At 38.5% G+C, this 144,179-nt stretch overlaps 1 protein-coding gene across 2 annotated transcripts; it reads left to right on the top strand.

Moving 5' to 3' along the window:
- Nucleotides 1-40,489: 40,489 nt before the first annotated feature.
- On the top strand, nt 40,490-128,170 carry TTLL7 (tubulin tyrosine ligase like 7). 2 transcript variants are annotated; one of them, XM_040987351.1, is made up of 20 exons: nt 40,490-40,682; nt 40,905-41,036; nt 43,474-43,595; nt 44,471-44,538; nt 48,552-48,710; nt 51,394-51,610; nt 57,276-57,440; nt 61,397-61,555; nt 68,125-68,219; nt 76,585-76,732; nt 76,818-76,891; nt 78,686-78,821; nt 80,854-80,940; nt 85,212-85,410; nt 89,205-89,407; nt 90,749-90,883; nt 92,609-92,689; nt 103,144-103,304; nt 113,931-114,104; nt 127,803-128,170. In XM_040987351.1, the coding sequence occupies exons 1-20, from the start codon at nt 40,658-40,660 to the stop codon at nt 127,921-127,923; spliced, it is 2,661 nt and encodes an 886-aa protein (XP_040843285.1). In that variant the 5' UTR covers nt 40,490-40,657; the 3' UTR covers nt 127,924-128,170. The 2 variants fall into 2 exon arrangements, with proteins under 2 accessions (XP_040843285.1, XP_040843284.1); XM_040987350.1 differs by having other exon boundaries at nt 89,205-89,410.
- The last annotated feature ends 16,009 nt before the right edge of the window (nt 128,171-144,179 follow it).

Below are 144,179 nucleotides of genomic sequence, written 5' to 3'. Positions count from 1 at the left end.
GTGAATCTGCTGATTCACTTCCAGATACTTCCTACAGCCAGGGCTGGGCCAGGAGAAAGCAAGAAACCAGGAACTCTATGTCTCCCACATGGGTAGCAGGAACGCAGATACTTTAGGCATCAACTGTTGCTTTGTAGTGTGCATAATCAGTGACTTAAACAGTATAACAAATGGTATATATGCAAATATATTCACACATTATAGGAGTTCTATACACTTGAATATTCTAGATATTAACCCCTTTTGAAATACACAGGATTTAGTTTCTTCCATTTTGTAAATGATCTTTCATTTTATCATGTCCTTTGATACAAAAAGTTAAACTTGATGGAGCTCCAGTTGCATATTTGTGATTTGTTACCTATGTAGTATTGGCTGTTTTGAGCAGTTCAAAATTCTATTGTTAATATTATTTAAAATTTGTATTTATCTTTTTTTTTTTTTAAAGGTTTCCAGCCTCTGCACAATTAAACCGTTGGAGAGGTCTAATGCTGGTCCCTGCTTTTTTTGTTTACTTCAAGCTTTTTTTTTTTTAAGTGGAAAGTTAGATCTACAGAGAGGGGGGGAGACAGATAGGAAGATCTTCCATCTTGTGATTCACTCCCCAAGCAGCTACAACAGCCAGAGCTAAGCAGAGCCAAAGCCAGGAGCCAGGAGTCTCTTCAGGGTCTCCCATGCAGGTGCAGGTTCCTAAGTCTTTGGGCCATCCTTTACTGCTTTAGCAGGCCACAAGCAGGGAGCTTGGTGGGAAGTGGAGTAGCCAGGACAAGACCTTGTGACCATATGGGATCCTGGAGCATGCAAGGTGAGGACTTATCAACAATTCTATCACAAAGGTCCCCATATTATTATTCTGTATCAGTTAGTGTGTATATATGGTTTTCTTTCTTAGCTTCTTGATATGGTAAATGCTAGTTTTAAAATTTTATTTATTTAGTTTTAAAGGCAGAGTGGCACAGAGAAGGCGAGAGAGATCCTACTGCTGGTTTACTCCTCAAATGGCCAAAAAGGGCAGGGATGGTCTAGGCAGAAACCTGGAGCCTGGAACTCCATCCAGGTCTCCCATCTGGGTGACAGCAACCCAAGGACTTGTGCCATTTCTGCTGCCTGCTTGGGTGTATTTCTAAGAGCTAAATCAGAAGAGTAGCAGTAGGACTCAAAGTGATGCTCGGTACAGGATGACCGTGACCCCTTAGTCGTTTCCACTTTACAATTGAGACCATCTAGCAAGGATAAGGCATTGTATTTCTAAGCCATGTAGTTTTCATTGTTTTAATTTTAGTCTAATTTTGTTTTTTGTTTTAATTTAGTTTTTTAATTTTTATTTTTTGAAATGCAGAGTTAGAGAGAGAAAAAGAGACAGAGATAAAGAGAGACTTTCCATGTGCTGGTTTACTCCCCAAATGACTGCAACAGCCAGCTCAGGGCCAAGCTGAAGCCAGGAGCCTGGATCTGCAACAAGGCATCCCATGTAGGAAGCACTTGGGCTATAGTCTGTAAACACATTAGCAGGCGACAGGATCAGAAGTGAAGCAGCTGAGTCTCCAACAAGCCCTCACATTGGGATCTGACTTAACTGCACATGGGTTAACTAGCTGGATGACAGCACTGATCCCCCTTCACCCCACCTTTTTTCTGTTTTCTGTTTTCTCATTTGCACAAGTGGGCTTACAATAAATGGATTTGTTGTTCCTGGATTTTGTTATGACATGTGATTTTTGATTGTGTTTTTGTGTTTTGAAAAGTATTTTGGGAGACTTCCAATCCTGTTTAGGTCTTGTATTTTAGCAGTTGGTCACTGTGTTTGGGGTCAGTGTGTAGAATCTGACTTTCCTTTGTGTGCTAGAGTTTCCATGGTAGTTTAATTCCAGAGCCATTGCAATGGTTCTTTGATGCTTTTCAGTAATCCTGCTTGTAGTGTCTGTGGTGTTATAAGGTGCTTGCCTGGTCTGCTTGCTTACTAAGGATGGGAAGAGGTCCTAGCAGGTGTGGTCTTGGGCTTTTGGTCTAGATCTTCCAGTGGGGGAGGAAGGACAGTCACAGTTTCTGCTGACACTGCCCCCTAGTGACGGGGACGATCTCCTTGCGCTTCCTTTGTGAAAAGAATGTCTTGGATTTATGATAAGTCTGTTGATCTTTTTTTTTTTCCCCCCAGTTGTTTGTCCAGAGCCAGCACAGTTTACTTAGGGTTGCTGGCAGTCATGGATTCCAGGCTTCTTGGATGCTCAGCCCTGAGGTAAATAGAAGAGTGATAAAGAACAAACCCAGGGAATTCAACAAGTTATTACAATTCAAGTCCCAGGAGTCCTAGTTAATTTGCTTTTTTTCTTTTCAGATTTCAGAATACTTTCATTGTTGTTTGATGAATGATTACAAGGGTAGTTAGTTGTATATAGAGAGGAAGAACAGGGAAAAGGGAATCTGTTGAATTTAAAAATGTTTCTACTTATTTTAGAGAGAGAAAAAGAGAGGAGAGAGAGAAGAGGGAGAGAAAGCGAGAGCGAGAGAGAGAACAGACAGGGATCCATCTGCTGGTTCACTTTTGGAAATGTCCTCAGTAAGCACTGGTGGGTGACAGTGAAGCAGGAGCCAGGCACTTAATCTGAGTCTCCCGCCTGCTTAGCAGGAATTCAGTGACTGAAGCCATCACATGCTGGGGCTCACAATGTGGATTAGCAGGAAGCTGAAATCAGCAATGGAGCCAGGGCTTACACTCAGGCCCTCTGACATGGGATGCCAGTGTCTCAAGTGGCATCTGAACTACTGTGCCAAACCTATTCCCATTTGTTCCAAAAAGAGAGCACTGTCTTCTTACATACTGTTATTATTCAACTGAAAATGCACATAGGGAATTGCTGCTGCATGCTGAAGTGTAAGAACTGCTTCAGGAACTGCACTTCTGTGACTTATTTTAGTTGCAATAAAATTAGCTATTTTTTAAAAAAATCATGTAGTACCTTTTTATTTAAAATAAAAATTGACATACAAATCATAGCTTTTCCAATTTGATATTTGGCAAGAATTTTTCTTCAAAATGAACAAAGTGCCTATCATATCAGGTAAAATCAGTGACAAATTTTAGTGCCATAGTTGGTGTTTGCAGAGAAAAGTAGAGATTTGGAAATCTGGATTTATCTTTGTGAACTTGTTAGCTTTCCAATACCTAAACTTTTCTGGTGAAACTATTTAGTGATTTTATCTAATAAAATTCATTAACATTTGGAAGATTTATGTAACTGAGTAAATCAGTATGTTCCAATGACTTTATCATGTTAAAAAAGCATCTACTGGTGAAAGTTGTATTTGAAGTATAAGACAGCTTAGGGATTTTCAGAGAGTTTTTTATTAATATATTATTGATCAATAATGCATTTATAAGATGTGATGTGAAATTTTGATATATGTTTACAATGTAACATTATTAAATCAAGCCAATTAATATGAGTATTACCACACTTATCTATTGTATTCTATACTGAAACAACTCATTTGTTTTGAAATATGTAAGACATTGTTTTTGACATTAGTCGATCTGCTTCAAATAGACCTCAAAACCTTTTCTTTTCTATCTGCAATCTGTACCACTTTAAAAATTTATTTATTTAAGGAGGAGAGAGTGAGAGATAGAGCAAGAGAGAGAGGATCTTCCATATGCTTTCTTCCTGTTCTAAATGACCGCAGCAGATGGTGTTGTCAGTGCTCCTGGGAACTCCATCCAGGTTTTCGCATGATGATAGGAGTCCAGTTATTTGAAATGCTGCTTCCTTCATGGGTCATGTTCTTCCAAGTTACTAGCCTATAGATCTGAGCGCTAAATAAACTTCTATTCTTTATAAATTACTTGGTCTAAGGTATTTTGTAACAGCAACAGAAAATATACTAAGATTCCATCCATGGAAAATACTGTCCTTCCTTCACTGCGTGTTCTTTGTCAGAAAACACCCCTTGTGAAAAATCGGTTAGCTCAATGTATGGAAACATTTCTCATTCTTGTATTCTGTTCTGTTATTATGTCTGTTTTTATGCTAGTCCTTTGTTGTTTTAATTATAAGAGCTTTTTAATATTTTAAAACCAGGCTGTATGATTATTCTATTTTTTGGAGGGGGGTCAGGATTGTTTTGGCTATTTGGGTACAGCATGTGTTCAATAAATTGTAACTGTTATCCTTCTTGAAGCAGTTTGAGTGATTATGACCAGCAATATGGTGTGACCCCTGTACGTAGCTTTCTGGTGACCTGGATTAATCCAGAAATGGACATTAGAGTGTCCGAATAATGAAAATTCTGTGTGAATTTTAGAAAATTCTTCACACACACGTAATTTTTCTAAGTTAAAACTCTGAAGGATAGTGCATAAAAGGACTTATTCCCTAAAATTATCTGCTGTTATTAGTCTCCTGTCAAGTGAAAAACCATGTACTTTGAGAATTATGTTATAGGAGGAGTTTAATAAATATGATGTGCCTCAATAGAAGACCACAGCACCCTGCACTGAAGTGAGACAAAGGAGTGAGTCTAGATAGATATGGAATTTCCTCTAAAATCAACTTTGAGTTTTTTCTAATACACATTACGGTGACAGAAGTCTCAAGCTTATGACATGGGGTGTAGCTCCAAGCATCCATCTCAGCTAGCACAGTCTTATGCACAAATGAAATAGGCATGACTGCCACAGATGGCTCCCTTACATGGAAGTGTCTTTTATGTTTAACCTGACATTAAAACTTTTTCTGCAGTGTGCTTTTAACTGTTAGTTAAATCTTTACTGAAGGAGAAAGAAACCAGAGTTGTTAGGGTTTGATTAACTTCCTTCCTCAAGAGTTGTAGTAGGTCCTAGACTTCACGTATACTTGTCAGATGAGCGGTGGAGTAACATTGATTTGAGGAACTGCATGAGATTTCTAGGAGGACAGTTTGCTTCCTTAATGGTCTTTGGAAATTAACTATCAAAAAGCCTTGATGGGTATTTCAGTTTTAAGCATTTTCTAAGTCTTTATTAGAATAGAATTTTCTTTCATTGGTAATCCATTGAGAATATGCCTTAAGTATGTTCTGTTAAATCCAGACATTGCCACATCATTAAAAGCCACCCTGGAGGCTGGTTTGATCATTATTGCATCTTCAGGGTACAGGGTACAGTCTGCTTTCAGTGGTTCCCGAGAGAAGGACACAGACCCTGCCCAAGCTAATCCACAGTGGAGGTCATAGTCAGAAGGTTCTGAGGCCTTTCTGTGCTACCAAAGTGTTAAACCAATGAATGCAAGGAGAGAGAGTGCACAGTCAAGTTTATATCCTGGACTCCACAATTGGAAGTTGTAAGCAACTCATTTGGAAACAGCCAAATGTCTTTCATATAAGAGAATTCCATTTTGAACATTGTTAGAGTCGCAGTGAGTTAAAGAAATTCACAGCTGTCATTTTCATATACTTCTGTTGCTCAAAATCCCAAAGCATCTTCCTTTATTGGAGAGTGTTACACTGCAATTTTGGATTAAGTTGATCATTAAAAATTACAGCAGTCAGTAATAAACTATCTTAATAAACTATCTTACCTATTAAGATATTGGATTTTTGAAGCCTGTATTTGAGTTTACGTTTAGTCAAGATTTGTAGTTTCTCATGGGAAAACTAGATGACTATACTTGTTTTTTGACAAAGTGCTTTTTCCTCTACAGTATGTAAAATCTGTAGTATTCCCTTCCAGAAAGTCATTAAGACAGCCAAGCATTCTTTTTGTTTAGTGACTCTGATTCATGTCTTATTTGAGCTTTGGATAGGATTCTGGTTAAGGGCCGTTTGGTAGGCTGTGTCCTCTACTTTGTGGTCTCTTGCTGTCTGGAAGAGCTAAATAGACTAGGAAAGTGAGAAAACAAAGCTTTATCACTGGTTTATACTCTCCCTTGGGTACATTTGAAACTCAATCCTCATCATTAGAGTCTGCATTACTTGTACCCTAATGGTCTCCTTAAGCAGCTGCTTCAAATTTCACGCTGGATGAAGGATTATTACTTTAACTCTATGATGTTCAGTTGTATCTTTGGCTGGTGAGATAGAGGTCATATAACATCTATGGAACTAAATTTGAGAAAAGCAGGACATTTATTGTTTTTGCTATAGGCTCCCTAAAGGGAGTTATTCTAAAAATACTTTGTAGGTAAAATTGTAACATGACTGTTGTTAATGGCAGTAAGCTAGGAAGAAAAACAGTGCTGTATTTTAAAACCCTTACCAAGATTGTCTCATCTTAGAATCCCAGTGTAACTTTGTAAATTATTGCTCACACATTTATCTCAGTCTCTACCCTCTTCTGGCCACAAAGAGTCAAATGTAATATTAAACAGTAACAAGCAATACATTCAGTTCACTTTCAGTTCTTTTGTCTGTGTTCCAAGGTTAAATAGTTGAGTTAAGACCAATTCTTTACCTTCTTTGGACTTCATCAAGACTGCGGGTGCTGCAAGTTATTTCTCCCTGAGCTGAATCAGTGCTGCCAGCAGTGCCCGCCATGGTTACCTTTTGGCCAGCAACTGAACTATATACTGTTAAGTGAAGCCACTTGAAGCAAAATCATGAGGTCATGTCATGTGGGCCAAAAGTTTGAAGTAAAACAAAGTATATTGTTTTTCTTCTTATATTGTAACACAGCATGAAGTTTATAACTATAAATTTTGCAGTTAATTTTTCAGAAGGATTGTTAGATTTTCTCATGTGGTTTCCTAAAATAGATTCTGTTAGGGAGTTGTGTCTGCGCTCTCTGGAATTCTCCCGAGCTGCCTTCACATTTCTATCCCTGTGCAATTTTAAGTAAGTTTCTCCTAATGCTAAATAACTTTCAGTTTTATTTTCTTTTGATTTATGTATTTTTTCCATATTAACTGGTACCTCCTAGATACAGTCAGTGATATTTATAGAGTGCCTTAATTAGGCAGATCATTGTGAAAATACAATACTCTCACCTAGTGAGGGATATAAAGCATCAAAGCCATGTAAACACGTGTCTGTATGCATAACGTTAATATTAAAAATAAATTCCTTTTGAATAGTCCTACTATTACAAGAAGTTGATAAATTTGAATTATAAAATAGCTTTATGTAGAAGAACATAAATAATAAGAATTTGATAATGATAAGATGGCAAGATAAGAAGTTTCTGGTTATTTGTGTACTTTTTAAAAAAAGATTTATTTTATTATTTTAGTTTATTTAATTGGAAAGTCAGATAACAGAGATGCAGATCTTCCATCCACTTGTTTGCTCCCCAGGTGGCCACAACAACTGGAACTGAGCCAAAGCCAGGAGCCAAAAGCCTCTTCTGGGTCTCCCACGTGGGTGCAGGGTTCCAAGGCTTTGGGCCATGTTCGACTGCTTTCCCAAGCCACAAGCAGGGAGCTGGATGGGAAGCAGAGCTGCTGGGATATGAACCGGTGTCCAAATGGGATCCTGGCACGTGCAAGATGAGGACTTTAGCTACTAGGCTACTGTGTTGGGCCCATTTGTGTACTTTTGATTGGTGTTATGGCAAACTATTTTTCAACCACTACCAGTGATAGAATGGAAAGAAACTACACTTTATTTAGTGTGTTTTATTAATTGTTTCAATGTCATAGCTATTGAATTAGTAGTAAGTAGAGAAATAAATTTGAAAAAATCAATTAATATTAGAGTATGAGAGTAGGTTGTTAAAGGAGTGAGTCTAGATAGATATGGAATTTCCTCTAAAATCAACTTTGAGTTTTTTCTAATACACATTACGGTGACAGAAGTCTCAAGCTTATGACATGGGGTGTAGCTCCAAGCATCCGTCTCAGCTAGCACAGTCTTATGCACAAATGAAATAGGCATGATTGCCACAGATGGCTCCCTTACATGGAAGTGTCTTTTATGTTCAACCTTTACATCAAAAAAAATTTTTTTTTGCAGTGTGTTTTTAACTGTTAGTTAAATCTTTACTGAAGGAGAAAGAAACCAGAGTTGTTAGGGTTTGATTAACTTCCTTCCTCAAGAGTTGTAGTAGGTCCTAGACTTCACATATACTTGTCAGATGAGCGGTGGAGTAACATTGATTTGAGGAACTGCATGAGATTTCTAGGAGGACAGTTTGCTTCCTTAATGGTCTTTGGAAATCAGTTATCCCCAACCCCCCTACTGGAGTAATCCAGTAAACTTCTGCATGTAATAGACAATGTCTTCTTCCCCCCTTTGCTGTGAACTTTGGTAGAGAAAAGCATTGTAGGGACTAAATGCGGAGAACCCAGTTATTAAGTAAAGAGGCTTTGGTAGGAATTTGTGATTACTTAGAAATCTAGATGATGTAGTTCATGTTTAGTAACAAATTTCTCATGGTGACAAGATGTCATGGTTGAAGTCATGGAGAGCTACTGCCTTAACAGATCCCTGTACTCAGCTTGCATTCCAGTCTAATTAAATAACACAGTTAGGGGCTGGGACCTAGTATTTTCTAAAGCTTCTTTGGTGCAGTCAATATTGAAATAGCTGATTGTAAAGTCTGTAGCACAGTGTTTGTAAAATGGGAGGTACCTGATACATGTCTAGTTCTGCTGAATTAGTAAGAGCAAAAATGTATAGCCTTTTTATAGTGCTTACCAAAGATAGGCAACAGGTGGAGCACTTTATTTAATGTGTAGATAAATGCTTTGGTCTTGTTATTATTCTGTCATATGATGAAACTACATACGACTGAGATAAAAAGAGAGAACTTGGCTTCTGACAGAGGTTTATCAGGAGCTAAAATAACCTTTAAATTATTTTAGTAAATTATGAAATTGGCTTCCATTGGACAGTCTGCCATAGAGATTGGAAGCCTAAATTAGATTAAAATTTCAACCTTAAATAATGACTTGCAGAACAGGTGCAGTGTTGTTTTGGCATAGGTAAACACTTCAGATGTAACAATGCTTATTCTAGTGGAAATAGTTATTGTGTGACATCTAACGTCTAGTATGTTTTCAATATAGTGCTTGGATTGAATTCTAGAATTCATGATAAATACGTAAGCTGGTGTTGATCTTACGCAGGCTGATATGTTATCTGTGTAGATTGTCTCCCTATGACTGCTGATGCTGCCCTCATTCTCTAATGATCATTTTATGCTGTTGATTCAGCCATAAAAGTCTCTGAAATTCTACTAATGCTTCCAAAATACTATTGTTCATTCACATGACATCAAAATCTGTTAGCTTTTATGATGATAAAATGTTTTAAGGTTTGTTAACAAGATCCATATTTTTTTTGCTTTTAGTATATTTATTTAGTAGTCTGCTGGCATACATTCTGTTATTATTTGCCTTGGTTTTGGATCCAATAAGCTTATTTATGTATGTTAATTTTTCAATATGAATTCTCTTCTTTTTAAAGATTTATGTGTTTTTATTTGTCTGATTTTACAGAGAGGGAGAAGGGACTAGGGAGGTCTGCCAAGCACTGCTTCACTGCCCAACTGGCCACCATGGCTGGAGCTGACCTAATCTGAAGGCAGGAACCAGGAGCTTCTTTTGGGCCTCCCATGAAGTTGCAGGGATCCAAGGATTTGAGCCATCTTTCACTGTTTTCCCAGGTCATAAGCAGGAAACGGGATGGGAAGTGGAGCAGCTAGGCCATGAACTGGTGCCAATTGGGATGCTGGCTCCAGAAGTGGAGGATCAGTCTACTATGCCACTGTGCTGGTCTCTGATGTTTTTCCTAACCATTTTATAAAATATTCAAATGAATAATTTGTTTCAAATATATAACTTCTTAATTTTCATTACATGTAAATATTTACTTACTCTTGCCATAGTCATTAGTTTGTTTCTTCTCATTTTCAAAAACAATATCAGCTTTTAAGAAAATATTTATTTTTATTACAAAGTCAGATATACAGAGAGGAGGAGAGACACAGAGGAAGATCTTCCGTCTGAGTCACTGTCCAAATGACTGCAATGGCTGGTGCTGTGCCAATCTGAAGCCAGGAGCCAGGAGCTTTCTCTGGGTGTCCCACGTGAGTGCTGGGTCCTGAGGCTTTGGGCTGTTCTTGATTGCTTTCCCAAGCCACAAGCAGGGATCTAGATGGGAAGCGGGGCTGCCAGGATTAGAACCTATATGGGGATCCTGGCACGTTTAAGGCAAGGACTTTAGCTGCTAGGCCACCACACTGGGCCCAAATATCAGGTACTTTTTTTATGTGTAATGCATATTCAATTAGCATTTTGCCCTTGTCCAGAAAATAGATTTATAAATGGACACATCAGGCTTGTTCAAGTGAAATGCATGTTTATTTACTTTTTCCTTTGTATAATCTCATTGTTAAAACACTTGCACTCTTAAATATACATGTATACTCTTAAATTTAAAGGAGTTAATGACTTACAGAGATGCATAATGCAAAGAGTATCATGATAAAGATGTTGATAAAATAAGCTAAGGAGTTTTAAGTTTTGTGTCTGGAAAGTCACTATTTCTTCTTTTCAGTGTTTACCGTATAAAAATGAAATGTGTGAAATGGCAGCAGTTATCAAAGTTAAAAATTAAATCTTTAAAATGAAGTCTCTGGTTCCAAGAGGAGAAATTAGCCTTTCGATAATTTATTTTAAAAAGCTTGGTGACCGAAGAGGAGGTGACCTCGGAGCATGGCAGAGGGCCTGGAGTGATAACCTGTGTAGGCAGATGGGCCGAAAGCTCAGAGAAAGATGGAAGTGTGGGTAGGGAAGCTGGCAGAGAAGGAGGTGGGGGAGGAGAAGAGGGTGTCAGGGTGAGTCCTAAAAGTTCCTGTGGCTCGGAAAAGGCGTGGTTAGGTGAAAAGGCCAAGAGATCTTTGGGAGATGGGGAGGGCTTAGCCTTGGCCAGGAGAACATGAGTCGTGGAACAGGAGGATCATAGGAAAGAGCAGGAATAGATTCCAAAAAGCCTTCCACATATGGAACTTCAGACAATTTACCCTCGCGACGACAGAAATTACCCAGTTCCATGAGGATCTGAAAGTCAAATGTGCCTTCCACCAGCCTTCTGGAACCCTTGTCCAATACATGCCAGGCCATGGGTGAAAAATGGATAAGGCGTTTTCAGTGTAAGTCCTGGCCCAGACCCAGAGTTTTAAAATTGGCCAATAGACACCCTAAGGGGGTTTGCGGGTTGTGGACTTGGAACATTTTTTTATCCATCCTGTCCGGATGAAGTATCTTGTTTCTAATCTGAACACAAAGAAGGCATCCCAGCTTTGAAATTCAGACTAGTGGGGAACTTGGTACCCTGTTAAGGAGAGCTGGTCAGTGAGGGGGACGGCTCATGCCCCACTGGGGGCCCTGGATCGGTGGGAGCCGATCAGCCACCATGTCGTCCCTATCTCGCTGAGGGCTCAGGCTAGGCAGACCACGTGCACACAGTTTGGAAGGTCTGCAGGAGGTAGGGGAGGAATTTCCCGGACAGGAAGAGCAGGGCAAGGGGCTTACTCAGCCTGTCGTTTTGCAGCCAGCAAAGACCTCAGGGCTGGCGATTCAAATGTGGGAAGAGGAAGAGAGGCTCAACCAGTTCAGGGAGCCCTTGCACCCCTTCCTGGGATTGTCGGTTATCATCTAACAATTAGCATTTTCCTGATTGCCGAATTGTGTGCCTTAGTTTGTAAAGTACCTGTTCAAGTCTTCAGTCTATTTTTAAATTGACCTGTCTTTTTTTTTTTAAGATTTATTTATTTATTGGAAAGTCAGATATACAGAGAGGAGGAGAGACAGAGAGGAAGATCTTTCTTCTGATGATTCACTCCACAAGTGAGCGCAATGGCCGATGCTATGCTGATCCGAAGCCAGGATCCAGGAACTTCTTCCAGGTCTCCCACGCGGGTGCAGGGTCCCAAGGCTTTGGGCCGTCCTCGACTGCTTTCCCAGGCCACAAGCAGGGAGCTGGATGGGAAGTGGAGCAGCTGGGATTAGAACTTGTAGCCATATGGGATCCTGGCACGTTCAAGGCAAGGACTTTTAGCGCTAGGCCACGCCGCTGGGCCCTAAATTGACTTGTTTTACGAAACTGTATTTCTGGCCCAGCGTGATAGGGTAGTGGCTAAAGTCCTTGCCTTGAACGCAACAGGATCCCATATGGGTCACAGTCCAGCTCCCTGCTTGTGGCCTGGGAAAGCAGTCGAACATGGCCCAAAGCCTTAGGACCCTGCACCCATGTGGGAGACTCAGAAAAGGCTCTTGGCTCCTGGCTTCAAACGGGCTCAGCTCCAGCTGTTGTTGGCCGCTTGGGAAGTGAACCATCAGACGAAAGATCTTTCTCTTTGTCATGCCTCCTCTATATATATCTGCCTTTCCAATAAAAATAAATAAAGCTTAGCTGTTAAGGTTATTAAGAAAATTAGAGAATGTAAGCCTAGAGAAGTGCCCAGTATTTCATTTTATTAGCCTTTGTATATACAGATAAACTCAGCAATAGAGTAATGTTTTTTTGTAAATCATGTTTACAAATCATTGTAATATGATAATATCTAAGCTACAAATAACCCACTTGGGTTGTATTCTGGATTTTTCTGGGAAATATCTAAACCAAAGTTGAATTATGCAGGCTGTATTGTTTTCTGTGTTGTCTCCTGTTACTGTCCTCACTATCAAAATATGTTTCCTGACAATGTGCAAGCCTGTCTCTTATGATAGAAAATTGAAATCTTGAATATGTCAAGATAGATTTTGGGGATAGTATTGTCAGATGCTGTATGATTTGTTTAGAATTAATGACTAAGCATATTTTGCAATAGCTAATTAATTCACATGATAGGAAAATTGATTTGATTTTACAAGAAGGAAACATTTAGCTCTCAATCCTCCAGTATACCTTTTGCTTTCCTTCCTTACTGTATTTCTTCTTTGTTCAGTTTCTGTATGAAAATTAGTTGTATTCTTTTGAAAAGTGTTTCAATGTAAACAGAGCATTACACAGTCTCCATCCCTTCTTATTAAAGGATTGGAGATGTATTAAAATGAAGATAATGATTTTATGATGTTATGACTGTCTACATAAAGTGCTGGGTTGTTTCTTCCAGTTAACTTACTGGTTTCTGCAAAGATGTGGATTTCAGCACGGTAAGGTTGATGAATTTGAATAGCTATATAGGAATGAATTTGGGATTAGAAGTAGAAGGATCAAGCTTTAGCAAAGCAATGAACTTGTGTTGGAATTGGGTCCTATGAAATTCAGTACAGTCTTGGGTAAAGTGTGGCTTCTTTAACCTCAGCTTCTTAATTTATCAGTTGAAAACAATTGCTGTTAAGTTACTTTTCACAGGAGCCAGTGTTGGGACACAATGAGTTAAGTTGCTGCCTATGATACTGGCATCTTATAAGAGTGTCAGTTCCAGGGGCTGGCTCGATGACATAGCATACTAAGTGTCCACTTGAAGTGCCGGTGTTCCATATAGGAAGGAAGAGTCCCAGAGACAGAGAGAGAGAGAGAAGGAAGATCTTTCGTCAGCTTGCTTACTCCCCAAACAGACAAAATGACAGGAGCTGAGCCTATCTGAATCCTGGAAGCAGCAACTTCTTCCTGGTCTCTCATGTAGGTGCAGGGTCCCAAGGTTTTGAACTACCCTCTGTTGTTTTCCCAGGCCACAAGCAGGGGAGGTGAATGTGAAGTCGAGCAGCTAGGATGCAAACCTTGCCCATGTGTGATGCTGGCACTTGCAAGCAGATGATTAGCCAGTTGAGCCATCGTGCCAGTGGGAGTGGGGGGTGAGAGGAGTGTCCTTTTAAAAAAAATCTTAGAAGAAAAGTGCCAGTTGTGGTTCCAGCTGCTCTACTTCCGAAACAACTCCCAGTTCATGTACCTGGGAAAGCAGTGGAAGATAGCCAACTGCTTGGCCCCTCCCACCTTCACGTGAGACCCAAATGGAGTACCAAAAGCCACCTGGGCCATTATAGCCATTTGGGGAGTGAAACAGCAGATACAGCATCCTTCTGTTTCTCCCACTCTCTCTGTAACTCTTCTCCATTAGATACGTGTTGGTTTTACAGTGTTGTGAAAGACACCGCTAGGGCATCAAAAGGGCTTAATCTAACTAAGGTGAGGGAGGGGAAGCTGGAAGAGTATTCTGACCATATTTTTGTTTTTGAATCCTGCATACCATTGCAGAAAATGAATTGAAGGAGACTAAGAGAGGAAATAGTGAATCAATTAGGAACCAATTAGGTGATGGTGGCTAGGAATGGTTATGAAAGTAATGGGAATACAAACAGTAGAAGAATTCCAGAGCTGTTTAAAGAATGAAGTAAATAGGACTTGAAGATGGAAAAACTAAGATATGAAGGAGTAAGGTAATGTGATTGCAGTGGCACTGAGGATATTCACATGTAAATGCTTAGTAGGCAATTTTCTATTAATACTAGGCACTGCTTTAAATAGTAGAAGCGTTTTTAGGTAGCAGCAGTGCTATCTGTTAGTATTATTATTGGCTTAGTTTCTGGGGAACTGACTCATTTTTCTTTACTCAATACTCTGGTCATTTCATGCCATAGCATAGGACTAATTTTTTGTTATTCCTCTTTCACTAAATCTTTGCATAATGATGCATTTTCAATTTTTCCCAATGCTTGCCTCTTTGTGTTCATCTCATCTCTTTCAACACTAAGAGGATCCAAATGGCCCTAGGTTTCTGGTCATTACACTGTTACCATAAAAGGCCAGGTGATTTCTGCCACATGACTCAACTCTGTTTGGGGAACAAAAGGAGCTATAGACAAAAAGGAACAAATGGAACTGACAATGTTGTGATAAGTCCTTGTTTACAAAATAAATGTGTGTGGGGTTTTAGTTAGTGGGCTGGAGTTAGACTCTGGCTATCCCATTATGTGTTTCACTTCTTCCTTCATTTTGCTTATCTTCCCTAATTTTTATTATTTCTTTCTCCTACTGATTTTGTGGGGTTTTTTTTTGCTAGATCCTTAAATGCATTGTAGATCATTTATTTGGTACCTTTCCAATTTTTTTATATAAACACGAATTGTAATAAATTTCCCTTTTAGTATTGCTTTTGCTGTATCCTGTAAGTTTGATCCATTGTATTTTCCCTTTTCATTCATCTCAAGGTCATAAAATGTACATGGTATGATTTTAATTTATTCTAATTTGTTGACATGCTTTATGGCTTACTATATTATTTATCCTGTGGGATGTTCCATGTGCTGATTAAAAGAATTCATATTCTGGACCTATGGTATGAAATCTATAGATACCAATTAGATCTATTTGGTTGGTAGTGTAGATTAGCTCTATTTTTTCTTGTCTAGTTTATTTTTCCATTGATGAAAGTGGGGTGTTGAGGTCCTGCAATAGTGCTGCTTTGGAGGTTATGCCTCCTTTTTGTTTCCATTAGCATTTGTTTTAAATAGTTGGGTGCACTAAGCATTGGGTACGTATATATTTACTATGGTCACAATTTCCTGTTGAATTGAACCCTTAATCATTACAGAAGGACCTTCTTTGTATCTTTTAACAGTTTTTGGCATTAAGTCTAAGTTTCTGTAAGGATATTACTACTCCTGCACATTTTTGGCTTGTGTATGCATGGTGTATCTTTTCTCATTCCTTCATTCTCAATGCGTGTGAATTTTAAATAGTACAATTTGTTTCTAATAGGCAGCACTTGGATTTATTTTACATTAATACAAAGATTTTATGCATTTCATAGGCATGGTTCCAAGAAGACAATCACACTACCTCGCTCCCCTGCTCTCTACCCCCATCCCCTTTCCCTTCCCTTTCTTCGGCAGTACTTGTACAGATATGTTTCTAATCCACTATATTCACAGGCTTAACCTGTTACTGATCAAAATAGTTAACAAGTAAAAAGTAAGAGCGTAAGACCACATTTCCATTGCAGCATAATCATGCGATGAAAATGACACTCAGATCCTAAAATGACCATTCCATTCATACAGGTTTGTTTGTATGTGTGTGTGTGTTTTATATTAGTTACCACATATCAGAGGAAACATGTGGTATTTGTTTTTTTTTTCTCCTAATTTTTATCTACATTACTTTTTGTAGCTTATTATTATTATTATTATTTTATGATACAGTCCCATAGGCTCTAGGATTTCCCTTACTTCCTTCCCAAAGCCCTTCCCCCTTCACTGATTTTCCCTATATTATTACAATAGTATAGTTCTTCATAAACAAAAGGCCATCAATGTGGGCATGGACAAAGACAGAAAATCCAGCATCCTATTGTCAAGATGTATTTAACAGTTTCCTTGGGAGTCCATCTTTGATCTGGAAGTACAGATGGATACTGCATTTTATCCTCACATCTGGATATACTCTCCATTATACAGTTACTATACACCCCCTTAATTGAAAAGCAACAAAACAAAATCAATAACAGGAAGAAAAACAGAAATTTGCAATGCCATGAAGTTAAATAACATGTACTGAATGACCAGTGTTTTGCTGAAGAAATGAAAAAAGAAAATAAAAAACCATTTTGAAGAAAATAGTGCACTGTATGAACTATGAGTCCATGAAGAATATAAGAAAAAGCTGTTTTAAAGAAGCAAAACTAAAAACAAAAACATCAAAATCCATGAGATGTAGTTTCTGCTGATCTTTGATGGCGAGATGTGTCTCCTATAGGTAACAGATAGATGGGTTTTGTTTTTTAACCCAGGCTAATAATCTATGACATTTGATTGATGGGGTTAATATGAACAAGTGGTGACTTGGTCCTGTCATTTTAGCAATGGGTAGTTCATTGTTTGATTTAGTCTTCTGTTGTTATTTTACTGGGATGCTTTTCACATTTGCCTTTGGTTTTGCTATTTGTCTTTTTGAGATTGGCTTAGTTTACTTAGCATAATACTTTCCAGTTGCATCCAATTTACTGTAAATAATTGGACTTCATTCTTTTTTTTTTATGGCTGAGCAGTATTCTACAGTGTATATATACCACATTTCTTCATCTAGCCTTCAGTTGATGGACATTTTGGTTGATTCCACATCTTAGTTATTGTGACTTGATTTGTAATAAATTTCAGTGAGGGAAGTGTTGTGTTTTAATCCAGCCAATTTGTTCTTCTAACTGGATATTTTAGTCCATTGACATTGAAGGTTATTATTGAAAAGTAATGACTTAGTCCTGCCATCTTTTCATAAATATTCCTGTATTTTGTTGTTGTTGTTGTTGTTTGTTTTGGTTTGGTTTTGGTTTGAATTTCTTAGGAGATTTTTCTGCCTTGGTATTCTTTGATTACGCTGATTATCTTTCTCTGTTTCTTTTTGTAGTACATCTTTAAGGTTCATGGTGGGAGATGTTTGAGTTTAAATGCAATCTACACGGATACATCATTGGCTAAACAATAGTTGAAGTTTCCAGCACAAATAACATAATTTAGGGTTAAATTTTAGGCAGATGCCCTAGTGCCATATGGCACTAAAATCTAAAATCTAAAATCTAAAATTTAAAAATTTTAAAATATCTGTATATTTTAAAAGAATTTAAAAATGTACATATATACATTTTTATGTATATATACATTTTGTGTATATATACATTTTATGTGTGTGTATATATATATACATTTTAAAATTCTTTTATTTTGATAATCTTTACACAGTTGATTAGGGCACAAAGGGTCAAGGGCTACAGGAAAGTGGGTAAGACTATTGTTTCCACATTAGTATTATTATTTTCTGTATCCTGAGTAAGGGGAGAGATAAAGGGAAAAGTCCCACTCAGCCTCCCACCCATCCCATGTCCCTGACATGGGGCATGCTCTGAGAGTCCTGCTCATGCAGTTTTGACAGTTCAACAGTTCTAAATTGCTGCCAATCTTGCTGTTCAAATCATGATGAAATCTCTTCAGAATCCACTGGCTGACATAGTCTCTTCGTGGTTGGGGTTCTGAGATCAGCAGTTCAATTAGAGGGATCTCCAAAGAAACTTCATCTGAGATCGTCCCAGAAATGATTCTTGTATGTGCTTGCCAGTACAGGGGTCCGGCACAGTCTGTCATCCCAATCAGCTCATGCACATGCTGATAGTTGCAATTGCTGGGTCAGTTCTGCTTCCAGCCCTGACTCCTACATGAAGCATTGGTTGTTGCAGACCAGCCTGATCCTGTCCACTTCATACTCGGTTCTCACGCAAACCAGTGGGAGCTGCAGCCTAGTTGGGGGAACTCCCAATAATCCCCACCAGGCCTGCTCCCTACCCTGGTTCCCATGCATACCAGTATGTACTGCAGACTTGTTCAGTCTGCCCCACATCCCATTTAGCTCTCGTACATGTCAATGGGCATTGAAACCTAGTTCAACCCAACCTGCCCTACTATCCAGCCCACACAACATACTGGCAGCTGCAGTTCTATCTAGCCACCCCTGCCCCACTCCTGGTTTTCATGCTCTGCAGTGGGAGTGGTAACCCAAGAGGGAGGTACCCACTGTTTCCCTTTAGGCCATTCCCATTCCCAGATTATGCACTCTCCAGCTGGTTCTAGAGTTTAACTTGACAGAATTCTCCCCCAGTGCCAATCTCTTCCAGTTAATGCTGTGGCAAAGCCCAATCAACCCTCACCCACTCTAATTTTTGCTTGAACCAGTCGGAACAGTCAGCCCAGCTTGGCATTTCCCTGATCTAGCTCACATGAGGCCCCCAGGTGTTGTAGCCCTGCCTGGTCTGGTCTGCTCCCATCCCAGCTCATGCTCTCCAATGGGAGTAGCTGTCCAGCAGGGGAGCCCTCCACATTTCCCCTACTGGCTTTGCTTCCTCCCTCCCTGGTTCTCACATGTACTGGTTGGGCACTGCAGCCCAATCTGGTATGGCTGAGAGTCCTGCTCACCTTGGCATTTCCCAGTGGGTGTTGTAGCCTGGCCTGGTCCGACCCACCCCCAATTCCAGCTTGTGAGCGTTACAGCCTAGCCTAGCCCAGCAGGCATCCAATCCCAGTCGTAATGTGCCCTGGTATGTGTTGTGACCAAACCTGGCCTGACCCACACTCTGTTCTGGTGCTCCGATTCACCAGCTGGTGATGTGAACTGGTTCAACCTAGTCTGCCCCAGGCCTATTCCAAATTTATACCAGTAGGTGTCTTTCTCTGACCTGGTCTGGGTTGCTCGCTATCATGGTTCTTGCACTCACCTGCAAGGACTGTGTCCCAACAGAGGAGTTTCCCAAACTCCTCCATCAGAATCTCTCCCTATGGTAGATCCTGTGCATACTGGTGGGTCTATGGGGCAACCCTACTTAGTCCACTTCCTGTCCTGGCAGGAACAGTGGCCTTTCCTGAATGGTTCAACCCATTCCGGTTCTTACTGTTGGATGTTTTAGCCCAGCTAAGGCTCATTCATACCCAGACACAACTCACATTTGGCTCAGTAAGAGCAGAGACCTAGCCTAATCTGTCCTATATCTACCCTGGTTCTCCAAAGCACCAGATGGTGCTGTAGTCTGGCCTGGCTAGGTGCGCCCAGCCCCAGTTCACACTTATGCCAAGGGATACTGCAGCCATATCCAGACCAGAACCCAGCTCCCACTGAGGCCCCCGCACTCACCAATGGGAATCCAACTCAGCAAGGGTGTACTCTCATAGCTCCCCAACCGGGCCTATTCCCAGCCTTAGATTATGTGCATGCCAGTGGTTGCTCTGACCCAGTTGGCTTAGCCTCTCACCTATCTCAGCCTTTGCCTTTGGTGCTGTGTCTAGCATTCTTGGCTCATGCACACCAGCTGGTGTAAGAGCCTAGCTTGGTATGACCTGTGCTCCAGCCTGATTTCTGTTCTTCCTTGTGAGTTAAAGTTTGCTTGGCCCTGCCTGTTCCTTCCCCTTTCAGTTTCAGCTCGGTCCACCACGCATCATATTTTAGGTTGCACCTTCGGGTGCTGATGCCTTGACCTGCCCAGACTGTTGTCAGTTCCTTTGCCAGTGAGTGATGTCCAGTTCCATGGTCTCACCTAGCTCAGCCCGTCACCACCCCAACTCTTGAGCTAACTGGCGGCACTTGTATTTCTACTTCATTGGGCCCACCCTTTCTCTGTAGAATCTAGCCCTGGACCTGGGTCTCTCATGTACTGGTTATTCTTGACCCTGCCAAATGTGACTCGTCCACTATTCCAACACTCAGTCAGGTACTGGTACCCAGCCCTGTCCGGCAGATCCCTGCCATAGCTTTCATGTGAAATGGTGTGTGGCAGTCAGTGATGCTCTATGCTAACAGCCCATCTCAGGACTCCCATGTGGGCTGGTAAATCAGTCTGGCCCAAATAGATCTTATGGACTCTACCCTCCAAGACACCAGGTCTCAGTCCCTTTCCTTGCCAGCAAATTCCGTGGCCCTATTGCTGGGAGTCACGCAGGATTCATCCCTCACCTAAACTCACATTGGCCTTATCCATGGATGTCATTAGGCAGCAATTAGATACCCTAAAAACCCTAAAGCTTGCCGCCGCCGGGTGGCAGGTAGGCAGAGCCTGGTGCCCTATGGGCGCACTGACTGCCCAAAGTCTTTTGCTTCATGGAGACAGTGCCCATGGGCAGAGTCCCAGCCATTGGGTCCAATCTGGCTTGGGTACTCTCCATAAGTGTGTCGTAACCACCGTGGAGGGCTGATGTCACCGGAGCCGCCAAGGTCAGACGCTTACCCCCTAGTTTTCTGCTGCCGCAAGGTGGTGACTGCAGGGCAGGGCTAGAGACCTAATCCTGTCCCAGGATTTCCTCAAGGCGTACTCACCATGGGGAGGAGAAATCTCACTGTGGCCTCCCAGCAGCCAGGACTCTCTCAGCACGTGATGACGGTGTCTATGAGTCCCAGGCATTGGGTGCCACCTGGCTTGGGTACCCTCTGCAAGCGGTTCAGCACTGCTGTGGAGGGCTGCTGTCACCTGAGCCACCAAGGTCGAACTCCCTTACTCATATATTTTGACCCTTACCACTTTGTTATGCTTTGCTTATTTTTGACTACCTGTCAATATCTATACCTCCTTGCCTCAGGAATTCTCTCAAAGCCTTGTGACTGAAAGCTGCCCACTTTTCTAGTACTCTCCTTCTGCTCATAGCATCGCTTAATGGAGTGGGGGGATGAATATCCACTAACATCCACAGGAGGCTTGACCCCTGGTGGGTCACCTCTGAAGCTAATACTTTTATGCTGGTTTCCCATTTTCTAGAGGAACAGCCACAATGTAGCTGACTTTATAACATATCCATTATTGATGATCTTCCAGCTTTTGTCTTGCTTCTCTGTTCCCTACCAGTATTTCCAGCACTTAGCAAAATTAATGCAATGCATGCAGTGCATAATGAAATTTTGTTTTAATAAAACCTTGTATATGCTAATGATCTCATATGATTGTAGTGGTGTTTGATGCACACATTGCTGATATCAGCTGATAGCACAGTTCTTGGAGGAATGTCTTCTCATAGTTAAGCATCATATGGCTGTGCTTGAATTTGAATTCTCATTTCAGGGTTTGTGAGAAACATGAATTAAGACATGCTTTTTAGGTAATAACTATACGGTGAATAGAGGAAGAACTACAAATCTTTTCCTTGGTTGTCAGCTGCCTTGATTTCTCAACTGTTTCATGGAACTTCTACCTAGATATACCATTGATATCTCAACCTTGAAATGTCTAAAGTAAAATCATAAATTGAAAATCTAGCTGTTCTCTTATTGATTAGGAAAATAAACTGTTCAGGATTTTTGTTTGCTCATCACTAAACAGAAACTTAGCATGTATTGCATGTTCCTAACTTTCTGACTTGGGTGTGAATAACACTTTATATAAATACAACTGAACTGGAATTTCACTGCTAGCTATTTTATTTCTACATGATGACCTCAATCTTGGCTTGTTTTTCTGGAACCTAGGATCAGTTTACATGTTGATTTACCATAGAATTACTAGCTTGAGGTAGTCTAGCAAATGCTGTAAGTACCAAAGTCAACACAATGTTGGGATTTATAATTATAATCATTATGTACCATTTAGAAATCAACTTCATATTAAGTAGATAATTTTATGGATAATTTTTAAAATTAATGCTGCATAGTAAAATTCATCCTGACATATGATTCCTAATCGATTATTTTAAAACTATCTTTACTTCTAAGCATTTTGAGCCTTCTAAAAATTAATTGATTGTGACATGTAAAGCAGTTTTTGACTGTGGCATGTAAAGCAGTTAGATAGTGAATATAACATCCCCATTTAGGCATATTTGTTTGGACTTGAAGAGTAAAGCAGCTTTTCTATTAAAAGTAAGTATTAATTATGAGTTATTCTCCTTCTTGCTAAGATAACTGTGTATTTTCCCACAGCAATATAAACGTTTTCTTAGGAACTTTAATGAACAGATGATGAGTTAGCGATTGGAGATCACAATTTATGTACTTTCTCCTTTGCATGCGTGCATGTTGTTTTTAGTTAGGCTTCACAAACATTGCTGTTCACAAACATGCCTCAGTATTGCAGGTGACGCTTACCAGGAGTGACTTCTGTAGCTGAAATCGCTGAAGAGCACAAAACACATCATGTATTTTAGGCTGTTGCTTGTGTAGATTCTAGTTCTTTTCAAGAATGTTTCCTTTAAGTAATGGTCTAGCATGACTGGGAAATGTCTAGCACTTGGGTCATATAAGCTCATGAAATCATTTGGTCTGGCCCTGCCAAGACAGCTGCATGCAAGGTTTGAACTCAATAAATCTATAGCAGGCTAATTCTTAAGTTGATAATTTTGTATGCTTCATGAATAATGTTAATAACTATCCAAATGGTACTTGGCAGGAAAAAGGTTCCCCACTTATTGGTGAAGAGGAAAAAAAAATGTAGGTTACCGTTAAATGAATAATGTAGCAAGTCACACTGTTGTTCAGAAATAACATCAACCTTGGTTTTCTTTCTCTCCCTTTCTTCCTTCCTTCCTTTTCTTTCTTTTTCTCACTTTCTCTCTCTTTCCTTCCTTCCCTCCCTCCTGCCCTTTCTCCTCCCCCCGATTCCTCCCTTCCTTTTTTTATGACTTATTTATTTTTATTGGAAAGGCAGATTTAGACAGAGTTCTCCCATCCACTGGTTCACTCCCCAAGTGAGCACAACGCCTGGAGCTGAGCTGATCCAAAGCCAGGAGTTTCTTCTGAGTCTGCCTCACAGATGCGGGATCCCAAGGCATTGAGTCATCCTCTACTGCTTCCCCAGGCCACAGTTGGGAAGCTGGATGGGAAGTGGAGCAGCCAGGATACAATCCGGCCCCACATGGGATCCTGGTGTGTGCAAGGGGAGGACTTTAATTGTTAGGCTACTGTGCTGGGCCCCAAGGGTGGTTTTCTGAATCATTAGTATTAAAGTCCATGAATCATTCTTACAGTGATGATTTATAATATGAAATATTACTTGTAAATATTTTTTCTTTTTATCTTATTTTGTAAAGTGAACAAATACTGTGCATTTTTTTAAAATCATTTTTATTGGAAGGTCAGATCAGATTTACAGAGAGGAGAGACAGACAGAGAGATTTTCTATCCATTGTTTACTCCTCAAATGACCACAATGGCCAGGTTGAGCCAATCTTAAGCCAGGAGCAAGGAGCTTCTTCCAAGTTTCCCATGTGGGTGCAAGATCCCAAAGTTTTGGGCCATCTTGTGCTGCTTTTCCAGGCCACAACCAGGGGGGAGCTAGATGGGGAGTGAATCATCTGGGACAGGATCCTGCACCTACATGGGATTCTGATGCTGGCAAGGTGAGGATTTAGTCATTCAGTCATGGTACCAGCCCCCAAATTTCATGTATTCTACAATACAGATTTAGGAGCAAAGTGATACTTTCCATCTCATCTCCCAAACATTTTACTAACATAAAACTGATCACACCCAGAATAATCTAAATTCAGAGTGGCTGAGAAAGTTGTATTGTTTATCAGAGCTAGCATGTTTTATTGTACTTGAATCCTTTCTGTAGAACTATATATTCCATTTTATAAATTCCTGTTTTTCCTACATGATCACTTTGGTAGAGTTGAACATGAGAAAAATAATGTAACCAGGGAAATATTGACATTAAATATTATCAGGGGGTGTTCCTGATACATTTAAAAATAGTTATAAATAATAAAACTGAACAGTTTTTTTTACAACTATTAAAATTATTTATTAGCTTAAGAGGTTTATGGAGTGACCACTGCCTGAGTTCATCAGTCATTTCTGTATTTAAAGGAAGATTACTTTGTGTGTGTGTATATATATATATATATTTTTTTAATTCTTTTTGGGAAAAATAATAATGGTCTTTTTCTGAGGGTGAAGATTTTATATTGAGATAACATTATTCTTACCATTAATGAATAAATTATATCAATTTCAGAAAAAGTTCTTCTAACCAACTTTAACGTTAGTTATTGATATCCTTCCCACAACTTACCACTGCTTCTGGTGAGGAAAAAAAACTATTGAGATAATGAAGTCATTCCTTTTTTTCCTTTAACAGTATAAAATGGTAATTCCATTTACATTAGTAGTTAAGAACTTATGAGTTGAAAAAGATACCCGCTTTAGTATTACAGGAGACTAAGTGAAATGATAATTTTCTAGGCCATTATCTGAGCCGACTTTGAATCTTGTAAAAGATTTTGTAATAAAAAGTCATCTACTTTGAGTTTATTGCATTGAGTTTTATCTAAGTGGAAGCCCAGTGAGAATCAAGAAACAAATATAACTTCATTTTGGTTAACCAAAGTAATATCAGAAGAAAATTATGAGTTGAGATACACTCTATTTGCTATTGGAGTCTTTGTCAAAGGTATTATCTTGGCAAGTGTGTGAGGAGTAGAGGTTATAAGTAAAGCAAGCAACAAACACACACATACACAAAAATGGCAGGCAACTTCATTTTGGGCTGCCAATGGAGGAGTAGTACCCAGAGATTCCAGTATTTTTCTGGCCCAGGATGATGATGATGATGATGATCATTATGATTGATGGTGATGATTTGGCGTAGGATCATAACTACAGGTAGCTGTGAATTGGCTTCCTCTATTATTTGCCTCTGAATCTGCTGTTGTATTTTGACCAGCCTATAGGCATGGTGGGTTTCCATACTTTGGTCCAATAGTCTTTTTTTTAGCAGTAAACCTGCTGATTTTCATGGCTGCCTGCCCTGGTGGAATTATTGGACTGATGGAACTTGAAGCAGTGTAGGCATGGTTCCAGGTTAAAATGTCGCTCTCACTGTTCTCATTACAAGTTCTATAGTGTTTTTTTTTTATTATTTATTTTTTTATCCATAAAGGATGTCTTTTGTGCCTTTGATCACTTTCCAGCGCTTTAAACTAGTTTTTTTTTTTTTTTAATGATGTTGTCTGGTTTTGTCATTGTTTATTGGAAGGGAATTACTAACCTGTGCCTCCACCATTTTGGAAGTCTCATTCTGGCTCCAGTTTTAATTGGAATATTAAAAGCTTTATATTGAATGAGATCTGAATTAGAAAACTGGCCTAGATTTTGAGTTAACTAAAATACGTGTTTTCTTTTCTTTTAGGCCCCCAAATTTGAGCATTTAGTTCTAGATGGGGATTTAGATCCACTTTGTCCTTCTCTTTAGCGTAAAAATTGAAAGCGGTAGTGCCTTGAGCCTTTACCACGCAGGTTGCTGATGTTCGTTGGATTTGGAATTGAATGTCTGATGAGTCAGTGATTCCTTCCACCTTGTGCAGTTGCCAGATACTGATGTCCATCGGCTGCAGGCTCAGTCCTTTGCCCTTGAGCTCATTCAACCTAGGTCAGCATAAATGAGGACTCTGCCTTGTGTAATGATGAGTTCTGACATGAGTTGTGCTGCCTTGAATGTGAAGCTTAGCAGTTGGGGCTGGCAGCATTATTCTGCAGGAAATTCTGATGTGTGTGCCTGCTGGAGCTCAACCAGTAGTTATTGGTATCTTTGGTTCTACACATTAGAAGTTTTGATAGTAAGTTGCTATTTTTCATGATAGCTAAGATAAAATTTAGTATGAGACATACTATTTTACTTACTTCGCAACAAAACACAATCCCTGTAATTTCAACTACGCAACAATGCTTTCATAGAACTACAATTTTATTGTATATACATGTTGTTTAAAAAAATGCCATATAAATTTGTTACATGCGAAAGAAAGGACATTTGTAAGTAAATTCTGTTGCTAAAACATTCCTTTGCCTTCTTCACCCTGGACAACAAACTCCTGTGACTCTCTTTGTGATCATGTCCTCCCTGTCCTTGTTTTCTAGGTGACATGACCCCCTGGCCATCAGGGGCTGATGATTTGAGATTTCTTCAAAGAGTCTTCCATTTCTGTGTTTTGGGTTTGGTTTGGTTGTCTTTTTCTTTTTTTTTCAACTCTGACATTGAATGCAAAATCTGTACAAACGATGCTAACCATGTCAGGACAGCCACCTGGCCAACAGTAATTATAAGATACATCATGATTTTAGAGAATTTTAGATGTTAGAATAAAGCTATTTGTCTTGGGATAAAAAAAAAAAAAACATAGTGGTAATTACAGATAGTCTGTTATCTGCTCATTTCTTCACCTCTGTTTTAGAGATAAATCATGTAAATTGTTAGCTGCATAATTTTCTTCATCCATTTCCGTGTTTTCACAATTATCTTAGTTCCCTTAGTTTAGGATTTGGTTATATTGGGTTTTTTTTTTTTTTTTTTTAAAGATTTATTTTTATTATTTTTTTATTGGAAAGGCGGATATACAGAGAGGAGAGACAGAGAGGAAGATCTTCCATCCTATGATTCACTCCCCAAGTGAGCCGCAACGGGCCGATACTATGCCGATCAGAAGCCAGGAGCCTCTTCCGGGTCTCCCACGCGGGTGCAGGGTCCCAAAGCTTTGGGCCGTCCTCAACTGCTTTCCCGGGCCACAGGCAGGGAGCTGGAAGGGAAGCGGGGCTGCCGGGATTAGAACCGGCGCCCATATGGGATCCCGGGCGTGCAAGGTGAGGACTTAACCACTTGCGCCACCGCGCCGGGCCCTATATTGGGTTTTTATGCCTTTTTATCCAGAGATGTCTTGGCCTATTATAGAATTTTAAATCAGATTTTTAGTCTTATGAAATGTAGCTGCTTGCATTAGTGTTCTCCAGAGAAATAGAACTGACAGTATATTTAAATTATATGGTTGGTTCTCAGTCTCTGTCTTATATATTAAGAAAATCCCAAAGTCATGGTGCTTTTATATGGGACTCAACTCAAAATCTATAAATTTAAATGTGAACTTAAATTTGCAAAATGCATTGACAGCAGCATCCATACTGGTTTTGAGCAAGTATTTTGATACTGTTGCCTATGTAAATTTACACATAATCATGACAATGACCTTACTTTGTTAGTAATCTCAGTCATATGATCTGCTGTAAATGTCATTTTGAGCATCCAGGTGATTGTATTTACCCTCCCCACCTTTTACTAATTACTTAATGTCAGATGACAAGTTTGTTCTATTCTTTCAGGTGTTCTGTGGTAAGGTCAAAATGAGAAACTTAAGTGTACTGATAAGAAAGTGCTTAAAGCACTCAATGTATTAAATAAATACTCAACTGGATTTAGAAATGCATAACTTGATGCCAAGTGGTGAATTGCCTTTAAGAAAATGGTGTTTTAGTTGTTTGAAGAAGGCATTCAAATAAAATATTTAGTTATCAGATTAAAAACAAAATAATAATGTAGGCAGTGAGACTTTTTAAATCAAAAAACAGTTGTTTGTTGTTGTGGGACTTGTCTTATCCATGTTCGTAATGTAAACCAGGTTGTTATTATTATTATTTTTAAAGACCATAGAAAGAGAACTGAAGCTTCTAGAAAAGCATTTGTTAGTGTTTGTTATAGAATTGAGGCATTAAGTACTTGGACAGATATGGATGGGGATTTAATAGTGCACTCATTACAATTTTTCTGAAGTATGATCATTTCTTTCCTAGGTAGGTTTGTATATAGAGTAATTTTGGCTATCAAGTAGGATTAAAAATAATTAAGTCTAAATGAAATGAAGTCAAAGTAAATGAAAAATCATCAGTGTTGACTTAGTAAAGTGCCTAATTTGTAACAGTAAGATGCTATACACATTGTGAGTGCATGTTTACATGTATAACTTAGAAAATTTCTGGGGCCAGTTGTCATTACAGTTGGGATGAATTCTTCAAGCTTTAATTAGTTTGAGACTGTTGAGCATGGAAAATTTGTTTATGCTGAAGTTGGGACGTATATTTGTTTTTCTTGTTAGAGTGCCTAATGCTATGATGAACATTAAAACAATTTTTACTGAAATTGATGTTACATGTTATAGTATTAATGCACTCCGTGAAAAGGAGAATGGAGCTCAAGAGAAGAGAAAAAATGGTTCAGAAAACAAATTTGTGCTATTTAAGAGTATCTTGGGAGATTGTATTATTGTGTGGTGTTAACTTAAGGCCATGATTCTATTCTGCATTCCATCATTGTTAGAATGAAGGACAAAAATAGTTCTTTTTCTTTCCACTTCTATAAAAGGATTGGTTTCATGGCAAAGATTGTGGTGCCAGATAGAATGTGTCATTCCTCCGTTAGAACTTAGAGTTATGTACATGTAATAGTTTAGCAGTTGAAGACATACAGACTATATATCACGTAGCCCTGTGCAGGAGTTAGGGCATCTCAAATATGCTGATTGGTATAGTGATTAGTTCAGATCAAGTGAGGAACTGAAACTTCAGAAAAGGCCATTTGGTTTATCTTGTTCTGTGTGCAACAGGCCATAAAGATTCTTTAGGGAGGAACAACTTTCACACAGCAAGGCCAGAAAACAGCCTTCATCTCCAGATACTGATAATTGGGGCTGCAATGAACCTGAATAAGCAAACCCCCAAATAATCTTTATCTCCCGCTACGTCTCCTTCCCCTCCCCACTGACATCTCTTTGTGATATGTCTAAAATTTTACTACCCTGCTCCACAAATTGATTTGTCTTGAGATTTCCCCCCCACAAATATATAGGAATTTTTTTTGTATTAAAAATGTAGAATGTCATGCTTTGATCACTCCTTCAAACATCATACTCTGCAGATATGCCCAAGTACATGCAGAATTAAAGATGCATGTCCTTATTTTGTCTTTTAAACTAGCTCTTGTATTAATTGGTTTCCTAGGTCCAAAGTGTCCTTGTGGAACTAAGGGGATTAGAGGAAAACTCTCTTACCCTTACATCTGTTCATATTCCTTATTCTATATGGATTTTCCAAATTTTACATGATTTTTGTGCCATTCTTTAATTGTACTAGAATATGGTTTAATTCTGAGGGATTTGGAGACTGACACATTAACTGGATTCTAGGAATTGGTACAAGTAAAATTCTGCTGTTTTGTGCTTGAAGAGCTTCTAGAAAATGCTGTCTCTTTGGTAGGGCAGTTCATGAGCTTAGTTTCCATGTTCAGATTCTGAGATGGGATACTAGTAAACATTTTTTACAAAGCTACTGCTAAGCAGCTAGCTGTTTCACTAAGGTAATGTGCATGCGTATCTCTCCTTTTATTCCACTTGAGTTGTTGCATTTTGTCAAGGACATTGGAAGTAATTTTCTTTATTTAAGAACAAAATGAAAAATGAAACCTAAATTCATTGCCATTTTGTTTTGGTTAAGAACCTGAATTAAGCAAAAAAGAGGACTTTTGTTTGCTTATATCATTGAAATTTCCAGGGATCTTTCAAAGCTTTGTTATCTATCTTTCCATTTTGTGTCCTTCGTGTTGATTTATCTCCAGCTTCATGCAGAGCCATATGAGGACAAGCATCTCAAGTATATGCATTATCAAATTTAAATCCAGCTCGGAAATGACCTTTCTGCCTTTTTCTATGTCTGAAAATAAATTCTGGGCCTACCTGTCACTGACTTTAGTTAGATCCTGTGCTCACTCCTGCACCAATTCCATGGTCAAGAAAATGGGAGGAGTGTTTGGTACAGAGATTAAGATGCTTGGGATGCTTCCAGACCTCACTGGAGTGCCCAATTTGAAGCTCTTGAGTCAGCTGTCTGTTAATGTGCACGTAGGAGGCAGCAGGTAATGGTTGTAGTATTTGCATCCCTAGTAGCCCCTTGAAAGTTCCAGATTGAGTTCCGAGCTTGTGGCTCCTTCCTGGACCAGCCCCAGTATTTTGAGAATTAGAAAAGGAACCAGCAAATGGAAGATCTCCCTTCAACTGTCTTATTTGTATACCTTTAGGAAAAAAGGAGAGAATGGAGATTTCATTACTGCTTTAGGGCTATAAAGAATTTACCTCTCGGTCCCAGCAACAGCATGGCCTAGTGGCTAAAGTCCTAGTCTTGAACACTCGGGAATCCCATATGGGTGCCGGTTCTAATCCTGGCAGCTCCACTTCCCATCCATTTCCCTGCTTGTGGCCTGGGAAAGCAGTCGAGGATGGCCCAAAGCCTTGGGACTGAAAGAGGAGACCTGAAAGAGGTTCCTGGTTCCAGGCTTTGGATTGGCACAGCACCGGTCATTGAGCTCACTTGGGGAGTAAATTATTGGACAAAAGATCTTCCTCTCTGTCTCTTCTCCTCTCTGTACATCTTACTTTGTAATGATAAAACACAAGGTTAAAAAAAAATTATCTCTCATTAAAGTACTTAGGTTGATATCATGCAAGTAGTGCTTCAGAGAAAAATCAAAACACAGTCACCAGAGAGTGAGTAAATGTAGGCTGTGGCAATAATGAAAAATGCTAAAAAAAAAAAAATCATTTCTTTGTGTTTAGGCTAGAGTATCTGTTTTAGAAAAAAAAATAGTAATTTAAGGAATAGTAGCATATTCCTTAGAGGGGCCACTTTGCTGATGATAACAGTAAGTTAAAATACTAGAGCTTTAAACAAAGTAGAGATTTTATGTCCCTGCTGCACTGTTTCCCAAACACCTACCTGCTTGTGGTCTGGGAAAGCAGTAGAGGATGGCCCAAGGACTTGGAACCCTGCACCTGCATGGGAAGCCCAGAAGAAGCTCCTGGCTCCTGGCTTGGGATGTACTCAGCCCTGTCTTTTGTGGCCCATTGGGGAGTGAACCAGCAGATGGAAGATCTTTCTGCACCTCCCTTTCTCTCTGGAAATCTACTTTTCCAACAAAAATAAATAAAACTTTAAAAACAATGGCAACAACAAAAACATTTGCATTCCAGTTTGGAGTGTAGAAAAGCAAGTATGTGAGTGTCCACTGAGTGTTTATGTCTCTGAAAAGGCGTTTTGCCTAGAAGTGTCCTCAACAAAGTCTAGTTACTGGCCAGGACTTGGTTAAATGGTCACATAAACCTAGGAAATGCATTCATTTATTTAAGTAGAAGGCTTCCTCTAATAAAAATCTCTAGTAATGAGTAAGAACTAATGAATAACTATTATGTAGATTTAAAGCTTATAAAAATAAAACATCCCAATAAAACTACAAAAAATATTAAACAATGAACAACCCATTTGCTAAAATGACAGGATCAAATTACTACCTTTGGATATTAACACTTAATGTTAATGGCTTCAATTCATCAATCAAGCATCATGGATTAGCAGACTGGATCAAAAAACAAGATTCATGTAACTGTTGCCTACAGAAAACATCTCACTAGCAAAGATATGTGGAAACCAAAAGTAAAAGAATGAAAAGAGATATTCCAGGCTAATGGAAAAGAGAAAAGAGCTAGTGCAGCCATTCTTATATCAGATACTATAGACTTTGATGTGAAAAATATTAGAAGAGAATGATTAAAGGATCCATTCAGCAAGAAAAATCACCTTACTACTTTCTTAGGATGTTTTCTTTTTCATCTCTAATTTTACTTTTTCTTTTTTCTCTTGCTTTTCTGTGCTAGTCTAACAATGTGTTTTGCTCATCTTCTTTAAAAAATGGTTCGTTCTTTTTGCAATTTGTAGTTTTAAAATTTCAATTCCCTTTATTTTTGCTGTGATTTTTTATAACTTCTTGCTTCCTGTTCATTTTTTCTTTTTCAGTAAGCCCTTGAAATGCATTATTGGGTCATTTATTTGAGATATTTTTATTTTTGTAAGCACCTGATGTTATAAACGTCCTTCTCAATACTGTTTTTACTACATCTCATGGATTTTGATATTTATATTTTTGTTTTCATTTCTTCAAAAAAGTTTTCTTATTGATTTTTTCAGTGATATATAAGTCATACAGTTGCATCGTTTTCTTCAAGAAGGTTTCTGATTTTTTTTTTATTTCTTCAGCAGCACATTGGTCATTCAGTAGCATATTATTTAACTTTATGTCATTGTAAATTTTCTATTTTTCTTCATATTGTTGATTTTGTTCTATGGATTTTCATTTAAGTTGATGTATAGTAACTGTGTAATAGAGATTATCACATAATGTGAAGATACAATGCAGTATGCATCTCTATTTTCAAATCAAAATAGACTCCCAACGAAAGTGTTACAAATATTTTGACAATAGGATGCTGGACTCTCTGCTGTTGTTCATACCTACAATGTCAAAATACACTTAAATAGTGAAGTGATGGACCTATGACTGTTTATGAAGGACTATACCATTGTAATAATCTAAGGGAAATCAGTGGGAGAAGGGAATTTAGGAAAGAGGGAAGGGACCCCAAAGCCTATGGAGCTATATCATAAAAATAATAAAATAATTTAATCAATTAATTTAATAAACAAAGGGAGAAAGTGGAAAAAAAGATGGAAATGTAAAGAGTAAATCTATCATAACCTTATTTTGGTAATGTAATGTGCATTAAATATGTAGCAGACAAGGAAGTAAAACAAAGGCTAAAGATTATTTCTAATTTATGTATGTGTCTTAGATATTTGGCCATATAATAATATGCTTTACCAAGATCAAGAACTTAAGAAAAATGCATGTTTTCAGGAGGAAGTTAAACAGTTAAGTTTTTGATATTTGCAAGTAAAAATACTGGCATTAAGTAGCAATAGGCTGATGTCATTTGTGCACTAACTAAACAGCTGCACATTTTGATGTCTATTGTGTAGTTTCAGGCAAAGAATGGGAAGCTGACTGTTTTAGTAATTCTCTATGTCCCTAGTCCTATTCTTTCACCTTATGGTGCAAGTACTGAAATTTGAACAGCTTTGTTCTAGTAATTCTCTCTTCCTACTCCTTAGCTTTGAACAAGAGATGTGTTTGTGCTTAAGCATAGATGGGCCAGCTCTCAACTGTGGCACAGTTCCTTTTGGGATAAGGAGTGGGACGGGAGTAGATGGGCTAGTAAAATTGGGTGTGCATTACATTACAAGGGTGTGAGTGAGACTTGTTTTTTGGGAGGATCTCTGAAATATTTAGAACTACAATATTGTGTTCTGGAACAAATGTGTTTAAATGGACTTTTGACTGTAAATTTGGTGGATATACTCTGATATAACATCATCTTCTACTATTTTAATAGCTCAGTCAAAGATGATATTTGTTTTAAACTTTTTTCAACTTACTCATGAGTCTTGCCTTTTTCATTAACACAGGTGTTGACAGTATAAATATTAATAGGGAAAATGTCTTTAAAATATGCTGCTTTGGGCCCATCATGATAGCCTATTGGCTAGGCCCATGTCTTGCATGCACCGGGGTCCTGCTTCCTATCTGGCTCCCTGCTTAAGGCCTGGAAGGGTGGTGGAGGATGGGCCAAGGCCCTACACCTGATTGGGGACCTGGAGGAACCTCTTGGCTTTGAATTGGCTTAGCTCTGGCTATTGCAGCCACGTGGTCCGTGAACCAGCAGAAGGAAGATCTTTGTTCTGTCTCTGCCCCTCTCTGTAAATCTGCCTTTCTAATAAAAATAAACCCTTAAAAATACTGTTTTGTCTTATTTATCAGTCTGCACTTCTTTCATGACATGCCAAGGTAAATTTGAAAAAACAAAGCAAAACAAAAACAAAACCAAGAAATTCTTCAGAGCTTAGTGACCATTTAGTATGAGTGAAATAACATAATTGTTCACATTGCATCAACAGTAAGTGAGCTAAGGCTGATTTGAAAGATAAATACTGCATTAACTGTAGCTATTGCTGCTGAAGGTGGACATCAATTCTGTCACCAGAAAGTGTACAGTTCTCTTGATTCTTTCAAGCTATTATGCTGGACTCCTATCTGGTGTTTAGCAGTGGTTGGTCAAATGGTTGGTTGAGGTCTAGAACACAACACAGATCTAGTTTTGGAGAATATACACAATAGAAAGGGAGACAAAAGTGACTATGTTCAGAGTCTAAGTAGCTTTTCTAAAGGCCCTTTGAATTGGTACAGACAGTACGTGGTGCCAGCTAATGTATCATTGCTGTGAGTTGTTCGGGTGATGTCATTTGTTCAGCAGTCATGCAGCTGTGTATTTCAAAATCTGTTGTCATTTCTTGGCAGAAAGCATGGAAGGAGGATCAGTTATGCTTTAGAAGGGACCTTTCCGCATTTAATACCATTTTACTAGGAAGCATAGAGGCTTTTCCTTAACTCTTATATCTGAATACTAATTCTGTTTTCTTAATTTCTTCATCCATTCTTTTAATCAAATACAAAAATGACTGAAGTCCTCTTACTCCTTCAAGAGTGTCTACCATTCTGAAGGCCTTATCCTGATGAATGGAACCATTTTCTATCCAGTTCCTGAAGCCAGAAATCCAAAAGTCATCTTCGATTACTTTTTCCTTCCTGAGAACTGGTTTCCTCTTGTTGCTGTATAGTAGCAGGATTCTTTCTCACAATATCTGTTATTCTATTTGTGATTGAGCATGTATTATTTCTCTCTTGGAATTCTGTAACATTCTCATAAGACTGCCCCCACGAAACTTTTGGTGTTGGCTATCAAAAACAAGCCTGAATTTGTTACTCCTGAGAATTCTTTAGTAACTGCATACTGCTAATGAGTAAGGATCGGGCTTATGATCCCAGAGTGATTTAAAATCCAATAATTCCAAGGATATGTGCACTGGATCAAGGAAAAGTATTATAGCTATTTTATTTCTACCTATTATTTGAAAAGGCTAAACTGTGATCCATGTGTATTCTTTATTTTAACCCTTTAATATGCACAAATACAGGCAGTTCTCTGTGGAACAGGGCTAGTTGTATCCCTCTTCTTATTCAGCAAGCTTATCATTCTCATGTGGTTCTTCATACTTTGTTTCATGTCCACTAATTATCCAATAATACATGTACTTATGCTGTTTAGTGCAATTTTAAACAATGTGAACAATAATAATATCTGTTCTTTACCTATTTCTGAACTGCATGATTTGTGGGACTGATTATGCTATTCTAGTTAATTTCACTAGTGTACTGTATTTCCATTGCAGAAGAACCACTCCTGTTGAAATTGATTTGCAATCCTCTCCCTACCCCTCCCTTACAGTCATGCACATTGTTTCGGTAATACATGTTCTTTTCAGGTGAATTTTCCAGGCTTCTGGGTTGATACTTGGGAATAGAGATGTGTGTGATAAATTGATTTGCGTTAATCCTCATATTTTGAAAGAAAGAGAGAAAAAGAGAGAGAGAACAAGAGAGAGTAAAAGATCTTCCATCTCCACTGGTTCATTCCCCAGTGACTGCATTGGTCAGATTTGGGCCAGACAAATCTGTATTAGTGTCATGGTGGTGGTCCAAAATCTTGCTGTTCAGAATGAGGTCTGTAGATTAGCACAACCTGTGTCTTGTAGAAATGCAGACTCTTGGGCCCGCTCGATAGCCTAGCGGCTAAGGTCCTCGCCTTGTATGTGCCAGGATCCCATGTGGGCACTGGTTCTAATCCTGGTAGCCCTGCTTCCCATCCAGCTCCCTGCTTGTGGCTTGGGAAAGGCCCAGAGGATGGCCCAGAGCTTTGGGATCCAGCACCCGTGTGGGAGACTCAGAAGAAGCTCCTGGCCTCTGGCTTCAGATCGGCACAGCACTGGTTGTTACGGTCCCTTGGGGAGTAAACCTTCGGATGGAAGATCTTCCTCTCTGTCTCTCCTTCTCTCTGTATATCTGATTTTGCAATTAAAAAGAGAAAGAAAATGAGATTTTCAGGCCACGGTCTGGACCTGATGACCTGAATGTGAACTTCTGTTTCCAGGCAATTAGTATGCACCTTAGTATGCATTTAGGAAGCATTGATCTAGAGCTCACAGTACATGCAATTCTAATATTGAAAACAAATGAATATTTCAAGTTTTGGAGCAAAAATGTTGGTGGTGCATGTTTCCCTCCCTCTGCCCCTTTATTTTTTGATTCTCTTTCATGTAAGTAAAAGTATGTTTTGTCAATAAAAATAACATAGCATCAAATTGGTTAGTGTTAGTATTGTTTACTGCATTTTCTCTTCACTGGTTCTGTGATAGATTGCACTTTCTAGTTCATAGGGTTATGTGACTATTTCATTCCTTTGAATTGTACACTTCATTCCTTTGAATTATCTGTATGAGAGCTCCACAATTCTCTTTCTTTCTAGCACAATGACAATTTTTAGGTGATGGCTGTTCTGGTAGCCTGCCTTCCTGCCTGACTCTGATGTGCAGAACATCTGTGCCAATTGTTGGTGCAAACGTGGTGTGATCAGGAAGGTGTTATGCTCAGCTGTTAACATGCTCATATCCCATTTTGGAATATATGTTTGAGTCCTGCCTCTAATACTGATTCCAGCTCCCTGCTAATATGAAGCATAGGAGATGACAGTGGTGATGTCACAGCCAGTTGATTCCTTTTACCCATGTGGGAAACCTGGATTGAGCTATGGGTCCTTGGCTTTTACCTGGTCCAGCCCTTACCGTCGTTGGCATTTGGAGGAATGAACCAAGGAATGAAATTTCTCTCTTTCTTTCTCTCTTATTCTCCCTGTCTCTCTCCCCTCCACACACACACACACACATACACACAAACACACAATGAAATAAACGATTGAAAACATTTTCTGAGGGTTGGACTTGTGTCAAGGCAAGTAAAGCTGTTGCCTGTGACAGTGACATCCCATATGAGTGCTGGTTCGATTTCCAGCTGCTCCACTTCCAACCTAGCTCCCTGCCAAATGACCTGGAAAAACAGCAAGAGATAACCCAAGTTCTTGGTTCCCTGTATTCATATGAGAAATCCAGAAGAAGCTCCTGGCTTCTGGCTTCAACCTGCTTCAGCTCTGCTAATTGTGGGCATCTGGAAAGTGAACCAATGGATGGGATACCTTTCTCTCTCTCGTTTTCTCTCTCTCTTATTCTCTTGCTCTCCCTCTGTGTTTGTCTCTGTTCATCCCTCTCTTTCTGTAACTCTGAGTTGCAAATACATAAAATCACCTTTAAAAGAAAGTTCTTAATAATTTTAAGCTCTGAAGATGTGGTTTATTATTGGGGCAAAATTACAGTCTGTCATAACATATGGTTTTATCAGATTCTTCTTACCTTTTCAGTATTTTATTTGAAAGGCAAAGAGGAGAGAGAAAGAAAGCCTTCCCATCCAGTGATTTGCTTGTCAAATGTGTGCAACAGCCAGTGGTAGGCAGCAGCCTGGAAATCAATTCATAGTCTCCCACAGGAGTGGCAGGAAACCAGGTAGCTGTGACATTGTCTGTTGCATAGCTTGAAACATAAAGCTTGATCGGAAGTGGTTCAAATCCCAGTTGTTCCGCTTTCAATCCAACTCCCACTTAATGGTCTGGGAAGACTGCAGATGATGGCCCCATCCCTAGTGTCCCTGTATCCATGTGGGATACCCCCCAAAAGCTCCTACCTCCCAGCTTCGATCTGGCCATTTTGAGGGTGAATCAGTAGCCATTTACAGCTCTGGCTGTAGTGACCGTTTAGAGGGTGAATCAGCAGATGGAGGATCTTTCTTTCTGTTTCTCCTTCTTTCTGTAAATCTGCCTTTCAAATAAAATAAATACATCTTTTAAAAATAATTTTTAAATATGATCCAATCTTTTATTTGAAGTATACAGTGTCAATAGATAAAGACAAATATCTTCTATGTGTTGATTCACTTCTCAAATGGCTACAATGTGAGGGGCTTCCTACGATCAAAGCCAGAAACCTTATATTTGATGCGGCTTTCTCCATTGGCTGCAAGGGCCTAGGTGTTTGGGCTATCATTTGCTGCCTTCCTAGGTATGATAGCGGGAAACTGTGTCTGAATTAGAGTAGTTGGAACTTCTTCCAGTGCTCCAATAGGGGATGCTGGTGTCACAAGCTCCTGGCCCCATCCTGTTTTTGTTTTATAAATAGTTGGCAGGACTTCTTTTACTTTTGCATGTAATTTTAAATAATATGTTTTAATTAAGTATTGTAGCTTCAGTATTCTTTTATGCTTATAATAGAGGTAAGCTGAATACAGGGGCTTGGCTGTACTCAGGGTACAAGGGCTGAGTATACTTGAATCATCTGGCTAAGCTTACCTTTAACAATGCTAATATCAGTGACTCACCTTGTATCAGGGCACAGCTTGGGCGCCAGGATTTTCAAAAGCTCCTGAGGTGATTCTACTTTGAAGGCAAGATTGAGAAAACACTGTTGTGAAGTACCTTAAAGGCAAGTGCAAGATGATTTTTGCTTTTGGAAAGTGGGTAATCATGGCTGTATTGAGTGGAATGATAAATCTGTTATCTCAGATCTTTTACTTAGCATAAAAGGAAATAAGTAGAATTGAGATGGTAGAATGATGTCTTGGAGTTTGTTAAAGGTCTTTTACTGAACCACAATGGGATTTAGTAAGAAAAAATATATATGCAACATATGGAGAGAGAGAGAGAGAGAGAGAGAGAGAGAGAGAGAGAGAGAGAGAATCATTCTATGGAGATTATAAATTACCCTATTATCCTATGGATGGGATAAGGGATGAAGACACACAGAATAAAGTCATTGGCTCTTCACTTAGGAAAAAACAGACACAAAAATAATTAGGGCCCAGTATGCTTAGGAAAACATTGTTTTCTAACTCCCATTGACTTTGTCTCCTACTTTCAATGTACTTTTACTGTAGAAGGGACCTTTGTTTACTCCAGTAACAAGATGTTGGACAGGAACTTATACACTCAATGGTTATCTCTCTGAGGTGTCACAGAGCCTCCAGAAGCACATGTTGCTGAATTTAATCTTTTATTTTCTTTTGTTGTGAAAAATGGTCTAGTCCATTTTGGGTTGGAATTGTGAGCTGAGTTTCATTTAGAAATGTTTTCTGTAATGTTGAAATGTTGCAAATTCCCAGAATATAATAAAAAATTGCAGTCTGCATTGTAGTGCAGTTGAACACTTCTTGAATGTGTGTGTTTCATTTTGGTGTTTGAAAACAGTGGATCTCTGTGAAGAGAGTAATCAGACAGACCAGGCTTCAAAGCTTAGGCTTTCTATTTATACGGTGTGGGGCCTTGATTTATTTAACTTAAATATCCTTGATTTCTATGTTTGGAGCATGAGGAGATAGGATATGTACTTCAAGGTTTGTTCATGAGATAAAAGATTTAAAATACTTATCAGTGCCTTTCCACAGTTAATCTATAATAAATATTTCTTTAGTTTTAATACTGAATTGTATTAGAAATTTATTGTGGTAAAACTGATACCTAATAGTAAAGCTCTAAAATTTCACTAATGCTGAATATTGCTATTATTAATGAATGTTGAGGATGAGTGGATGATTTGTGTCTTACATAGCTGAATTATCTTCTGATAATTCCCTGAAAACAATTGTTGATATCATAATGAGTTTTGTAATTTTTCATTGTGGTTAAAGGCATTTTATAAGAACGCAGAGATTCTTAAATATGATTGGGAAATTACAAAATTGATAGTATGGACTGTGCAATATTGGATGTACAGGTGTATGTATCTAGATTCATACATATTTCTACAGTGAAAATAAAAGCAAAATGCTATACAGCATGGTGAGAGTAAGCCCAGTCAAATCAGTTCATCCATGAAGTCATGCTTATTGTGCTCCTCTGTATGTCCAAGTAAGATAATTGTAGTAAAGGACTCTCCTATTTTCTGCCCTTTAAAGTTATTTTCATATTTTTAAAAGCGCAATTCAAATATGATCTACTCTATGAAGACCTTCCTCTATCTGTTTAAAGGCAGTCACTTGTGTGCACTCTCTCCAGTTGAGATCTCCTCCTGGCCCTAATTCCCTGTCTCATATTAAAAGCCGTGCTGCTGCTGTGTGTCAGGCATTGGCTCCAAGGTTGTTGGGGTTCCTGATGAACGGACTCAGACATCAGAAGACCCCTTCCCCTTTGTCTTCACTCTTTCTTTCTTTTTTTTTTTTTGTCCTTCCTGGGCTCTGGCTGAGTCAAAAAATGAGAAATGACTTTAATAAAACTTTCTGCACAAGACTACATGCTCTTTTAGGACAAAGAGCCATCACCTAATGGTTAAAAAGTTTGATAAATTGATTGAAAAGCATCATTGATTTAGCACATTTACTTTTGGTTTTATTTGGTTTTTAAAAAGAACGGTATTGGCATATATGAAAACTCTTCCATGAAAGTTATTTTCTGAATGACTCTGTTTTAAAATCTCTACAGGTACCTTCTGATCCTGTAACTTAAGTGTCTTGAAATTTGAGGATTCCACCAAGATAATATGACAGGAACGTTCAGTGACTTGGGGCCACATCCTTCTTAGGCTAATGCGGGACTTTGATTTCCTGAGAGCTTAATACAGAGGCACACACTGCTCCCACTTGGCACAGGCAGTCATGCCATCTCTGCCTCAAGACAGAGGTAAGCAAATTGGTTTAACTTGTGTTACATCATATGAAAGTGTTACAGTGCAGCATTGCTACCTTCAAAAAGGAAAGGTGTTAAATGTGAATTTGGATTCTTAAGTACCAAAATTTAAGTTTTGACTTTTTTTTTGTGGGGGAGGGAACATTTGTGTTCCTGGTTTTGGATTTTGTTATTGTTACCTCATTGATATCTGTGTGTTTCACGTTTCTTTTGAAGTTATCCAAGGCCCCTCTCCCCTGGATCTGAATACAGAATTATCTTATCAAAGCACATTGAAAAGGAAAGTCGGAAAGAAGAAAAAGAAAGGAATCATTACAGCGAATGTTGCTGGGACAAAGTTTGAAATCGGTAGGTCTTCTGGTTAATTGTGGAAAAGACAAGTGTGGTGTTGAAAACGATGCAATGTTTCAGAGACCTATCCTTCACCTACGGTCTGTAGATTCTCTGATGCCTCAGAGGGATCCTTTCTATGTGCGGTAGAGGATGATATATTTCAAAAGATGACAGTTGCTCTGTGAGCTTTCTGTTCACCAAACTGGTGATTAAGTTTTGGGAAGTTGGCGTGGAAAGGAAAACAGCTCAATACCTGATAGATCCAACTTCATCAGCTGTCTGAACTTTGACTCTCTTTGTAAAGGATTTGTGACTGCCCTGCGTGTTTGAATCTCTGAATCTAGTTTTGCACGCTATACTTACAAAACCTGGGTGTACTCAGCCTACCAAGTTTGCATACACATGGATTCACAACTTTTCAGAAAATTTATATGAAGTGAACTGATTTCATGTGTTTCCCAATATGGATTTAGAAGAGTAATGAGACTTACTACTATCTCCTCCATACTGCCTGCATTCCCCACCCACCCTCCGCCTTCCTTCCTTCTTTCTTTCTTTTTCTGATTTTTATAGTAGCATAATTTCATTTTACCTCATAATGACAGTGTTAATGCTCCACTAAGGAAAGATATCAGTGCAAGCAAGCACCCATGCACAGCAAGTAGAAAATGAAAAGAAATCCTACTATCCTTCAGGAATGTAGGCAAAGGTTATACGTAATAGTCAAATCCAAGAATGTCAGCCTCACTCAAACCCCACTGTACATGGTTCGTTATTCCTGCACAGCTGCTAGGAATTCCATTTGTATCATCAAGGCCTTCCCAGTTTCTTTGTGCTGGTCTCGGACAATCTCAGATACTGAGGACCAAGGCTACTCCTGTTCTTACTACGTACTTCTGCCACAGGTAAAGGGCTGTGCTGCTAACGTTCATGTCCTCCATGTGGGCTCTAGTTATCATTGGTGGAAGCTGAATTTTCAGGATGCCAAAGTTGCATGGTGATCTGCAGTTGATAAGAGAACAGCTCTTTTCTCAACTTGTAGGTTTATACGTTTTCCACTGGACTTTTATGCAATCTCAGGTATTGCCATGTCTCTCATGGAGACAATAAATCCAACTCCTTATCTTCTCCTTACTTCCATTGCACCCAGTCACAGTTATTTCCTTTTCTGACCATTCCAGGTACTACTGCATAAAGTTCTTTGTTTCCTCAGGCAAAATGGATCAAACACCTCTAAGTCTATGGTTATTAATGATGTATTTCATCTAAGTCATTCACACAAATGCGGGAATTTCTCCTCATCCTCATATGTTAGGGTGCTATTAAAATTTTTTTTAAAAAGACTTATATATTTACATATTTTCACTGGAAAGGCAGATTGACAGAAAGATCTTCCATCTGCTGTTTCACTCCTTAAGTGGCTGTAATGGCTGGAGCTTGGCCTATACAAAGCTAGAAGCTTCCCCTGGGGCTCTTGCATGGTGCTTGGTCCCAAGGACTTGAGCCATTCTCCTCTGTTTTCCCAAGCCACACAGGGAGGAAACTGAATGGGAAGTGCAGTAGTTGGGACACAAACCAGTGCCCATGCCAGTGCTTGAAAGTAGAGGATTAACTAGTTGAGCTATTGTGCTTGCCCTTAAAAAGAAAACATTTTAAAGTAACACACTGCTGAATAAATATACCATTGTGCTAAAGCCCAGCACTCCGATGGATCTAAAATTATCCTAAATATTTTGCTTATTTTTATTCTGTTGGAACCATAGAAACTTGAAATCCTTTGGAAGAAAAATATGAGTCTATCAATTGTAAAATGTCAGTAGATAAACTGAAAATGTGAATGTGTTAATTGTGAACCACATAAACAAGACGGCTTGTATAAGCTTTCATCTTAACGTGAGCATTTACAGTAAAACTGGAAGGTTGGAAGCATGGGAAGACAAGTACTTGTCTCTCCTGTGAATTGTGCTTTGGTATTTTACATCCTGGATAAACACAGATGACTTGTGCTAAAAATAACTTGAACTAGGGAAGTGAAAGTATAGCACAAATCTGATGAACAGGGTCTATTTTTATCATCTTTTCTTAACCTAGCTCATCACAAAAAAGCCGAGAGAGCACCCTTTTCTGAATAGAGGTGTTGTCTCAGCTGTGTTTTCACTGTTGAATAGTCACTAAATCCTTTGGCAGTTTTGTGTACCTGTTAAATCTGAGGAGACTGAAACTAAGGATTTGGGGTATAACCTAAAAACAGTCCTCAGTTCTAATGAGTATACTTTGGCCCTAGATTTAAAAAAAAAGCAAACAAGCAAAAAACAACTTATAATGTCATAACTACTAGATTTTTTAAAAAAATTAAATAATATGAACTTTAATATGTAAGAGGCAGAAAGAAAGAGAGTCACACCGAATGTTTCAGAAGTATCTATATTGAGGCTTAACTGTTTATTTGCAGTTCGTTTAGTAATAGATGAAATGGGATTTATGAAAACGCCAGATGAAGACGAAACAAGTAACCTTATATGGTGTGATTCGGCAGTTCAACAGGAGAAGATTGCAGAACTGCAAAACTATCAGGTGGGAAGCTAATCGTGACCATTTATTGGTATGATGAAAATTAAATGTTTTATTCATAATTTTCACTAGAGGGGTTCTTCATATGTTGATTATTACATTTCAGTTCTAACTCACTTGAATAGGCTGTTTGGTTGCTAAACAATTGTATTGACTCTTAGTTTGAGGACTTAGTTTTCAAATTTAACTTTAAACTTCTTTCTATCTTAAAGGAAGAATCGACAGGAAAATCTTTCTAACAGGGTGCTTTGCATTACACGTAAAGGGGTGTGATGTGGAACAGAATACGGAGGGAGATCAGGAGATGGAAATCCTTGATAATGTCAGCTATATGCTGTTACCTGGTTTCACTCCTTTATTTTTAGAATGAAGTTCAAAGTTATACTCAGAACAAAGTGGAATGCAAACTAAGAAAGCAAATACAGAGAAATTTATACATTTTGTGTAATACTTCCTTTTCTGTTAGTTTAGAAAATGAAAATTATTCATGGGGAACAAAATAATAAAAACATTATTTATAAGAATCAAGTGTTAGTCCATTTTCACCAACTTTTTTCTACACTAAGTATATTTATAAATAGAAAATAAAAAATTTGGATATTATATTATCACCTACTCATCACACACATAAAAAAATAACTCTGCTAAATGAATACACTCTTGGTTTCCTTAAAATTTTGCAATTTTGTTTTCTGATTAACACAGATTCTTAAGTTCTACAGGTTCACCGGGAATCATCTAATTTTAATTATTTTGGATTAATAACTGCCACTTTGCTAAACATAAAACTCAGAAGATGGACCTATCTGTATTATAGTATAGGTGAATTTAGCCATTGAGTTAATGGAATATTAATATTTACCTTTTTTATTTTCCAGAGGATCAACCATTTTCCAGGAATGGGGGAGATCTGTAGGAAGGATTTCTTAGCAAGAAATATGACCAAGTAATCTTTATTTTCTTACAATAGACATGTTTAAACTTTATTGTATAGATATTATGATTTTATCTTTTACAAATCCATTGAATTGAGATGTTGTTTGGGTGAAGAGAGAATTTTAGAATAAGAAGTGTTTTAAGAGTTTTGTGGTGCTAGTCTTTTGTTTGGAGAGGAGGTTACTAATTCTGAGAAATTACTATCTTGCCATATAAAGTTGATAGTGCCGCTGGATTGGAATCCCCCAAAACTCTTTATTGCAACTTGTCATCTCTTAGTGATATTAAGTTTTTGTCTTTAGCATAAATTATCCTTATGTGGTATTCAACAGATTTTTGCTTGTTTTCAGTTACATCTCACCAGAACTGTTTCTTCATTATATTTGTGTCGTGTGTTTTTATGTTTTGAATGTAGAGTGTGTGCCAGGCACTGCAGTACATGCATGTGCACACACACATACAATGAGACACATGCATGTGTGCTCATCCAGGGATATGCATGCACTAGGTTTATCTGAGACCAATGTTTAGAGCAGTAAGCTGCTTTTGTGCTATGAACTGTTAACAGGTACTCAAGTGTTTGTGTTTTTGTTCATTGCAGTTTATAATTTTATAGTTTGAGGGAGAACTTTTTTTTTAAAGAGGGCTCTCACAGCTCAATAAGTATGCAATTATGCAAATATTTTTGTATATATATTCTATGCCCTAGAGACTATAAATCTTTGAATAAACAAGGTAGATATGACCTCGTTCCTGTTTGGACCTCATGTTTCAGTAAGAAAGGAATATTTAGTTGTGTAGTAGCATTTGATGATGTTACAGTAGAGGTAGAATCAGTGTGCACTGGAGACAAATGGTTGGGGAGATCATTTTTATGAAGTCAGAGATGGCTTTTCATAGAAGTTCAAGTGCAAGATGGATATTGAGAAGTGTGTAAGAGCATGTTCTTTGAGAAAAGGCTGAGATTAGACAGACACAATGATAGAAAAAATGTGTACTATCTTGAATCAAAAGAGTGTGTTTGGTGCCTTTTAAGCAACTTCTGTGGTTATATAGGTTAAACATAAGATGATTCTGGAGGTAAATGTATAGACAAGACTTTGTATGCCATGTTATTAAAATTTGTTTCATTAATCATTCATTCGTCGTCTGCTTAGTCAATAAGTTTTCTTTTTTTTAAGATTTATTTGTTTTTATTGGAAAGTCAGATGTACAGAAAGGAGAGACAGAGAGGAAGATCTTCTGTCCAATGATTCACTCCCCAAGTGGCCGTGATAGCTGAAGCTGAGCTGATCCAGAGCCAGGAGCCAGGAGCCAGGAGCCAGGAGCTAAGAGCTTCTTCCAGGTCTCCCATGTAGGTGCAAGATGCCAAGCCTTTGGGCCGCTTTCGACTGCTTTTCCAGGCCATAAGCAGGGAACTGGAAGGGAAGTGGAGCAGCTGGGGTTAGAACTGGGGCCCATATGGGATCCTGACACATTCAAGGCAAGGACTATCTGCAAGGCTACTGCACCGGGTCTAGCCAACAAATTTTGTCTTAACAGAAATGACAAGTTGCTTTGTGAGTTTAAGCCAGAAAATAATTCTTTAGAAAATGTCACTATGGGTGATTAATTTGATGAAGGCAAAACTTTAGGGAGATTGTTTTGTGAGATATTTGTCAATATCTGGGTAAGAGATGACAAGCATCAAATAAACAAAAGAGTAATAAGAGGAATGGAAAAGAAGGAATATATTTGAAGTGCATTGTGGATTTTTAACAGATTGGATTTGACACATTACCATATCAGTATTATTTTTTACTAACATATTATTGCAAGAAGAATGGGCTTAGAGGAAAGGAGTTCCTCCTGAAGTTCTAATCCATGCTTCATTGTTTACATAACATTTATTAGGGCAAGTGTCACTATGTTCCAGACAGAGTTCTGGGCTCAGGCCTAGAGGTTGATCAAGAGCTGAGTTGGAGTTCCCACAATGTCCAACTGCAACTTTGGGTGCTGTATAGTAGAGGCACATAGTTCTAAGTTGTAAAGTCGTGAAAGAAGTCTGGCCTAGCTAGGGAGGATTGGGGGAGTTTCCCTGAGGAAGTGATGTGGAAACAACACAAAACCATTCAAGCAGGAAGAAACAGCGTGAGCCCAAGGTTATGTGAAAGAAAAAGCATAAAGCGTCAAGATGCTGAAAAAATAGCAAATGCAGCTGTAGTGCAGATGGATGGATGGATGGATGTGGAATAGGGCAGAGATTAGCTGAAGGTTGATGCTCAGAATTATGGTTCTTATCTGCAGTGCCATTGGAGAGGCATTGATTGAGGACAGAGGGCAGTGATAATATGGACAGATGTGCATTTGGAAAAGATTATTCTGGGTGATTTGTAGAGAAATAGAAAAACATGTGGTTGGGAGAAAGGTATGTGGGATGAAATTCTTAAAATGCAAATAAGCAGTTTCCTATTGTATAGTCACTGGACTTCTCCTTAAGAAAGAATTTTTTTCTAGTAAGAAGCTATGAATTTAAAATCGAAAAATAAATTTAAGTAATTTACTTATTTAGTATTATTTAGTAAATTCCGTGACAAAAGCAAGAGCTGAAGTTTTCCTGAATTTGTAAATTCATATGTAAAATTGAATGTATTTTTTTAGCTAGTTTGCTTAAAAGGAATAAGGAATTTGAATATATTTGTGCTTAGATTTTTCCAAATATGTATGTGGAAAAATACTATAACTTATAAATATCACAGTTGTTTTTAACATTTTAATGAAACATATAACTGGATCTAATTTCATGTCATTATTAAATGTATTGTAATTTATTTAAAAGTGTTGGAAACAAAAACAAGGAGATGAGCACTGGTACTGTGCTGCCTCAATCTTTCCTCTTTGGTGTGTGTGTAAGTTTCAAACAAGTCCATAGGAGCTAATTTTGTACTGACATTTTTTAGCTTCTTGGATTGATTTGTATTCTCAGATGGTGTTGGTATTTATTTCTCTTGTTGTGGTGGTAACATATTTTTCTTTGATAGACTTCTCTTAAAAGAGTACATAAAATCAGACAGCCATAAGGACCTAGAGTTGTGAAAGTCAAGGATTTGATGCATGCCATACTTTGGTCTTAGAATTCGATACAATCTGTTTATGATGGTTGCGTTTTGTTTTCTACCAGTTTATTTGGGGACAGTATCTGCTCACCAATGAAAGATGTAGATACATTTAGAAAAACAGGACTTCCTTTCAAACAGATATTTTAATAGATAATATTTAAAAATATTTCTCATGTTATTTTTTTCCTGGAATTTTGCAAGTACAAAATGGTAAACATTTGTGATAAATCAAAAGTCAATGTTTTCCAACCAGTATTATCCCTAAATTATGTTTCAAATAGGCAACCTAATTTGTAGTTGAGAAAAAAAATCAGGATATATATTGTGGCTATAAAAAGCACACACAGAGATGGTTCACATAAACAAACCTCTGTGAGTCAGAGGCTTTCACTGTGGTTTTCTCGGAAATGTAAACTCTAAAATGAAACACTGGCATTTAAGGCAATCGAAAATTACTCCACGTGGGTCACCAGGGGATTCCAAATCACCTTGGAAGCAGCAGTAAAAATGGCTGTTGACCTTGTACCATTCCCTACCCTGCACTCTCATCCTTGAGGCACAGTGACTCCTTCCGCATGGTATCTTGCCATATATATATCCATTAGTGTATCCATTCTGTTGCTTTGTAATTAACAGCACATCAATAAATCCCTTGGGATGGAGGCCATGCGAATTTACCTTAATGTCCCCAATACCTAGCACTTGATGTTAGCTGAAATACATGTTTGATGCATATATTAAGGGAAAAACTTGTCTATTTTTATTCCGCGATGTGTCTAGCACATAGTGTTGCCGGATGAGTCTGAATGTGTAAATGAAGGGATGGAGGGGATGCGAATCTCTGTGGCAAAAACAGTGCCATTAGAAAAGATCCTGTTTTGAAAGTGTGAATACAAGTAATGTGTATATTGTATGTAATTTACAGAATGATTAAGTGTCGGCCTCTGGATTATACTTTTGTCCCCCGAACGTGGATCTTCCCTGCTGAATACACTCAATTCCAGAACTATGTGAAAGAACTGAAGAAAAAACGGAAGCAGAAAACTTTCATAGTCAAACCAGCTAATGGTGCAATGGGTCATGGGTAGGTTTATTTTTACCTGGAATATGTAAAAAATTTAAAAGCTCGGAGGAAAAGAATAAATGTGGTAACTATTCGTGGATGAGTAGCACTACAAAAATGATGAAATGGCTTTCTGTTACTTTTCTGTAACTAAACACTATTATTTTAAGCTGTCCCATGGGTCTTAGTAATTAAACTTTAAAAAATGGAAACAGTAGCTTCTGAAACTTTAATTGGAGGTAACAAAGTAGAGAATACAGTTGTCTATTGATTTTTGGGAAATAAGCTTAAGAGTAAAGTCATTTGTTAATAGTGGAGCTAAACTGACTTGGAGAGTAAAGTGGGAAGAAGTTACCCTTTCCATTAAACATAATGTATATTTTCCTTGTTTTATTAATATGTTTAATCTTTAGGCAGCCATGGTGATTGAAGATGGGTAGAACACATTTTAAGCTGCAATTCCAAGAACTAAACATGTTAGTTGAAACTAAAATATTCAGCTTTTGTACTATTCTTTCCTTTGCTTGTTGTAGGCTTTTGAAATGCACATTTTCAAAGAAAAAATTGCTTTTCTTAAAATATGTTTAAGTCATCTCAAGTTTTTAATTTAAGATGTTATGGCAAAAACATTTGGAAATATACTTATTAGGTAAATTATTACTAAAATGTTTCTTTTTAACTTTCAATCATAGCTTCATTCATACATACATTATTTTAGTTTTTTAAAAGCCATCTCTGTTTCTTTTTAAGATTTTTTAGAAACATTTATTGGAAAGATACAGTTTATAAAGAAAGCCAGAGAGGGAGAGAGAGAGAAAAAGAGAGAGAGGGAAAGACAATGAGATCTGTCTGCTAATTCACTACCCAAATGACAGCCATTGTTAGAGCTTGGCTGGTTTGAAGCCAGGAGCCAGGGGCTTCTTCTGAGTCTGTCCCATGGGTGCAGAGGCCAAGCCTCTACTGTTTTCTGTGGCCATTAGTAAGGAGATGGATCTCTGTAACTCTTTCAAATAAAATAGATTTTCAAAATGGAAAAGGGAGGATCGTCATGTTGGCCTATTTTCAAGTCTTCTGATTCTGATTGTGTCTTCTCCATTTTCAATTATTCTGCTTATCAGTTTTATAGTTTTATGTTCATTTCTTTATGAAAAATTTCTGTTACCACAAATATCACTTATTTGATGAGTCATTTTTATGGTTTTATGGTTTTTTTAAATATATTTTTTCCTTTAGTTCTTATAACACATTTAAAATAGTTGATGCTCTAGTAAGAGTAAAGTTTAGGCTTCCTTGGGGAGGGTTCTGTTTGATATTTGCCTATAATTCATTTTTCCTTTTTATGCCACATCATTTTGAGTACTGTAACGTAGCAGCTTTGGAACCCAGACTCCACTCTCTGTACATTTTTTTTTTTGCTGTTGATTGTGGTTATTTTTATTTGTTTAGTGACTTTTCCGAATTTATCAAGTCGATATACATTGCTATGTATGGCTGTTGAAGTTCCTGTTCTTTTTACCTCTGTGGTTAGCTTGTAATTGGACAGAAAATCACTTAAATACGTGGGACAACAAAAAAATTATGAACAAATCATTTTGAATCTGCTAAATAAGAATTAAAAGTGAAAACTAAAAAAGTAAAAAATGAGGTATGATTAAAGTCTCCCAGTCTTCGCTGATGGGCTGTGTGTGTTGCACAGATGGTGTACAATTCTGCCTTGGCTCTCACCTCCCACGTGCACAGAGCATTATGATCGAGCATAGAGGTTGATTCTGAGTCGCCTCGCCCTTACCACACAACCGACCAAGTCTTAGGTTCTCCAGAGCATATAAAATATTTTGAAATGCCCATGGGTTATTATTTCCCAGTCTTTCAGTTTCTTTAGTTAATCTGCTATTATTACAGCTGTCATTTGGTGTCCTAGAAAGTAGGGACTGGTATGTTAACCTTTAAATGTTTCTAACAATTTGACCTCAAGCTGCCTCAACATTGGTGGGGTTCTGAGTTGGGCTAGATAAAAGAAACCCTTTGAAATTCTCTAGCAAGACCCAGACCAATCCAAAAAATCACAAAAACAGCATTTTGCCCCTTCCAGAACGAATACCCGTGAGTCATTTAATGCCACCACAGAGCTCTTGTACACAGATTTACCTGTCCCTTTTTTGATTAAGTGGTTTTGGTTGATGCCAACTTTTAGTTTTTGAGTTGCCAAAAATTGATTCTGATGAATAATGAGATGTATTAATTTTTTTATGGGGGAAAGAGGAAGATCTCATCTTTTGCTATCTGCTCCTATCTGCTGATTCAATTACCTGACCATATTGGTTAGGACTGGCTCAAGGAGAAGCTGGAAGGGAGGGATTCAATTCAGGTCTCCCTGTAGGGGTGGCCTGGATCCAACTATTTGAGCTGCCATCACCTGTTGTCTCCTAGGGTTTGCGTTGACAGGAAGATGGAATGGGGAGCCAGACCTGTGACTCAGATCCGGACATTCTGATAAAGGACATGGATGTTTCACTTTGTGTTTTAATTGGAGGGCCAAACACCCACTCCTCTTTGACAGTTGTTTTAGTTATCTATTGCTTTTGTCAGGGTACAGACTCTGGACTTTCTCTACTCTACAATTTTCCTTGTGAATATATGTATAATTTTATAAACCTCTCTACTCTTTATCAAATTATTATTTTTTACTTTTCTTTAAACATAGGATATCTTTGATAAGAAATGGTGACAAACTTCCATCTCAGGATCATTTAATTGTTCAAGAGTATATCGAAAAACCTTTCCTAATGGAAGGTTACAAGTTTGATTTGCGGATATATATTCTGATAACATCATGTGATCCATTAAAAATATTTCTCTATCATGATGGGCTTGTACGCATGGGAACAGAGAAGTATATTCCACCCAATGAGTCCAATTTGGTAAGTGACACTGTTAAACTTTATGTTTTCATTTGTTTTTCAACATGTACTTGAACTTATTTATTTGTACTTCTTTGTTGCTGGGTCGACATAGATAGATTGATGTATAAAGAGATAGAGACACGTAGAGAATGCACACTGTCATCCATTGCTTCACTCTCCAAGGCCCACTAATGAGGGGATCTCTAGATTCCAACATGGGTGGAAGGAACACCTGGATTAACAAGAAGCTAAAACCAGGACTAGGAGCCAGTATTAGAATCCGGGTATGCTTATGTGAGATCTAGGCATCCTGGTCCCTGGGTTAGCCGCTGGGTCAAACACTTGCTCCAGCACACACATTATATATGCAAAGATGTGTGGGCCAAAGTTTTCCTTTTCAGAATTTTCAAATCTGGAAGGATCATGCTCAAACAAGATTGCTTTAATCCACAGGCAGTTTTATAAAAATTAAAGGTGGTGTCTGTTCGATGCTGTCTATTTAGGAAAAAGTACCACATTAGCGCCAGTACTTTGAGCACAAGCCTTTGTTTCAAAGCACACATTTGTTTGCAGTAGCCCTCCATAGAAATGACTGTAGTACAAATAGAGGTAATATTACATAAAGATGCGAAGATACACGATAATGGGGCTAAATGCGGCGACGGTTGTATTTACCTCCTGCTCATGAAGGAAGTGGCATTTGAGCAGGATGAGCATGTTGAATGTGGGAGAAGACCTGTGAAGCAGAAAAAGCTACAGTTGTCAAAAATAGTTATTCGTTTTTGTTAAAATAGGAGGAAGATCAGTTTACACTGAGTTGATGTGAATTTGAGATTTAAATAAGCCATTTCAGCATACATTTTAAAATCTTTCATATAAAGATTTTTGTAGTATTTTTCTATTAGTAGCTCCTTTGTGAAGCCATAGTATGTTTATGAAAACTGTAACTAATTTACCACAGAAATCACAAAATACAATTTGTAGTTTGTAAAAGTCAAATTGTATTTATTGTTTATATTTAGAAATTTAGCTAACCTTTAGCCCTATTTTTAGAACAGCTAACTATAATGAAAATTATAATTATTGTTTCTCAAATTGTCAAAGGTTGTTCCTTCAATATTGTATACATCCATTTAATTTAATTGAGAGTGTTGTTTAAAAAAATGACTGGATGATAAACATGGCTGTGGTCAGAAAACTGGAAAATGTTTTAAACTTGACAAAGGAAGAATAAGGGAATTGTCAAACTTCTCATAGAAATGGAAGTTAAAATAAGCATCTCACAAGATGTGGATGTATCCAATCACCAAGTGATGTTTGAACACTACTACATTCGAGGCTATGTACTAGTTTTGGAGAAACATTGACCCAAGTCAGACTTGACTACACAGAAGGAACAGTCTAAGAGGGGGGCAGGAAGTAAAGTGAGCAATTATAATCCCTAATGGTCAGGGTGATGGTTTGAGAAACTGCAAGTACCCTGGCAGTGCAAAGCAGGGGCACCTAACCCCGTTGGAAGTAACAGCTAGATAAGGAGTTTATACACTGAGCTTTTAATAAGGAGTAGTTAGGCAGACTTGGGACAGACAATGGTGTCAGAGGTAGGAAAGCAGGTGAGTTCAGCTGGGCTCCAGGACAGCCTGAGAAGATGTGACTGTTCAGAGACAAGGCCAGGGGGTTTCTGGGAGCCAGAGCTTGCAAGGCTTTGTAGGCTATTTCTAGAGTTTAGTAATCTGACCCAAGTTGAATGGAATCCCTGACAGGTTCTAATCAAAGGAATGAGATTTATGTTTCTAAAAGCTCATCTGTTTACAGCGCAGGCAATGGGAATGAGGGTGGAGGCAGATGGAAAAGACTGGAGTAGAGTAAATATTTGGTTGTTTTCCAATCTGACCACATATGGAAAATGACAGAAATAGAACAACTAGCAGTAAGGCTAAGAGAAGAATAACAAGATAGGCCTGAGAAATACTTAAGGTAATATGGGAAAACTAAGGTAATAAGGTAAAATGGTGTGATGGTGACATGCTGGGTTTGTGGATAAAGGAAAAAGGAAGGCGGAAATCAAGGGTGAAGCTCAGAATTGTGGCACAGTGAGTGCGGTACAAAGGGGTGTTACTCTCTGTGGAAAGGGAATATAGAAGCTCTTGAAAGTTTTGTGGAAAGTTTCTGTGTTTGGTTTAAATGTGTGTGTATGTGTGTGTTTATGTGTGTCCTCCCAGTGGATCTATGTTCTGAAGATACTTGGATATAGAGTATAGGTGTGAGGCTCAGAAGAGGGATCTGGGCTAGGTGTATAATTTGGGACTTGCTAACTAATAGATTATAATTAAAATAATTGGCAAGTAAGAATGGACTGTGTATATTCAAAGCAGTCATAATTTTTGGTAGTATTTAGGAGCTCTTTAAGTGATCAAGTGTTTTAGTCTAATCTCGAAATTAGATATTTGTTAATTTGCTGAAGTATAGCGGATTAAGAAATCATCACATGAACTTTTGGCTTTGGTTACCACGTATATAGAAAAGCACATTCTCATAAAGAAATGACAGTTTTTCTTCTGTATCTCTATAATTTTTTTTAAAGATTTATTCATTTTTATTACAAAGTCAGATATACAGAGAGGAGGAGAGACAGAGAGATCTTCCTTTCAATGTTTCACTCCCCAAGTGAGCAGTAATGGCCAATGCTATGCCTATCCGAAGCCAGGAACCAGGAACTTCTTCCGGGTGCGGGGTCCCAAAGCTTTGGGCCATCCTCGACTGCTTTCCCAGGCCACAGGCAGGGAGCTGGTTGGAAAGTGGGGCCGCCGGGATTAGAACCGGCACCCATATGGGATCCTGGCACATTCAAGGCGAGGACTTTAGCTGCTAGGCCACTGGGCCATGTATCTCTATAATTTGATGATTGAATTCCCAGAAGGAGACATGGAAAATTAAAACTTTTATGTAAAGTGAGACAACAATTTTATAAAGGGTAAGCTTAAGAAAATAATTGAAAATAAATAAAACTGCTCTTATTGCTTGTTTTTATGTGGTAGACAGCAACATAATTATGCCCTTTTTTATTTCCAGTTGTTAAAATAGTGGCCATCTATTTTATATAACAAGCTATGCATTTCTACAAAAATTAAATTGTCACAAATCACATGCAAAGGTGTATCTAGAAGTTTGTGGAATAATGGAATTAGAAGATAAATTTATTTTGGTTTAAAAATTAAATACAAATATTTGTAGTCAAAAGTTCATGAAAATAAATATGAAAAATGCAAGGATTTAAAAATGCACAAAAATAACTTATTTTTAATTTCATTTTGCTAAAAAACTTTGATATTCTCTCAATAAGGAGGTTACAAGACAAAACATTTCAAACATTAATAAATAATAAACATTATTTTTTCCTGCCAATATAGTGATTGGCCAATCCTTGAAAAGTATTGTATGAATAAACTCACCGTGTTTATCATATAAATTGGAGAACAGAATGGGACATGGCCATATAAATTTTATACTTTGCAGGTGTGCTATATGGTTCTCTGTTGCCTTCACTTCTGCTTCTAGCAAATGATCCACTGGCAGTGAATTGTTCAGATTAAAAGCATTTTGTCAAGTTAAATATAACACAGAAATTTCCAATCCCACGTACAAAGAGAATGTTTTAAGAAAATTGCAAAGTCTCATTCCGTACTTAATCGGAATAGCTGGTACATTTTCATCACAAGTATTAATTTAAATAAATTATTTCCAAATGGAGACTTAAAAATTATTTACTTATTTGAAAGCCAGAGTCAGAGAGAGAGAGATCAAGAGAGAAACAGAGATTCTCCTTCTATTGGTTTACTCCCCGAATGACTACAGCAACCTGGGATAAGGCCAGGTTGAAACCAGGAACTAGGGGCTTCATTCAGGTCTCCTGCCTGGGTGGCAGAGGCCAGAACATTTGAGCCATCTTCCGTAGCTTTTCTCTTGTACATTTACAGAGAGTTGGATCAGAAGTGGAGCAGCTGGGACACGAAGTAGTGTCCACATGCTGCCAAGAACTCTCCAAAAATTATTTTCCTACCAGATCTTAAAGACATATTTATATTTTGAAATTAGAAAGTGTTATACTTTCATTAATATTTTTTTCTTAAAATAAGGCAAGCATAACATTTATGTTCTTTTAAGTATCCTTTAATTTGAAGAATTTTGGAAATTTCATGAGGGTGGAGTCTGTGTGTGTCTGTCTTGTTCGTCTTTTGTACCTACAGGGGCCAGCACCGATTCTTGCTTACAGTGAGTGCTCCTTCAGTACTGTCTATGGAATGAAAAAATGTATCAATTGTTAATGGTACACGCATGTGTTAATCATCAACATATAACTCAAATGATCGTTTCTGCTTATTTCCTTCAAAGATTTCAATATCTAGACCTAAGGCACTCTATTGAAAATTAAAAAGTGACATGTGCATAGTTGGCTTAAGAAATCAAAATAGTAACCATATGAGTGAAGTTCATTTGTTATGGTAGAACATTGCTGTCTAAATAAATCTTTGTGAGAAGGATTGGGAGAAGGGTATGAATTAAAGACTTGAAGAATGTTTATGCTAGCTTGATAAGGAGGCAGTACAATGTTTATCCTATGATAGTTATGAGAAGTTTCAAATTTTGGATTCTTTTTATAGTTTATTTAAGGGAAACAGCATCAACAAACACAAGAATGTAGACTAAAAGATAAAAGTCCAACATGAAGTGATATACGCTGTTAGCATCAAGATCCTGTGGACATCTGTTCAGCACTGGGTGTGTCTTGTGCTGGCTGCCTGCCTGCACCGTGTCCTGTTAATAAGAATAAGGCACGCTTCTACTCAGTATGGGAGTGAAGAGGTTCCGTTTTGGTGTGCCTTCTCCTTGTTTATTCAATTGACATGCATTTTTATTTTTCTCATTTTTCTTTGCAAAGACATAAAATGGTCCTGTTAAAAATTCATTTTTTGAAAGCAGATTTGGGTAAAAGCTTTGAGGGCCCAAAATACTAAAACCAAACAGACTAGCCGGAACAAACTCAGTGCAGTGTTCTCGCTTGGCAGGGCATAGTCTCACATTCTAATTTATTCCCTATAGTCTTACTCATTTGATTTTTAGAATTCCTTTTTCAAGATTTATTTATTTTTATTGCAAATAAAATAAAGGAGGAGAGGCAGAGAGGAAGATCTTCTGTCCCATGACTCACTCCCCAAGTGACCACAAAGGCCAGTGCTGCGCTGATCTGAAGCCAGGAGCCTGGAACTTCCTCCAAATCTCCCACCTGGGTGCAGGGTCCCAAGGCTCTGGGCCATTCTTAACTGCTTTCCCAGGCCACAAGCAGAGAGCTGGATGGGAAGTTGAGCTGCCAGGATTAGAACCAGTGCCCATATGGAATCCTGGCGCGTTCAGGGCGAGGACTTTAGCTGCTAACCCACCACGCTGGGCCCACTCATTTGATTTTTGTCTGATGGACATATTCACTATAGAAAGCAACACTGTGAATGATTACATTCGCAATTCTCCCAAAGAAATATGCCGTCTCACTCCATTGGAAAATAAACGTGATGTTGTCCATCTGTATAGTTTGAATTTTAAAACTGTGGTCTTTGGCTGGCTTCTTTTCTGAGACCTCGTAGTTCTAGAATCACATAGGTGGCCATGATTCTGTTCTTTGTCACAGACCCAGCTGTACATGCATCTCACAAACTACTCTGTCAACAAGCATAATGAACATTTTGAACGGGACGAGACTGAAAACAAAGGCAGCAAACGTTCCATCAAGTGGTTTACGGAATTCCTACAAGCAAATCAACATGACGTTGCTAAGTTTTGGAGTGACATTTCTGTAAGTTATACCCTTCCACAATTATAGCCATCTTTTCTCAGCATTAATTTAACATTTAAAAATATTTTCTTTTTAAAAATTATTTGAGTGAGTTACAGAGAGGGAAATAAACAGAGTTGAAGGGGAGGGAGAAGGAAGGAGAGAGAGAGAGAGAAAGAATATGAGAAAGAAAAAAGAAGGAAAGAGAGGGAGAGACAGAGTATTAGAAAGAAAAAGAGAGAGAAGGAGAGACAGAGATAGACACACAGAGAGAGTGTGTGTGTGTTGGTATGTACCGGCTCACTCCCTAGGTGGTTGCAGTGGCCAGGGCTAGGCCACGCTTGAAACTAGGAGCCAGGAGATTTCTTCTGGGTCTTTTTCTTCTTTCTTCAGGGGCCAAAACCTACCTAACCCATTTCTTGCTGCCTTTCCCAGGCGTTATCAGGGAGCTAGATTGGAAATGGAGCACCTGAGACATGAACCACAGAAGTGACTTTATCTTCCTAGTCACAGTGCTGCCTCATACTACCAAGCATTGTGAATAAAGAACACGTTACGTTGGTTTGAACAAATTAAGGACATTGTTATGTAGGGAAATACAATAGTTCTTGATCATTAGGAATTTTACTGCTAGGGGAGGGAGAGAAGTAATTTTAGGTAGAGGCGAAAGCTTCAGTAAAAACATGGAGGTATCTGAATTACAAGTGATGCAGGTGGTCACATGTGGTTTGTGAAAAACTTGTGAGGATGTAAGACTGGGAACTTTAAAACTGCAAAGAAGGGCTGAAAACAAGGAGAGTGATATGACCCACACTGTGACTGAGAAGAAAAACCTGCAAATGGGGACAGGAAGACCAGGAGTGGCTAGAGAGAGTGCATGGGAAACTACTTTAATTTAAGCTAAAAGACTGTCCTGAGTTGAACAGGTTCTTGAAGAGGGGACGACGCAAGGAGGAAGCTAAGATACGTTTTTTGAAAGCAGGGCAGCCAGAGGAATCCATGAATTCACCATATTCCATGTCCTGGCAGCTTTCATTCATCTGGGGAGCTGTATCTTTTGTTTACTGTCTAATCACTCTCCCAGCCCAGGGTTCCTCAGGTGGATCGTCACACAGCCAGAGGCAGCAGAGCAGAACACGTGCCAGTCGTCATAGGCACGTGTGCCACCTGAGACTCTGGCCTTGGCAACTACTGACCTGGTTAAGGCAGTATCCTCCCTGCAGCTTTTCTTTCTTGGGCATCTGGCACCAGCTTGTGTCTTTCTCCGGCCTTGCTGATGTCTCCAGTGAACTTCCAGCCTCTGAGCCTACTATCTTAAGAATCTGCTTACCTCTGAGGGCTTTGGCTTTTGGCTGACTGTTGTCTTGTAAGCAGGATGCTCTAAAAGACTTTGTTCTTGAAATAATTATTTCTGCCTTTGGCAAAAGCCATGGCAGTGGACAAAACTACATGGTAAGAATGGCTAGAATCAAGAAAAGAGATTGAGAAGATAACTTCCATCACACTAAATGAGAAATATGATTATGAAATGCTGGAATTTATTAATGATCTATCTTACCAGACAGAATTTGTGGAAGCTATAAACTACCATAGCTTGTGGAAAGTATAAACTACCATAATAAGGACACTATTGCCATAGTGTGCCAAAAGCAATAAAATGATGGCAGTAGCTCCTTGAGGGAAAGTCACACTTGACACCTGGAGGATTTAATGAATGGGTCATTGGATGAGTAGCTCAGTAGGACCAAGAAAGTTTTATAGACGTGTATGTCAGGGGCTTAGGGCCCAGGACAAGCATCTCCAGATTCCAAGGGATCAGAGAACAACTCTGTCAGCATCTTTTACTCACACCCGTGGTGAGAAAGGCACAAGGAATAATTGGTTGCCCCCGATGATATCGGGCTTACTGGAGATATCTACCTTTGTGTCCGTGACAGTAATTGGGCACACACACACACATGAACACACACTTCTGTACACATCTGCACGTAACCGCACATTTCCACACATCCACAGGCGTCCACGTGTGTGTCTACAGCCAGACACAGGCAACTGTTTATTGTTTACATCCATTCACTGACTGCAGAATCTAAACATACCCCCAATACCTGCTGTGCTTTCATGGATTGGCAAAGTTAGGGTGGAGCCAAAGCATTACATAACTGACTTGTGGGCAGCTAGCCAAAGAAGTAGACCTGGTAGTTATCATGACATGAGCTACCATAGTGAAGACAAAGATCTGGGAGCACAGAGACAGGGAGACAAGGACGAAAGACACGGGAACTTGATGTTGTCACTTTTCCAAACTCATCTCTTCAACAAGACTCCTGGATATTTTATTTTTATTTATCAAATTCTTACCTCAGAGTCTTTAAGAAGGTCTTTGTGGAAAGGGGGACTTGTTGTGCTATCTTGGTGAGGAATATACAGAGAATCAGTCACAGAATGAGCACCATTAGCTTTATGTGCATTTGGTTTTGGTGGTACCTCCCCATGCAAGGGAATTCAGAGATGCTACAAGCAAGACTCAGGGGGTATTCAAGTTAACGTGTTTATCCGCAGCTAGTGCATGATGTTTGGAAATGACCCAAACACGCTTAGTTGGGCCTGCTAAGCTTGAACACATTTCAAAATTTTTCTTGTAAATGAGTAAATTTTACATTCTTCTTATAAGGCATATTAATCATTATTTACCAGTTACTACTAATAATTTTAACTATTCTGAGTACTTTCAATATAATTATCTATCTGTACTTGCATCATTTTTGAAAATTTACTTTTTTCATTCAAGTTCCAGTAAAATAATAAAAACCAGCATAAATAATTCACCCTATTGGTATTCTGTATTTCCTCATAGAGAATGTTCAAGGGCCAGCATTTTTTTAATTGGTAAAAAGGTATTTATAGGCAGAGAGAGTGTGTTAGCAAGAGACCGAAGGGGAGAAATCCGAGCTCTCCCATCCACTTGTTCACTCTCCAAATATCCCAAACAGCTTGGACAAGGCTGGGAATGCAATTTGGGTCTCCCCACGGGGTGGCAGGGCCCAACTACTTGATCCATCACCCAGTGGGTCCCAGGGTGCACATTAACAGAAATTCTCCTGGGGAGCAGAGCTTGGACTCGAACTCAGCCATTTTGCCATCCCCAGGGTGTCTTGGTTCCTGGATGAGCTCTTGTGCTGATTGCCATTTCTTCAGTAGGCAGGGCTTTTTTCTTGCCTAGAACTTAGAAACTGCAAACTCACCACTGTACAAAGGAACTTCTCATAGATTCTGTCCTGTTAGCTTTGTCAGCTTTTTTATCTAAATGGCGTTTCAGTAATGCTGTTTGTGAAATGATTTAATCTCCTTGGGCTTTCTCCTCACTGTCACCCCATCCTCTTCTGCATGAGGGTAACACACTCATGTGCGCCTGCCTTACTTAACTTGCACATAGAAGCCACATGTGGCAGTGTTTATTGTACTTACCTTGCTTACAGATGCTTTTGATCCTCCACTAAGTACCAAGTACTGTTGATGCTAGAAATGGGGTAACATAAGACAGATAAGGGCCCTTCTCTAACAAAAAAAGGAATATACCTGTTGTAGTGGTGCAGTAAGGAATGATTACACGGTGACTTTCAACATAAGGGCCTGGGGAAGGCCTCGGTGGATACTAAGGATCCAGACATGAGGACCTAGCGAAATGAGTGTTTCAGGAAGAGGCAACTGCTGGTGCAAAGAACCTAAAGTAAGAGGAAGCGTCACTCGCTTAAGTGAACTAAGGCAAGCAAGCATGTCTGGAGCAGTGTGGGCAGACTGGGGTCAGGACAAAAAGCTGGATGAAGGGAAGTCAAGCAGTGGCAGAGGCTGGGTGCTGAGGTGCCTTGTAATCAGATCAGGATGCTCTTTTCTTAGTTCCAGATTGTGTTTGTGCCTATGTAGATGAGGAACCACGATCTTTGGCATTTTAACCTCTTTAATCACAATCTTCCTAGGAGTTGGTGGTCAAGACCCTGATTGTGGCAGAACCACATGTTCTGCATGCATACAGGATGTGCAGACCTGGCCAGCCTCCAGGAAGCGAAAGTGTCTGCTTTGAAGTCCTGGGATTTGATATTCTGTTGGATAGAAAACTGAAGCCGTGGCTTTTGGAGGTAAGGCAATGTCTAAGAAGAAAGATGTTACTGTTGTTTGTGTACATTAAAGGACATGTTCTTCAGTGTCTGCTTGGCAGTGTTGTCCCATTAACTGACCAGAGGAAGCCTGAGGGAAGTATGTAGGAGGAAGAGAAGGAAAATGCAAGGAGGGGTGGGCATCTGTGGCACAGTGGGTTATGCCACCATTTGCAATAAACAAAAAGAACCTATATCCTGTATTCTGTATCCTGTATTGCCGATTCAGGGCCCAGCTACTCTGATTCCTTTCTAGCTCCCTGCTGATGTACCTAGAAAACAGTAGATGATGGTTCAGGTACTTGAGTCGCTGCCAGCCATGTGGAAGAGCCGGTGGTGGTGGTTGGGTGGGGAGAGGTGGCCTTCTTAGCCTCTCGCTTTAGTCTTGGTCCACCCTTGACTCTTGTTGTCATTTGAAGAGTGAACAAGAGATGGACAATCTCTCTGTCTCCCCTTCCCTCTGTGTCAATTCTGCCTTTAAAATAAGGGAATCACTTAAAGAAAAAGAACCTAAAGAAACATTCTGGGAATACAACAGTTTGAAGGGTGCATCACACTGTGCTGGTGTTACTTTTCCCATGTTAGTGAGAGGACTTCCGGGCCAGGAGGTTTGTATGTGGGAATCTGCTTTATTACTTGGCTAACTACTTGCTTTACTGCTTTCTCAAATTTGTGGTTTCTCTGATTAATCAATTCTGCACATTTTATTTCCTGTGTGGAGGCTGGCCTTCAGTGTACTTGCTCCCTTAATCGGTGCTCAGCACTCAAAAGCCCAGCTGGCCTAGGTGCTGCTTGCACGCTGTCTTGCGTGACTGGGTCTTCCCTCATGTTCTTCCTGGCAACCGTGTTCACTAGTGTTCACTGGATTAGTTATATTTTAAGGATTATTCAAGATATAACCAACAGCTGCCGTTCATTTTGAATTATCTCCCCTTTTATTAATGATTCAGATGTTGGACATTGCATCAGTCGCAAATTGGATGATAGGTGCATTCAAAATATTCAATACATTTTTGTTTTTAGAAATAAAATTTGAGAGTCAAAGATATTGTGAGTGTGTGTGAGTGTGTGTTCTATGAGCCCACGCTGTATATTGTGTTTCCATAAGAGTACAGTTTTCCCTTTTGGTGTTCAGATTTGCTCCATCTTGGGTCCTAGAAATAATGAAGTTTGTTTGCCCTGTGCTTCCTCTGATTTGTGATATGAACACACTTGAGAAAGGCCCGAGCCCTTCTACTGCGGATTTGCTGCTTTGTCTGCAGTAGTCCTTTTTTTTTTTGTCCTTGCTACTTGTGCTTGGTCTTTGATGGGGTAGGAAAGAAGTGAAAACATGTATGTGAGGAGGGCGAAAGGAGAGCAGGAAATAATGTGTGAGTTATCTCTTAGAAAATACAATTGCCTATCTGGAGGTTTTCAATCGCAGCTAAATCAAAATTGACCAAATAGGTGAATTCTGCATCTCAAAATGAAAGAAAGAAAATACCATTATTTGCATCATTTTTTAATTCTTTCATTGATCATTTCCAGGTCAATCAATCATTAAAAAATTCCCATGGTAGCAGATAGCTATGGAACATGCATATTCTTTATTTTAAATCAGTCAAAACATCGTTTTTTAGATCTTGGTTTGTTTTTGTGCTGCCAGCTGAAATTGTAGTGGAGCCGACACACATGGTCAAAAAAGACCTTTTGGCGCCATCAAGTGGATGAAAGCAGAAGGTGCTCCTGAGGATGTGGTAACTTATTTAGCAGAATCATTTCAGGTAAAAATTTGTTGTGGTAAAATTGCAGAAATTGAAAAACATAGGAAAATGTTTTTAGTGGAACACACAGAAGTTGAGTGGATTATAACTGCTGCCAATACTTTATGGACTTTTAACAAGACCTGAGCTGCAGTCACCACCGTAGCTGGAAGACAAAGCTCCTCGCACTCTAGTGGGGACTCGTGTGTGTATTCTGTGCCGTTGTAAGCATAAGGGAGAAACAGGGACTTAACACAGACGGAAGAGTGGTTCGATGTCTGTGTCCATGTGTGTATTTGAAAGTTTATGTGTCTATAAGAAGTTTGCAGAGGAAACACCTGAGTGGAGTGTTCAGTTCACAGATACAGATCGATGCTGGACAGCTGGGTGGATGGACAGGTGACAGGTAAGGTGGAGGGAGGCTGTAGGAGAGGATTGCAGTGGTTGACAAGCACAGAATTTGTTGTTGACAGGGGAAAGGTTGTGCTGTTTTTGATAATGAAACTACATTTTAAAAATTAATAAAATTTTAAATGATTTTGTCTTACAGTTTTTATTGTTGCATGCATTGATAAGCCGTTGAATTTTGATGCTGTATTATCTGCTAGGTTTTGTCTTTTTCAGAATTTGGGTAGGAAATATCAAACAATGAAATCCTCAGCAATATAGAGAAAAAATTTTGGTGGGGTACAACCCAGATTTTCAGTTTCTTCTGTCAGCTATTTGTGGTGGTTCTCTTATGTTTTTCTTTGCCTTTCTCATGAAATTTAAAACCAAAATGCCCAAAACAATGCTGAATGATAACATTGAAAGAAACTTTCTGCATTTATACTTGTGTTTGTGTATGTGTGTGTAGGTACATTTCCTCTTAGACTGATTTATAATATAGTAGAGGGAAGAATTAAAGTTGGTGACAAGAAAGGAATTTGAAGTTGTTTTAAACCAAGATCTCAGTACAATTCAAGAGGAAGGATGTGCCTGGAAATACCACATAGGCTGGTGTACATTTATTCATTTGCTCTTAAGTATCTAATTTTTTATAATCTTTTTGCACATAGCAGCAGAACTGTCATTAATTCATCATTCTACATTTCAGACATTTGAACTTGTATTAGTAAAATTTAAAAACAAGGATTTATTTATTTGAAAGGAAGAGTAACAGAGAAAGAGACACAGTGAGAGAGATGCATCTTCCGTCTACCAGCCAGGACATTCTTCTAGTTTGCCACAGGAGTGCAGGGGCCCAAGAACTTGGGTGATCATTTGCTGCTTTCCCGGGTGCACCAGCAGGGAGCTGTGTGGGAAGTGGAGCAGTCAGACAACACTCAGATGGGACGCTGGAGCTGCGTGACAGCCTTACTTGTTGCCCCTGTTGCTGGCCTTTAAACTTTTTTTTTTTAAATGTACTTATTTTCATTGTAAAGGCAGATATACAGAGAGAAGGAGACACAAAAAGAGCTTCCATCCACAGGTTCACTCCCAAGTGGCTGTAACGACCAGAGCTGAGCTGATCCAAAGCCAGGAACCAGCAGCTTCTTCCAGGTCTCCAATGCAGGTGCAGAGTCCTAAGTGCTTGGGCCATCCTCTACTGTTTTCCCAAGCCACAGGCAGGGAGCTGGAAGGGAAGTGGAGCAGCTGGAACATAAACCGGCACCCATATGAGAAAGTAACACATGTAAGGAGATGATTTTAGGCGCTAGGCGACTGTGCGGGGCCCTAGTTCTAAACTTTTCCCCGTAAATTACTTGCCCATTCTCATCACTCATTGAGAGAAATGTTTACAGCTTTCAGGTAACTGATCAACTTCCTGTCTCAAATTGCTTTTGAGTAAATGTATGTCCTTGGAATTTTCAATTAAATTCCTTTTCCTTGTGGTTTTTTCATGAAGATATGATGCTTATCATCTTCTAAATCATAAATGTACAAAGAAATCAGAATATGATATGGTCAATCTCTGCAAAAAGGGAGCCATGCATTCGTCAAAATGATGGCATGATGAAAGGTTTTCATAACTATGAAAAAAACAGGAGCAATAAAGTATAGTTTGTATGGATAAATACAATGCATATTTTAAATCTGCATGCACAGAAAATGTCTGTAATGCTACAATGTATCAAACCGTAACGAGGGAGTTCATCCCTATGCCAAGGCTGAGAAATAACCTTGACCGGACAGATTGGAGCTGCAGTGCACCTGAGTAAACAAGCGGGCCCAAGCAACCCTTATCTTCCACTGTCTTCTACCGCTTTCTCCTCTGTGTGGCTCTTCAGTGACATTTCTGGAATTGGCTGTCCTAGGCCTAAGAGACATCTGTCCTGTACCTTTTCACAAATGTGTGTGTGTGTGTGTGTGTGTGTGTGTGTGTGTGTGTGTGTGTGTGTGTAAAAGTAAAAAGGTGTAATGATTTGGTCATTTCTCGGACTTCACACTCTAGTGCATCTCCACCTGAATGTCTAGTTTATAAAACTTGAATGTTTTTTCTCTTGTCGACTGACATTGTATTAACTGGGTTCCTAGCATCAGCCAAAGAGCCCACCTAAGAACTAAGAGGGTGGCAGGGTGAGTTCCTTCTCCCTTCCCTCCGTATTGGGTTTACAGGTGATCCTCTGCAGTTTGCTTTCCTTTTCTGCAGTGAACCTGTGCCCTGTTACGGAGAGCAGCCAGTGATTGCTCCTTCACCTCTCCTTGTATACTCTTCCGCCCACATCCTAATTCAGCCGGGATGTTCTTCGCAGATGAGTCCAATTAGTCTTTTTAGCTACAAGCCCAGTTCCTGTTCTTGCCCATCCCAATGAGTGCCAATTAACTCCTAAACTCACAACACTTAGGTGAGTCACAGGTGGGCAGGAGCCAATACCTATCACCTGAGAGGGGTCAGTATTGCATTGTTGTGTAACCACGCCCCTCACAAGTCCCTTTAAAAGGCCCATGAAGCAGGGGCTCTTGCTCTCTTTCTGGCCAGGTGTTTCTGTTACTTTAGCACCTCGACTCTTGGCTGACCCAGGACAGGTAATCCCCTGAGCATGGTCCCTGTGTACTGCCTAGATGGGACAATGAATATAATAACGTTTTTGGTTTGTGTTCCAGGAGAGGTGAGGCCTAGCAGTAGTGGAATGTGGGCAGAGAAGCCAGGGAAAGGTGAATGTCTGCAGCTTTGTAAGTGTGTCCAGGTTATTCGTTGCATGTCTCTTAGGCATTCATCGCGTATTGTTAGGGAAGCTGGGACATAGGTCTTCAGCTTAACGGATGGACTTAAGGTTGATGACCATTTGTTCCCCTTTGGATTATGATTGGTTGGATTGCTATATGGACTTATGATGTGCTATTTCTAGTATGCTCTGTTATCACCATGCTTGGTTAATAAAGACTCCTTAATAAACCTTAGACATGTTTGGTGTGGTCTCGCTCGCACCTCGTAACAGCCCCATTTCTTTTTTTTTTTTTAAAGATTTATTTTTATTATGTTTTATTGGAAAGGCAGATATACAGAGAGGAGAGACAGAGAGGAAGATCTTCCGTCCGATGATTCACTCCCCAAGTGAGCGCAACGGCGATGCTATGCCAGTCCGAAGCCAGGAGCCTCTCCCGGGTCTCCCACGCGGGTGCAGGGTCCCAAAGCTTTGGGGCATCCTCAACTGCTTTCCTGGGCCACAGGCAGGGAGCTGGAATGGAAGCGGGACTGCCGGGATTAGAACCGGCGCCCGAGGACCTTAACCACTTGCGCCACCGCGCCGGGCCCCACAGCCCCATTTCTAATTAGAGACATTGTACTGCCAGATGATTTCTTGAATTCAATGTGGTATTTCCTCCGGTACCAATTGTAGGATGCATCTAAGCAATCGCTTAGTCTTCTGTGCTGATGGGTTTGTACAATTATGTTCAATTATGTCTAGTAACTTCCTTCTGCTGCTGCTGCTTTTTTTTTTTTTTTTTTTTTAAGAAAACCTGGGTCCTGGGGGTTTGTGCCACAAAGCTACAAAGCTAAACCATGGTTTTTGGCATCAGCAGCATTCTAACCAGCTGATTTAACTGATTGATTTTTTTAATCAACTGATTTAATTAACTGATTTAACTAATTAAGTATTTGCTGTTGCAGGTACATTTAGTAACAACAGTAAAACCCAATGGCAGCAAAGACAGAAAAACAAAACTCCAGCTTTGGAAGTGGTAGAATATTGTACAGTGGATTTTAGGGCGTAAACTGCTGCTTTTTTCATCTTAATGAATTCTTGGAAATGATGTCAGAAAGAAAGTAGTCACAGGTGGCTCACTATTCCCATTACAATCCTTGCCTAGCTAAGAAAGTTCATAGTGGCAAGTCCGTAACTCGCTTATGATTCTCTTCTGAGATGATCACTACTGCCTTTCCAGTGGAGACCGATGGTCTGCTGTTTAGAGCTGGTTAGCAAGCAACCAAAAAAAAAAAATGTGTTTTTTAGGGAGTAAATGAATTCATCGGAAAGAGCTGGTGCAGTCCAGAGAGAACACTGAGCATTCACTTCCCTGAACTTAAAATCTTGAACACATGGGGGTAAAGAACTGGAAAACATGCAGAGGAAATGGAAACAGTGAAGACACAGGAGTGGGCATAAAGGATGTGGTACTCACAGTGCACAGGCATTGCTTGGCCCAGTGAGATGGGGAATGTGGGCCTAACAGTGACCACTTGATTATCTGGCTGTTCAAGTTTTGAGGTTGATTGTGCAGTCCCACTGGATGAAGGTCTGACTTGAAAGAATGAATATGTGCTGAATATTTACTGACTTTCTAACGTTAGGCTGTTTTCATTATTTTCTTTGTAAATTTTAGATTAATCGGGCCCCAAGCTTTGGAACTGATCAGAAAATAGACTATGATGTAAAAAGGGGAGTTCTGCTGAATGCACTGAAGCTACTAAACATCAGGTAAAATATTCCCTTGATCTTCTGGAATTTATTCCTCTGTATGTAGCACATATGACTCATTTGCATGGAGTTGGCTTCTAACCTTTTATATCTTTGTATTTATACGTTAAGTTTATTGAACTGTTCTTTAAACTGATGTTTTTGTAAAAATAATTAAAACAACTTTCCCTTTCTTCCTTCATATTGCTTCTCTTTCCTGTGTAATACTTCACATCTGCAGTAAATGTTGTCTATCACAGGATTGGTGTTATGATTTCCCATGAGGTTGGATTGGAGAGGTCAGTTCCTGTAGGAGACCCTCTGGATTGCCCTCCTCATTTTGCAAGGAGAAGCTAAAGCACAGATGGGTTGTTCAGAAATCAAAAAGAAACCTCAAGCATGATTTCCTTGGCTATATAAAGAGGGCTCAGCCAACTGTATTATGCTGCTTGTTCAGTGGAGGCCAGCTTTTTCCTAATGTATGCAGGAAGGCGGCAGAAGATGACCCAAAGTGCCCAGACCCTTGCCATTGCCAGTCTACTGGAAGACTAGGATGGCATTCTTGACTTCAGGCTTCAGCCTACCCTAGCCTTGACTATTGGGACCATTTGGGGAAACAGATGGGAGATCTCTCTGTGCCACTTTGTCTTTCCAATCAATAAGTGAATAAATCTTTAAAGAGCTTTATTTTAAAAACTTGTTTATTGATATGTAACACTTGAGAGTCTTGATGAGGTATAGATAAATATTTCCACATATATGTGCAGTGTTAAGTCTGTCAGATAATCCCATTATTTCATCTTTATGTTGGAGCCTGTGAGTGCCTCTCTTCTAGTTCTTTGTACAGTGTGTTGCCAACTGCAGTCATCCCACTGCACTCTGAAACACTAGGACTCATTCCTGGCTAACTTGTTTTGGTAGCTATTATCTAGCCCCTGTTTATTCCCCCTCCCCCTGCCATTCCCATCCTACAGTAACCACTATTTTAAAATCAGTTAGATTTAAATTTTTTTCTACATATTTGAGGGAACATGCTGGATCTGTCTTATGTGGCTGGCTTATTTCACTTACTGTAATTGAAAGTGAGGTGTAGACAGTCCAAGCAGTCAGACATGTCTATGCCTAAAACTATGGGCAGAACCTGTCCTATATTCTGGCATACTGGGTTAAGCTACTACCTGTGATACTGGCAGCTCTACTTGTGATCCAGCTCCCTACTAATGTACTTGGGAAAACATCAGAAGATGGTCCAAGTGCTTGGGACCCTATGTCCAAATGAGAAACCTGGATGGAGTTCCAGTTGCTGGCTTCAGCCTTGCCCAGCCCTGACCATTGCAGACATCTGGGGAGTAAAGCAGCCAGTGGAAGAGCTCTCTCTCTCTGCAACTCTTTCAAATAAATCAGTCAATCTTAAAGAAAGAAAGGCAAGGACAAATGGAATTCAATATCCTTGTCTTTCTTAGTGTCTCACAGTGAACACAATCTCTAACATTTAGAGTATATGCTAACAAGGCTTCTGTTACAAACATGCGTCTCCCACCCAAGCAGATGGAGGGCTCTGTGAACACGTGTGTGGCTGAAGTTTCGCTGTGGCAGCTCTGTGATGGGACGTGACAAGAATGAAAATGGGAACTAAGAATATTAGGAAAAATCTTGCTCATTTGTTAAACATTACAAGGCTAATTTTCATATGGACTCTAAATTTCGGACAGAATACATTTCCATGATTCCAGGCATCCCCTATCTACATTCTTTTAAATCTAAGTCCTACAATAATCCTTTATTCCTCATTATATTATCTTTTTGCTCAAGAATCTAACTAGATTTCTATTACCAACACTAGTGTTAACCTTTTTTGTAAAATAGCCTAACCTTAACTTTTCCATGCTCTTTCTAACCTAAACTGTTTTAATTAAGCAGATTACTTTAATAATTTCCCCTCATAGCTTGCCGTTTTCACTAATGATTTATTCTCTCTGCTGGTCTGAATGCTTTTCTTCATTACCTGTGGGCTCAATGCCATCTCTAATTATGAAGTGTTCCTTTTGGCCTAAATAAATTTCTTTCTTTTTCTCCCTTAATTTCGGAGGAAACTATGGTCTTCAAAAAGAAGTCAACAGAAACCCATTCCCAGACACTTGGTATGGGAAGGAGATTTTGTTTCAGGAAGCAGTTAGGAAAATGAGGAGGCCCAGGCTTTGTAGAATGAGATCAAGCTCTAAAGGAACAAAGGGAGAGAAAGATCTGACCAGATTTTCATTTAGTCCGTGGCTGGCCTGGAGTAGGGAGGGATTTAGTACTGATTTGTTCACTTTTAAAACTGGTTGATTTTGAAGATTGACAGGGGTTGAGTTCATTGGTAATATTGGATGGTGAAATGGGGCTTTGGAAAGGCTATTTATGTTCCAGTTGAAACAAATAAGCCTGGACAAGGGAGAATGGTTCTCCCAGGAAGACACAGTTTAACCAAGCTGGGAACAGCATGGTGAGCAGGTGGCTGCTCAGCTCCTTTGTGAATCTGAGGCCCTTTTGCCACTCAGGCTCCACCTTTAAGGTCCAGGACTCTACAAGTGTTTGCCTCTTTACAGTATATGATCTCTTATGCTCTGCACCACTTTACCTGGGCATAGCCAATTCTTCTCAGTTGGACTTAAGCTTTTTGAATTTTAGAATTGAGGTTTTCATATTCTCTCTCATTTTCAGAGCAGTGCTTTACTTGCAGTATGATTCCATCTAGATCTCCAAGTTCATTGTACAAGGTCTGTGAGTCACTCAGGATGTTCCCTCCTAGGGATACAGAGCTGACACAGTGGGCAAGAACTGATCCCTTTTATTTCGATGACAAAATACAATTTGAATTCAGGGTTCGAGTTCAATCTTTTGGAACACTAGGGTTAGAAGTTTAAGAGACAAGAGTGTTGTAGTGGCAATTCTGGGTTAAGAGGCTCTTCTTACCTCTAATAATTATGTCTATTACAGTGATTAAGATGGGATCTAGAAAAGACATTCACAGTGCCACAAGTCCCTGGATCCAAGGCACTCATTAGCTGCATTGGATTAGAGTAGATTAGATAGCCTGGTCCTTGGATGGTGGCTATAGGCGTGTTTCTATTTGCTAGTGCTGGCTGGCTCTTGCGCGTTTATCCTCATTGGCCGTTTGTGACACCAGTTTCTGGCATCACTTAACTATGAGAATTTCTTTGTCTCCCCTTATGGTTCTGTTACATTCTGCTCCTTGGGATATACATTTTTCCCCCACTGTGGTGTTACCAGAGCACTCTTTTTTGAAAAATCCTATTCACTTTTGTGGCAAGATTTGTGAATTTGACACTGGAGTCCCCAATCTATGATGTATGTGATGAGGTATAGATTGGGGCACCTGCAACTCGTCTCACTCTTAAGTTGTATTTATTGCTGGCTGTTGACCATGTCTGCTGGATGCTTTTGGTCTACTATATGCTCAGTAAAATGTTGGTTAATAAATGAATCACTGAACGAATATTCTCTTGATACTTAAGTCCAATATGATTGATGTATTTTTTCATTCAGTTATGTTTCTCTTGCTGGTTTTTCTCTATTCTAATGAAATCATATCTTCAGCCTAAAAACATAAATCTAACATTCACATGTTTTTACTGGACATTTCTTTAGGGTATAGTTTTGAGGTAGAAGGAGAAAGAGAAATCTTCCCTCTTCTGGTTGACATCCCACAAGACTGCAGTAGCCAGAACTAGGCTGATCCAAGAACAGAAGATTGGAGCCAGGAACTTCTTCCAGGTCTCCCACATGGGTGCAGGGACACAGGGATTTTGGTCCTTATCTAATGTCTTTCTTGACAGGGAGCTTGATGGGAAGTGATGCAGCTAGGGCTCCAATGGGAACCATATGGTGTGCATGTGTTGGCTTCACCTGTTACACCACCAGTTCCTTACTGGACATTTTCGAAGAGCCTAATGCAGGGGCCAGGCTACAAAGCAGAGAGTAATCCTTGACTCCTTTTCTGGTGAATGAACTGAATCCTGCCATTTTTCTCCTTTCCAAGTCTAAGAGTTTATTATCTCTTTCTTGGACTTTTTTTTTTTTTTAATTGATTTCTTTCTTACTTCCCATTTTGCAGCTTCAAATCTGTTGCTTTGCCAGTCATTCAACAACTACCTGCATTTATTGAGTGTCCACTGCTACTGTGGCAGGTATTAGGAATTTAAAGCCTCTTCTATTCCAAGGTTTCTGCTTGGAAGACATCTTACTTGCTAATATGTCATTCATTAGGGTAAAGGTTATAGGGGAGAATTAGGCTTAGAATAGTGATGGGGGAAGGTAAAAAGGGAGAGATAACTTTCCAACATTGAATTTTTAGGTGTTTTGAGACATGTAAGCAGAATTGCTAAGTAGAAAATTGGATATACGGGACTTCAGGGGATAGTAATGTCTTAAATCGACATTCATGTGTGGATTGCAGTTGATCCTAATGAATGAGTTCACACCGCTGAATTGTATATTTTGAGAAGTTAAAGAGTGGGCAAGGACAGAGCCCCAAGGATTGCCAATATTTAAAGAGATATTTCTAAATTCTGGTGTTCTAATAAGATTGTTTCTACACTTTCAGATAAAGTTTAAAGTTCTTTACAGTATGTATAAGGTACCTTTTGATATCTAGTGAATTACTAATTTTTAAAAAGTTGTGATAAGGTATAAAATTTTCTATTTTAATCATAATATTTATAATTTAAAATTTTTAGTGTTTTTTTAATATTTGAAAGGTAGAATTATGGAGAGGAAGAGACAGAGATGGAAAATGAAGGGTCTTCCATATGCTGCTTCACTCCCAAAGTGGCTTCAATGGTCAGTTCTTGGTCAGACCAAATCAAGGCGCCTGCAACTATATACAGGTTCCCTGCATGGATGATAGGAGCTCATGCATTGAGGCATCTTCTGTTGCTTTCCTGATCCATTAGTAGAGAAATGGACTTGGAACAGAGCAGCCAGGCCTCGAATTGGCACTCAGCTGGGTTGCTAATGTGGCAGGCAGTAAATTAACCCATTGCACGAAACTCCGGCCCCCATTTTTAAGTGTATAATTCAGCAACATCAAGTTGCATTCACATTGTTGTAGGATTTTGACCATCATCCATCTCCAAAACTCTTTAGTAGTGCAAAATTGAAAGCATGTATCTACTAAACACTACTCTTCCTACTTTCCCCCTAATCATGGTAAGTCACCATTCTTTTTCTGGATTTGAGTGTCCTGTGGTCATATTTAACTTTTCTGTTGCCTGTCAGTGAATTGCACAAATTGGATAATATGTAAATACTAAGAATTTTTTGGGGGGATGTCAAATTTCTTGAATTCCAACTCTGAGAGGACTGTGTATTTTCACTTTGACTTTTTACTGGTGGCCCTCTGAAGAATCCTGAGCCAAGTGTAACTGGCTCACCTGGGAAAAAATAAAGGCTTGCTTCCCCTGATCGTCTCTCTCTTTCTCCTGTTATAATGCCACTGATGCAGCCATGGAGGCCCACCCACCTTACTTCCTCTTATCCCAATTTCCCCCCTTAAATTGTCCCATCTCTCAATACTGTTACAATGGCAATTCAAGGAGAGCTACTTGAGGGGATGAACATGCAAAGCAAAGCACCTATGTTAGGTGTCTTATTGGAGTGGAATGCTGTAGTTACTTGTCTTTCTGTTACTTGCTTTCTTCCATTAACAGTAGACAAGGGGAATAGACAAGAAATGTATACATTGGAACAAAAGACTGTGCAATGTTGTTTTGGATAAACAAAATAAAACAATGCATATATGCATTACACAAGCCAAACTGATGAGGTGTATAAGAGAATTGATTCTGTGTTCACATCCTCCTCAGACAGTTCTCAGTAGATCTTACTCTTGGTGGCTTTGCAAGCTTTCTAGAGGCAGTTTAATCTGTTTGCCTTGTTGGCCACATATCACTAGCTTGTGCATTTGTAACAGGCAAGCTACAAGAATGGTCCCATATGGTAGAGAAGTCTCATTCCTAGAAAGATCCCCAATGGTTCTATAACAGCTATTTCAGTTTAGCAAGGTCTAAGCTAGAACTATAACTAAACAATATCCTGGATTAGATCTAGCTGTGTTATCACAATCTGGGCTTTTATTTGGGTCTGTTGATAGTACAGTGTCTTAACCAACATCTGTATGCACCATACAAAACAATAAGCAGCATAAACAAGAATGAGTATAACACAGTGTATGTCCTATGGAAGAGTGTGCTGAATCAGAAAGTAACTTACTTCAGAATCATTGAGCAATTTCCCTACAAATGTCGTTGTGTTCTTGCTCCAATACGTGTGTGTTTTCTTTATCAATTATTGGATCTTACTAGAAGTTTAGAAAGCCTTTGCATCTTTTCAAAAAGATTTATTTCTTTTTGGAAGCTAGAATGATAGCAATGGAGAGGGAAAGACAAAGGAAGGTATCTTGCATCTGCTGGCCTACTCTCCTAGTGAATGAAGTAGCTCGCATTTGATGCCAGGAGTCGAGAACTCCATTTACGTCTTCCATTAAGGTAGTAGGAACCCAAATACCTGGGCCAGGCGTGTTAACAGGAAGCTGGATTGGAAGCAGAAGCACAGGTGCGACTCAACCTGCCCCTGCACAGCAAGACCTGTCCTGGTTTTATTTTTACAACTTACCTTTAGACTAAACTATTTCCTGTGGGATTAAGCTGTAGAGAGAAATAAGGGTGGTGTCTTTTTAAAAAAAACTTATTTTATTATTATTGTTTTTATTATCATTACCATTTTATGATACAGTTCCATAGGTCCTGGGATTTCTCTTAACCCCCCCACTCCACTGAGTTCCCCTATATTATTACAATAGTATAGTTCTTCCTAAACAGTCATATGTTCATCATTGTGGGCATGGACAATGGCAAAGGGTCCAACATCCTGTTGTCAAGATATAGTTAACAGTTTCATTGGGAATTAGTTTTGATCTGGAAGTAGAGATGCATACTACATTGTATCTCCCATCTGGATAGGATAGCCTCCCTTACACAGTTACTATACATCTCCTCAAGTGAAAAGCCACAATACAAAATCAGCAACAGGAAGAAAAAGAGAAATCTACAATGCAATGAGCTTAAATAACTTGCCATGGGGCTTGGCGTGGTAGTCTAATGGCTAAAGTCTTCCCCTTGTATGCATGCATCTGGATCCCATATGGGTTTCAGTTCTAATTCCTGTGGCCCCACTTCCCATTCAGCTCCCTGCTTGTGGCCTGGGAGGGCAGTCAAGGAAGGACTGGTGCCTTGTGACCCTGCAACTTGGGAGACCTGGAAGAAGTTCCTGGTTCTTGGCTTCAGATTGGCTTAACTCTGGCTATTGTGGCTGCTTAGGGAGTGAACCTGTGGATGAAAGATCTTTCTCTCTGTTCCTCTTCTTCTCTGTATATCTGACTTTGCAATAAAAATAAATAAATCTTAAAATAACATGCCATGAAGTTGAGCATAGATAGTAAGTTGTTCCCACCCTGGTGAGTTTAGATCTAAAACGAGTAATTTACATTATTCATTTTTTTAGCTGTGTTTTCCTTCTTTTCAGTAATTGTAGGTAAAGGTTCAGGGGATAAGGACGGATGAAAGTTAAGATGCAGAGGTAGAGGTAATTCAGGGAAGCTGTGGACGAGCTTTGGAAGAGCTTTGGGTACGTGACATGGATATGAAGGTTTGAGGGCTGGGTTTTTTTTTTCTCTCTGCAGCTTCTTTTGCCCTTTAAATATCTTTGATAGTCTCAAAAGTGTTCTTATTCTTGGTAATGAGGCTAATTTGTCATTTCCTCTTACCAATGCCTGAAAAAATGAGCAACAAAATTTCTTGTTGATCTTAGCCTTTCTTATTTTGGCCCAAAGAAAGCTAGTTTTGGAATATCAGATGCCCCTCATTTTGGAAATTTGAGTTCAGTCGTTTTTGTATGTATTTCCTGGGTGAGCCAGTGTTCATGACCTGATTGGCGTTCTCTGTAGGGCTGCTGCCTATCCTAGGAAGATCCCCATCTCCTACCACGTCTTGCATACTGACCCACAAATTCATACTTTGTAAGAACTTCAGGAGGGAACATTACTGCTAAATCTACTTGACAAGGACACAGACTCAGCAGTGAACTAACATTGTTTAGTAAATTGCTAGGATGGGTTATTAAACTCGAGTCTGATTCTTCCGATCATATGCCATTTCCATTTCATCTTATTATGAATACTGGATGGTTAGACAAACATCCCTAACATGCTTGAGGATCCATAAATCTAATAACGGACTTCTGACGGGATCTGTGACCTCTTCTAGTTCTCACGAGGATGACATCAGAATTGGTTTCAAATTCTGGAATGTGGTCTTTTGTATTTTAGGACCAGTGATAAAAGGAAAAACTTGGCCAAACAAAAAGCTGAGGCTCAGAGAAGGCTTTATGGCCAGAATTCCATCAAAAGGCTTTTACCAGGTTCCTCAGACTGGGAACAGCAGAGACACCAGTTGGAGAGGCGGAAGGAGGAGCTGGTATGCAAATGTTCAAAAAGTAAATGCCGTTTGAATTGCATGATGTATTTCTCCAACTTCATTTGCAAAATGTTCTCATTTCTAGAAAGAAAGACTTGCCCAAGTACGAAAGCAGGTGTCAAGAGAAGAACATGAGAATCGCCATATGGGGAATTATAGGTAACTATGATGTTATAGTAGTCTAGTTTGAAGTAATGAAGTGTCAAAACAACCATTGTGTTTTTAAACTTTTTGACATTTTAAACTTATATAAAGTGAACAAATTTCATGATACAGATTCAGAAGCATAGTGACACACTCCATCCCATGCTCCCTCGAGCCTACATTTCTTATCCACCCTCCTCCTTCCCTGTCTGCCTCTTATTTTCCCTCCTAAGTTTTACAGTGTGATATTTCATTTCACTTTGCAATCACAGGCTTAAAATCCATTAAAATATCAATGACTAGCTAGTAGACAGAAAGAAAAAACTACCCTAGCATGCCTCAGGAATGTGACAAAAGCTGTAAACAAGAATCAAATCCTAGGATGTCAGTCTCATTCGTGAAGGTTACAGTTCTTTGTACTCTGTGTTTAAGAGTGCTAGGTGTCACGGATCAAGGAACAAATAAGATATTTGTCTTTTTGGGATTAGCTTATTTACTAAGCTTGATGTTTTCTAATTGGATCCATTTAATTGTGGAAGACAAGATTTCATTGTTTTTATATGGCTAAGTTGTATTCGGTAGTGTATATATGCCACATTCTCTTTATAAACTTCTTGGCTTATTTTAAGCACTGTTTCATTTGAAGGTGTGCTTTTTGCTTAATATGTTTTAAGAAAGGGAAGGTGATCAGGAAGCATAGTTCCAGAACTGAGAAAGCTGCTTCTCGCTGCCTCTGATATGTTTTTAGATCTGATATGTTGAAGTAGCCACTTTTCTCTGATGGTGTGATAGTTTAAGAAAGTCAGGCTTCAGATCTCTTAGAACTCCTTCTGCCATGTCATTGTAATCATTCCACTGCGTTTTGAGTTTGAATGCTTCAGGAATTAGGTAACTAGTGTAATTATTTGAAGGATCCAGATGTGAGACAATATAGAGGGATGTATACTGTACTGAAATGGAATTCTTCACAGTGTCACCAGATATGATCAAAAAGGCGCATCTAGGCTTTTTGTGTTCTTTGAAAGATTGCCTCCCCTCTCAAGTCCTGACATTGCATTTGAGGGTCGGGGCATGTTGTTCTGGTTGTTTGTATGAAGTGTATGAAGTCATTTGATCTGGTCCTGCCAAGACTACAGCAGGAAGAATTTGAAATTAAAAGAATTTACACAGCAGCCTAATTTTTGAGTTGGTAATTTTGTATGGCTCACATATGATGCTGTAGCTATCCAATGGCTCTTATCAGAAAAGAATCCTCACCATCCTGTATTACAGAAGATGGTCTTGTTCCCTCATGATGAAAATGTTCTCGTCTGGCTTTAAAACCACATCAGTGGTGATAAGAATGCGTTCTTTCTACCTCACCTCTGCCCAAAGGCAAATTCCACCCCTGTAGGAGATCCTCAGGAGTAATGCCCATATTATCCTATGCTTTAATAACTGCTTGAGCCAAGAACTTTTGCATTATCCCTCAGAATTAAAACGTTCTCATTTGTTATGCTCCATGTTTCTCCCATTTTCTGACCTGCTATTCTACTCCAACCATTTCTTCCCAATCAAATGCTTAAACTCTAATTTATGGAGAAGCATTGTTTAATGGTAAGTATGTGGTATTTTAAAATTTATGTTCACAAGGGGCAAACATTTACAAATTTCTCATAAATGTATTCGTCTTTATTTTTAGCCACCTGGTATGACTGCAATAGTACTCTGTTGTAGTACCCTGACCATCGGTAGACCTTGCAGCTGACCTTCACTATTGAACTATGATCGAGGTTTAATGACAAATTAATTTATGTGATTTTGTTGTAGACGGATTTACCCTCCTGATGATAAAACACTACTTGAAAAGTATGAAAATTTGTTGGCTGCTGCTTTCCAGACGTTTCTTTCAGGAAGAGCAGCTTCATTCCAGCGAGAACTAAATAATCCTTTGAAACGAATGAAGGTAAAGAGAAGAGGTGCCTAAACAAAGGCAAAAGAATGTGGCCAAACAATATGACTTTAAAAACAACAGGGTCTTTGTCTTACATATAAAAAATATTTTTAAGATGTACTTCTCCTCCTTTTTCTCTTAATGGTTTGTAGTATTTCATAATAACTAAGCCATTATTGTGCTGTAATAACATTATATTTTAATAACTTCTTGTTATATGAACATGTGTAAGTAGCTGGATAGAGAGAACCATTGAATTAACTAGTGGTTTGACACTCATTATTTGAGTTGTAATTAACAATATACAGTATTTTTTCTTGATAATACACAGAGCTGGCGTATGAGAAGAGGTAATTAGCACACACTCATACACATTCTCTAATCTGTTTACCTTAATGAAGGATCTTTCAGTTTTATATGGCAGCATAATAGGCCACTTCAGTTGTTTGTTCATTATTCTGCAATCATGGCCAAGCACACTTGAGTGATTCTTTCGTAGTTTGGCCTGAGATGTGCATTTATCTGAAAGTAGAGTTTCACACAGTCTGCTGGGGTTAGAACTGCAAGGTAGCTTCGAGCACATGCTTGCCATGTCAGATAAGATAGCTGGAGCATATGAAAGATAGCTGATTCTTCTTTTTGCCTGTGTCATGTCTCAGCAAGGTCATCAGCCTCTGAACTTGGTGACTCAGGATGCCAAAAGCAAGCATTTTAAGAGGATTCTCTTTGTTCCAGCAGAATGTCTCTGCCTATCACAGCCTTGATCTGTGCCCTCCTATACACAGTACTTTTTATTTACAGATTTGGCATGTTTTGATTGCTTAGTTCATCTGTCATTTTTCAGTTCATCTGAAATTTTAGTTATTAGGATGAGAATATTGTCTGTTATGTTGTTTCTCCTAAATAGAAGTCATGCTGCTCTATATGGGATTCATTGTGGGATGATTACTTAATCAAAAATTTTGACAAGAGTCTTAGCATTTGAATAGCTAATCTTCATCAAATTGTGACAAAGAACAACTTCTTTTACAATTACAATTATACAGTGAAATTTTCGGTTTTTTCAAAAATCTTATTATTATTGCTATTATTAAAGGCAAGGAACAGAGACAGACAGAGCCCTTATCCACTGGTTTTCTCCACAAATGCCCTCAAAAGTTGGGCCTGGGCCAGGGTGAAGTCAGGACCTAAAAACCTAATCAGATTACTCACATGAATTACAAGAGCTCAATGGTGTAAGCCATCATTCCTGGCTCCCAGAGTGCTCAGTAGCAGGTAACTGGAATCAGAAGTGGAGCTGGGACCTGACAAGGCATTCTATTATTTGATAGGAATGTTCCATTTGGGATCACAACTGGTAAGTCCAAACACATTTGTTAAAGGGACATTAAAGTATAAATCATGATGGCATAAAGTTTTAATATTTTATAGATTGAAAAGATAATTCAACAAAGCAGTTGATTATACCTCTTTCTATATAACTTAGACTCTTATTCTTGTTTGATCAGTGTCCACAGGATGTATGTTTTAATAATTTTTGCTTGACTTTAGAATGACTCTAAAAGAGGGCACTTAGGAATTTGTGCTGTGATTTGCACATCTTTCATAAAATTTGAGTTAAATTAGTGCCCATTAACTGAATACTAATGTTTGCGTCTGAGTATTAATATTATTTTATGCCGTTTGGTATAGAAATGATCAATGAATTTATAGTCTGGAAAATTGCAAAGGACTTCTAGAAATTTTAAAGTATCTTGTGGGCTAACATGTATAGTTATTGTAGCATGCAGTTTTAATACTAAAGAGGAACCTAGGGATACATTTGTTAATGATAATTAATGCATAGTAGATTCCAGCAGTGTTAATTATATTGCTAGATTTTAGTGAACCTTTCTGGAAGGGAGATCTCTAAGCCCCTTTATTTCTACTTCTTTCAGCTGAGTTTTAAGAATTTTATACATTATTTTATGAAATAAGCAATGCACTTGGGAAAATTCTAGAGTATATTGGTAATCACTGTTTTAATGAAAAATTTTCTCCAAAGGAGGAAGATATTTTGGATCTTCTAGAGCAATGTGAAATTGATGATGAGAAGTTGATGGGAAAAACTATCAAACCTCGAGGACCAAAGGTAGATCAGCTCTACCTCCCTTGATAGCAAATCAGACGATACCAAGTGCAGAGGTTCTCCCTTGATGCTGCTCATGAGAAGGAAGACTGGTGACATTCCCAAGAAGCCAGACACTGTGTGTTTAGGGCAGTTGATTTGAGAGGATGGTAAAATCTTACACTCAGGAAAATGTTCATTTCATTTTGTTAGTTCCTCTTTCCCATAGTGCTTGAGAAAGCTCATGGAATATCTATAGTTGATGATTTTTAGAAATTAGCATGCTTGTTCTATCTATCTAATTATGTCGGGATGGATAACTAACAAAGAAGTGTGTAGCATTATAGAAAGGCAAAAGACTTCAGAACCTTAATTGTGAACCCTATTTTAAGATTTATTTATTTTTATTGCAAAATCCGATATATAGACAGGAGGAGAGACAGGAAGATCTTCTGTCTGGTGACCCACTCCCCAAGTGACTGCAACGGCCGGTGCTGCGCAGATCCGAAGCCAGGAGCCAGGAACGTCTTCCAGGTCTCCCACTTGGGTACAAGGTCCCAAGACTGTAGGCTGTTCTTGAGTGCTTTTCCAACCCACAAGCAGGGGGCTGGATGGGAAGTAGAGCTGCCGGAATTAGAACCAGTGCCCATATGGGATCCCGGCACTTCAAGGTGAGGACCTTAGCTGCTAGGCCACAGCATCGGGCCCAGGAACCCAATTTTTTGATCATCTATAAGCATTCATTGTATGTTTGTCAGTATTGGAAATGTCATGATGAATGAGTAGAAAGCTGCCAAGGAAGCAATGGCAAGCCAGTGTGAGCTTCATCGACATCTGTGCTATGTTGGTCACATCCGTATGTCCTAGCAGAGTAACATATAAAGAAGGAAAGAGATGGATTTGAAAATTTATTTCTATTCTGTTCCCTTTACCTTCTGTTTCAGCACTAGTCACATGATGCTTTCAAGCTTTTCCATGCCTCTAAAATGCTTACTTAATAAGTAAATACTACTAGCTTGTTCTTGATTTGTTAGAGATCTTTTCCTAACCCATTAAATGGTCTCTGTGTAACCTTCTCCAATTCCCCAGTAAACTTAGGTGATTTCCTTTCCCTCCTCCTTTTGCTGTACCATGGATAATACTTTTATAGAGGATTTGTATCATTGCTTTAGTACAAAATTATAAATTCCTTAGATGTGGAAAATGGGTTTTAATTTTTGCATCTCTGGCATCAGGCATGTTGTAAGTCCTCATAATCCATTAATCTTTGTCATGGGCCCACCATGTCCTAGTGGCTGGTGGATGAGCAGATAGGCAACAAAAAGGTAGCTAATTCCTTGGCAACTATTATAATAAAGGGCGTGCAATGGGCCATGATGGTGGAGACAAATGGAGATGGCTTTCTAGAGGAAAAGCATTTGAATAGCAGTTTGAAGAAATGAGCAGTGCTCTACGCTTTTCAGAGGGTGGAAAGATATTCATAGTGAAGACAATATTTGAGGCAAAGACCTGGAGGTGTGACACGTATGTAGGCTAATACAAAAATAATGAGGACAATAGTGCGATTCAAGTGAAGGGTTCTTGGGGGCTGAAAAAGGCAGGATGAGTCTGGTAGAAATCTTATTTGTCAGACATTGAACTGAATAAGGTGCTGTAGTTTGAGACACCATGGAATATAAAGTTGTAGTAGGAACTGGCACCCATATGGGATCCCGGTGCCTGCAAGGCGAGAACTTTAGCCTCTAGGTACCGCACTGGGCCCTAGAGTTGATCATTTCTTTGGGACATCTATAGAAGAGTGTCTCTTCGTGAGTCATAACTTCACTTTGGGAAATATTGTGGGATTTCTAAGCTTTGATTAGTAATTGTTTTAATTCAGTAAATTGAGCATGAAACACTTTGTGGGAACAGTCATCTGGCAAAAGGACAAATAGACTTGGATTGTCTAATAATTCCCTTTGTTTCATTTATGTAAGACTTATGCAAACAAAAGTAAAAATGTTTTGAAGGGCAAAAATCACATTGTAATTTTTCCAACACACTCATTCTAGGCAAGTAGTCAGAAGTAGTTATACGTTTGAAATCAAATTAATTGGACAATTTCAGAGCAGCATAACTAGTCTGAATTTGAAACATTTTTAATTTTGGATTTATTTTTGCAAGAATCCAAAGTGAACCAAACTTGAAAATAGTTCTTTTTTTTAGAAGGAGGATATTACTTGCTGAACATTGATTTCCAATATCTTTTTTGGGGTAAGGATAATTCGAGATGATTAGGGTTAAATAAAACTGGTATTTGTAATAATTTCTCTCCTATTTGGAAATCTAAGAAGTTTACTACAGCAATAGTAAACACCATATAAAGTATGAGCAGTATTTTTTTAATTGAATGGTAATGTGATGGGTATTATTTTTGGTATTTTTATACATTTTATATGTGAGCAATCTCACAATAAGATGGAACATAAAAATAAGCAATTTGTATCATATTTCGATACCAGTTTATGAATTGGATTCATTATTTACAAAACTGTAGACTATATGCTGCTGTGACTTCTAATTATTGCTTGAACAGTTTATTGATCAAAAAGTCCCCAGTGCATCTGTGACACAAGGTTCAGCTGTCCATTTCCCCTTGTGATTCTTTATAGGGTCGAATAACTCCTTATATAGTCGAGCTCCTTAAGAATCCTTAAAGCTGTTTGCTACCTGAAGGAAGGCACCACTGGCAAGCCTGATTGTGCCACTGTTTCTTCTGGCTATGCTAAACTTCTGAAGAAACATCCTTCCTCTAGAATTCATATGCCCCAAGACTGTCAAAATGTTTGATTGTGCCACTGGTAAATGTTTTTATGCGTATCTCTTTGAACATTCTTAGTACTCAGCAAATATTATCCCATCAAAAGGGAAACATATTTTTAGACACCATTTAGTATCCTAAGTGTATTGAACTACTTTCTTTTTCTGATTATTTTTCTTCCTTTACAAAGTCGGTAACTTAAAGAGCATCCTATGGTATGCTATGTATTCTAGGCTCTTTGTGAAAGGCTTTTTTGTGAAAGATTTTTCTCCTACATACTTACTCTGGAGGATATACCATCTTTTTGTGAAGTCCCTTGGTATCCAAGGAGATTTCTCTATGGTGCATGCTAATGTCAAAACATTTTTATTTGATTTAAAAGAAAGAAGCAACTAGTGTTTACAACTCCAGGAACCTCTCCCAGCAGGAATATGAAGCATATGGTGTATATAATAAGTAGTCTCTTAAAATAATGGAGCAACAACACTTAGTCTCGACTGTACACATTTTTTTTCTGTAGGAAAGCTGTCCTACGTATCTTCTCTGCTATTCCCTCATTGGCATCAATGGAAATACATTAATTGGGATGACAGGAGAACAGTGATTCCTATAATAGAGTTGTGGGTACGTCATTTTATGGCGTTTTGAATCTGTCAAGATTTACCTAAAGAAACTTTCTCTTAATAAATATCCAGGACATTGACCTTTACATTGTCTGGTTTTGAAAAATGTACCATGGGCATTTAACAGCAATGTTATGGCCAGACCTTGTATGCCAGAAGACATGAGTTATTTGTGCCCAGCTGGGAAAGTGGAAATCTAATGAGTTTTAAAAACAATTTTTGCTCAGTACCTACAGAGAATAGTCCAGATAAGCAGTGGTTTTCTTCCTGCTATACCTTTTCTGAGTGGAGAGGCTGTTGAGTTGTTTTAAGATGTGGCCTTCCCTAGGCTGGCTTTGCAATCTGCTTCCCTATTTCCTTTGACCCCCTTGCCCGTTCTTCCCCCCATCTCCCACTTACTTCCCACTTGTTCTTACTCTGCCATACACATATATACACACAAACACCAATATGTACACATATACAGTTATTAAATGACTGGATTTTAATGATGCAACAAAAGGACTTCTCTAAGTCTTGATAAGTTATCTCTAAGTATGAACTGAAGAAAATTTGATTCTATGTAAGAATTTTTTTGTTTTCATCTTAGATGTGTTTCCTCTATCTTGGTTTTCCCTATTCATGAATACTGTGGCGCTTTTATTTCAATCATGTCAAAATAGCAGTTTCCTTATCATGGCTGAGCTACATTAAATAGGCCAGGATATTTGCAGAAACAGAACTGTAAATAGTGTAACAGGCTAGGTAACAGAGTAACCTAGCCTTCAGTGATAGGCTGCCAGAGTAAGGAGGGGCTTTGTGAATAGCAGTTAATTGTGTTAGTAAGCCTTTTAAAATAATTCTAACAACGTACTGTCTATCCTTTATTTTAGCCACTGTGTTCTATGCCTGAGAGCACGGAAATAATGAAAAAACAGAAGTACTACAGCAGTGACAGCAGCTGTGAAAGTAGCAGCAGCTCTTCAGAATCTGATGAAAATGAAAAAGAAGATTATGAACATAAAAAAGGAGATAAGCAAGTTACATATAATCTTAAACACTCCAGCCACTACAAATTAATTCAACAATCCAGTAAGTCAGTTTCTTATACTTCGGTTGGTACTATGAAGAATTATGAAACAGAAATTGTTGATCTCAGGAAAAAGTCCTTAGGCCAAACGGGTCCTCATCTTGTACAAGGAGACCTGGTTTCTGTCTATTTCCGCTTCTAACCAGACTTGGGCTCAGCCCTGAGTCCCTGTCGGGTTCTACAAATAGAAAACAAGAGGTTTGCGTTGCGTTAAGGATTCAGTCTTGTGTAACTCAAAGTTTTTGTGAAGTGACAGATTTTTTTGCGTGGGTCATGTAGCGTATGTGCCTCATGGCTGATCTGCTGAGTCCTTTCTCTTTAAAGCCAGCAGTAAGAGACCACAAGAAGTTCAAGGATCTATGCAACCAAAAGGAGCTGCATACTTCCCTGAACATCTTGAAGACTCGTGTTTCAGTCCGTGTCCCCATCTGTCACTCACTTTGTTTTATACAATCGCCTATTTTTAAAAATGTGTGTATCTCTCTAGGCATTTGACTTGAATGTATCTGTGAACCACACAATTGAGAAATAGTTGAAGTGTTGTTCCCTCCTATATTCATCTCGGGTAAGCACTGAAGTCAGGACTTTTGGTGCGTAGGAAGTATTTAGGACCTCAGTCAGCCAACTTCCCTATGCTCCTTTCCTGCCTCCTTTCCTCTCTGCCTGCTTTTCCTTCTTTGAGCATTCTCTCGTTCTTCCCCTTTCCTGTCTTTCGTTTACTCTTCAATCTCCAGTATCTAGTGTGGTGCTGCTGTTTGCCCAGACTGTTTTAGAAAGCCCCTTCCTGACACTGCCTTCAGCCTGGACTTAGGGAACCCCTGTCTTCCTAGCTCTGTATGCCTTCTGCTCCATTGCCTGGAATGCTAGAGACCAGTTTAGCCATGCAATACATATTGTTCTTGAGCAATGGTTTATTATATTAGCTCCCCCAATAATGCTGACATTTTAAAACTGGCCTTCCATGCTTGTGACAAAATACATCAAGAATGCAGATCCAATCAACAGAATTTAAATGATTCTACAATGCCACTACTGTGCTTGTTGTTGTTGAGGTTTATGTATTTGGAAGGGAAATGATGTGTTATATTCCATCTCATTTATTTATTTACTCATTCAAGAAATGCTTAGTGAGCTCCTGTTCCAGCGTTTGTAAACTATTTTTCAGTTGCTTCCTTTCCTGCTTAAGGATGCTCTAAGTGCTTTCGTTGTGTTTCTGTGTAAGTATGCCTTTATTATTTCTGCTTCGGAAGGTGACATTTTTTCCTGTCCAAATTTTGTCAGTTTTAAAATCCCTCTTCTCTCAGATAATGGGTTCATCTATAGCCACATGAATGGAAGGGACACAGGGAGAAAGCTAGGATTCTTTACAGTTCTGAACTGTTCTTTGCGTTCAGTTAGTCCGTTAATAAATTGAGACCAGGCAATAATGTACTGAAGCACAATGCAGATTGAAAAATATATTAAATACAGATTCTCATTTTATTGCCAGCCTAATTTAATTATGAATCTCTTTTCTGATTAGTTATAATTTCTTTTACACTACTTAGGAATTATAGTATAGCAAGGTTTTTTTTTTTCATTTTTTTTTCTGTTTACTCTTTCACTATCACTGTAGCCACAAGTTTTCCTTGAGTTTGTTTTCAACATGGACGCAAGTGACTGCAGAACAAGTTCCAGATTCCGTGTAGTGCTTTCTTAGATAGCTAGCCTGGGAAATGCAAACTTGCTGTAACTTCAAAGCGATATATGTTGCTTTGATATAATTTAATCATATGAAAAAGTATAGAAACCATTTTTTATGCTTATGGGTGTAAGTTACTACCATTTTTTATCAATCTACTCAAATATATTATTGACATGTTTGCCTACTTAGTTATTCTGTATGAATGTATACTATATGCAGCTGAAAATTGGACTCTTACAATTCAAGAGCAATATTTTCCTCCTATCGTCTCATCAGTCTACACAGATCCAAATCTGCATCTTAAGTACTCAAAGGGAACTACAGCATGGTTAGCAGCACATGATCTGGGGCATTTTTCTTGATAGAAGTTGCACCATTATATGTAGTAAATCTGTACAGTTCTTTATTTAAAAGCCCAAGGATTGATAAGTGACATGTTCCCGAAGAAGTCTTTCTTGGGAAGCAGTGTCCCTTCAAAGAGTACTGTGAGGCCGTATGTAGAAGACAAGAAGTCCTTTTTTATTATTATTTATTCATTTACATTTGAAAAGCAGATTTTTACTGAGAGAGGAGATACAAAGAGAGGTCTGCCATCCTCTGGTTCCTTTCCCAATGGCCTCAGTAGCTGGGACTTAGTCAGTTTAAGGTTAGGAACCAAGAGCCTGTGGCCAGGAGCTTCCTCTGGGTCTCCCAGATGGAAACAGGGGCTCAAGGATGATGGCCGTTCTTTGCTGCTTTCCCAGGTCAAAATCAGGGAGCTGAATCAGAACTGGATCAGCCAGAACACAAAATGATGCCCATGTGAGATGCTGGCGTCGCAGGTAGAGGATTAGCTTGCTAAACCATCTCATCATCCCCTCTTTTTACACGTCTATGGCTTTAAAGAGAATGCTTTTTTGTACTCTATAGAATCTACATTAGGTTCATTTTCTACTCAAAATTTCTTTTAGAAATGCATCCGTAATTAGTAGACTTATGTCTTTGACCTTTATGAAGGTTTAATTTTTTTCAACAGTTAATGAAAAGGACTATTTGGTTATTCAACCTGACTTCATGTAAGTTTTATTAGATTATTTAATTAATGAAGATTGATGTATTCCCCAAGCACAGTAAGAATATAGAACAAAGGATATATAGGCCATATGAGCTTTCAAAAGATTAAAATGTTGATAGCATTAAATGCTAATATGTTTCCCTTTGCCAGGAATCAAAATTCATCTGGAGCAATTGGTTCTCTTTCTTAAATCTTCTCAGTATGCATGGGGGAAGACATTCTGTGGTTTCCCCTAGATATTTTTTTCTGACAACCACCCTGGAGATCTATGTTATTTTTTCATTTAAACCTTTTACTAATTGAATTTAATCTAGACTTTTAAGTTCTTCACTCTTATGAATGCAAAGGCTGTCTTTTTGATATGATCCTTAAAGCAATTATTATGCATTTAAATGTGCTTGGGATGGCTTTCTTCCATCTTATTATTTACTAATGGTCCCTGTATTCTGAACCATGTGTTTGCTCTGGACACTTTCTGGATTACTTTCCAGCCCTCACTATGATTTTGCAAACCCTTTCACTTAAACATAGCCTCTAGTAAACTGCCTATCTAATTCCAAAGCTGTGGAATGCCATCATGGTGCTATAGAAAGAGGGAGGTGAAGGTACTCAGGTTAGGATTGGAACTTGAGCTTGGCTGCTTACTTGCTGTGTGACCTTGGGAAGGTTCTTTCTCTGAGCTTCTGGACCATGCGGGTCCCTACGTCTGAGGTTTTGTGCAAGGGCTAAACTGAAAGTGGCACTCTGCACAGCAGCTGGGTAATAAAAGGATTTCATCAGTGGAATCATCTTTTCTTCTGCTTTCCATTTTTCATACTTCAAAACATATTATTACAGCACTATTGACAGTTATTCTTTCTGCATCATGGAGATTCTGCACCAAGTTCACTATTTAAATGAAAGAACTAATTCCAAACTCATATTCTCATGAAGATGACTGTGCTTTGACTTTGTCACTCAGCTGCCACCTGTTCTAATTTTCAATTTCTATAGACCAATTATGGGGGGATTTCTGCTAGCACTGCTACTATACTTTCCCTCTTCTCCATCATCCTTAGATGCCATGAGGCGGTCAGTCAGCTGTCCTCGGTCCATCTCTGCTCAGTCGCCCACCAGTGCGGACAACCGCCCCTTTTCTGCTCAACAGGTGATATCCGTGTCACGGCCGACTTCAACACCTAGGTCACATTCCTTAAACCGTGCCTCCTCCTATGTGAAGCACCTGCCACACAGTGATGATGCCAGCTCCACCAGCTCTCAGGTGGTGAGTCATCTTCTGGGTCTTTTATGTTTGCAGGAAGCACTGTCCTCTGCCAGAATCTATGTGGCAAAGGAAATCAGCTGAGGACACCAAACTGAGTCCAGCCTCCTTTCGTTTTTCAGCTCATGAGCCTTTGGCGTTTGGATCAACCATTTGTGTTAGATTGTGATATAGTATGGCATCTTACAAAGCAGGCTTCACTGTATCACAGAGCTTGAGGGTGGTCATGGAAAATGAGCACTATTTTATTTTTCATTTGCTGGTGCAATAATAAGAAAATAGTAGGGCAAATCTACTAACTATGTAATTTTACAATGTACTGTGCAGTCTGAAATTTGGGGGAAATTTTTTGTCTGGAAAATTATACTTAGGACAACCGATTAATATTCTAAAAAATGAGTTTTTCTGAGAACACTTCATTACAATGCTGTTTATACTTTTTTTGGTATGATAAATCAACATATAGTATTCCCTTCTTAGCATGGGTATCAGAAATTTAGTGTTGAAGGCAATTTATTTTGCAGGGAAGTTTACTTTCAGTAAAAGTAGCTTTAAACTCATTACTAAAGCCAATGATTAATTTGTTTAGTTAATGTTAATGGTGTTTCGAAAGGGAAGAGTTAGGGTTAGGAAATAGCTGTGAATGAATCTCATTTGGGAACAATGAGTGATTTTTTTTTTTTCTAATTAAAAATAGCTGGGGCAGGCATTTAACTTACTGTTTAACCTGCTATTTGGGATACTCGCATCCCATCTTGTAATGTCTGACCTTTATCGCAGCTCCATCTTGTTGTTGATGTCCTAGTAGGCAGCACTTGGTGGCTCAATTAGTTGAAACCCACTGACCATCTGGGTGACCTGAATTGAATATCTATCTCCTGGTTTCAGTCTGGCTTTATCTTGGTACTTGGGGAGTGAAATTGTTGGTAGGCAATTTCTGTCTCTCTGCCTGTCTTATAAAGCAAAAAACAAAACAAAACAAACAAACAAAAAAGATGGAGGAGGAGAAGGGATGAGAAAACATAGAAGAAGGAAAGGGAGAGGAAGGAGGAAGAGGAAGAAAAGTTTGACTGAGGCTTATTTATAAAATCAAACTGGGTAGGAAGTATTTACTGAACACATTTTTAAGCATTTTGTGCCAGTGAAGTTGTGTGGAAGTGTGAAAGATGCTGTAGAAGTTCATATCCATTGAATGCTAAGGATTTGCGAATATAAAAAATGATTTTTTTTGCAATTTTTTCAGTTTGAAAGTATATCATTTTTACCTAGAAATATCTTTTGGATCATACTGGCACATTGCAATACGATCCTTCCAAATATCTGTGTTCTTTTCGATTTAAGAGTGAGTCTTTGCAGCATTTGAAAACAAAAGAACAAGGAGACGAGTTAACACATCAAACCTTGACTGTTCTCAAGGACATGCAGATCCGCTTTCCAGGAAAATCAGACGCAGAATCTGAGCTTCTGATACAAGATGTGAGTATGCCATGGAGCTCATATCCTCTGTCCTTCTAAAAATATTAAAATTTATTTCCCAATGGCATTAGACTCAATTACATCGCAAACCTAATTGATGTTCTTTTTAACCTCTATAAGCTTTAGAAAATACAGGGGTTTAATTTTAATTATCATGATTCCTGATCAGCGAGATCCTATATATAATTAGCAATGCAAAATATCTTTTAGTATAAGTATTGTTTTAATGATAAGACTCTTTCATCAAGTAAGAATAATTAGTATTAAATAATTATTGTCCTTGGTGATTAAAAAAATTCCAGGTTAATCTTGCTCTTACAAAGATTTGGTGAGATCTAATATGCAATGGGATGTCTCTTGACATAATGTGTCAACGATTTTTAAATGTGAAGCCTTGAATATCCTATTTTTGGGTGTAATTTTAAAATGACTTATGCTGGGTTTTGTGGATGTGTGTGTATGTGCATGTTGGCAAATACCTGTTTGCACTGTTTGCACTTTTTAGTAGAACATTCTAAAATAGTGATGTGTCTGAACATTCCTAATAAAGTTAGGGTTTTACTCTTAATTCAGAAACATAGTCTTAAGTTATCAAAATTTTTAGTGAAAGAGTGTTTCTTCATAGATACATACTTTTTAGATGATCATTTCTGGATAATTCTTTAAGTAATGAAATATTTTCTGGGAGCCATAGGGCACCATCTAGTGGCCATCTGTAAGATTAAAAACCTTAGCCATGAAATTTTTTTATGTGGTTAGTATTATTTTAGACTTGTCAGAGCAGATATGTACAAACAAAAGCCAAAATAGCAGAGCAATAACAAAAGTGATTGTTTAGTCCCATCAATAGTGGCAATCTATCCTTCTAATCATGACTTTATAACCAGTGTTACAAATATGTGTTTCATTGTTAACATATTCTTTTAAAAATTAAAATTATGTCGTGTTTGCAAGTGAGCTGCTACTTAATACATCACAAGAAAAGGAGGGAAGATAATACTGATTATAAAGGATTATTCTACATGTTTTATTCTAGTTCAACTTTTCAATAAAAAGGTTTTTTCTAAGTAAAGCCAATAATTTAAAGCACTCACTTTTAATTTTCTGCTTTACATAAACATTTTCATTATATTCCACCTCTGACTCAATACAATTAGATGATCATAGAGCAAATCTAATAGTTGTGGCTAATGTAATTGTTTCATAAAGAATTTGTACAGGCTTATATAATTAATAAAGAAGAATTTTTAATAATTATATCAGATATTATTTACTTCATGTTCACTATATGTTGTAAAATTTTGAAATGTCTGTTATATATTACTACAACGTATAACAAAAGGAGATGATAGAATGCTAATTCTATGTAGGCTACCTCTGTTATATTGCTTGTATTCTACTATGCCTAATACGGTAAATGCAGCCCTTGGAATCACAGTAGAAAATCTTCCCCAAACTTATATGTCTGAGGACTTTTGACATTGACTCATTGGAGATTGCCTTCCTGGTACACCATGCAGAGACAGCTTCAGGTTTAGATATTTCCACCAACATTTCTGTATTAAAAATGTTCGTACACATGCTTTTATGGAAGTGAGCACTGTTTATTGAAAATCATAATATAGTGCTCTCATTGTACAAATTAATTCAGTTTTTATCTGCTTATCTATTTCTCTAGTACTTCTGATGAACATTCTAAATTCAATGTTTGTCTTCTTCAAACAGATCATCGATAACTGGAAGTATCATAAAACAAAAGTGGCATCATATTGGCTTATTAAATTGGACTCTGTTAAGCAACGAAAAGTAAGTGATGCTCAGAAATGATTTCTCCCTTTTAGGATACATATTAAGCTAGGATATTTCAGCTGACGTCACAAACTTTAAACATGCCTGTTTTTTTGTTCAGTTCTTCAACAAATATTTATGAGCATTTACTTTGTGTCAGGCACTGATCTTTATTCTGAAGATTAAAAAGAGAATTAAGAGAAATTCATACTCTAATAGACATTATGATAAACACGTATGTTATAGAGCATGATGAATTTAGCATTTTAAGTCAGTGGAGAAAAGAATTTTTTTCTGGTGAGTGGAAATGAAATAATTGATTTTGTGTATTTGTAAGAAAATTAAGTTGGGGCCTTATTAGATACGGTGATATAGATTACAGTTTCATATGTAACAAGGAAAATACTAAATAAAGATTTGGAAGAAAATATGGAAGAATGTGTTTATAATCTTAGAGTGGGGACATTTCTGAAGCAAGTGCTAAAATCTGGAAGAATTAAAGGAAAAGACCTACAGATTTGATTATGTAAACTTACAAATGATAACACATCTGAAACCAAGTTAAAAACATACGTGGGGAAGGGAATTACTATTGGTGGGATGGACTGATGGTTTGAGAAAAAGATATTTGAAGCACATAAAATGAAAGTAACCCCAAGAAACTGATACTTCCTACAAATCAATCAGCAAAAGAAAATCTCACATCTATATCAACAAAAGAGATTCTAGTTTACAGCCACAGACGTTTGTATGTATGTATAAAATGGCAAAGCATATAATCCAAAGGCCATGAAAAGGCGCTTTATGCATCTTCAGACTAACTAGATCCTCAATCGCATCAATGATGAAGAAAAAGTAAGCGAAGACCATCATATTGGCAAAAATCAGTAAGACAAATAATAGCCTGTGATGAGAACTGCATGAATAAGAGTCTTTTACAATAATATTAGAGGGCAAATATATTGCTCTAATCCTATAGGAAGGTAATTTACTATATCTATTTATTATGACTATAAATGTTCACCAGCTTATGACTCAGCAAAACCGTTTCCATCATTTATTCCACCACAGATGAATAGCTTGAATCTACAAAAGGTTTATAGACACGTTCTTTCCAGTGTACGTGTATTTGTGAGACCAAAATATTTGACGCAACCTGTATGTTTGTCAGTAGAGATTAAATTAATTTTTTGGCAACCATAAAATTTAATTGTTTTCTGTTGAGTTTTGTTCCATAATAGATATTAACTGAAAGTACAGCAAAAGACTATGGATTGGGGGCATTAAACAAGAGTTCATTAGAATAGAAACCCGGATTTTACTAATCATGGGTGAAGGATACAAACAAGAAATAATACCCAAGTGAGGAATTTTCAGGAGTCTGTGTATCCCCCAGCTATCTGAGGTCCCACCTTAGATATCTGGGAACATTCTGGGTTTGGAGCAATAAGGGCCAACTGTTTTTGTCTGTCTTTCAAGAGGCAGTCTCTTTCTGATTAGATGGCTTTCATTTTTTTTTTTTTAACACGATGACCATTTATTAGCAGACAATAATCTACGGAGTCCTGCTCACAGGTGGTGACCATGGTGACCCCCTTCCTGTGGATACTGTCAGAGGGGCTGGGGTGACATCCTCAATTCACTCAGTTTCATCCCCGAGCAGGCAAGGGCTCTGAGAGCTCACTGGGGCCTGGGTCTGTGGATGATGGTCCTATTTCTTCTTGTGGCCCACAGTTTGATGTGTAGAGCAGTAATGCCCAGCTTCTTACACCTCTGGGCAACATCCTGGGCAGCGAGCCTGGCAGTGTATGGTGAGGATTCATCTTGGTCAGCAGTCACCTTCATCCTGTTGGTCATGTGGCACATGGTTTCCTTGCTAGAAAAATCAGTGACGTGGAAAAAGGTGTCATTGAAGAACTCAAAACATGTGGCAGACACCAATAAGGACTTTCTCTGTTTTCTTCCTGCTGATAAATTCAATCAGAAGGTTTATTGAAATGTCCAGAAAGGTCAACATTACCTTGGAGATTGCATTTTTCCTTTAAATATTTTACAGTAAAGGGATATCAATATATTAAATGAGGGCCTGTGCCGTGGCAAGGGTCAAAACTGATGGCTGCATCATCCAGGTTCCATGAAGTGCTGGTTTGTGTGTATTCTGGCAGCTCCACTTTTGATCTAACTCCCAGCTCATGGCCTTGAAGGCAGCCAAAGGATGGTCCAAATGCTTGGGGCCCTGTAACCCAAGGGGGAGACCTAGAAGAAGCACCAAGCACCAGGAATGCAAGGCGAGGACCTTAACCACTGCGCCACTGCGCGGGGCCCAGACAAACTCTAATTTCTTCTCATTTCTTAAAGTCTGGAACCAGGAACTCCATCTGGGTCTCTCATGCGCATCACAGGGGCACGAGTGTTTGGGCCATCATTCACTCCCTTTTCAGGCAAATTGGTTGCCAAATGGATTCAAAGTGGGATTGATCCATAACTTTGTTGTGGGCTGTAGCTGCCTAAGCCAAGGATTAACTTATGATGCCAGCCCAGGAGGTTTTGTTTTGTTTTGTTTTGTTTTTAACATTTTGTGCATTGACTCAATATTTAATGTGTGCAATAGTCAAAAATCATCCCAGAAGAAAATAACCACTGGAACAAAATTAGATGTGCTCATTGATTTATTTATATGTGAGTGTATATATATATATAAAATGTGTGTGTGCATAATTATCATTTCTTACATCTTCTTTGTTTCAAGTTCATTTCATATAAAATCAGAGGTGAAATGATTAGAGAGCAAAATACTTTTTTTTTTTGTAACAATAGGAATAATTTGAGTCCAAGTGCAGTGGGCCATGAGGTTTGCATGATGGAATTTGAGAAGCAATGTTTGGTAGAAGAAGGGGACTTGCAGTCCTATTGGTTTGCTTCTGACCCTGGCCTTTGGTGGGGGACCTCTCATAACTCCTGTGATGTCTGTGATCCTAATTACAGGAGAGTTCTTGTGAGGAACACAGACTCCATTTTGGGGATGAACTCTAGCTGTAGAAGGGCTGAAAGGCAGCTTGATTTTTTTTTTTTTCCTTCCAAGGACCTTCAAGCAAGGTTATTTCTCACATGTATTTATATGTTACCAAGAATTCTTTCTATACAGAGTTTGTAGAATATGTAGAAATGAGGGTAAGGAATTGACTGGCTTATAACATATTAACCATGCTTTTGACTATGAATTTGGAATTTGTGTTATTACCTTGTAAAACCAAACACTGCATCTAGAAAGTAAAAATAAACCTGGAAATGTAGGTCTGCTTTGGAAGGCAGAATGAGATATAATAAAAAAACTTACCTGTTTAAAAAGCCAAAGCCCTTTCCTAATTTCCATTAGATATGGATTAATCAGATTCCTCCTACTTCGGCTGTGATAATAGTCGATAATCATTGGAAAGCTTTGCCAGCTCTCAGTCCTCTGTGAAGCACAGGAATTAGAAGTAAGGAGAGTTACAAGGGAATATACTCAGGAAAGGTAAAGAGGAGAGAGATCTTCAATAATCAAAAAGACCTTCAGAATGTAGTGCAGGTCTGACTCCTTTGAAGGGATGGGATGTTGGGGTAGGAAGAGCCTCAGGTTTCATTCAGTTCTGAGAAAGTCTGTGGTTCTGATGGTGGGGACCCAGAGAAAAGACTACCTGTCAGAGGGATCCCACTCAGGAGAGGGAGCCCTTCACGTTTCCCAGCTGTGCTCAATCCTTGGCTACAGGCCCTGTGCAGGAAGCTTCTGTTGCAATTCTGAGCAGAGAAGCCGTCAGCTAGCTACCTGCCATCTTTTAAACAGGCTGATGTAAGTATAATGTCCCCAAGGCCACCACAAAGTTTGTGTAGGGTACAGTTTAATGTAACAAACTTTTAATGGTTGCAATTTCAAAAATAAGCACCATGCAAGATCCTTTGGAGATATTGAGGGCATTTATTTATTCACTCAAACATACCTTCAAAAGATATTTGTTGATGGTCTGCCATATCCTAAGCACTATTCTGCGTGTGGAATAGCATCTTAATTCCATTTACAGGCAATTGTTGAAATGTGAGTCTTCTTTCAGGATGAAAACATTTACTCGCTGTTTGCTAGACTATTGTAAAACTCTTTGCTTAGAATACCATACACATAAAGTGTCCCACATGCTTTCTTTTTTATGTTCTAGGAAATAAAATAAAATTATTTGCTTTACTTTGGTTTTCTTTAATGGGTATAAAATTTAAAGATCAAAGGCATGGAAATTAAATACTGCAAAAGATCCTCACTAGGTGAAAATGGAACTAGTTAATCTTATTTAGTGTCATGTTGTAATAACTCCAAACTTAACATAATTTAGCCTTCTTCCAGGAGTGCAGTTTCTCTGTACTCGTGTTGTCTGTGGAGAGGATATGTAAAAGTATGAAAATGCTGCAGTGTTGCTGGGCTGTGAGAAATGCCAAATTTGCTGATAAATTTCTTCTCTAATGTGATACCCAGGCTTAAGCTAAAATGAGAGGATGGAGAGTACCATATTTCCACTTATTTTAACATTCTAGGATTCTCTAGTTTATTAAGCATTTCTTCTCTGAATAGCAGCTTCTGTTTAATACCTACCATAGTTGCTTCTGCATGTGTCTTGATGTTATTATTTTTCATCTCCTTTTCATTTGGGCTGACATTGATGCTGTTAGTTTTGCTTCAGCGAAGCTGCCTTTACCCCATAGCTATGGCTGCATGCATCATTAGTACAGCATGTAGTGATTTTAATGTTATTTCTAAACTGCCCTCACCTCTTGCTATTATTTTAATTTAGGACCAACTGTTCAGCCATATGGAGTAGTTTGTCATTCAACATCTGTATGTTCTTGCAAAATATGAGTTTGTCTGTGTGCATTACACCTTCAAATGTGCTATATTTCATATGGAAAATACAAATCTTATTTTATTAATGCTGTCATTTGACTAAATCATTTATTTTTTTTCCTTTGGAAAGCTTAATGTTGAGTAAGGATGCTTTTAAAAGCCATAATGCAAGGAAATGGATACCCATGCACTGTGAGTTGGCCTTACTTGGTGTCATAGATGAAAACAAGGGTATCTCATTGACCATTTGTCTATGTGTTTCACAAATGATTCATCTTCCAACAATTTATTTTAACCTCAAAGCACTAGAATTCCAAAAAATTTACAAATAGAACTGACACACATTTACCTCATTGCAGCCTGCTTTCTTGCCTGCTTGTACTCTGCCTTCATGAAATTATTCAGTAGGTATTTTACTGATGGTGAAATTGCTCTGTCCCCACCTGTGAAGTCCCTGGAGTGAGTTAGTCCATATCATCATCCTTCACAGCTGTGACAGGGAGAGCCTGGGCAGCCTAGCTTGCAAACGGTTCCAGCTCTCGCCCCACAACCAGAGCTTGCCTTCTTGCAAAAACTTGTTGAAAATCAGAAGCAATTGGAACTAGTGTTGTTGCATAGTGGGTGGAAGTCGTGGTTGCTCCACTTCCACTCCAGCTTCCTACTGATGCACATGAGAAACTTACAGAGTATGGCTCAAATGCTTAAGCCCCTGGCACCCATGAGAGAGATTCAGATGGAGTTCCGGGTTCTTCGCTTTGGTCTGGTCCAACTCTGGCCATTGTGGCCATTTGGGAAGTGACAGCTCTCTCTGTAGCTCAGCTTTTTAAATCAATCAACCAGCCAACCAACCAATTAATCTTTAAAAATAAATAAAATGAAAAGAGGCAAGGAGAAAAGAATGTCTATGCCCTGTGGGTTGCTCTGAAAAGGAATTGGGGAGAGCATGCATTCTCAGCCCCTGCCTATATAGGAAATGCTTCCTTAGCAAAGATGCTAGCAGAGGTGCTAAGTTGCCTGACATATTTTCTATCTTTACATTAGAGGAAACATTAGGAGTGAAGCAAAATTCCCCCATATAGAACTCCTTACCCACATTCTGAAATTGCTACTTTTAGTCATGTAAGGGCTGGGAACACCAGACTGTCACACTTTCAAAGTTTCTTCTAAATCAAGAACAAAATATAAGCAGAATAGCATCTAGGAGAGTTGTGTGAAGTCAGATTTTCATCACTACCATGAGAAACCTAAAAGAAGCTGCTTGCAAGAAAGGCCTGTTTGGGCTCCTGATGTTGTAGACCAGTGGTCCAAAATTGGTTTGCTCCACTGGCCCAATCATCTGGAGAGGCTGGAGGATGGCCGTGGTCATTGTGCCCAGGAGCAATCACATGGTGACATGGCGAGCTAGGAAGCTGGGGGAGAGCAACATAGCCCTTAGACACTGTAAGTACACTGAGTCTCCACCCTCTTACTACCATATATCATGTCTTTGAGCTTTAGTCATCTGAGTTCAGGTGTTGTGTCATAGTCCGAGCATAACATTTCACCCTGGCTCTTTGATACTCATGTCCATCTTCCTTGCACTGTAACAATCATTCTGAAGCTTTAATTCAGCATTGATGTAGAAATCCAAAGTCATGTCCAAGACTCCAGGAAGATTCCTCAGGCTGTGAACCTTCAAAAAATCCCAGTCATACACTTACAGGATACAATGGACAGATGTGCATAGGTTACATCTTTCCATTCGAAAGGCAGGTGTGTGTGAGTGACAGGACAAAGCAAGAACTAAAATGAGCAAACATGAACTCATAGAGCTCCTGGACACAGTGTGGGAAAGGCAGTTCTGCTGCAATAGCTGCACTGCTCAGTGTGATGTTCACTTCTCACAAGTTAGAGTCTCATCTGTGCAGCATCACTTACTGTTCCTCTGGCAGAGACTGTAGCTGCTGTTGGCATCACATTTCTGCTTAAAGTTGCCTGACTGCAGGCTTTTTACAGTGGCTCCACATCCATGACCGTTCCTCCTCATTTCCAGTTGTCTTAGATATCCCATGAAATTGGAGGGGGTACTCCCTTGCTTCCCATGACTGTGTTGTCTGCCCTGCATGGCTGCTCTCTGAGGCTACACACTAGTGTTAGTGGTATTATCTCATAACTTTCTTGCATCCTGCACACCTGCAAAGCCAGCATCACAAGGATGATGCCAAGGTCTGTCTCCAGCAGGAACTGTCTCTATGCCAGCTTGAACCAAGTCAGTGGTTGCTTTGGGGTACTTTGCTGGCAAGCCAGAACCTAGAGCTGGCTGTAGGTGAGCAGGAAGCCTCAGGGCTCTTTTCTGAAAAGTTTATGCTCTGGAAGGTCTTTGAAACAAATTTGTACTTCTGGGCCTATAATAGGACTGGGATGGAGGGGCATTTTGAAGATTTTTAAGGTGCCCTTCAGGCCTTTTCTCCATTGTCTTACCAGTTAGCACATGGCATCCTGTTACCTGAGCTCCTTTCCTAAGCAAGCTGTTTCTGCACCACACTCTATTGAACATGCTTTTTCTTTGTTCCTTCTCAGGTCGGGCTAAAGATATTTCAAATCTTTCTACTCTTTATGTTCTTTATTCTCACTGTGTAACTGACTGAACATGGCCAATAATACCCATTCTACAGTCTGAATCCTTTGCTGGTTTGAATCTTGTCTGCCAAATGAACCAGTCCACCACTTCTCAACTCAGCCTCCTGTAAAGAATCAGGACAGAGACACAATGCAGTCAAGTTCCATTCCATGCTGTGACAACGGTGGTCAGTTTTCAATAGAATCCTTATCACCATGGCTGGAATTGTGATTTAGCACATTGAGCGTCTACCTAAGACTCCAGATCCCACATCAGAGCACCAGTTTGAATTCAGGCTGCTTTGCTTCTGAACTAGCTCCCTGCTAAGGTATTTGGAAAAGCAGCGGAAGATGATACTTGGACCCATACAAGCACGTGGAAAATGTGGTTAGAGTTCCTGCCTCCTGGCTTGGCTTAACCCAGCCCTAACTGTCCTGCCCACTGGGGAAGTGAGCTCATGGATGCAATATCTTTTTCTCTCTTCCTTTCTGCCATTCTACCCAAAAGAAAATAAATCCTTATTCGCCTCAGTAATCTCATCAGCATGGCCTTTATGACCTACATTTCTGCCAAAATCCTGAGTGTGCATCTGAATTGCCCATCATTTTTCTGCTTGTAACATCGCAACCTTTCCTTAATCTTTCTCCAAATTTTCTCATTTGTCAGTTCACCAATTCCAAATCCATCTCCATGTGTTCAGCTATAGCTAGAGTAATGATCCCTTTCATGGTTCCAATTTTCAATAGGATCAGTTTTTCCTCAAGTGGAATATCTAAGACAAGCTACTTTCAAACGAAGGAGCTTATTTTGTCATGGTTTTGGAGGATCACACTGCAGGTTTTGGGAAGACCCCATTATTTTATCCACCTGGTATGGCAAGAAAATGGCAATCGCCAAGTATGTGTGTAGAAGTACAGGAAATACCACATGGTGTGCTAGGGAGGAGAGAGAGGGAGAGAGGGAGAGCCTCCTGAGAACTAGCTTCTTGGGACATGCCCTCAGTGACCTAACATATTCTATGTCTACCCCTAAGCACCATAATTGCATCCACTCTCAGTATTAACCATGATCCTGATATCTAATCACCTGCATGAGTTTGAGCTCCATATTGTTTTCAAATCATAGCAAGGGTCTCCTGTAAATAGTGTACCCAGCACAGTGGTTTACGCTAAGCAGCCAATACACGCAGGCTGTCCTTCTCTTCGGTTCTTGTGTATCATGTACATTTTGTTGTATACTGTGTTTAAAAAAAAATGAATAACCTATAATCTTAATTACTATATCATTTTAAAGCTGGATATAATTATTTCATAATATAATGTGAAGACTGATTAATTTGAGCTAATGTTAAAGTTTACGGGATTGATAACACTTTTCATTTTAGTTATTTTACATAAAGCCTAATTATTCTTGAGACTAATTTAAGGGTCATCTTGGCTGTTTTTGGTGTCCTACTATGCACTAATATAGTATTCAGGAAAATTGAGAAGAGAAGTGATTTCAATTTATCATTATTGCTAGTGTTGATTCTTATATTGTACCAGTTAAGAGTAGTGCTTTCCACATTAAAAAAACAAAGACATCAGCAGTTTCAATGAAAATAGTAAAAAATAAAATGCATGAATTAATGTCTGACATGCATATTTCATCAGTATTATTTTGAATAATTCATGTTAAAGTTTTAAAAAATTCCTCTTTAAAGCATTCATTATTAGTAATATTGAGTTTTTCCAGAACAGTATCTCTTACAGACTGCTTGATCCTGTACCCACTCTGCTTGCATGATACACACGACCTGTAGGATTCCCAAGCTGCCTGTTCCCAGGGAAAGGAAACTAGAACAGGAAGGGAAGAGGGGCATAGCTTTCCTTTGTCCAGTGTAAGAAACAGCAGTGGGTCTTCTCTAAACATAATGTTAGTTTGGAAATCTCTACTGAACTGATCTTTAAACAGATCTTTGTTCTAAATTTACCTTCGTCTAAGATACCTAGTGCAGCTTTATAAACATATATATAAAAAGCAAATTACTTTTTTATCTGCTTCTAGTTCTTCATGTTTTATGCAGCCTTTGCATTTAGAAGTCTTTTTTTACTGTCATTTTACAGTTTTGTAAAATTTTACAAATTGTTATTCTTACTTCATCTTGTGAAATACCTATTTGTAAATAGTTGCACTTTTTATGCCTTTTTGATGTATTACTGATAGTAATATTTTGTTGGATATATTTGCTTTGGATATATTTTCCCAGGTAATTCTTTGATCTTTTTCTTTTTCTCGAACACATCTTAGTGAACATTATTTCTTACATTTGTAAAGTTTTATTTGTTTGAAAGGCAGAGTGAAAGTCAGAAAGGGAGAGACACAGAGAGAGTATCTTCCATCCAAGAGTTTTTTTCACCAATTTTTTGCCACAGCCATGAGTGAGTTAGGCTAAAACCAGAAGCCAGGAGTATCAGACTGGTTTCCTACTGGGTAACAGCAACCCAAGTACTTCAGCCATCATCTGCTGCAACTCAGGTGCGTAAGAAGGAAGCTGGCTTAGAACAGGGGCAGGGTCGATCTCAGCCCCTGTGGAAATCCCACGTGGCAATTCAGCTTGCTGGACCACAATGCCCACATGCTGAATTTTAATAAAGTCAGAATTGTTCATCTTTTATGATTCATGCCTATGTGATTCAAAGTAATCTTTTCACTTAACATACTCAATGACTAGTTTTCTTAACACTTTTAAAACCTTCCTTGAAAGTTAATATCTGTTAGTTGAGTGAAGTCAGGATTCAGTTTTACCTGTTCTTTCTTGTAAAGATCAATACTTCTAAATTTCCATGTACTGAACCACAGTCTGACTTGCTGCCTTTGTCGTATATCAACATTTCATAAACAAGTAGATCTATTTCTGGATGTCTCGTCCTATGTTGTTTAATTTTGTGGAGATGCAGGTGTCATGTTTGAATTTTACAAACACATGTCCATACCTGATTTTAAGTAACTTGTCTTTTCCACTAGGTTTTGGACATAGTAAAATCGAGTATTCGTACAGTTCTTCCACGCATCTGGAAGGTGCCTGATGTCGAGGAAGTAAATTTATATCGGCTTTTCAACCGAGTTTTCAATCGCTTACTCTGGAGTCATGGCCAAGGACTGTGGAATTGTTTCTGTGATTCAGGGTAAGTGCTAAGCCATCTTTCATTACTGTAATCTTAAGTGTTTTACTGTTTAAAGAGACAGTCTAATAAAATGGTTGTTTCTTTAATAATCCTTTAAAATGTGGGATTTTACTTCATGTAATTCTTAGTGCTCAAGTATAATTTATATTAAACAGGCTGAGATAAAATGATGAATATGAATACAGTAACACCTAACTAATTTGAACTCAGTGGAGAGAAAGGAGTCTTAATTACTGTTAAAAGCTCAGTTGCAAGCCGGTATCCTGAAACATCTGCTCTTGCTTTTAAGTAGCAGACTGCTGAATTATGCTTGTACTCTCACTGTCTCAAATATTCCAGAGCTGCTAAAGCTACTGTGACCTACAATTATTTTAGTCTAAAGTTGTCTTAAACCAAAGATCGCATACACTTTGGTTCACAAATGGCTTCCATACCTGCCTTCCCTTAATCCTGTTGTTGTTTTCCCAATTTAAAAGGTTTGGTAATCTCCCTTCTTCCTCACTGTATTTAATTGTTTACTACTAAATCCTGTGTTAGATACGTTTAAAGAAATGAGTTCATTCAAAGTTGGACCTCCAGAAACTTCCCATTGATGATGGCAAACAATTCTCGCTACTGTGTTCCGGGATTTGTTCTAATCACTTTATGTATGTCAGGCGATTATGTTGTGTTCCAGGTTTGGGCCCAAGATTTATTTCCTAGGTTCCTGCCTCTCCCTTCATAATGCCTTAAGGAAGTAGTAAGATTTTTTCAGAGATTGAGGAATACAGACATACAAGGGCCACATTCAGGGAAAGCAAGCCAGGAAGTGAAAGGGTTATGTAGAGAGATCACCAACTCTGTCTTCAGAGTCTGTCTGTGGAAAGCAAGAAAGCAAGCGGCTGTGCGAGGGGCCAAGAGCCCAAATGCGAGCGAGACAGCACGTAACCAAGAGAGCGAGCCCCTCCCCAACATGGGATTTTTAAAGGATCTTGAGAGGGGAGTGGTTACACAATAACATAACACTACCTGCCCCAGTCCCAGGTAATAATGGGGATGTGTCCTCTGACTCACAGATAGGCAAAAAGATAGGTTATACACACACACACACACACACACACACACACACACACACACACTGGTAGGGGAGGTGTGGCTTCCAAACACACGACCCTGTACTAGCATCCCAAAACAATATCAGTTTCATGTCTAAAACAGCATTTTGTCTCAGGTTCTGCGTTATCTCTTGAGTTACATACATGTTAAGGACACAGTAAAACTTGGATTTGAACTAATTTAGCTTTTAACCCAAGTTTACTCTCATGATCACTAACTAAACTGTAATGTCTCAAGAAAAAATATGATCTACGTGGAAGCAGTCATCAGAAAAGCGACACAGATAAAATATGACATGGTTTCACATGGTAAGTCTATTTTAAAGATTTATTTGAAAGATAGTTACATGCACACAAACACACATATACATACACACACAGACACAGAATTTTCTGGCCCCTGGTTTACTCCTCAGATGGCTTTAATGGCCAAGCACGGAGCCAGGAGCATCTTGTGGGTCTTCCCTGTGGATGGCAGGTGCCCGAGTACTTGAGTCATCTGAACTGCTTTCCTAGGTTGTTGGCAGGAAGCTGGATCAGAAGCAGAGCAGCTGGGTTACCAACTGATGTCCATATTGAATGCTGGCATTGCAGATGGAGGCTTTACCAGTTAGGCCCCAATGTTGGGCCCGTGGCAGTCTCTCTGATAGAAAGGTTAGGTGAAATTAATAGAATCTGGGCATTTTTGCCTCCAGGGTTTTGTCTCCCTTACCCATGTTCTGTCATTGTCAGTTCCTAAGATCTGTAATAACTTTCTTTTTTAAAAAAATTATTTATTTATTTATTTATTGGAAAGTCAGATATACAGAGAGGAGGAGAGACAGAGAGGAAGATCTTCCATCCAATGATTTACTCCCCAAGTGAGTGTAATGGCTGATGCTATGCCGATCTGAAGCCAGGATCCAGGAACCTCTTCCGAGTCTCCCACGCGGGTGCAGGGTCCCAAGGCTTTGGGCTGTCCTCGACCGCTTTCCCAGGCCACAAGCAGGGAGCTGAATGGGAAGGGTAGCTGCCGGGATTAGAACTTGTGGCCGTATGGGATCCCAGGGCGCGTTCAAGGTGAGGACTTTAGCTGCTAGGCCATGCCGCCAGTCCCTGTAATAGCTTCCATTCTTTAACATTAAAGCCCAAAATGCTTATCGCTAGATAGAAGGTTCTTTCTCCCATCTCGTAATTCTGCTCCAACTTGAACTCTGTTCCAGAAAAAGACTCATTACTGTTTAGGGATCTTAAAGATTTGTCCTTTCTTTCCTCTGAGCTATTGAAGTTCTTGTGTATCTGAAAGGACTGCTTTGCACAACCCTGTTCCTCCAGTCCCCTCTGTATTATTTGAATACCCAGATATGCCCATCTCTTCTGTAAAGTTTCAATAAACCCTTCTACTTTTGAATGATTTGTAACTCCTGCATTTAAATGAAATAGCCATGTGGTACTGAACCAGTTCATACCACTTGCAGACTCACCGTCTCCACTGTAATTTTACTATTTTTTTCCCCATTCACCAACAGGAAGAATTCGTAAGCTACTTTCAGGTGCAATGTGATCTGAATAATCTTCATCATACTTTATTTCTATAATGACTTCAGTAAAACGTTTGAATTGTACTCCATAGCCCCTAGTTGACATCAATCTATAAAAGTACTTCCAATTTAAACCCAGAATTGTAAATGTTTTCTGTTGTTGTTATTTGGCAAAACCAAGGACAAGCCCAAAGGGCTGACTGTGGTTCTCAGCTGCTCTCCACCTAGGAAAACTGAGAGATCCTGAAATATAGCTGGCTTGGAGTCCATGACTTTTGCTAATGTTTGATTTGAAAGAAATGTGTAGAATGTATTGCCATATGTTTCAATGCCAATATGATGTAACTAAGTTTAGAATCCTTTTTTGCCTGTGGCTGGTACAAAATTCCCCTCCGATTTCCCTGGTGGTATCTCTGTTATCAGTAATGATAGTGATAGTAAATGATGTTGATTGGAGACTAACTGAATGTCTGACATTGTTGCATTTTAATAGCTTGGACAATCTCCAAAGAAACTATTTTGATTGAAGTATTATTATTACTCCATTTTACACAGCTGAAGAGATTGAAACACAAACTGGATATATGGCATGTCCATGCTCCTCCTGTAAGTGGGTGAACCTGCACTTAAGCCCAGGTTTCCAGAGGCAAGCCCACACTTTTTATACTAAGATTAAGTTTTACTCAAAGTTGTGTAAAATGGATGCCTAGCTCATCATGTCTGGCCAGGTGGGGCAGAAGTAGCATTGAATCAAATTTGCCTTTACTCTCCACCTATTTGTTCCAGTTTTATGGTTTGTAGAGGTGAGTTAACCATCAGGTTTATTTTGTAGCTATACCAATATGTTTCTTAGGCTTTCTCAGTTTGATAAAGTCGATAGTACTGTTTGTCTGATTCTCAGCCTGGGTGCGGAATAATTGTTAATCCTTTCAATTGTGTCTAGTTAATACACAAGCATAAACACACACATTCTCTCTCTTCTTTAACCTTTGAAAGAACAGTCAGGTAGAAATCTATTCTGCTCACTTCTAAAGAAGTTATTTTAATATGAGGTATAGCTTTATTTCACACTAAATTGTAAAAAATATATAATCTAAGTAACTCTAACCCACTTTGGTTCTTGCCTCTGCCTACAAACATCCCCAACAACAAAACAGTAAATAAGCCATCCACTATCTGCCTCCAGAGACATCCAGGAGAGTGGTATAAATCTGTGTATGAAGGTTCTTTAGGATTGGCTAAGGGTTTGCATTAACACAAGAAGGCAAAGAAACCCTCCTCCTTTGTTTTTTCTCTGCAGGCTGCAAAAAGCCATGCTAAGGAGAGCTTACCACGTGCAGCCTCCTGAGAATGCTAGCAGTGGGATTGGGCATTGGAAAAAGTGTCAGTGTGTATATATGTGTATTAAATTCTGTATGATTTGCACACACACAATTCAGAAAGTTTGTGGAAAAACAGAATAAGCTTATGATGATGGTTTGGACCCTTTAACCAGAAAATTTTTCCTGTAATACTGTGGCATGAATAAGCTTTTCTTTTAAAATCGTAGAAAAAGACGACAGTTGAAGGTAGGTTTGAAGGCTGTTTGTAGGATGGTTTACACCTACTTGAAAATGTGTGCATAAGGTGGAGACCCTCAAATTGACATGACTTTTACTGTTTTCATTTAGCTTTTGATTGAATGTAATCCGATTAGCACTTTTTTTTTTTAGCTCAGTAATCTCTCACTTAGTGATCCTTCTGTTGATCTAATCTATTGTTAAGGGTTTTTTGTTTTGTTTTTACTTCCATTGTTCTTTCTGTTACTTTCCTTTAAGCCACTTTATCATCAATTAACATTTCCACCTAAGGAGAAAAAAAACTAGTTGCACTTTCCAGAGAACTATTTTGTTAACTATTTTAATGAGAAAAGGGGATAAAAATTACTGGATTATTGTATAATGCAAGAGTTTTTAAAGCCTCTGGGCTTCATTAATAACTCCCCTTTGTTGCCAAAGGTATTTCGTTTTCTATGTCTTATCATTACATTACTTTTAAGAAAGCCATTCAAGTTCCTTTTATATTTCTGTAAAGATTAGGGAGAACAAGAAAGAACTTTAAAACATTCAATTTCTCTTTTTGAATTCATGGATTTTTGACAGTCCTATTTCCTTGAAATTTAGGTTCAAAGAGCAAGCAGATGACATCCTGCTTTGTAAAAATGCCCTGGTATATATATATATATATATATAATGGCTTAAATATCTATATCTATAGATATAGATATAGATATAGATATAGATATATATACTCAAAGTTGTGTAAAATGGATGCCTAGCTCCATATATATGCCTATATATAGATATAGATATAGATATTTAAGCCATATATATATATAAGCTCCATATATATGCCTATATATATATATAGATATAGATATTTAAGCCATTTCTATTTCCTCTTTATTATTATTATTATTGTTATTATTATTTTGTGATACAGTTCAATAAGCTCTGGGATTTCCTTGACCCTCACCCCACTGATTTCTGCCATCTTATCACAATAGTATAGTTCCTCACAAACAGTCATAAGTTCATCATTGTGAGTATGGACATCCAGCATTCTTTTGTCAAGATATAGTTAACAGTTTCATTGGGAGTCCATCTTTGATTTGAAAGTAGAGATGCATACTGCATTGTATCCTCACATCTGGATATGACAGTCTCCATTACATGGTTACTATACATCCTCTTGAATGAAACGCCACAAAACAAAATGAACAGCAGGAAGAATAGAAATTTACAATGCCATGAAGTTAAATTGCATTCTACTGAATGATTAATGTGTCACGAAAGAAATGAAAAAGAAAATCAAGAACCTTCTTGAAGAAAATGAAGCTACTGTATGACCTGTGAGTCAGTGAAGAATTTAATGAGAAGAAAAACTGTTTTGAAGAAATGAAGCTAAATAGAAAATGAAAAGAAATAGAAAAACATCAAAATCCATGAGATAGTTTACTCTGATCTTTGTTGGTGAGATATATCTCCTGTAGGCAACAAATAGATGGGTTTTGTTTTTTGATCCGGTCCATTAACTTACAGCATTTCATTGATGAGTTTAAGTCATTTATATTCATGGTTAATATGAATAGCTGGTAAATTTGTTCTGTCATTTTAGCAATGGGTTGTTTATTGTTTCATTTAGTCTTTTGTTATTATTTTACTGTGATGTTCTTCACATTTGCTTTTGGTTTTCGTGGGTGCTATTCCTTTGTTTTGTTAAGGGAACATCTTTAAATATCATTTGTATGGCAGGCTGGAAGGGTGTATTCTTTGAGGTTTTCTCTACTGTGAAAGAATTTTATTTCATTTTCAAAGACAAAGGAAAGCTTTGCTGGGTGTGTTATTCTGGGCCAACAAATTTTTTTAACTTTTAGAATCAGGAATATGTTGTTCCATGCTCTTCTGGCCTGTAGAATTTCCTGTGAGAGGTCTCAGCTGTGAGTCTGATTGTTGCTCCTCTATATGTCACTTGATCTTTTTCATAAGCACATTTAAGGATCTTTTTCTTATGTTCAACTGAAGAGAGCTTGATTATCATGTGTTGTAAAGATCACTTTTGGTCAACCCTGTTGGGAGTTCTGTGTCCCTCCTAGATGTCTTTTCCCAATTCTTTCTCCATATTAGGGGTGTTTTTCTTTTTTATTTCATCAAATACATTTTTAAACACAGCTTCTCTTGCTGTGCCTTCTGAAACTCTCATAACTCTTATATTTGGTCTTTTAATAATGTCTCTTAATTCTTGAATACTTTTTTTTTTTTTTAGTTTGACCCAGCTCTGCTTCCAAATTTTTGATTGTTTCCAAATTATGACTAGAAATAAGTTCAATTCTGAGATTCTTTCTTCTGCCTCCTTCATTCTATTATGGAGACTTTCCACTGAATTTTAAATTTGCTCTATTACATCTTTCATTTTCTTTCTTTTTTTTTTTTAAAGATTTATTTTTATTATTTTTTTCATTGGAAAGGCGGATATACAGAGAGGAGAGACAGAGAGGAAGATCTTCCGTCCGATGATTCACTCCCCAAGTGAGTGCAACGGGCCGATACTATGCCGATCTGAAGCCAGGAGCCTCTTCTGGGTCTCCCACGCAGGTGCAGGTTCCCAAAGCTTTGGGCCGTCCTCGACTGCTTTCCCAGGCCACAGGCAGGGAACTGGATGGGAAGCGGGGCTGCCGGGATTAGAACCGGCGCCCATATGGGATCCCAGGCGTGCAAGGCGAGGACCTTTAACCACTTGCGCCACCGCGCCGGGCCCATACATCTTTCATTTTCAATAATTCTACTTGCTTTTGTTTCAGTGTTGCTATTGCCCATGTGACATATTGCTTAAATTCCTTGAACTGTGTATGTTTCTCATTGTTGATAAGAAGCTTTATAACTAGTTTTCTGAATTGTTTCCCCCATTTTCTCAATGTATTCCTCAGTGAACTCTGAGGTTGGCAAAGGCTTTTGCTCCTTTGCATGGGACTCTTCAGTAACAATCAGTGTGCCTCTGTCTTTTCTTGTGCTCTTGGTCTTTGTACTTCTGGTGATCAGATTCTTCTCCTTGGGGCAGGTTTCTAAACTCTGTCACACACAGGTCTACAGTTCCATTTTACTTATTGCAGTTGGCACATGGCTCTTTGTTTGCAGTCACTTGTGTCACTCCCTCCAGTGAGTTTCAGATCTGGGTTCTTGTGTTAGACTTCCAGCATGGTCTCTGAAGCCCCAGCTCCTGGCTCACCACTCTCCACTTCCTGTGATCTTGTGCTGAGGCTGTACCATTGTATGTACAGCCCACTTCCAGTTGGAGCAGGTCCCAGGATTAGGGAGACACCAGGTGTCCTAAATACCTAGGTTGTTGTTGGTGGTAATCTTGCCAGAACCTGCTGGCCATTAGGTCTGAGGACCACATGGACCTGTTTTGACTCATAGGATGCCGAAGTTGGTACTATTTTCCCTATGGGACCAGTGCATGGAACTGAACTAGAAGTTCAGTTCACTCTAATTTAGCACATTCACAGCTTGCTGTTGTCCATCCAATCTCAACTTTTACCACACTGTACAAAATGGCACCTGATGTGCCACTCATAGAGTTCTTGATCTGCTGGCTGTTAAGTCTGGGGCTTACCCAGACCCATTTTGGGTGAAACCTATGGGATGACATATAGTTGCAATGCCCTTAACCAGAAATGAGTTATCTTCCAGCTTGCTGCATGCAAAATTCTGTCCTGTAGCCTTTGTTTCCTTACACAAAATGGCACCTAATTTGTGTCTGGTGGGGGTCTGGACTGTCAGTTGCACTCTGTTTCTACATTGAATGTTTGGGATATGCTGCTGTCTCTCTACTTCTGGCCAGGTCAAACAAATCAGCGGGACAGTCAGTTCTTTGTCTGGGTTCACCTGCAGAACTCCCAATGACCTCCCCTTCCCACCTGACTGCTGGTGGGGCTTCCGCCACTGGTGGATCTCAGATAACAGCTCACTGACTGCCGATGGGGTCACTGCAACACCACACCGTTGTCTCTGCTGCTTTTCTGTGTCTGTTAGTCTCCAGGTGGCCCTCTGGTGTAGGTCTGTCCTCTCCTGGAATATGAGGGAGGGAAAGAGAGAGAGAGAGAGATTGTGTGTGTGCAAGTAGGGGAGAAAGAAAGAGAAATAGAAACAAAGAGAAAGATGCTCAATTTTTGGTTCACTCCCCCAGATAGCTGGATTGAGCCAAACTGACGCCAGGAGACAGGAGCTTCTTCCTGGTCTCCATCATCAGTAGGTGCCCTAGTACTCAGGCCATCTTCTGTTGATTTCCTAGGTGCATTAGCAAGGACCTGGAATAAAAGTAGAGCAACCAGGACTTGAACCAGAGATCACATGGTATGCTGGTACAGCATGAAGTGGCTTAAACTGATGTTCACAGTGCTGTTCCCTCATTTGCCTTAATTTATGAAGGATTTTTGCATACTGACACTGAAATGTGGATTACAAAGTAGAATGTAATGGTGAACGAATATAGGCAGTGGTAAGAAAGATATGTGATAACTTGATTTATATATTTTCTTTGTATATATAAGGAAAATGAGAAGCCAAAACTGCTTATATTATGACTCATATATTCAGAAACTGACACCAATTTAGAATATAGGTTATTCTAGAACAAACACTCTCATCTTTCTATTTATTCATTCTTTTCCTACCTTTAGACAGAAAAATAGGAAAGAAGTTACTGTGGTCAGAATGAGCCCGATAATCAGTCTAATCAGATGATTATAAACTATCAAAAAAAAATCCAAGTTGAGAGTAAAGGTTGGTGACAGAGGTAAATTTCGTAAGCATATTCAGAATTTCTGCAGAGAGAAAAAGAATGTGCTACACAGTCAAAATACTGATTTTTTGGTGTGTATTTATAGCAATATGAAAATCTTATTTCTTTAGGCCCAGACATGTACTGTCTGGTAGATTAAGAAATCATTAATTAAAAACATATCCATACTTAATCATTTTATATCTTTATTTATCATGATGAGAATATGTATACATATATAAATATATCATGTCCAGTATTTCTTATATTGAGTAATAATTTAAATTTTATTTTTAGAGTTAATTTAGCTATAATGTTGTTTCATAAGTGACGAGAATCTTTGTTTCTTTGTTAGGTTTAGCACACCTCAGTATTATAGGCAGTCTTGAATATCTCAGAACACAGAAGAAAATTTGCTTCGTTCAGTTAAATCATTTTTATCACATTTCCTTAAAAAATCCTCTCATTCACTGATGACATGCTCTTATTTGGGGACCGTGTTTTTTTTTTCCTTGAAAAATACACATGATTTTCTGGTTATAAATATCTTTCTGAGTTTCTGAAACATTTTTAAATATTTGAAATATGTCAAATCCACACAAGGTTTAAAATGCAGTATGTGAATTTCCTTTTGGATAGTACATTTCCTTAGGAAAATATTGTCCTAAAATTTTTTTTTTCAAAATCAATTGTTTCTTTCTCTGAAAATAACATGAATCAGTTTGTGTTAAATGAAACTTGAATCATTACTATGTCTTTAACTGAGCTTATCTCTTTAACACTTGAGAGAAGTTGTGTTGATATTAATAAATCTGTTTCTTTCTCTCCCTGTTTTTCTCAGTTCGTTGGTGGTAGTGTGATAGCATGGTTTACTTTTGTCTTTTAATTTAAGCCACAATGGCAAACTTGGGAATTATTCTTTCTCTCTCTCTCTCTCTCTCTCTCTCTCACTCTCTCTCTCTCTCACACACACACACACACACACACACACACACACACAATCTTTAGGTTTACCAGGGAAAGATGTACTACCACTCAATTTAAATAAGCTGAGTGTCTTGCAGGAGGATGGGTACTCTCCTTGGGATTGCAGTAGAGTGATGGGCTTGCAGTAGGGTGATGTTTGTTGAGACATTGTGACTTCTGAAGTGAGGAAGCTGCCTCCATTGCAGCAAAGTCATGAGTGCATCCATAATGGTTTTAGCAAAACTGAAATCACAATCACAATCAAGGGATTAAACCAAAATTCTGTCAGAGCAGAGTTCACAAATGAAGCTTTTTTTTTTTTGGTTGCAGTTGTTGTGTTGTTTCTGTTTTTATTTTGGTCCTTTCGTGGTCACTGTTAATATTCGGGTAAATCCAGATCCCTAAAAACTTAAGCTCTTGATAATTGTGATCTTTGAGACATTATGTCACTGTTTTCCAAATTGTTCCACTTTCCATTGTTGGGGAAATATCTTGTTGGCTATCCACAGGTGGCAGCATCGCAGGTATAAAAACAAATCATGTATGAATTTGATGCTTTGCTTCTTAAGTGTAAAGAATTATTTCCTAATTTATGTCTATTAGATACTTTTCAACCATCCACAGTTATTGCAAATGGGTAAGGCCACAGTTTGTTGCCTGGTAAGTGATGTAGATGGTTGCCATTTTTAACAGTCATCATGAGGTCATGTCTGTTTCCATGCCAACAGATCCTCTTGGGAGAGTATATTCAGTAAAAGCCCAGAGGTGGTGACTCCTTTGCAGCTCCAGTGTTGCCAGCGCCTGGTTGAGCTTTGTAAACAGTGCCTGCTAGTGGTTTACAAGCATACAACTGACACCAGAGGATCACTCTCGGGCTTTGCTCCTGACTGGGGTAATTCCAGGTACTTGTTTACATTCTCTGTTCCCAGCGAGTTTTACATAAAATGATGCTACAACACTGTGTGCTGTTCGGAGTTTCTTTTTGCTTGCATGGCTAGAGAGAAAGCTGAATTCTGCAATCCTTATTTATAAGGCACTGATCATGGACAGTAATCATAAGCCTAAAGGATACAAAGAGTATATGCATAGAAATGAGATTGTTTGGGTTGTGTAATTTTGCTTTCAAATGCGACATAAAAGCATCTAACAGAGTACTAAATTTTATTTTTAGTCCTTAACAATAATAGGTTGGTATTGATTCTCAAACCTAATACAGTCAAGAAACATACCCTTGACTTAATTTTTATTGTTCCACTAGACTTCTATTACACTTTCTCATCATAAAACAAATATGTAGAATGGGTTTTCTGACATATTTAAATGTTAAATTTTATCAAAGTCATCCAACTAAAAAAGTCTTTGCAAGGCACACAAAGCTGTTTTTAGCTGAAAACATAGAACAAAAAAGAGATAAATTTTAACATTTCTCAACACAATTGTAGTTGTCATAAAGATGAGTATCTAACTTTTAATTTTCATATGTGTAAGTTTTACTATTCAGGATCGAACAAATTATAACTTTGAAAAATAATGATGCTTTAAAAAGTCCACTGCTAATTGAATAAGCATTGAGGAAAATGAAACAACTGTAGCTTCAATTTTCTTTGTGAAAGATCTACACATTGCAGTTTACTATGAAAATCTCATGGAGTTCAATAAACCTTTCCACAGAAGGAGCTTGCACTAGCAGCATGGCTCAAACTGTTTTCTGCAAAATAATTGAGATGAATTTTTAATCTTTGCCTTGCTTCTGTCCTTGTGTTGGAGGTCTTCTAACCTATTATAACTGTTTTGCAAATAAAAACATCGATCACAGACATAGTAGAGGTAAAATTAACCATTAGTGTAGAAAAATCATAAATGTCTCAATTAGTCTAAAGTTTTAGTGATTTAACTGAAGTAAATTATTGAAATAAAACTTTTATTACTTTCATTATCACTTTGGTGTGACTTAAAAGACCAATAGGTATATTTATACATCATAACATAAGTAAATAAGTAGCCTTCATTTTAAGGATTGATACTCTGTGAGCATGCAAGAATTTGTCCTAAAGCCTTAGTGTAGCTTCAGTGTTATTCAGTTTTGATAAAAGAGCTTGTAGCTTTAGTGGATAGGTAAAATAGGTTGTCTTCCTGGTTATGCTAGAGCAAAGAGTTGTATCTTGCAGTTGCCTCAGACCATTTTTATTTTCTTTGCCTCCTGATGCCTCGTTCTGATAAGTGCTCAGAATAAACCCAGTATAAGTGACTATGAGCACTCTGACTTCCCTGACTTCTGTTTAACTGGAGAGTGATTTGATAAAGAAATATCAAAATCAGACTGTGATCATCAACATACAGTCTATTATTATCAAAGTTACATTGGTAGGGAGTAATGTAGCATTGATGTGGGCCAAGTGGTTTTCTAATGTTGATTTCTAGAGTTAAACTTGTCCACCCCAAACCGAGCTGGATTCACCCAAAATTCTGTTGCTACAAACCTATGAATGCTGTTTTCTTGAGCACTAGCACACAAAGACTAAGAATGCTCTTTCTGCAACAAGGCTGAGTCAGAAAGAGAAAGGTTCTTTTGAAGCCCGCAGTTTGAAGAACTCAGTTCTGGAAAGAAACCAAGAGATTTACACCAGCGGAAATTTTCTTATATGGAAGCACTTTGCAGAGAGGAAAATCAACCTTGCTTCCTGATAGTGTCATGTAAATTTAAAAACATGTAAAAAGTGGCCATGTTTTTTTTCTTTTCTGTGTAAGGACACTTGTAGCATTTTATTCTTCACATGAATGTCACTTGATATCTCTTAGTAGATTAATACATTTTATTTGTAAAATATACTTGGTATAAATCCACATATAATGTGACTATATAACATTAATATATAACACTTATAAGTAAATACTCTTGACATAAATAATTTATGAGGATTTTGGCTAACTTATCTGTAAAGGTAATATCGGATTTGTAGAGTATGCTTCTCTTCACCAAAGAACTGTGGAATATTTCTTTTTTTTAAAATTTTATTAATTGTATTACATTATGTGACACAGTGTTATGGGCACTGGGATTCCCCCCACCCCTCCCCGAACCCTCTCCCCATAGTGGATTTCTCCACCTTGTATTACCACAGTTCAAATTCAGTTGTGGTTCTTTCATTGGAAATATTTACCAAGCATAAAGTCCAGTGTCTTATTATCCTAGTGGGTTCAATGATTTCTTGGTGAGACCATCTCTGGTCTGAAGGTAAAGCCAGCTAAGCATCATCCCAAACGATTAAAGGCCCCGACATGACCTCAACAACCATTTACAACCTCCTGGCATCAATTGACATGACATTGATTAATAGTATGTTGATGGGGAAGATGCAGTTTCTTAACTACATCATGTGACTTCTTCATAGACATTTCAATTTTGGTTTGTATTCAACCTGATTCCATACAGTTATCCGTTTAGGTACAATACATTTTTTTTTTTTTAAATTTAGGATGGGTGTGCAGAGAAATCTCCAATACCCCAGTGAGGCGTTACTCATCTTTGTGTCCCACCTAGTGAGGCCTGTTTGGGTCAACGCTGGGCTTTTCCTGTCTGATTCTAAGCTTTCCGTGTTGTTGTCTGTCCGTTCTAGATTTTTTGTTTGTATGTATATTTGTTTGTTTTGAGGGGTTACTGGAGCGATCTTAATGGTCACCGTGAGGGAGGGTGGGGACCCAGAGCCAGAGCCAGGCTAGGACCAGAGAGAGCTTGCCTCCTTATTCCCAGAGGGAGTTTATTATTCTTCTGTTTCTGCAGATCGCTCAGGGCTCCTGGCCATCGTTCTGATGGCGCTGGTTTCTGTACTGCAGAATTTGGACTTCTTCCATCCCCTGTGGAGGCTCCAGATGGGGGTGGGTCACCTCAGAGTTCTCGGTCTCCGAAGGCACTCCTGTTCCCCGTGGTCTCCTTAGCGGTTGGGATGTAGTCCTTGGTATCCGTGTTGACGGTCCTTGGTGAGGATCTGGGAGTCTTCAGGGTTGGGATGCAAGCCTCCTCCTTACCTCCCACTCCACTCTGGGATCTCCACCCTGCCCCATATGCATGACCCCCTATTAAGAGGCTTTCAGGGTCGCTCCCGATTCCCCCCCTTATGCCTGTGTAGCTTTACAATTGTCTAGTGCCGATTCGAGTCTGTTGTCTGTGGGTTATCAGATTTGATCCTGATAGGCTATGTTTCACGTCTTTGTGGAATATTTCTTAAGAGGCTTTAAAAACAATATGGCATCTATTGCATGAATAACAGTGTTCTTCCACACCAAAGTCCCAGAAAAAAAAATTTCATAGATGCACCAAGAGAGAAGCCATTGCTCAGTGGTAGATTCATTGTGACTGACAGATGAAATGAATAGTTGAACTCAGCATTCAATTAGGAATATGTAACTGATATATCCCAAGGACATTGGAATTCTTTTTTTTTTTTTAAAGATTTATTTATTTATTGGAAAGTCAGATACACAGAGAGGAGAGACAGAGAGGAAGATCTTCCGTCCGATGATTCACTCCCCAAGTGAGCGCAACAGCGGATGCTATGCCGGTCCGAAGCCAGGAGCCAGGAACTTCTTCCAGGTCTCCCACATGGGTGCAGTGTCCCAAAGCTTTGGGCTGTCCTCGACTGCTTTCTCAGTACACAAGCAGGGAGCTGGATGGAAAGTGGGGCTGCCGGGATTAGAACCGGCGCCCATATGGGATCCCAGGGAGTTCAAGGCGAGGACTTTAGCTGCTAGGCCACGCCGCTGGGGCCCAACATTGGAATTCTTAGGATGAGCTTCATAGTTCACTGTCTCAAGGCTTACTTGAGAGGTCAGGTGAACCCCAACCATTTTTCAACCTCAGCATAACTTGTTCCTGTTTCTTGTGCATTGGCATTTCATATAAGGTCATTTTACAAGGAAATATATTACATTTTTAGAAACCACCAAGTTAATACTTCTGCTTTTTGCAATAGAGCACTAGATTTTGCATAAATTCTTCCTTCTGTGAGAAAATATCAAAGTATGTGCTTGAGGACACTGGAGGATTAATCGGGTGCTTGTTTGTGAGCACTTGTTAACACCAAGGCAGGCTTTGACAGTCTGGTGGGGTTAAGAGAAATAGTCCAGGCCTTCTAAAGAATTTTAAGAGTGTAAGTACCTCAGATGATTTGACAAATTTGAAGAATTAAAAGGGAAGAGTATGACACATCTCTAACATTAGAGGGGGCTTTCATAAGTCATTTCACAGAAAAAAAATCAGCAAGATGCAGGAAATTTGAATAAAATAATTAATGGACAGCTATCCTACATAGAAGTGACTCAACATCAGAATTCAGTACATTCAGCACAAGAGGAACATTTAAAAAACTAACCAGGTAGTAGAATAACAAAGTAACTTTCAACTAATTTTAGAAGATTAAAATAATGCAGGGAATATTTTCAAAAATATACTTGTTTATTTGAAAGGCATAGTGAAACAATAAGGGAAGGAGAAAGACAGAAGAAATATTTTCCTTCTACTGAGTCACTCTCCCAGTGGCTACGATGACCAGGAGTGGGCAGGCCAAAGCTGAGAGCCTAGCTATTCCCTCTGGGTCTCTCACAAGTTAGGGACCGGTGTGCTTGGGTCATCTTCCTCTGCTTTCCCATGTGCATTAGCAGGGAGCTGGAGTGAAGCCAAGCAGACCAGGGCTTGAACCAGCACCCTGAAATGGGGTGCCAGAGTCGCAGGGGACGGCTTAACCTGCTGCACAGAGCACTTATTCTGTCCCCAATGGTTTTGCACCTTCTAGTGTATAATAAGTAAGAAATCCATGTGTAAACCTCAAAATAAATTTTATATGACTAATGAATCAAACATGAAATCATAATACACATAGAAAGATTTTAAACTCAATCTCAGAAAATCAACAAAACAGTACATAGCAAAATAAATATTTAAGGAATTAAGTGGGTTTACTAGAAAAAGGAAAAAAATCATTCAGTCATCTCGAAAGGTGACAAAAATGACATTCAGATAAACCAAAGGAGGGCTGTTGTAACACAGCAGGTTAAGTCACCACCTGCCACCTTGACATCCCGTAAGGGCATAGCGTTCATGTCCTGGCTGCTCCACTTCTGATCCACCTTCCTGATGATCCTCCTGGGAAAACAATGAAAAATAACCCAAGACCTGGGCTCCTGCGCATGTGGTTTCTGCCGAATGCAGCACCACTGTTACAGCCAGTCAGGCGATGAATCAGTGGGTTAAAAACCTCCCTCTCTTTTTCTCCCTTTCTGTTTCTCCCTCTCTCTGTTTGAATATGTTCTTAAAAAATGAACCCAAAGAATATACAAGGGAAAATAATGCAACTGAGGGTATAAATTAATGGTGTAATTAAACAATAAAGAAGACAGAGTCAAAAGTATATTTTAGGAAAGATTAATAAGATTAATGGAAAACTGATTATGAATATGAAAGGCACAAATAGTTAACAACAGCAAAAATGGACACCTTGCTACAGACCTTACAGATAGTAAAACCTTTGTAAAGTATTACAAAAAATTCCATGCCAATAACCTTGGCAATTTAGATGAAGCCAACAAATTCCTAAAATGTACGTGTTAGCAAAAGTAAAACAAAATGGAAATAAAAAACCCTTCATTTTTAAAAGATTTATTGATTTTAATTGGAAAGTTACAGATTCACAGAGAGATTTACAGAGAGAAGAAAAGATCTTTTCTCTTTTGGTTCACTCCCCAAGTGACCACAACAGCCAGAGCTGAGCTGATCTGAAGCCAGGAGCCAGGAGCTTCCTTCTGGTCTCCTACGCTAGTACAGAATCTCAGGGTTTTGATTCATAAGCAGGGAGTTGGATGGGAAATGGATCAACCGGGATACAAACTGGGGCACTTGTGGGATCTAGTGCAAGCAAGGCGAGGACTTCAGCCCCTAGGGTGTCATGCTGGGCTCAAAACCATACATATTTTATCACTAGCGCAGTAACAAAATCAATAGTTAAAATCCCCTTTACAGAGATCGTCCCAAATTTATGTGACTTCAGTAGTCAACTTGATCAAACATAATCAATGAACAAAAAGGATGGAATTTTGTTATCTTGTTTTATGAAGCTGCTGTTTGATACTAAGGCCTGACCAGGACATTAAGTCAAAGAATAATGAAGTTTAGTCCTAGTCCTTAACATACAGGTAAAAATTTCAAAGAAAGTATTAGTAAACTGTCCCCAGAAAGTTTAAATTAGATAATAATTATGAGCAACTTCTGCTTATTGCGTTAACTTAAGGTTTCAACAACATAAAGAATGGTGAGTTGGGGCCCGGCACAGTGACCTAGCAGCTAAAGTCCTTGCCTTGCATGCACCAGGATTCAATATGGGTACCGGTTCTAATCCCAGCAGCCCTGCTTCCCATCAGGCTCACTGCTCATGGCCTGGGAAAGCAATGGAGGACGGCCCCAAGCCCTGGGACCCTGCACCTGCATGGGAGATCTTGAAGAGACTCTGGGTTCCTAGCTTCAGATGAACTCAGCTCCAGCTGCTGTGGCTGCTTCAGGAGTGAATCGAGTGATGGAACACCTTCCTCTTTTTCTCTCCTCTCTGTATATCTGACTTTGCAATAAAAATAAATAAATCTTAAAAAAAAATGGTGAGTTTAGGTCCCGGTGCGATGGTGCAGTGGTTAAGGTCCTCGCCTTGCACGCCCAGGATCCCATATGGGCGCCGGTTCTATCCCAGCAGCCCTGCTTCCATTCCAGCTCCCTGCCTGTGGCCCGGGAAAGCAGTCGAGGATGGCCCAAAGCTTTGGGACCCTGCACCTGCGTGGGAGACCCAGAAGAGGCTCCTGGCTTCGGATCGGCATAGCTTTAGCCGTTGCACTCACTTGGGGAGTGAATGATCGGACAAAAGATCTTCCTCTCTGTCTCTCCTCTCTGTATATCTGCCTTTCCAATAAAAATAAAATCTTAAAAAAAAATGGTGAGTTGACTTTGCCGTATTAGTAGGATAAATGCCAATTTTAAAGGACAGATTCCTTCATAGAATTCAGTATATATTCATGCTTTTATGCTTAACTAGCGAGAAACAAATGAATGATTCCTCAATATAATAGAGCTTGACTACAAAGAAACCCTTAGAGTAAACATATCTAATGTTGAAATTTTGAAAGCTTTCCCTTTCAGGTAAGGAACAAGATAGAACTGTCTGTTACTGTCAATTCTATTCAGCACTGTATAAAGGATATAACTTGGTCATTTAGGCAAACAAAAGAAATAAAAAGTATTAGGCATTAAAGAACTAGAACTCAAACTAGTGGATTTAACTGTCTTAGTACAAATCTTAAAAACCTACAGATCAAGGTTTAAGTGAATGTGACAATGTTGATGAAATAAAAAATAAGTGAATTTTGCTTTTATGTATCAGAAATAAGCTGAAATTTTAGAAATCTTTCTTTAAAAGATTCCTTTATTTTTTACTGGAAAGTCAAATATGCATAGAGGAGGAGAGTCAGAGGGGAAGATCTTCTGTCTGTTGATCCACTCCCCAAGTGACTGCAGTGGCTGGAGCTGCGCCAGTCTGAACCAGGAGCCTGAAGCATCTCCCACATGTGGGGGGCAGGATGCAGGGTGCAGGGTGCAAGATCCCAAGGCCTTGGGCTGTCCTCCACTGCTTTCCCAGGCCACAAACAGGGAGGTGCTTGGGAAACGGATGCAGGGATACAATCCAGGGCCCATATGGGATTGCGGTGCATACAAGGCAAGGAATTTAGATACTAGGCTACTGCGCTGGGCCTTAGAAGTCATTTTTATTAGCCTGAAAGGATATTTAAAGCATAAGAATAAACTGAAGAAATAGTATACGACATTTATGCAGGAAAACGTAAGCAATAGAAAGATGTACCTTCTTCATAATTGAAATCAACATTATTATTGCCATTTCCTCTCAAATACTTCCATGCATCTATAAATTCAAACTAATAATGCTATAAATGCCTCTCCCCAAATTTTACATTTATTTTGTTGTAGAGAATGTTTGACCAAAGCTTTCCTTTGGAGAGATAAAAGTACTAATATTCTAAGTCCCAAAGGAATGAAAATAGGTAAGATAATCTTGAAATAGGACAGTGTCGTGATAGGGCTTACCAATTACGTTATTAAGACATAAAGAAAATACTACTTAAGATAGTGTAATATTGGCAAAAAAAAAGAGACAATTACATTGATGGAGTCAATCACAAGTCATAAACCAACCAAGTCTACTTACAGCCTTGATGCATGGCAAAATGAGGTACACGTGATTTGTAACAAATGGTAAGAGGAAGTTTACTTAAACAAATGATGTCAGGCAGTTGGGTTTCCAAATAATAAAAGTGAAACTAGACACTTGACTTTACCTACACCATTTAAAAAAACTCATTTCCAGGTGAATTGTGTATGCACATGCGAAAATCAAAACTAGATTTCAGATGATAATAAGGGACCTTGAAGTATGCGATGCTTATAAAAATAGAATCAGAAAGTACTAATCAAAATGGCAAAATTAATGCATTTTGCGCTATTAATCTATGTTGATCAGAAGATCTCAGAGTTTAAAAAAATTGCAAGCCACAGGAAGAAGCTATTTTTGCAATCCAATATAATCTGTAAACATCCTGACACAGATTGCATATGAGGTCCTACAGATTTCTAAGAAAAATGGGAAAGAAAATTGGAAAGATCAATAAACCTTTTAAAAAGAGTTTAAATTAATTATTAATCAGGCAAATGCAAAATCGTATAAAAACACTGCATACCTGAATTGGTGAAAATGTAGAGTAATAGGAATTTTCTTGCACTTCAAGTGATAGCGAAAAATTTTGCCTTTTACATAGACGTTGTTGCTTTTTACTGAAATCTGCCTTTTCACAGCATTCAGTTCCCAGTAAACTTGCAGACATATTTGGACCGTGTACCAAGGACCTTATTGAAAAGTTTTAAACATCAAGTTGTTAAATACATACTGCCATTTATGTTATAAAATTTGACATATTTGTTTCAAAGCAGGGTTAGTCTTGCTAGTGAGGCTGATGTTCACAATGTATAGATTGTAAATACAATTTACTCTTGCACACTATTTGTTAATTCTTTATGAGTGAGTCATTAAGTTTTTTCACATTGAGAAAACAGATTTAAAGAGGTTAAATGGTTTACACAAATTCACCTTAGTAATAAATTGCAAAAGTGGAGTTTGAAACCAGGATATCCCACCTACATCAATTTACAGTTATTTTCACAGAACAAGGCACTTCTACTAGGATATTGTCCTAGCTATAAATTAATGTGATGGTAACGTTGAGAAGTTGGAGCGCTTGTATGTTGCTGGTAAGGGCAGTTGTAGAAAAAACATTTAATAATTTCTTTAAAAATTGAAATATAGAGTTACTCCACTATTAGGTGTATACTCAGAAGAACTGAAAACAAGGAGTCAGAGAGACATTTTATACTAATGTTCATAGCAAAGCCATTTAAACTAGCCAAAGATGCAAATAGTGGAAGTGTACATCAATAGGTGAATGGATAAAATATGGTATATAAATAGAATGCTGAGTGTGGAGTTTCCTTTTAGGATGGTGAAAATATTGTGAATGTACTTAATAATCTGAATTGTATACTTAAAATATTAAAACAAATCAGATTGTGTATATTTTACTATGTTAATTTAAGAAACCACAGACTAGGACAATGAGTTTGTTTTGTGGATGGGGATCAGAGTCCTACTGATATTCTAGAATGATACCAGAAAGGATATAGCTCAGATTTTTCAAGATTAGTTCCCTACCATTGGTGAAATATTCTATATTGCAGAAATCCTCTATGGACAGCTAATACCATGATGGCACATAAAAGACCAATTAATCATCATTAAACAAATGCATGTTCTTTTTATTATTTGAAAGACAGAGTGACACAAAGAGAGAGGGAAAGAGACAGATTTAGACAAAGATAACTTCCATCTGCTGGTTCACTCCTAAAATGTCCAGAATGGCCACCATGTGACCAAGGCAAAACCAAAAGCCAGCAGTTTTTTTCCAGGTCACCTACTTGTGTGGCAGGAACCTAGAATTTGGTCAATCTTCTGCTTTACCAAGCCAAGTTAAATTGAAAGTGCAACATCCAAGACATGAACCAGCACTCTAAAATGAGTTACTGGCATCACAAGCAGTAGTTTAACAGCAACTGGGAAAGGTAAAAAATGTGAGATGGGGCATGTGTGTAAAGCAACCGAAAATACAATCTGAGGCATTTCTCCTTGGTAACAGATATTTTGCACATCAAGAATAAGCTAAATCTTGGTGGACACTTGGTGCTGAGTTCAGTTACTGCACAGGTCCGCTGGCATCCCATATCAGCGTGTCTGCTCTGAAGTCCCAGTTCGTCATTTCTCATCCAGCTCCCTGCTAATGTACATTGCAGGGAGGCAGAAGGCTGTGGCTCAAGAACGTGGGTTCCTGGCACCTGTGGGAGGCCCATGTGAGATATGAGATCCTAGTATGACCTGGTAAGCTCCTAGCTGATGCAGGCATTTGGGAAGTGAATCAGCAAATGGGAGATCTCTTTGTTCTTGTCTTTCTCTCTGTCAAATAAAAATAAAATACATTTTCCAAAAGGTAAAGTAAATAAATAAAACACGAAATAATCTGGGAAAAATAAACCTATAAGCTGTTCATATTTTTTGCTGTTTTGCAAACAGTTGTTAGATATATTCTAAAAATCCACTTCATTGAAATAGTCTTACTGCTTAAAGAATGGCATTATGCTATTTAATTTATTTCAAAGAACACTTCAAAAATAATCTTTGATGTTCTGCTAGTGTAGGATCTCCCAAGAGTTATTGGTGAAGATGCTTAGTCAAACAATCCATTCTGTTTCCCCATAATGCTTAAAAATATCTCACAGTTCATTCTTCAGAAAAGCAAAGTGTTCTTGCCAATGTGATTTCATATGCCTTTTTTTTAGTTGATATTGAACTTTTTCTTTTGAAATATTAAAAGAATTTTCATTTTTAAACTTTTTCTGTTTCCTTAAAGACTAATATTATGGAATTTGTGTTTCTCACTTGCTAGGTTATTGGATATTTCATATATCTGAAAATTTAAATCCAGCAATTTTACTTATTAGTTTTAGATTTTGACTTCTATAAGCATCTACATGAGCTTCTGATGTCAATACTGGATAGTTGCCAGGAGCACTCGTGTGGTATGCGAATCCTGGTTCTGTCACTTACCAGAAATGTGACCATGGGGAAGGCATCTGATTACTGTATGCATCCTGAAGTTTATTTATCCATTAAATGGAACTAACAATAGTCTATGTAGTTGATATGAGAAGTAAATGAGTTAATATTTGAATAGCAATTAGGACAGTGAAAACATTATTTAAATAGCATAATTTAGCTGTGATCCTGGACCCTGTGCTTTTATTTTTTCAGGTGTGAAATGGAGATCTTGAACTCAAAAATTTATGTGACAGTTATTGAAATGTCAATGATTATTATTGTTTGGACATTCTTTGAAAGAAAACTGTTAGGAGTTGTTGTTTACTTTCACTTGTTGGTATAATTAAGATGCATCTTGAAATGAAGTTCCATCATGACTTCACCAGTTCTTGACTTCATAATTGATCCATATAAATTACTCAAATATTAAGAAGATAATTTATATAATCTGTGATGTGAGAAATCAGTTGTTTCATTATTCATCACCTTTTATACAATTTTGATTTAGTTTGGTTTGTTGTATATTGCTTTACTGCTCTATTACCTTAATGATTTGAGCAATTATTTATGGTTTGTGATATTAGGTAATAGATTTAGAGGATGTTATTAGATAATTCATGACAGAGATGATGTTTATGAAAATTATGGAAAATTCTGCCATTTTAAACTGAATACTGTTTGCAGTTTGACTATAGTGAATTCATTTTCTTCCTTGCAAGACTTATAAAACACACCTGTAAGTATAATTTCACATTAACATGGAAGTATCATAGCTGTCAGAGTGACTTAACATAGATAGGTAGATATAATATCATTGGACCCGACTTTAGCCAGACATTTCTGAAAATATTTATCATATATTTTAAAATTTTCACATAATTTCACACATTTATGAAAATGCAATATTTTCACTTGTAGATTTTATTATCTCATGAGGAAAACATAGTAAATAACTTGACATGTTGCTATTGTTTGTTTTTCCAAGGCCACTGCTAATTCCAAATTTCGCAGTCACTACTTTTTGCTTAGAAATTCCTTAATTCATAAACCTTTTAAAAGATGTATTTATTTCTATTAGAAAGTTAGATATACAGAGAAGAGAAGAGGTAGAGAGGAAGATCTTCCATCAGCTGATTCACTCTCTAAGTGACTGGAGCTGCGCTGATCCAAAGCCAAGAGCCAAGAACCTCTTCTGGGTCTCCCAGACATGTGCAGGGTCCCAAGGCTTTGGGCCATCCTCAACTGCCTTCCCAGACCACAGGCACGAGCTGGATTGGAAGTGGAGCTGCTGGGTTACAAACCAGTGTCCATTTGGGATCCTGGCACATGCAAGGCGAGGATTTTAACCACTAGGCTACCATACCAGGCCATAATTTATAAACATTTTGGTCATTGCTTTATCGCATGTCTTCATCATTATCAACACTTGAGTAGTGTTATTTCCCTATGCTTTTGTTTATATGGATTTCTCAACCATTTCTCCTCAGATGTAGAAGTTAAATGTCAATACTAACTAAAGTTTTTTACACAAACAAGTAGATTATACAGATGCATGATGTCCTATTAGCAACTCTTAATTCCTAAACCTTTATAAATAAAACCAAAAACCAAAGAAAATGATATATTTATTGGCAAATTTGACCTGCATTTACATGAAGCTATTTATAATCTTTATCTAGCTGATATATTTTCAGTATTAATACATTTTACTACAGAAATGTTAGCAACCTGTTACAGGATGCTGTCCCCTAGACCCACGTGGAGGTGTTACATAGTATGTGTACTGTGTTGTTTTTCCAAAACCTGGAAACGTCATGTATTCCAAAATAGACTTGACTACAAAGGTTACTTACAGATGATCTATAATCATGATTGCTTTTGATATAACATAATCATAAGTACTATATAAGAATGCAAAATATCCAAATACAGTTGTTGTTTTACCTTTTTTTTAATGAAGCACATCATTCTTAAAACAAATAATACAAATGTAGCTAGTCAAGAAATCGACTAGTAAGAAATATTTGAATGACTCCACAGCAGAAACTGATGCAAAATTGTAAATGAGCATGAACCGCATAAATAGTTTTGTAGGATAGAGTACAGCGACTCCACAGATGTCTTTTGGTACTAACATTCTGGTCACATCTATTTTCAACTTTTTAGGGGAGGTTATATGATTCTCTTTTCTCCTCCTGCCTTCAAACTAAAATAGGAAATCTTTGTATATGAATTGCTTTGGTTTCTTGGTAACATTTTTGTGTAGGATAAGTATGTAAATTACTAATCACTTAAGTCAGATACATTAAGACTAATTTGTTTGTAATAGTCTAATTTTTGAACTGTCACTTTTAGGTACTTGCTACCAGGAAGTACCCAGTTCTTCATGAGAACACCAACTTTCAACCTGAAATACAATTCACCTGGAATGACTCGCTCCAATGTTTTGTTTACATCCCGATATGGCCATTTGTGAAGCAGAAGGGAAGATCGCCATGGGTTATGCATAAATAGCAATTCGTTTTTTTCCTTAAGTGGAACATGCAAAGAAAAGTGACCATTAAGTGCTGTTTTATGTACATATAATTTAAATATATGTGAGAATATATACACATACACTCAAATTACATATATATTTATTATAATATTTGAAAGAAGAATTAGCAGAAAACTGAAGACTTAACCTTTCTGGAAATAAACCATATTAAAATTGTTTACACAAATATGTGAATGTCTAGAATTTGCTAGGTTTATAATTAATTCCTTCCTACTAGAAATGTTATTTTTGCTGCAGAGTGTATAAAACAGAATTAATCTTGAAAATCCCATTACAATGTTAAATTATTTTCTAGATAAGACAGCTTTTGACTTGAAAAAAGCATTAATAGCATAATACCTTATTAATTCTCTTATATGTGGTAGCCATTTAAAATGAAACAAGATATTAGAAGCCTGAAGTTGCTTGATGATAGGATGAAGTGTAAGATGGGTTTGTCATTACAGTAGCACACTGTTAACTTCTAGGAAAAATCTCAGCCTGATTGTCCAATATTTTTTATTGCCATATGTGGAAATTTGACTTCTTGTAGTAGTGGCTATTTTCAGTAAGGATCTGGTAAGATCTTTGTGATCTAAGAGGAAGACAATCTGGTGGCTTAAAAATAAAATGTAAACTAGCTTTTATTTCTGCTTTTCATAAGTAATCTTTATACAAAGGATGAGGAAATGATGGCAATGACAAAATCTTTCTATATGATTTTTATATATCAGACCACTCATTTTTATCTGGAAATTGTATCGTTGATGGGCTTAATATATGGCTAAGTTAATTTCTTCTGTTCTACATAAATAGAAGAGCTGGCATTTCAGATTCAACTTAGTATTTTAGCATGATGGGTCCCAGTTATTTGACAAGTCTGTCAATGATGAGAACAATTTACATTGCAAAGTTTAATATATTAATTTGTCACTGCACCATAAATACCAAACTAAGTCGTTGTTACTAGAAGTTTCCAGTTATTGCATATATCAGTGTGCCCTTGAGGATGTTTTTAAAATCAAAAATGAGTATGATGTTTTATTTCTGTTGAAAGTTATTATGCATATGTTTCATAGCAGTTTGTTTCCTTACTTTGCTTAAGATTCAAAAACTGGTTAGTGTTCAGTTTTCCTTAAACAGAAATAGCACTATCTTTGACTTTGATAACCCCCAAAAAACTAGTATTTAGTCTATAGAAATTTATTTTAACTTCTCCCAATAATTCTGCTTTCTCAAAAAAATAACCGTTTCCAAAATTATGGCTGTTTTACCTTCTCTTGCTGTCCTAAGGCTGTTTTCAGTAAATCAGGGAATGGTGCAAAGCAGAGGGAACTGAGAAGGGCCATCTGGCCTGCTTTAACACAAACTGGATAATTGGCTACATTGTTAGACATGTGTAGGCTCTTAAAGACATCTTCTGAGACTGTTTTAGGCTAAAATAACTCAATTTCTTTCCTAAATTATTGTTAGTTACTAGATTCTTGGTTTCCAAACACTTTCATTTCAGAGGATATTTTTCCTGGCTGGATGTTTTCTGAAGAATTTGCATTAGTGTTTGTGGAAGGGGAGAATAAGATGTCGGAAAGAATGGAGAAGATTACACTGTAGTGTTCATGATTCTGTTTTTTAAAATGTTTGTTTTTATTGGGAAGGCAGATTGACAGAAGGAGAGACAAAAAATTCTTCCAACCACTGGTTTGTTCCCCAAATGACCACAAGGGCCAGAGCTGAGCTGATTCCAAACCAGAATCCAGGAGCTTCTTCTGGGTTTCCCACATGAGTATAGGGGCCCAAGGATTTGGGCTGTCCTCCACTATTTTCCTAAGCCATAAACAGGGGGCTGGAATGGAAGTGGAATAGCCAGGACCCAAACTGGTAGGATATGGAATCCTGGAGCTTGTAGGTAGAGGATTAGCATGTTGAGCCATTGTTCAGGCCTCTGATTCCATTTTGTGAATCCTTAAATATGTCTTAGATTTCTTAGAGCAAACAATGCAAATGCAAAATGTTATAAAATCACTGTACGAATGATCAATAAGGAAAGCATTTTATGAAATATTTTTAGTCATTTTTCTTTTAAATTCATGTTTTGGCCATAGTGGAAACATGAATTGAGGTATCTAGTGTTTGATGTAGGTCCATTTGTTGGCCAGTCACATGCGTTAGCTTAAATCACTGATAGCTAATTAATTTACTAGAGTATATCCTTTGGAATGTTCATTGTTAGTGGTAGAAGAGTAAAAGTTTTATTCAAAACAAAAATGACAATACCAAATACTATGCAGAAATACTTCCTCCTCAGAAAATCTCTCTCGCTGTCTGTCTCTCACAAATACACATTCACATTTTTAAGCATTAAGAATAGATTTAGATGTATGGAACTGCCCGGGTAATTGCTGAGCAGGTGTCGTTTCTATAGCTGTTTAAGTGTCTGTCCTTATATTGCGTGCCAGAATTTTATTACTCACATTGGCCTATCAATATAGACTGATGTAACTTGAGATGATGAATTTGTGAATAAAAGCCATGTGCTCATTATTTGTATATACTGCCTAGTGTGCTTTGGACCATGGCTCTTACAGTGCTACACCCTAATGAGCAACTAGGAAGAGAAGATGCAATGCACTATAGAACTCTCAAGAGGCCATAGGAAAGTTTCGGAAGTATAAAATATTCTTTTGTTTTTACTATAAACTTTTTATTCATAAGGTTAAAACATATCAACATAAGTAATAGCACGTGCCTGACTCTCCCTTAGAAGAGAGAAAATAGCTTTGTCTGAAAAACTCCAGAAGCTACTCAGTCTTAGCAGGGGTTTAAATAAGGAATTTAATTTACTTAACAACGAAAGCATAGTTTCTGTCACAGAAAAGCTCATGCTTGCTACTTTTGTACACTTAGGATTAGAATGCCTTGCAGAACTGTGGGAGATTGAAAAGACTTCTAGAATTGTCTAAGAAACAACCTTCTCATTTGAAGTCGTCACCCACAAGCACAGTGTTCAATTGCAAACTTAGTTTTCACTTGAATAATCCACTGTTATAGATTAGATAGTGTTTGCTGTATGGAATCGCTCAAAGAAGCTAATTCGGATCCATACTTTATTAGCAACAAATTTTACCTTGCTAATATTTTGCTTACCTTGAATATAAGGAGACAGTGTGTAACAGAATCAGATATGGAAATATGCTTATCAAGTGCAAAGATCCACACAAATTTTATCAAGTATCTAAATTAGATTTAAATAAACATTTTTCACTACTTTCTCTTTCCTGAAACTTAGTCCAAATTTATTTCAAAAAAACCTAGTATCTTTTAATCTAATATCAGAACTAGGTAATGGAGGTGTGTTGAAAATCAGGAAAAGGTCCTCATTTCAATTATGTTTTTAATTTGGAAAGCATGTGAGTATATACATTTATTATCACATTTAAAATTTCAGATTTTATTAAAATGAACTCAAGTACTTTGTTAGCATACCAAATTCCAAGTTTTCTTTAAATTTAGACATATATACATTACTTGATCTTTTCAAAAGTTCCAAATATTGCTTACAAAGTCACAATTTTTTTGTTTTCTGGTGATGCAATTGTTCATTCTTAAAGTATAAGCTTTAAAAATAATAGCAAATACCTCAAGAATGACAGAAAATAGAATATGCTCTATTCCACATTGCTGATTTACACTTTGGAATCTTATTTGTTTCTGAGGATTAAAACAAAAAATATAACTGATAAATTGTGCTCCTATAACTTGACAGTTATTTAAAAATTTGTTTTTCTCATGAGATTAGAGAATTAAAAGTTTAAAATTCTTAGTAATTATTTTAATATGCTGAGTTAATGTTGACTTATAAATAAACATTTAGAAACACTCATGATGAGAATTTTATTCCTTACACTGGTTTTGTTCCCTTTTTTTTCTGTCTTCTCAGGCTCTAAATTACCTTCAAAGTTTTGATCTTTACATGTACTAAATCAAGCAAAAAAGAAACCCTGCATCACATGTTTATTTTTTCTTGCATCTTAAGGTGGTGTATTTTTGCCTCAATAACAATAAAATTCAGATAAAATATGAATCAAGTCCAGTTTTTTTAGCTGACATCTTGAAGAATTGGGTTTAAAGACTTTATGCCTAAAGCATTTATTGTCTGTGTCCATGTACTGCAAGATACATGAATATAAATAATAGTCTTGTAACCAAAAATTGATGTGTTAGGATTTCCTGTACACTTTGAAACTGCTGCCCTTTTTTGGTGCCTTTTATTGTTTTGCCTTGTCATAAATGGATATATATTATAGTGAAAGAAAATTACTCAGGTTAATACATTCTGCATTAACTGGGCTAGATTATCTAAAAAGGTATACAAAGCTTTTATTTTATCTCCACCTATTAACTTGAAAGCTATTGGTAAAGGCATCTTAAATTAGTAAGAAGGCTTGCCTTACAAAATAATCAAATAGTGCTGATATTTATCTGTCAAAGCTTAACAACAATTCTTGGTCCTAAACTGTTTAGTTCATTCAGTAACTACCTTATTTTCAACAACATTTGAATACTAATGGACTGGCTAAAGATTCTGTTTCTGAAGATTAGTTTGAAAGCAATACATTTGCTAACATGAATCATGACTCAAATTATCTCCATGTGCTTTATTACCTGTATATGAATGCAAATGTTGTTACAGAGAATATGCTCGAAATGTCAACACAATGTGCAATTAGCATTGCATTGTCATGCTCCAGCATGTGATATCTGTATGGTGACGTTACTGCAATTGTGCGGGTATGTTACTGCAATAAAAAATGTTTAACAAAAGAAAGCCATAATATGTCAACAAATGCTTATTTCTGTTTCGCACACACATACACGGATGCATACCCATAGTTTTTGTAATAGCAGAGACACTTTGAATTAAGCGTTCAGTGTGATAAGATATATTGTCACAATGGTTTTTTTTTTTCTGCTTGTATAGACATTTTTATAGCTTTATAGCATCACAATAACAGTGTTACTAATTTAATTGGAATTATGTCAGCATTTTAGATGTGAAGTGCATTATTCTTAGGTATGAAGTTATATCTTTATCATTGTTAAAACTAAACCTCAGATAAAAGCAAATCTTAGTCTGTTATTTAAAGCACAGAGATAATTATATATAAAGAATTTAGAATAATTTTCCTATAAGGAAAACAAGGCAATTTTTTTTGAAAGTGGGTAATATCATTGTTTCCACACTAATATAATCATTTTGCCCTGTATCTGGGGTTAGGGGAGTAACAAAGGGAAAAGCCCCACCCTACCTCCCACCTATCCCCGATCCCCAACATGAGGCGCTCTCCAAGGGTCCTGCTCATACAGTTTTGATAGTTCATCAGTTCTGGATTGCTGCCAATCTCACCGTCCCAACCGCAATGAAACCTATTCAGAGTCCACTGGCTGAGTCTCTTGATGGTTGGGGTTCCAAGATCAGCAGTTCAGTTCAAGAAATATCCAAAGAAACTTCATCTGAGTTGATCCCAGATATGATTCTTGAGTGAGTTTGCTAGTACAGACTCCAACCCTGTTCGTCACACCAATCATCTTATGCATATGCTGGTCGTTGCGATTGCTGGGTCCGTTCGGCTTCCAGCCCTGTCTTCCTTGTGAACCAACGGGTGTTGTAGTTCAGCTCAATTCTACCCACTTCATACTCGGTCTTCATGCAAACCAATTGGAGCTGCAGCCTAGTTGGGGCGACTCCCCAAAACCCCTACCAGTTCTGCCCCCTACCCTGGTTCCCATGCTTGCCAGTATGCACCGCAGTCTTGTCCAGTCTGTCCCACATCCCATTTAGCTCTCGCACATGTCAGTGGACATTGAAGCCTGGTTCAACCCAACCAACCTATTATCCAGCCCATACACCCACTGGCAGGTGCCTTTCTGTCTAGCCCCCCCTGCTCCTAGCCTGGGTTTCGTGCTGTCCAGTAAGGGTGGTAACCCTGAGGGAAGTGCCCACTATTTCCCTACTAGGCCACACCCACTCACAGAGTATGCAGTCTCCAGGTGGTTTTGGCGTTTGACTTGACAGAATTAGCCCCCAGTACCAGCCTCTGCCAGCTAATGCTGTGGCTAAGCCCAAACACCCCTCAACCCACTCTAATTTGTGCTCGCACCAGTCAGAACAGTCAGCTCACCGTGAGGCCCACAGGTGCTATAGCCCTGCCTAGTCTGAACTGCCCCCATCCGTATTCACACTTTCCAATGGAAGTAGTTATCCAGCAGGGGAGCCCACGTTCCCCTGTCGGCTTTGCCTCCTCCCTGATTGTCACATGTGCTGTTTGTGTGCTGCAGCCACATCTGGTACGGCTCATCTCACCTTGGCATTACTTGTTGTGTACTGGTATGTGTTGCAACCGAACCTGGCTCGACCCACACTCTGTTCTGGTGCTCGGATTCACCAGAAGGTAATGTGAACAGATTCAGGCTGGTCTGCCCCCAACCCATGCCATGTGTATGCCAGTGGGATAATTTTCATTGCCTGTTCTGGGTTGTTCCCTCTTGTACTTCTTGCACTTACCTGCATGGGACTGTGTCCTGCCAGAGAAGTTGCCCAGGCTCCTCCACCAGAACCTCTCCCAGTGCCAGTTTTCACGCATACCAGTGGGTCCATGAGCCAGCACTACTCAGTTTGCCTGCTATCCTAGGAGGAACAGTGGCTTTTCCTGACTGGCCTTCAACCCAAGCTGGTTCTTGTTGTTGGATATTTCAACCCAGCCATAGCTCTTCCATGCCCCCACACAGCTCACACATGGTTCAGTAAGGGCTGAGACCTAGCCTAGTCCGTCACACATCTCTCCCTGGTCCTCCAGAGCACCAGATGGTGTTGGAATCTGGCCTGGCTTGGTGCTTCCTGTCCCAGTCCACACTTGTGCCAAGTGAGATTACAATCGTATCCTGATCAGAATGCAGCCTCAGTTCCAGCCCATGTGCTCCTTGGTGGGAAACTCAACCCAGCTAGGGTGTCCCGTTATTTCCCCAACCGGGCCTCTTCCCTGCCATAGAGCAGGTGTAGGCTGGTGGTTGTTCTGTCTCCGCTTGGCAGAGCCCCTCACTTGTCCTGGCCCCTTGAATGCTGTGGCTCACGCAGATCAGTATATGCAAGGACCTACATGGCATGAGCTGTGCTCCAACCTGATTTCTGTTGTTTCTTGTGAGTTAAGGTTTGTTCAGCCCTGCCCACCCCACATCCTGTTTAAAGATGCACATTTGGGTGCTGCTGCCTTGACCTACCCTGACTGTTGTGGAGTCCTTTACCCATGGGTGATGGCAAGTGGCATGGTCACACCTAGCTTAGACCATTGCAACCCCAGCTTGCGAGCTAACCCGGGGGACTTGTATTCCAAAGGGTTGGGCCCACACAACCCCACAGAGTCTACCCCCAGCCCAAGTTCTCTTGCGTGCTGGATATTGTCTTGATCCTGCGAAATGTGACCACTCCACAACTCCAACACTCAGTCGGGCAATGGTACCCAACACTGCCAAAGAGGCCCCCATCCATAGATTTGGTGTGGGCTAGTGTGTGGTGACCAGTGATGTTCTATACTAACATCCCATCTCTGTATTCATAATTGAGCTGTTGCATCTGTCTTACTGAAATTATCTTCTGGATACTTCCCTAAAACCACTAGGTCTTGGTCCCCTTGCATGCTTAAATCTTTCATGACCCTGTCACTGAGAATACCCGAAAATTCACTTTGCACCTACACTCAACATAGTCTTAGTTATGAGTGACCCCAGGCAGCAACTACATATCTTGAAAACCCCAGAGTTTGCCCTTCCGGGCGGCCAGCAGGAAAGCCTGGCACCATTTGGTGCTCTGGCTGCCCTGGGGGAGGCTGAGGACTCGTTCACTGCCTTGCGGCAGTGTCTTTGGCATGAGTCGCCCGCATTGGGTCTGACACGGCAGGGGCACCCCCACAGTCGCCACACTGCCGGGAGCGTCAGTTGCCCCCAAGCCCAAGGCCCGAACTCCTCCCAAACTCCCCCAGCCACATGATCTTAGTGGCAGGGCGGAGCTAGGAATTTCCACCCAGTTCCCAAGTTCCCTCATGGTGGACTTACCCTGAGGGAAGAGCTCTCTTGGGTCCTGGGGGAGGCTGAGGACTCGTTCACTGCCTTGCAACAGTGTCTTTGGTGTGAGTCCCCTGCATTGGGTCCGACCCGGTAGGGGCACCCCCCACAGTCGCCACACTGCAGGGAGCGTCAGTTGCCCCCAAGCCCAAGGACCGAACAAACAAGGCAATTTAAAAAGTAAATCCTATCCCTGGAACTTCAGTGCATGCATACCTCTTGTTTATTAAAACTGATTGATTTGAAAGGCAGGTTGATAGCAAAGGAGACCTGGAATGAGATTAGCCATCTACTGGTTCACTCCCTGAGTGACCACATCATCTGGGGTTGTGCCAGCCTGAAGCCAGATGTCATGAACTTCAGTCTCGGTCTTGCATGTGGGCAGTAGGGATCCAAGCACTGGCCAGCGTCTTCTGTTTCCCAGATACATTCTCAGGGATTTGGATCAGAAGCAGAGAAGCTGGGACTCGAACTTGCATTGCCATATTTAATGTCATAGTAACTTAACCAGCTGCACTAGTAAACCAGCCTTTATGTCTTACTTTTCTGCAGTTGACTCCAATTGGTATAAAGATCGACTCTTGAAAAAATCCATTTTACAACATTCATGGTTATTTTTACAATGTGAAAATAGTGTATAAAATTTTTTAAGACATAGATAAAAGTTTTGAATTTTTTCCCAGTGGCAAAAATGGGCCCACTGTGGATACTGTGATATATGTCCCTATTTTGTCAGCAAATCTTCAAGATGTATATGAAATTAAAATGTTAGTAAAAAATTTTAATTGCAATTTCAAGTGCTACAAAATCTTTTAGTTCCTTAAACGCAAAATGTAGATTTAGCTCTTTTGTAGAAAGAAGGTAGATCTTCAAGTTAACTTACTGATGTATCTTTTAATGATTATTCATTATGTAAATATAAGAGTATGGTGATAGTGATACCCAGTCAGTGTGGTAAGATAAATTGCAAAAACAAGTTAAAAACTGGAACAAGCTTTCCTACACATATCTATATCTATATATCTCTCTCTCTATCTCTATGATACAGTTATAGGCTCTGTGGTTTCCACCCATCTTCCTCCTCAAATCCCCTCCCACCCACTGATTTTCCCTTCATTATTATAATAATGCAGTCCTTCAAAAACAGTCATCATTCTGCTATTCAAGTGAATCCTGTATCCTGACATTGTATGTATGGACAATGGCAGAGAGTCCAGCATCCTATTGTCAAGCTGTATTTAACTGTTTCTCTGGGAGTCCATCTTGGATTTAGAAGTAGAGATGCATGCTACATCGTATCTTCATATCTTGATATGATAATCTCTATCATACAGTTCCTCTAGATAACTATATGTACATGTATGTTTACATATATCTGTTGGTCTTGTATTTTGCATGAAGATTGATTTATATCAGAAAGAACATATGATATTCTTTTGGGATTGGCTTTTCCACTGAACAAAATGGTCTCTAGTTGGGACCATTTTGTTGCAAATTATAGGAGTTAATTCTTGTTAATGGCCGAGTAGTATTCCACAAATTAGATGGAGCACAGTTTCTTTTTTCATTGCTCTTTACATGGGCCTCTGCAATGTTTCCATGTCTTTGCTATCACAGACTGTGTTGCTGCTATGGCCTAAGAGTCACCATTAGACAAGGAAGCTTTGAGGTTCCAGAGAGAGAGCCATCACTCATCAGTTCCCAAACTAATTTCACGGCAGTACATCTTACAGCAATACATTTCCCAGGATACATCTTCTGTTGAGCAAACATTGGAAAACGCCAAATTAAATCTAAATTAAATCACTAATAGGATAATCAGAGCATTTTATCTTATCCTAATATCAAATATACACTACTGGTTTGATTATAAACACTGACAAATCTAATTCAGAAAATATACTTGAACTTGACACTTAATAATTTTACCACTTGCAGACCAATATCTGGATCAGGGTTTTAAGAGGGATGGCTTGAGGGCAAGAAGGATGTGTATAGAGAAATTATGATAAATGTGGGTTATACTAGATACTTACAACATAATTGTCACACATTTATATTAATAATGTAATATTAAATGCTTTAAGTGTGTTCAGAACATTATCCAAACCCTCACAAAAAGACTAATCATACTGGGTATTAGTAAACCCTCGTCTCTAATGAGAATCTAGAGTTACTCAGCAGCAAATAGAAGCTTTGCTGTGAATTTACTATGTGTCTGGAAGCAGCTGAAGTCCCTTTTGATAATAATAATTTTAGAAATTGCTGCTTATACTTGACCTGCCTCCTTCATATCATTTGTGAGAGACAATACTTGTCTTTTTATATATCCTGATTCTTTCCCTAGCAACAAGTTAACCTTAAGTTTTGTCACATTTAACTTTGTTCTACGTGGAATATTACAGTTATTTTTTCTCTTTAAAAAATGCAGTAGCTACTCTACTAATCTGTATACCCAGAGGTAGGGAATGGAATGATGGTGATCTGAACTGATCTACTTTATGTAGTTTTCAAAAATACTGAGCTGTTTTTCTTTTTGCAACTTTATGCAACTTCCTGTTGCATAGAAAATGTTCTATTGGGGCAGATTTTAATATTTGATTCAGTGATAGAGATATGTAGCAAGAATGTGAAGATTCCAACTCCTAAGAATAGGTGCAAATGGACATAGACTTCTTAAGTATCAGATATACTGTGGTGAAAAAATATTTCAAAGAGAATGACAAAACTGTACAATTCAATCAAGCTCCATTCTATCAAAGCACTGCTGCGGCTTGTATTGGAAGAAGACAACTTTTAAAAAAATCAAGAAACATTTTTTTCCCCAAAACCTACAGCATGTTATCAGCAGAAGGAACAATCAGTGTGTTCATAATATATCTGATTTAGAGGAAAGTATGTGATAGAGTGTATATGAAAAATCTAGAGTATATAAGCCTTAATGCAATCTAAGAAAATACTGTTTCAGCATATTATCTCATTTTCATTAAAATGATGAAGATATAAACTCCAGAAACCACTAGGCCTCAGGCTAGAAATAGGTATATCATCAAAACCTAATAACATTTTAGCTCAAATTGGTATTTGTTCAGTAAATGTTCTACATGATAATAGTGAAGAATACAAAGAAAAACTTAAAGTCGGGGAAGAAACGGAAGGGAATTAAAAAAAATAAGCCAATTTAACTAATTGCATTGTGTGGCTTTCTAAATAGAAGCAATAGATGTGTCATGAAACATTTACAATGTAGATTTCCCTCAAATTAGTTCAATATCGTATTTTCACCTTAGATTTCTCAGTCAAATGTGATATATATATATTTATATTTATACTACATATAAAATACGTATGAAAATAAATTTCGTCATTTCTAAATCTTATTTAAGAAAGCACTGCCACCTACGTTCAACCTAAAAACACTGAGTAAATCTTCCCTGCGTTGGTTGTTTTAACTAACACATTGAACCTATTGGTTTACTAGAAAGACTGGAACAGGCAAAGACGGATTCAACTTCTTCATTATTGTTATATTTGAACTAATTTTTTTAAACAATTGGGCCAGCCTCTTAATATATTTCTGAGCAGCAGGAAAATGATGAAAACACTTCTACATTCAGCAGTTCAGAATTTCTTAAAATCACACTCCTGTGTCTCCATAAAGCAGCAGCTCACTCCAAGACCTGAACAGTCCTGATGATGATTTCCTTTCTTCCTGTACATACCCTGTTTCCACAGTAGGGTACAGATCTGATCTAGGCACTGAATGGAGAGATAGGGGAACAGAGTTTTGAAGGGCTACAACACTGCTTAGTACTTTGCCAAAGAGTCCCAAAGCTCTGGGAAAGTAAAGTAAAAAATGTTTAAGCCTCCACTTTATTTCTCTCACTAGCTTATTATTGTTCCCCTACTTTGTTGATTATTATTTTCTAAAATTTTTATTTAACTTGCAAGAATTACTGAGGAGAGAAAAGAGAGTTCTTCCAGACACTGGTCCACTCTTCAAATGGCTGCAAAGGCCAAAGCTAGTTTGGTCAAAAGCGTAAGTCGACATTCTGCCCACGTGAGATTTTGGCTGCAGACCACAAAGTGATGAAAACCACCAGCCACGTCTCCTAACTGATTGACCTTTGTCTGCAATGTGGGAGCCTCCTCCTGTTCCAAACACAACACTCTGCTCCTGGTTCCCCATAACTCATGCCCCTCTCAAATACAGCATAAGATCCTTAAAGTCTCAAGTATTAATTCATTGCAGCATGAATTCAGAAATCCAAAATCCATAGCTTCTTCTGAACCACAACTACCTGAACTGTGAGCCCTTGTATAAAATAATAGTATTATGTAATTTACAAGATACATGGTGGGACAAGTACGGAGTAAACACTTGCGTTCCAAAAGGAAGAGAAAGACACAGGATTAATCAGATTAAAGCAAGACCAAACACCAGCGGGGGGACACTAAAACTTCAAGTTCAGGTCTGGCATCCTGAGCATGCTGGGGGTGGTAGCAAAGCTGCCTCCGTGACATTGCTTGTCACAGCCCATCTTTGTAACTTCGCTGGGCATTATTTTCCCGATCAGGACTGAGACATCAGCCATCCCAAGGATTACTCAAGGAAAGACTCCCAACTCTGAACCTGTGAATGATACCTCTCTGAAACCCCAGTTTGTCCAAAATACCATTTGTGGTACAGGTAGAGATCTCCATGTCCCCAATGGCTCTGTTGGTTTCTCCTCACATGAGTGCTGTCTGAAGTCACATGCGCGTGTCTTTGGTTTTTCCAGGCTTGCCTGCATAGTGCCTGCAGCTTATTTTGGTAAGTATCTCACATTGCAGACAATGATATCATTTTGGACCTCCATTGTGGTTTCTTTCTCACAGTTTTTTAAGCACTGCTACCTGCAAAGACTTCAAACCTGCAATACAACCCAGTTTAGTCTCTCAGGCCCTACTTTAAAATGCAAGTTACCTTGACTTGATAATTCATACATTCTGGACACCCGCTAAGCTAGCATCATATAGACAATGTCAAGGTCCATCACCAGCAGGTGCAGTATGTGGGTCCACTTGGGCCCTTGCTATAGCCACATTGGAGCATTTTGCCATCAAGCCGGAATCTGGAGTTGGCTCCAGGTAAGTGGATGACGCCAGAGCTCTTTTCTGTGAAGCTTCTCGCCTTGACAGTCTTTGAAACAAAGCAGTGCTTCTAGACCTCTCAGGAGACTATGATGGGAGTATATGCCTCTAAAATCTTTGAAATGCCTCTGGAATCTTAATTCAATTGTATTGCTCATTAATATATAACTTCCTTCCATCTTACTTTTAGCCAGCAATTTCTCCATTACATCCTGTCTAGAACATGCTATTTCCTTCAATTCTTCCTTGATCAGGCTGAGAATTTTTAAAAATCTTTCTGTTATGCTTTCTTTTGCTTTTTGTTCTTACTGAAAATGTATGTACAACAGCCAATAGCACCCAGGCTGCAGTCTAAACATTTGGTTGTTTTAAAAACTCCTTGCCAAACTAGTCCACCCTCTTTAAATATAGCCTGCCACACAGTCTTAAGACATGAATTAAAACCAAGTGAATAAAAACAGGTTTTTTTTTTTTATCATGTAACATGGGTGACTTTTTAGTCCAGTTTCCAATTGCACCCTCGTTTTTATCTGAAAATTCAGCATGTTCTTTGCTGTTTCCATTTCTCCCAACATTTTGGTTAACTAAGCCATTTTGGGACACACGATGTCTGCTAGCATTCTACCCTCTCCTCTAGCTTGGGTGGATTCTGGAGATTCACCTCAGAAGATGGACAGTATTGATTCAGGAATTTTATGAGGCCAGAGGATACTGGAGGGGTTGTTACACCATGAGCAGAGAAACACAGAGAAGTTACTCTGAACTCAGCTTGAATAATGAACTTTGAGTAGACCCTAAAGGCTTAACAATTTGCCACTGGATTCACTGCCTAGATGCCATCATTGAATTCTCCGTTTTAATCCACTAGTCTTACTTAACCCATTATCCATTAATACAAGACTTACACGTTTAACTATCTGCATGAGCTTGGGAAGCCAAATCTTATTCAAACCATAGAAGACAATGCTTTGTATTTTATTTTCCTTATCTGTGAAATGATAATGATAATGGTAGCACACACAGGGTTATAGAGAAGCTTGCGTGTTCATTTCCCAAGTCAGTGGGAGGAAGTTTCATTTTCATTCCTTGTGATATAAAAGCTTCAAAGTAACTGTACCCTGAGGTCAGGTTTTTATTTTATTAAATACATACCTTATTGATTTGGTGCAGCTTTTAAAAACTCATTTTTATTATATTGTTTCGAAATAGATTCTGACTATATGTTGTATTTAAAACCAATTCCCATATATCTTCAACTTAATGACTTGTAACACTGAAAATTACATTCCCATTGATTGTTCTTTGCAGCCTGATGATTTTTTTCTATGTCACTGATATGATGATCTTCCTGTTCATCTGTCAATAATATTAGAAATGCTCTTATATCACTAGATATCTTTTTAGTCTGAGATTTTAATGGCAAATGAGGAACTTTTTCTGTTCAATGATTACATCTTTTCTAACATTTTAATCTAAAATATGTCTTTTTTGTTGTTTCATGATGACGAAATGTGTTGAAGAATAAATTTAAAAGGCTCTGTTTCTGTCCTTTATGGCTCATTCTGTTTGTCAGTTGCTCAGCTATGCTGTTGTTAGTGACATTGTTGAAGTTATTTAAGCTGAACTATTGAAGAGTTACTCCTCTTCCACCATTTATAATTAACTAACCAATTGTATATACCTTGAGGTATTACATCTTCAGGTTGGTCCTGGGGGCAAAAGCAGAGCTGGAATAATCAGTGTAAACTTCCCCTTGATAATCCCTCTTACATAAACAAGATGCACCTAATGCAGACCCAATCCATCAACCTGGGCATTGTGAGTTCATCCCTGCACCTATGACGTGTGTGGGCTGCAGTCTTCTGGGTTAAATTTGTTGTCTTGTAGATAGGAGGTCTTGCAGTAGGATTTTAAGCACTCTAACAGTTGTCCTCTAAGCTTGTTCTCTAAACTAACGGATGTATCTCAGAAGGTTCTTGACTCTTTCCTTTTCAAGGTGAGTATCTGAGTACAGTTTTCAAGGTTTTGCCAAACTTCTGCTCACAGATTTTAAGTCTTTATGCCATTGAACATCCACATTGAACTGTCTTGTATTTAAAGTAAAAATTCATGCATTACTTTGGTTGAGTGCAGAATTTGGATGCGTTAAAGATTTCCTAGAGGTTACTCAATTCTATTCAACTGCTATAGAGAACTGGTTAGAAATGTGACTGGACTCTGAAAAGACTCATCATGTGGAAAGATATAAAATAGTCAATATAAAGAGTTTCTAATCTGAAAATAATATGTTATATCCAGTTAGGTTATTTTTAAAATTTATTTTTATTGGAAAGGCAGATATACAGAGAGAAGGAGAGATAGAGAGGAAGGTCTTCCATTGGATGGTTCACTCTCCAAGCAACTGCAACAGTGAGCCAATCCGAAGCCAGGAGCTTCTTCTGGGTCTCCCATGTGTGTGCAGGGTCCCAAGGCTTTGGGCCATCCTCCACTGCTCTCCCAGGCCACAGGCAGGGAGCTGGATGGGAAGCGGGGCCGCTGGGATTAGAAGCAGCACCCATATTCCCATATTCCTGGTGCGTTCAAGGCAAGGACTTTAACCTACACTATAGCGCCGGGCCCAGGGTTTTTGTTGTTGTTGTTGTTGTTGTTTTCTTTTTAAAAGATTTATTTTTATTGGACAATCAGATACACAGAGAGAAGGAGAGACAGAGATGAAGATCTTCTGTCCACAAATTCGCTCCCCAAGTGGTTGCAACGGCTGGAGTTGAGCGGATCCGAAGCGAGGAATCCGGAGCCTCTTCTGGGTCTTTCATGTGGGTGCATGTTCCCAAAGCTTTGGGTCATCCTCCACTGCTTTCCCAGGCCACAGGCAGGGAGCTGGTTTGGAAGTAGGGCTGCTGGGATTACAATCGGTACCCATATAGGATCTCAGTACATGCGAGGCAAGG

This window comes from Ochotona curzoniae, unplaced genomic scaffold (assembly GCF_017591425.1).
Source record: "Ochotona curzoniae isolate NIBS_2020 unplaced genomic scaffold, NIBS_Ocur_1.0 contig_4612, whole genome shotgun sequence".
NCBI lineage: Eukaryota > Metazoa > Chordata > Mammalia > Lagomorpha > Ochotonidae > Ochotona > Ochotona curzoniae.
This window is presented reverse-complemented; position numbering and strand designations above follow the sequence as displayed.

Coding starts and splice junctions, on each gene's coding strand:
- TTLL7 (XM_040987350.1), top strand. CDS start 40,658: ATGCCATCTCTGCCTCAAGACAGAG. Junction 41,037..43,473: donor TGGGACAAAGTTTGAAATCG/GTAGGTCTTCTG, acceptor GTTTATTTGCAG/TTCGTTTAGTAATAGATGAA. Junction 51,611..57,275: donor CACCCAATGAGTCCAATTTG/GTAAGTGACACT, acceptor TCTTTGTCACAG/ACCCAGCTGTACATGCATCT.